This window comes from Hippoglossus stenolepis, chromosome 17 (genome assembly GCF_022539355.2).
Source record: "Hippoglossus stenolepis isolate QCI-W04-F060 chromosome 17, HSTE1.2, whole genome shotgun sequence".
NCBI lineage: Eukaryota > Metazoa > Chordata > Actinopteri > Pleuronectiformes > Pleuronectidae > Hippoglossus > Hippoglossus stenolepis.
In genome coordinates, this window is record NC_061499.1 from 3,835,412 (window position 1) to 3,938,186 (window position 102,775).

At 43.1% G+C, this 102,775-nt stretch overlaps 6 protein-coding genes across 8 annotated transcripts in view; 2 read left to right on the top strand and 4 right to left on the bottom strand.

Annotated features, from left to right (window-relative positions):
* LOC118124342 (T-cell differentiation antigen CD6) overlaps positions 1-6,157 on the top strand; it is a 7,217-nt gene extending 1,060 nt beyond the window's left edge. The window contains exons 3-13 of one of the 3 annotated variants that reach the window (XM_035182008.2): positions 917-1,192; positions 1,407-1,721; positions 2,368-2,682; positions 3,107-3,169; positions 3,625-3,771; positions 4,236-4,346; positions 4,506-4,628; positions 4,854-4,925; positions 5,029-5,226; positions 5,583-5,690; positions 5,777-6,157. In XM_035182008.2, the coding sequence (XP_035037899.2) occupies positions 917-1,192; positions 1,407-1,721; positions 2,368-2,682; positions 3,107-3,169; positions 3,625-3,771; positions 4,236-4,346; positions 4,506-4,628; positions 4,854-4,925; positions 5,029-5,226; positions 5,583-5,690; positions 5,777-5,823 (1,775 nt within the window). In that variant the 3' untranslated portion in view covers positions 5,824-6,157. The remainder of the gene's footprint in view (positions 1-916; positions 1,193-1,406; positions 1,722-2,367; positions 2,683-3,106; positions 3,170-3,624; positions 3,772-4,235; positions 4,347-4,505; positions 4,629-4,853; positions 4,926-5,028; positions 5,227-5,582; positions 5,691-5,776) is intronic. The other 2 variants (XM_035182009.2, XM_035182010.2) reach the window with 2 other exon arrangements.
* Positions 6,158-22,615: 16,458 nt separating this feature from the next.
* Positions 22,616-27,049, bottom strand: gdf6b (growth differentiation factor 6b). The gene is made up of 2 exons (XM_035183536.2): positions 26,557-27,049; positions 22,616-25,595 (listed from the first exon to the last, which is right to left on the bottom strand). Exons 1-2 carry the CDS (start codon positions 26,906-26,908, stop codon positions 24,703-24,705), a joined length of 1,245 nt encoding a protein of 414 aa, XP_035039427.1. The 5' UTR covers positions 26,909-27,049; the 3' UTR covers positions 22,616-24,702.
* Positions 27,050-27,864: 815 nt separating this feature from the next.
* Positions 27,865-63,559, bottom strand: LOC118125158 (fibrocystin-L-like). The gene is made up of 77 exons (XM_047344235.1): positions 63,551-63,559; positions 63,038-63,149; positions 62,846-62,923; positions 61,611-61,755; positions 61,421-61,523; positions 61,258-61,315; positions 61,080-61,173; positions 60,721-60,774; positions 60,491-60,564; positions 60,351-60,393; positions 60,131-60,201; positions 59,933-60,043; positions 58,513-58,602; positions 57,480-57,745; positions 57,299-57,375; positions 57,049-57,208; positions 56,255-56,390; positions 55,991-56,134; positions 55,755-55,909; positions 55,433-55,543; positions 55,176-55,325; positions 54,966-55,090; positions 54,713-54,876; positions 54,309-54,478; positions 52,993-53,125; positions 52,574-52,728; positions 51,873-51,995; positions 51,474-51,579; positions 51,091-51,198; positions 50,822-50,986; positions 50,584-50,705; positions 49,834-49,972; positions 48,770-48,962; positions 48,029-48,171; positions 47,709-47,813; positions 47,200-47,385; positions 46,498-46,671; positions 46,168-46,373; positions 45,074-46,046; positions 44,561-44,809; positions 43,744-43,893; positions 43,120-43,294; positions 42,172-42,328; positions 41,930-42,086; positions 41,462-41,671; positions 40,955-41,084; positions 40,453-40,694; positions 40,015-40,151; positions 38,811-39,840; positions 38,437-38,628; positions 38,186-38,337; positions 37,951-38,110; positions 37,504-37,675; positions 36,964-37,052; positions 36,652-36,815; positions 35,892-36,021; positions 35,641-35,759; positions 35,380-35,509; positions 34,797-34,970; positions 34,600-34,703; positions 34,196-34,322; positions 33,973-34,094; positions 33,801-33,891; positions 33,522-33,670; positions 33,212-33,334; positions 33,022-33,133; positions 32,699-32,815; positions 32,446-32,611; positions 31,641-31,873; positions 31,398-31,562; positions 31,148-31,305; positions 30,732-30,867; positions 30,187-30,525; positions 29,892-30,043; positions 29,657-29,803; positions 29,166-29,319; positions 27,865-28,634 (listed from the first exon to the last, which is right to left on the bottom strand). The coding sequence occupies exons 1-77, from the start codon at positions 63,557-63,559 to the stop codon at positions 28,366-28,368; spliced, it is 12,714 nt and encodes a 4,237-aa protein (XP_047200191.1). The 3' UTR covers positions 27,865-28,365.
* Positions 63,560-65,996: 2,437 nt separating this feature from the next.
* On the bottom strand, positions 65,997-67,603 carry LOC118124858 (transcription and mRNA export factor ENY2-2). Its single transcript, XM_035183043.2, has 5 exons — positions 67,461-67,603; positions 67,281-67,351; positions 67,096-67,166; positions 66,519-66,593; positions 65,997-66,254 (listed from the first exon to the last, which is right to left on the bottom strand). The coding sequence occupies exons 2-5, from the start codon at positions 67,346-67,348 to the stop codon at positions 66,178-66,180; spliced, it is 291 nt and encodes a 96-aa protein (XP_035038934.1). The 5' UTR covers positions 67,349-67,351; positions 67,461-67,603; the 3' UTR covers positions 65,997-66,177.
* A 158-nt stretch (positions 67,604-67,761) lies between these two features.
* nudcd1 (NudC domain containing 1) lies at positions 67,762-87,419 on the top strand. The gene is made up of 10 exons (XM_035183040.2): positions 67,762-68,011; positions 69,564-69,718; positions 71,370-71,555; positions 72,314-72,497; positions 73,163-73,351; positions 76,864-77,071; positions 79,610-79,754; positions 80,205-80,330; positions 85,106-85,265; positions 86,654-87,419. Exons 1-10 carry the CDS (start codon positions 67,777-67,779, stop codon positions 86,941-86,943), a joined length of 1,878 nt encoding a protein of 625 aa, XP_035038931.2. The 5' UTR covers positions 67,762-67,776; the 3' UTR covers positions 86,944-87,419.
* A 7,379-nt stretch (positions 87,420-94,798) lies between these two features.
* On the bottom strand, positions 94,799-99,534 carry trhrb (thyrotropin-releasing hormone receptor b). Its single transcript, XM_035183042.2, has 2 exons — positions 98,415-99,534; positions 94,799-97,270 (listed from the first exon to the last, which is right to left on the bottom strand). Exons 1-2 carry the CDS (start codon positions 99,192-99,194, stop codon positions 96,845-96,847), a joined length of 1,206 nt encoding a protein of 401 aa, XP_035038933.1. The 5' UTR covers positions 99,195-99,534; the 3' UTR covers positions 94,799-96,844.
* Positions 99,535-102,775: the final 3,241 nt, after the last annotated feature.

Sequence of the window (102,775 nt, forward strand, 5' to 3'; positions counted from 1 at the left end):
TGCTCTTATTGTCACAGGATGTGGGTTGAGATAGCACATCTCTGAATTCTGCAGGTGCAAATTAAACTGTGTCTCACCCACACAGACGCCGCTTGTGTCTCTGTGGCTTCACATCCACAACATCACAGTTTGGTCCCTGAAACATCTCGGTGCGAGTCGTTTTAATTCAGGACTGTAGAAACGTGAACTTGGCAAACTAACACTAATAAAACTGGAATGAGACTGTGTGGAGCACAAACCTCTGCCAGGGCCCAACAGTTCACTAGATCCCGACTTTTGTTTCAAAATCCAGGAACTATTCTCTCAGAATTTAAGGAAAATGTAGAAAAATTCCGTTTGACAATGTTAAACGAAATGAAATAAATAATACTGGATCTGCCCCCTGATCCGGACCCGCAACAGATTTTCCCAAGTTCTTCCCTGACCCACACTCGTGGAAATCCGCCCGGTAGTTTTTGTGTAATCTCGCTGGTGAACGGATGGAAACATAACCTCCTTGGTGGAGTTAATAAACTGGAATTTACACATTTAATCAGAGCAGACAGAGAAGTGAAGTGAAGTGATTCCACAACAAGGTTAAAAAATTAATCGGAATATTTGTTTGAGTAAAAACACGATGAGGAAATGAAGTTAGAGAGAGAGAGGTGTGATAAATAGAGATTTTATGGTTCAGCCTCTTTACATCAGCTTTAAATTGACTTTTAAATCTGATGATTTTATGACCTGTTTGTTTTAGTTGCTGCCTTGTGAAGCACTTTGTAATTTGATCAATAAAGATCATTATTAATATTATGGTATGTGTATGTCACCCTAAAATAATACACAATACTTCACTGAATGAACTCTAACACACAAGGGACAAATATTAGTTCTGTATATTTATTCTATAAGTGTTTCTGCTTGTGTCTGACCTCAGGTGACCCTCACGTTCACCACAGTAAATGCCGCTGGACCCTCCGGTTGCCTGGAAACAGGAGCGGTGATGTGGTGCCGCTCTCGTCCAACTCCACAGATTCGTTGGTCGAGCAGATCTGTCAGGACCTCGACTGTGGACGTGTCTATCATGTGGACAAAACCAGATCCCCCCCCAACGCCACCTGCTTCCACGACTGCTTGTACAAAGACCACCGTTTGCAGAACTGTACGCAGAGTGTGAGCAGTGAATGCACGGTGATCACTGCAGCCGTTTGTGGTAAGTGACATGTTGTCACACCTCATTTGAAGTGAAGTGTGGGTTGGAAGTTTGCACAAAAGAGAAATGAGCAAAATGTCACACATTTAATGTGAGGAAATGAAGTAAGAGATTTAAATAAAAAATCTGTCTAGTGTGTCAAAATTTTGTTTACTGGCAGAGGTATACCGGGTTTGTCGTTTTGTTATTTTTGCATTAAATATTTTGTCCCCAGGCCACCAGGCTGTGTGGCTGGCTGAAGGGCCCGACCGCTGTGCTGGACGTGTGGAGGTGTGGAGAGAGGGCCAACGGGGAACAGTGTGTGACGACGGCTGGGACCTGAGGGATGCCGACGTGGTGTGCGCCCAGCTGGGCTGTGGTTACGCCCTCAGTGTGACGGGACAGGGCGGCTCCTTCCCCCCGGGCAGAGGATCCGTCCTCCGGGACGAGCTGAACTGTTCGGGCCATGAGGAGAACCTGTGGGCCTGCCAGGCCTCACAGGAGGAGCCCGACTGTGGACACAAAGAGGATGCTGGGGTCACATGCTCAGGTCACACTTATAGTTAGAATGCATTTATCATATTATTCATACATCTTACAGAAGAGGAAAAAAACAGAATAGATAATAGATAATACAAAAAAAAAAAAAACATAAATTACTTTGGAAACACAAGTTTGCCAAAGAAACTTACAAACTTATTTGAAAGCTCCAGAAAAAGACAAAATTGTTTCTAATTTAGTTTATGAGAAAAACCATACCAAGATAAAGAGTCACTATATTGCACAACAACTCTACGTTAAGACCTCAGTCATAACTGTTTCTGCTAAATGTTCATCTCACAGAGAATATGTTGGTATATGTGACAACCATCTTTAACTGGTTAGAATCCTCACACTTGCTAATTAGCACTAAACACAAAGTACAACAGAGACTAATGGGAATATCTAATATTTTAAAAAATGTTTTAACATTTCATTTTCTTTTATTTATTTATTTAATTTAGATTTTAATTTTAAATGTGTACAATTTGGTACAGATCATAATAAAAATGTGAATCTGGAATTTAAATGCAGTTTCATAAGGAGACTATTGGGCCTATTGGCCGGATAAATGCATGAGACATTCTCCTTTTAAACATGAACTGGTTCGACTCTGTGTTCCCGTGTGGGCCTCACAGTTTGTGTTCTGTGTGCAGAGATGAGAGCCATCCGACTGACTGGAGGTGCAGACCGCTGCTCTGGGAAACTGGAGGTTCACCGTAATGGCAGCTGGGGCACGGTGTGTGACAACTGCTGGAATGAACGTCTGGCCTCCATGGTGTGCTCCATGCTGCAGTGTGGCACCACAGCGCAGAACTTCTCCCAGTTCGTTCCTCCTCTCGTCCACAACCAGGGGCCACAGTGGTACTACCGGTGCGACCCGGGGCATCAGGACCTGTGGCAGTGCAGGGAGATCGTCAACAGAATCCACTTGTGTAAGGACTCCAAAGCATCAGGGGTCATCTGTGAAGGTGAGAATTCAATTTCATACAAAGACAGAAATCAAATGTTGCCAAAAATGGGCATTTAATAATTTAACTACAAACAGATTTATTGTGTATGAGTAGGAGACTCAAAAAATCTGTACATAATAGTTTTTAGATATTTTTTAATCTTCAATGAAATTTAATTATATTAAAAAATTTCACCAGTAGACACTTTCAAGGTGTTGGTGTATTTATTATTTTATTTAAGTTTTTAATTTCCTTCATGTCTTCCTTTAAAAAAAAAGACATGAAGATTTGAATTACACCATTTTATTAAAATGTTCAGTCTCTGTTTTTTGTTCTAACACAAACATAAATTCATAGTGTTGAGTTAATTCTGCTTCTGCTTCTTCGTTGTCAGCTCCCATTTGAACTTTATCAAATAGAAAAACATATTTCCGTCTGGCAGGTTCTCTTGGGATTCTTCCAGCGACCAAAACTAATTCTCCAGGGATGACCAGTTGGACGGCAGGTAAATATTTAAAACATCCATCTAATTGTTATTTGTCTTATTCAAGAGCAAAGAGGGGTAACAGAATACGTGAGTTTGAAAGTCACAGAAAGTGAAACAAACGTCCTGTGAGTCTTTGAGAATCAGACGTGATCTTCAGACGACGGACGGGCGGCACAGACACCGACACAGTTTTAATCACAGCTGGAAAAAACTGCAAGAGTATCGGAGGAGAATTTATCTTCAATTCAATTTAACCTTTTGAGGAGAAATCTTGTGAGCGGCATTTCTAGTCATTCTGAAAGTCATTTACATTTAGAAATTCTCAAGAGGGATCTTGTAACCCTGGTCCGCCACAAACCAGGGGACGTCCCTTTAACCTGCAGTGGAAAACTGTATCTGTGACGTGTCTGTGAAGAATTAAATGTGTAATACTTGGCTGTGTGAGGATTAAACCTTGTTTTCTGAACTCTCAGTCCCAGCAGCAACAACAAGAGTCACCCCTTTACAAGCTTTACTCTCAGCGTTTCCTGTGCCCCTCATCTTCATCACTGTGTGTCTGCTGCTCCTCGTGTTGCTGATCACTAACACGGTGCTGTGCTGCCACTACAGGAGGAGACACGGTCAGTTCTCCTCACCTCAGCCTGATCTGCACACACCGTTAAAACTTTCTCTCTTCACCACATCGCACCACAGTTAGACTCGCAACTTCAGGGTCAGAGTCTCTAACCACAGGGACAGCCCAGACCTTCATCTTTTAAAAAGGTGTCACCATCACCTTACAGTTTGTTTTAAATAAATACATGAATGAGTCATTTCAGAGTAAGATTTAAAAACAATTAGATGAATAAGTAAAACCAAGGTTCAGATCAGGCTAAGCGGCAAAAACAATCCACAGTTCATATGTGAACAATTCAATTTAACAAGGCACTTTCCATAGAAGGGTTGAGACCTTCAAAAATTTCAGAAAACAACGAGCAAACTCTTGAAAGACTAAAAGCAAAAGTACGACCAGAGATTCAAATCTGATTTAATCATTTCATACAGTTCACATTCATCATCTATCTCTTATTTTACACGTCCACAGCGTTTTTGCTCCAGCAGAGCCGCACCAGCCCTCGACCGCGTCGCCTCAACAACTACCATGAAACTGTCGACCTGGTCAAAGTCACCGCCCACAACCAGCAGCAGACAAATGGTCAGTGTGGTGGAGAAAAATCGAAACGTGTGAGAGTGTAACGTCTTATAAACTCATGTTATGTGGCTTTTCTCTTCTGAATTAGCTGTATTTACACGCACGGTGGTGAGAAAGCTGCGGAGTGACGCCGCTGTTTGATTTATTCTGTGTTTGCCTCAGTCCCCACGGATCCCAGGTACCTGTGGACCCAGCGTAGTAGTGTTGACAGCACATCAGTAGATACAGACTATGAGCAGGGTGACCCAAGCAATGAGCCGTCTATCCTTTTATCGACCTTTCGGAGTGAGCTACATCCTTTCATTCCTTCTCTTTGAAAATCTTTGTTCAGTTCTCGCGCTCCTTTTTTTGTGGTTGAAGCTGCTCTGCTGTGTGTGTGTGTGTGTGTGTGTGTGTGTGTGTGTGTGTGTGTGTGTGTGTGTGTGTGTGTGTGGGTGTGTGTTTGCCCCGAATGTTTGCAGGATGCTTTGCAATTAAAACTTTGCATCGTGTGAATCGTTTTGAATCCAGATTCTCAGCGATACAGAAACCACACAAACCCTTCGCCGGGGCCTTCAGGTGCTGACGCCCTCTGTCCGGAAGGTGAGTGTCGTTCTGGCTGTTTGTCCGACATTCAGACTTCAAGGCCGATTTTTTGACCCACAGTTTTTGTGCCTTATATATTGTGTTGTCATCGTTTTTTCAGGCCCTGCACCAACACATAAAGACACAGGAGCCAGCGGAGGCCCCCCCGATGCTCAACAGGCCCGAGCGTCAATGATCTCAGTGGATTCATTTGAAACCTCCAGCACCTCATCTGGGGAGAACTACGAAAACATAAACAACAGCAAATACATCAATGTCACTCCTGGTCGGTTCGATTCCTTCACGTCTGTGGTTCAATGTGAGATTGTGTGTTTGGACTGAGCCTTAAACTTAAGATTTAAATAATCATCCACTGTCATAAATTCCTCTTTAAGTTTATAGTGGTAATATTATATTGGTTATATCATATAAACTGTTTATTATGTTTTTAAGTGGTGAATCAAGCTTTGTTTATATTGTCATGTGATTTTGAGACATAATTGGAGAAAGTTGCAGATATTAAGTTGTATTTTTTGTGTCCCTGAATTAAACCTGTGGGTGTTTGTGGCTGAGAGAAGAAAACAAGCTCACTTTCACTTTAGTTTGGATGAAAGCTGTGAAACACTCAGAAGAGGATAAAACACTGAACGACTCCCCTGTTCTCTGGTGAATCAGATCCTGGACTGGACCAGTCGTCTGCTGCCAGCGAAGCTCCCGATCCTTCAAGGTTCCTCTTCAGAAATTGTCAACATCAGCCGGCACAAGCAACAAACCTGAGTTCAAGTAAATCACTACACAGATGTTCACACGTGTGGAAAAATAAGAAGTTTCGCATGTTTGCTGATCTTTGTTGTTTGTGTGATCATCAGGTGATGAAGATGACGGCCCCCTCTACTCTCCGGTGAGTCCTGACTGAAACTCTTCATCGTCATCACACAGTGGAGGAGACTCAACGTCACACAGACCCAGACCGAAGAGAACACAAAGACACATCTGTGAAATTACCCTGTACAGAAAACCCCCACTGTGAATTTACATGTAAAAACCAAATATCTCTCCAGACCCTGAGAAAAAATTAAATACAATGATCGTAACGGAGGTAAAAGTTTTAAATAATTGTGATTTCGCATCTCGACGCTGGATTTTTCAGAACAGTCTGAATTGCTTTGAAAATGTAATTTTTACTTTAGCAAATAAAGGAATGAATAAATAACATTTTAAAAACTAAATTAAAAATGATGGTTTACTCATCTTTAGTCACTTTCCTGTCTGATGCAATGATTGTCCAGAGGTTAAATTTAGGAGAACGCATATGTCCACATATTTCTGGCCAAATACTGTATTAAAATAATATTCTCAAACCTACCATGTTCTACCACAAGATGGCACTCGAGGCCTCTAAGTCACAAAGAGTTGACTGGGGTGAAATCACGAAAACCACAGACGAGAAGAAAACTGTGAAACCATAAAATGTTTACCACCTCAGTGTTTCACAGGCGATAACACTGTGACAAATACCGACTTGTTGTGAGCGAGGGAGACGTTGGTTCTAACGCACTGTGGAAATGTTTGAGACGGGAACTCTGGCTCCTGATCAGGGGCCAACATAAACCATCAGTGCGTCCTGGAACCAGACCTGGCACGGCCCGTCCTGGTCCATTACATCTGCAGCAGCTGCAGAGCATCAACACTTCCTCCCGATCCAAAGCAATGCCCTGAATCAAAGTCACGTCCTGTTTCATAGAAGTAAATATGACAAACTGCCTCAGAGATGAAACTTTCCGATGGGGTGGGGGGGGGTGAAGACTGGGATAAACGTGGATTAGCTTCAGCTCAGTTAACAGAAGAGGTGGGAGCGATGATGCATCGGGCTGATAACCAGCAGAGTGGGGTGTTTTTACTGAATGGAAAGTATTTGGCAAGGAAGAGGATGAGTGGTGGGGGGCCTCGGAGAAAAAAGACGTCGGCAAAGATAAGACGTGTCTGAAAGAATCATATATTTCACTCGAATTTAGTCCAGAGCTCTGCATCGAGATAAACAGGCGAATTAACGACCAGATCTCCTTATGAAACTCAATCTCTTTCACATGCCAGAGAATTCAGCACACACACACACACACACACACACACACACACACACACACACACACACACACACACACACACACACACACACACACTCACACACTCACACACACCACTTAACAGAGATTCCATCTCAAAGTATGCAGCATGATATATCGCAGATCCTCCTCCAACAGTTTGCTTTTGTTTCGTTCTGCCCGGAAAGATTGATAAGTCAGAATCTAGAATTCTGTGGATTTACAGTCCTGATTAACATCAAGGGAGAGAAACGCCGTGCACCAGTATTTCAAGTAGCTTGTAGTATTTGAGGGATTAGAAGATCAACCCTCTGTTTTTACTTTGTTCATTAAATCAGTTACACACAAAGGATTACGGCTCCATAAGTCCGTAAGTTGCTTAAAGCGTCCCGACAACAGATCCTGCCCAAGTTTAAACTTTTGAACTCTGGTTGGTGCAGGAGGCCCGGAGAGCGTTGTACCTGCCTGCAGACGACGCAGGGAACATACTAAGAACACGTGTTTACTGCAGTTTGACTTCAGTCATCATCGAGTGAAACTTTACACCAAGTATAAAACAATAAGAAGAGTTTGGTAAACACAGTTTTTTGGGCCTTTTTCGCACATGTTAGATTCGAAGAGGCCAAAGTTACAAGTGGTTGAAAGCTGCAGAAAAAGTTATTTATTGATTGAAGACGTTCAACGCTGAATAACACTTGATTATCAATGTAGATAAAGACATGCACTGACACCGTTTAGCTCCTTTTAGCTCATTGTCTTGGTTTAATTGTTTCATTTGGATTCATGTTCGGTCTGATATCAAAACTCCAAGTGTTTTCAGGAAAATACGTTTTAAACCAGTTAAAGGTCAGCGACCAGCTAGCTAACTGCTAAGTGGCTTAAATTGCACGAGGCAACAGTTTGCATGTAATTATTACCATAACATTACAGTGACATTCAGTGTTGTGCTTACGACTTGTTTTTGCTGCCCCCAAGTGGCCAAAAAGCCTGTCGATGCAGATCAAAGCTTCACAGTGAAACTATGAAACTGTTTATGTAACAGAAAATGGAAAGTTTGCCTTAGTGAGCAGCTCCAATCTCCTTTTATTCTAAATCTCTTTTTGTTTTATTGTATGGAAATAACACATTAGTTGCACAGTTCAGTCTCACTGCAGTGAAACTCTGCACCAGCCGGTGGGTCTTTCAGTTTGTTTCGTTTTACTTTTCCTTCATCTGAGCTTCTTTTCTGTTACTGGAGCAAATCTCACAGTGAGAGAATGAGAACAGACTGTGACCTTCATGAAGTGACTGTGAATTGTTTAATAAACTTTGTTCTTGAAGTATCTGTGTGTTTTTATATCCATGTATCCTCGTAAAAAACTGGTCACGCTGTTGTGTAACTTCTTTTTTAACCAAAATGCTGTTTTCCAGTGTCACAGCCTTTTGCATGTCGGACTCTGGATTAGTACAAATACTTCAAAGCAGGTTTCACGTTCCATTACAACAATGAGACGTTGAGAGAAAAACACACTCTCACATGTGTAATTAACGTTTTAACGTCAGCGTGACCTTGAGGGTTCTGCTCTGGACTCGGCCTTTGTATTGGCACTGCTCTTTGACATGTTGCTGGATGGACGGCGGCCAGTGAAATGCAGTGAGGTCATCAGTTTAGGTAGAGACCCACATGATTACAGACCTGAGAGAAAAATCCACTTCAGCTCATTAATCAAAAGCTTCCCCTCCGGTCAAGTGAATGTTCTCCTGGAGCCGTTAAATTCATCAGTGAATCTGCTGATTAGTCGCCCTCGGAGTGATTCAGCCTGGAGTTTGGCTGCTGCTGGGCTGCAGCTCGGCAGCGCTGGCGAGGCCCGGTAATAGTGTTGATTACTCGTCACTCATTAGGTTGCTCTCACTGCCGCTGCTAAGCCCTCATCAGGAGGCTTTTGGCTGAGCGGCCGAGCGGGGGCCCTGATCCAATTCACCTTTAAAGTTCAGTGGACCTGTCTGGTTGTCACGGGTCAGTGCGCCGCTCTCCATGCTGTGCTCTCCCAGAGAGGCCCTCATTACCTCATTTCCTGTCACTACTGTACCAGACGAGGTTTGAATCTCATGGTTTTTGGCTGCGCAGAGTTTCAAACTCTGGGATAAGACACCGAGTTTATCTTTGGAGAAGAACAAAAGTGAGGATCGGTTGTTTATTTGCAGAACACGGCAACATATGGAATAAACACAATAACAACACATACACAAAACATTTCAAAGATATAAAAATAAACAATAAATATGACCATTTGTTACGAAATTTATACATTTATTTTCTAAACTTTTCTGAAGTTCACAATGTAGTTGAACAAGGAACAATTTTCTAAATATGCTCAATGATGTGTGTCTTTAACAGTAAACAAGGAATGACTGAAATGTGCATCGTGGCCCCTTTATGGCCCCTGATTTAGAAAAATCCTAGATCCGCCACTGCTTTAAGTACATTTGTTTTACTTAAATATTTGTACACTGTGGTGCTGTTACTTTTACTCAAGTAATTGAAATCAGAATTATTCCAGAATCACTTTTCTAACAAAGCTATATTGCATTTTCTTAAAATTTGTCTCGTTCTTCTGTTTTGTGAAACGTTCTGTTCCTGTTGTCGTGTTTTGCAGCTCGCAGCCACGGCATGTTTCCCACATTTATTAGTCTGTATGGAGAAATGAATCCCTTCTTGAAAGCTGGCCCGGCAGCGCAGCGTTTAGCTCATTAACCTTTTTTTTCTTCTTAGCACCTCGCTGCAGTTAACAGTCTGTGGCCTCTTCCCCACCAAGACACATTCATGTAGCTGCCAATCAGGTCAACGCTGCAATTAAGCTGCTTTAAACTTGTTCAGTGGTGCTTGGAGGCCGTAAAAATACTTCCGTTTGAGTGTCAATGGGAGCCTGTGGTGGTTAACGCTGCATTCATGGGAGAATACATTGTGTCTAGTTAATGTAAGTAGTCTGGTCAGTGGGTCAAAAGGTCGACGTCACTGAGGGAGACGAGGAGGTGCAGTCGTTTCCAGTTATTTGAGTCAAACACCACCAGTGTGATCATCCAGACTCAGACGTCCACATTGTGTGTGTGTGTGTGTGTGTGTGTGTGTGTGTGTGTGTGTTTTCTTATTTCCTCACTCGACTTTCAGATTTCTCGAGCGACTAAGAATTTATGGACACGTTTCCTTGTTTGCCTCCGACCAGATGGGCCGAGGTTTATGAGTGTGTGTGGTGCATGTTGGACAGCGGCGTTTTCTCCGTGAGCACCAGTCACTCAGGACAGGCGTCATCAATCTTGGTCGTCGCTGAATGGCAGATTGGCTGCCATAAAGCGGGCCTGATTGCAGTGTGCTGTTCCCAGCGGAAGAGTTTTCAGTCCAAGGGAGGCATGGAAACAAAACCCTGCAGATACAAACAATGTGTGTGGGACAGTTTGAACCGTGCCACATTGTCAGATATCGTGCACGTTGGCTCCAGGGCTGCACAGAGATTATTCATTTATTTATCTTTCCTGTCAATCAATGTGATCCTGTGACCATTTGCGATGGATTACACAATAAAGGTTTGAGACAGATGCATGAAGTCGGGGAAAAAACACAGAAACATTATGTACAGATGAAGTTTGTTCTAAACCAAGGATATAAACACGATTCAGGACACTGGGGTCTTGACCCCTTTATTCATCTGTAGGGTTTTAAAGACCCAAGGGAGTTTGGTTGGTCATGGATATTGTTTTACTTTAATATTTTGTATATGACGTCCTGCATTTTCTAGCAGTTATTTGAAGTAGTGTGGAGAAAAACCTAAAAACTAATAGTAATAAAATGAAATAAAAACATAAATTAAAGTGCTTTAAATCTTCATGCTGCAAAAAAATGCATATTTAACATAATAAATTGAATATAAAGATGTGATGAAAGTTTAGAGATTTTATTTGAGGTTTTAGGAAAGAGCTGGATGATCTCAGTGTTTTCATAACCCTTGTTTTATTAAGGTTTCCCACACAAAGACATGCAATCCAGTGATGTTTCCAAAAGCAGAGGAGATAATTGTGTTTTTGTAGAAGCTTTTGCTGACATATAATAAATCTGATGACTGATAAAAAGAATCAATAAAGTCTTGATTGCAAAAAGAAACTCCAGACAAAGCAAAGCCAGACTCAGAGTCAGACAGACAGAAGTCTCAGTGATGGTTTGCAGGTTGCACTCCACAGCACCATGAGCCTAATTAACAAGATTAAACTTTTTAAAAAGCACTTGGATCATTTGCTCAGAAACAACGAGCTGATGTCATTCGTCAGTGGATGAAACCGTGGCGTCCAGTCAAAAATCCCTCAAGCGTGTAAACTGGAAACCAGGAAACTGTCAATTGGGCCGAGTGTGGTTCCAGCTGAGACATAAGAATGGAGTGGGTGAGGTCACCTTTGTACCAGACAGCAGCTCATTGAACACAGACCTGTGTAAACTGTGTGTTCAGGTCGCTGCCGTTGTTCTTCTGGTGAATGTTGTGTGGTTTCAAAAAGGCAGAAAGTGACGGACTGAGCGTGTTTACTTTCCACGGTCGAGGGCTGTGTGTTTTTTTTCCGCTCGGAGGACGTGGATTGATGGCACGGCGTACGTGATGGTGAGTGAGTGAGCTCAGACCGCCTCAAGTCGAGGACCCGTGTGTGTGTGTGTGTGTGTGTGTGTGTGTGTGTGTGTGTGTGTGTGTGTGTGTGTGTGTGTCTGTGTGTGTGTTTGTGTGTGTGTTTGTGTCCGGTCAGCCGCTCCATGCCACCAGCTTAACCCCTGGATTCCCCACATTCCAGCCCAAAGTCAGGCACAAGTCTCGCCGCTCGTCTGTTTAAGGTGATTGACATTATTTGCTACCATTAGGCACTACTATGTAATTGACCTTTGACCCCTCACAAGCGACCTGTTGAAACAGCTTTAAACCAGATCGTCTAATCTCCATGGGAAAAGCCCTCAATCTAGACTTAAGGCTCTAAAAGCAATCAACACCTAAAGGTGAAGGAGGGGAGCCAGGGTCACTGCCACCAGGTCGCTGTGATCCAGTCGGGGGGGGGGGGGACGATGAGCCTTTTCTTGGTGAGCAACACAAACGCTCTTCATCAGAAAAAAAGCTCAGGGCTTCACCTCCATAATAATCCACGTGTACATCTTAAAATACCAGACAGTTGTTATTCAGGTCTGTAAACCACAGACAGTCCAGACTGCTGCAGAGGAAGTTGTGAAAAGTTCAGTGATTTACTGATATTGTGTATGGATGGAATGACTTGTTGTGTGTGTTTGGTGTTATTGTGTATTTAAAAAAATGTCCAGTTTAACTGCCATTATGAGTTTTAACAATTTGACAAAATGAAGTGATTTACAAGAGAATTTATCACCTATATTAAAAATAATAAATAAGAGTAAAAGCCCGTCCGACTCCCCCCCCCACTTAGTGGTGCAAGTATAAGCTGAAAATCATCAGGTGTTGAAATCTATTAAACACAGATATTAACATCTAGAGTATTTATACTGAAATCCTCTTTCACCCACTGCTCACAGACCGATGAGGTAAATTTAATGTCATTGTGCAAAAAATGACCAAAGTGTCATCCTCAAATCAAACTGTGCCTGTTATAAAATATAAAACAATAAGCAACTGTATCATAAAATATATAACCTAAAGAAAAAGAAGTATAAAATAAAGTTCTTCAATATAATATAAGTAAACAGAAGTCGATGTGACGATGATACATAATATAAATAATATGATAGTTATTGCACAGTATTTCAGCTTGTAGCCTTAGAACAAACACTTCTAGTACTGGAAGTTAAAGTATCTGTTTTACATAGTTATTCAGCCTCAGTGATAAAGTTTAGTCCAGGACTATTGGAACGGTTGTCGTACACTTCAGAAGTTTGGGTTTGGGATCAAAAGATGAACATGAGAGTTGAAAATGTCTGATCTTATTTTCCAAAACTAAAGGAATCAGTTCAGAGCAATATTTGTCCTCAGGTCCTCGACCCGGTGACATCACCAGCTCTTCCCTTGTGAAGCGCTTCCAGCCTCTTCTCGAGGTGAAGTGCTGTTCCGCCGAGTTAACGTCCCCTGACGGACTTGGCGAGTGTGAATCCTTCCCTCTGATGGAACCCTTTGTTGTGCTGGGACAGTGTTTTGGGTCACTGTCAGGGAAGTTGGATAATTTCTGTGTAAACTGGCAGAAGAAATGTCTCTGCAGGCGTCTGAGTTCACTCTGCTGCTGCTGCTGCTGCTGCTGCTGCTGCCACCATCACGACTTACATCAGCGGGACAGATGAGTGCGTCTGAAGACATGACACCAGCTCCACTGGGCTCCAGAGATGATCCTCTCTCTCTCCATCACTTAAAGGTTCATCTTTCATTTCATCAGCACATGAAACTTCACCCCTTGATTCTTTCTGCTGACGAGTCGTTTACATCTTGAGGTCTGGCCTCTTTATTTCTCTTCTTCGGGTAGGAAGACATTTCTCGTGACACCTTCCTCAGCCGCTGTTGTTGTCCACTGTTTATAAAGATGGACGAAATGATCGCTCCCCAAAAAATTGAGGCCAAAGCGTCTTGATCGCCTCCTGGTGGCTGGCTTCAGTACAGGTCATAAAACCCTGCCTCCTCCATGTTGGTGGATGGGACACTGGTCAAAACAAAAAGCTAGTTTTATGTAGTTGTTGATGCTGCGAACCTCGGAGCCGCTCTACGCAGGGGCCGACGCGAGCCACCTAGTGTTGTGTTTGTGCGATTTCTCTGATCGAATTTCGAAAAGCACAAACTTCAACTCCTCGTCATTTTCCCGTCCTTGCACGCAATCGAACCCAGAGCGTGTGTCGTCAAACAAAATGCTGAGAAAACACAAAACTCCACATGATTATTGCTTATTTAGAGTATAGAAAAGTTAGAAAATGCTGTTCACGTGACTTTGTCGTCTTAATCGGATTAATACAGAAATATTGGTCTAACAAAGACATAAGGCTACAAGGACAAAAGGAAACATGTCGGTCTCATGTTTCTTTAATCACTTGAAAAATGTACGGGTTCAAACAAAAGTAGTTTAACACAGTGAGGTGTAAATACCGGAAAATATCAAACTCACAACTTTTGTCTCAGATTGAATTTTTCAACCCAAAGGTCTTCAGTAATGTTCCGATACTTTCCCAGCGGACTGTTCGTGTGAATACGCCTCAGATACACACGGTCAAAATAAAACCAGCTCTCGTTCGTAAGAAGCTAAGCCCCATTCATGGTGGTGGCACAGTTTCGTGGATATTTCAAAACACCTCGACACGTTGCATTTCTGGCTGCAGAGCCTCAGCGTGTGACTCCGGGCCACCTCTAAAATCCACTCTGGTCAAGTTTTTCCTCTGCAGACGTGATGCGATCTGACAGTTTTGGACGGATTAACGGAGGTTTGACAACAAGACATTGTTTCAAATGATACTGATCAAAGTTCACTTTAATCCTGTTAATTAAAGCAAAGAATAACACTGAGCAAATCCACGACTTAAAAGAGAGGCTGGATAAAAGACTTCATGGAAGATTTTGATCTCAAAGTTCTCCGTTAATGCTCTAATTTCTGATTACATGATCTGCCGTCAGAAATGCTGCCGCTTCCAGGACGACTTCCAGAAATGTGCCACCGGCTGACAACCCTATCAAGGCCCGAGGAGCGAAGGAACTCGAGTAAACCTCCTTTATTAGATGAATGCACGCATGGTGGGAGGTCTGTCTGACTTGGTGTTAATGCCCACAAATGCTGACCTCTCCCATGCCATGTGCCTCCCAAATCCAGATATGAAAAGTGGCTTACATATCAAAATATGCTTTCATCACAGTGCTCACTGAGATAAAGGCAGAGTGAGCGAGAGGATGGAAAAGAATGAAATGATTCACACACATTCACCTTCTCCTCACTCAGCAGATCGGCTTCTGAGGGACGTGCTGTTTGTGAATGAGAGATAAAAACAGAGATAGGGAAAGAAAGTAAAGTCCAATAAGATTAACGAGATCCCAGAAAAGTAATTGATCAAATTTAATTGATGTTCAAAATGTCCATTGTATTATCAGGTAGAATTATTGCTTCATAGCTTGATTAACATTTTCAATAATTTCTAATCTGACTAATCAAGTGTCACGCGAATTATTCCTGCTATTAAATAATCACCCTGTCCATATATTTAGGATTTAAATATGGAGCATATATATATATTATACAGAAAATACATGTACATGAGACTTGGGATAATTTTTGACCTAAAACTGAATTATTATTATTATATTTTTTTTATTCAACCAACATTTGACCTGATAAAATGGCTTTTTCAGGATTTGTTTATGTTGACATGATAGAAGCAGTGTCAGCGCATTTTAGCCTCTCATTTGCAAACTTTCCCATTAATTCAACACTTTTTATACAGTTATTTTATCATGTTTAATTTTTAACGTTTGATTGACAAAAGCACATTCCATTACTCTGCATTTTCCTTCAATCGTTATGTTTCACAGTAATTGTTTTGCTTCATTTATTGTTATGAGTAAAGTCTGTGGCCATAAGCATGTTCTGATTTGACTGGTGTTATAATTTATCTATTGTTATTGTTAATATTTAATCATCAAATAAATGCAATGAATCAACGTGTCTCAGTTGTTTTACATTCAGTGATCTGTGTTTACTTCTGTGTTGAACCTCTGACCTTTGACCTGTGACTCCTCAGCATTGATGCAGACTTTTTAAAAAACACAACAAACGAGTAACAAATGTATGAAAACCAAGAACCTTTACGGTAAAAACTAATTTCCACATATTTGTGCTTCTGTTCGGCCGCTGCTGATTTTTCCCAGCGACACATCTACAACCTCTTTGATTTCCCTGCGTGCAGATACAACCCAGATCCAACAGTTGATTCCACGTACAATGCTCCTTTATCAGGTCTGGGACATGTAAAATATTTCCTCTTGAAGTTACCACACATTTCCCCCGACTGCTCAAAAGCCATAATTAGAAACAGGCAGCTTTTGGTACGTCGGAGCCACAGTAGCCTGAAATATGTTTGAATCTTTATTGTTTTCTTTCAGCCCGTGTCCAGCGATTGGGCCTTTGGACTCTAATCAAACCGCTCATGGGAAAAGCAATTTGGTAAATGTTGATTGGAGGGATCTGTCACTCTCCAGTCAGACCACAAGCTTCGGTTTAAACCAAATGTTTGTGTATGTGCTTCTCAAAGTATGCATGGGAAAGTGCCCCCGCTGCCGGCTCTGAGTGAACTGTGAATAAATTCATGAATTTATGACTCGTGTGTGTGTGTGTGTGGTGTGTGTGTGTGTGTGTGTGTGTGTGTGTGTGTGTGTGTGTGTGTGTGTGTGTGGCATGGCAGCGGGGCTTTTCCGTCTTGTCAATGGAAAACATTAGTGTCATGCCCCCGCACACCCACCCGCCTCCCCCTTCAGCCCCTCTCCCCCTCCTTGTTTAATTCAGTCCATCAACACTTCCTCCTTTAGCCTGTTAGTGTCACACTGCATTTCCTCTCCGGCCTCAACCAGACCAGCTCGCCACAATCGGCCCGGTTTTGGGTTTCCCCTCAAACGGCGAAGGGCTTCAAAGTCTATAACTGCTTTTTTGATTTTATTGACCCAAAGACTAGCCCCCACCCCTCTGCCTCTGCCTCTGCCTCCTCTTCCTCGTTCCTCCGCTCGCCCCCACGCTTCTTTAAGGGGAATAAATTACAGTAGGGTTTGAAGGTGGTGTTGTCTTGCTGATTGCACCTGCAACTCATTTGGCAAGGTGTTGAGAAAATGTCCGGCCTTCAGCTCCTCTGAGGATCCACGACTCGCACAGAAGACGCTGGATTGTCCTCCTGAAGAAATTAGAAATCAATAAAGCTGAAATTCAAGGCGTTTCTTTCCATTTATACCAGAAAGGAAACAGCGAAGCATATTTAAAGCTGCTGCGCTGACGTCTGAACATTTTCCCGGAATTGTTGATGTGTGAGAATGTCCGAGTCACTTGCTCCAGACGTTTTCCCGAAGTATTCCTGCCAACCCCTGATAGTAAAATGTCTGGAAAAGGTGCGAGTGAGCCCATGTGAGAATAGAGCAGCAAAGTTTCCAGAAAACTTGTTGATGACGTTTCAAACCCACAAAGGATGTGAAAAGGAGCCAAACACGTAAAAAGCTGCAGACAAAGATGTATTATATTATATTATTGTGTCTATTGAAGCTATTAGTTCATTCAAATGTCACCACAACATCCACTGACTTGGTTTGTCTGGACCTTTCAGCCACATCTCGTGACTTTAGTCAACAGCTATGCCTCGTTGTCACGGAGATGGTTTATATTATGTGACCTCCATATGTGATTTTATGAAATACAGTTCTTTGCAGTTGTCTGATGCCTGCAGGTACTTTGCAGATTAAGTTTTTACATCCACATGAGGGCGACTCATAAAATATCGTTTTTGCGCTTGTAAAACTTTTTATCTTAGAAAGGTCAACTTTTCAGGAACTTTGAATTGAAGTTTTTTTTTCTAGTTTCATGACTTTTTATCGAAAAGAAAATCCTGTATAAAAACCTGTGTTAAACTCTCTTTCTCTCCCCATCCCCTTTCTTCCATTCTTTCCTTTCTTTTGTTCTTCACTTGGTCTGAAAGGACAAAACAAACACTGCCGACACTAAGTTTTCACCAAAGAAGCAACTTAAAAGTTGATTGAATTAGTAACATACAAATGAATTATGTTGCTTCATTTAATTAGAGAAAGTTAATCTAAGATTTTCTTTCAGTTTTCTCTCCATGCAATAAATGGCTGCAGCCAAGTTTTGTACACATGAAGAAAATAAGATTAATAAGGGAGACAGATGATGGGAGGACTTTGTTAGTTTTGGTCAGGCTAACTGTTTCCCCCTGTTTCTAGTCTTTGTGCTAAGCTAAGCTAAGTGGCAGCTTGATATTTAACACACAGGTACGAGAATGTATCAGTCTTCGCTAAATTCCATCCTGTAATTACTTTTTGTGCCCACAGGCGGCGCTGCTCAGCAATACGCTCTCTTTACCTGACGGACACAAACATGAAATATGGGCCCAATGACAGATTTGCTGATGCACCGGATCAAATCGCTGCGACATTAAACCGTTCACCTCCACAAACTTTTATCACTGGGGCAGAATTGTAGAAATAGGGTTTTGTTTCACCGTATCGTCCCCCGCGGGTTTACAGGCGGAGAAAGAACAGACAATCTGTCGGTAATAAAGCGCCCAATGGCTGCCTGTGATCTTTCGGGGGAAATCGACTCACTAATGGCTCACCTTGTGTCCTGTGTCATTTCCTTTTGATGTGATCGGGCAGTGATGATCAGTGATCTGGCTGCGTGTAGTAAAGACTTCTCAGCAGGCACTTTTAATTACCGGGGGGACAGATTTTGGCCGAGGACCCCGCCGCGTCTGGTTTTTATTTCCAACTGCAGACTGACTGTAAAACAACACTACCAGCGCTGTCACCCAAAACCAAAGCGGCTCATGTACAAAAGCGGCCCGGGCCCTGATTATCATTCTGTGTCAGGAATGTGAGCGACAGTTTCTCTGTTTTTACTTACAGCCCCCACCCCCCACCCCTCCTCCTCCCTGCTCTCTTTCCTTTAAGTATCTTTCTGCACACATAAAAACTGATGTCAAGTGCACACGCTACATGCTCGATCTCAGACAAATCAGAGCCAGGTGTGTCCGGATGAGAGAGTTCATATTAGAGAGATATTGCAAACATCTGTGTGTTCTGCGTGTCCTCATCATTTAGATCCCCGTATGACAGTAAAAGGCTGTGGAGAGGAGGAGAGGGGAACACCCGCTCGAAAAGTAACTCTGCCGGTTTGTTCTGCTGCCAAAGGGCCTGACAGATGGGGGCACTGCCGCGGGAGCAGGGAGCCGACACGCAGACATGTGTTCCTACCATGGTTCCTGGTTCCTACCCAGCCGACAGAGGACCGCCACACCGCGACACCACGAGAGGACCATCTGAAACACAACTGAAACACACTTCTTGAAACATAACACAACAGCAACACACAAAACTACTACTACTTTTTTTTTTTTTATGGTCAAGTGGGGACTTGCAACCCAGGCTGATGTTTCCTTATCAAACTGTCTGTAATGAACAAACTGGGACATGAACACGTGTCCGTTGATTTCTTTCAAAAACAAACAGTTTAACGAGACTATTATTGTGAATTTATCGTTTTAATCTATTCGCACCAGTTGTTAAAAGGCACAACTGCATAGAAAAGCATTAACACCTGTAACTGACAGCTGTATATGAGCTGTGTCCTAATTCAGGGACGTCGACACGCCTCCAACGGCCTTTCTCCTGCCAACCAATCCCAGGATCCATTGCACGCTGGTGACGAAAGGTAACGAGTTGGCTGTGCAGGTGAATCTCACATCACATTTAACTAAAGATTCTTATAATACACAACAAATAATGAAGCAAACAAACAGAGTGAGACTGATAAACTGAGGCAGAGGAGCAGTCGGCCCAGCTGTCAATCAGAGGGAGAGCTGGGAGTTGTAGTTTTCACTGACGGATGTAAATAAATGTCACAGGTCCGTCGACAACACTCAATAAAGTGCAAACGATCAATAAAGTGTAAACGATCGCTCCCTCACATGTCCGGTGGAATCACTGGATTCTTAACGTGGTGTTGATGGACACGTGTGTGACAGACACATGTCGTCAGTAGCAGGAACATGGGAACTCCTCACAGCTGATCCAGGCTGCAACAGACAGCTGCAGCAAGTTTGACTGGAAAACATGTTCACTTGTTTGTCAAGTTTTAACATCTGAAACAGGGATTTTCCACCATCGCACTTTCACTGAGGTCCAGTTGCACAACACATGTTCGATTTCCTGCCAAAGCAAAACTGAACACAACAAGAAAAACAGTGTCTCTGTCAGTGATACAGGAAACTCAGGTCAGTGTGTCTGTTACCTGTGACATGAAAAATCATTATCACACAAGTCTGAAGATAGTTTATCAATTAATTCAGTTTAGCACAAACTTTTGGACTGAGAAAGATTGAATGTATTCTTCTCTTGTTTCTGTATCTTTTACTATTTTTTCCACCTAATTTATATTTACCACACTAGGCTCTGTAAAATAAAATACAATTTAATAACACCACAAATTACAAAATGTTCATTAAGTTGAATCAAGTCCTTTAAGAACAGTTTAAATTAAAACTGAACATTAAAACCTTCATTCAGGAGGATTCACTGCAGAACTCTATTATCAGTCTTATTAGCTGGGTGTAAGCTAGCTGTACCTAATAAACTGACACCTGAGTGTATGACTTACTTTTATTGGTAAAGTAGTGAATGAGTTCCACCAGCGACAACATTAAAATGTGATTAATGCTTCATTCAGCACTGATTTAATGATTTGTGGGTAGATCTGATTAAAAAGTTCTTCAAACAACATATTTATTGTTTTGATCAAATTTCTATTTCTATATTTCCACATGTAGTGAGGACCTGCTTCACATTGAAATACAGTCATTTAAACAAGGGGCGTAACTTGGTGGTCAAATTATTATTCCATATCAATAAATAGTAGCTGAGTAGAAAAATCACTTTTTATAACAAACCCTTTGTGCTCCAAATTAAACTGAGTAGAAAAACACTCTGTATGACTATTGGGGGGTTTGAACCAGCGGGGTTTGATTATTGGTGGTTCCGGTTACAGCCTCCGTCCCCCTGGTAAATTCCGGCCGAGCATTTAAATACTGTTGAAATCGTATTTATATCTTTTTAACAGTTATCAGGCTTTTTAAACAAACTTTTGCCAAGTTTGAAACCGGATTTGACCTTAAAAACCATCACTCAATCAAATGGAGAGGATTCAAGTGTGGAATCAAAAGTCAAAAAAACTTAAAAAAAGAGGAAAAAATCCGCAGCAAACAAACTTACAGAAAACTAAAGCAACGTAAAGTTTACATAACTAATCTGAGGAGTAACTTTCCTCACGTCACGGAGAGGATTTCCACTCTAAAGCCCCTCAGCTTGGGTTAACCAGAGCAAACACAGGGGTCAAGACGACAGGACGTCACTTTTCCCTGCGACTACGAGCAAACAAAAGAGACACGTGTCGGAATTACATCGTGTAAATACTCCAACGTTTCTCCTCGTTGCTGCGACGTCTTGGACACACACACACAGAAATCTAAATCTAGATCTAAATCTCTGTCTTCATTTCCGATCCCTTCCCAGCTTTCCTCTCGTCTTGCCTGGACTCTGGACATGTGTGAAACATTTACAAGAACAGAAAACCCCCCCGCCGCCCGCCGCCGCCCAAATCTGATAACAACGTCTGAATCCTGAGCTCGATTTACACCCGTCTTTGTTTCCCCGGCAAATATTTTGTCTCCATCTCGCAGCAAATCTGCCACAGTGGGACACAGCGCAGCAACGCCTCCGAACGCCGCTATAGAGACGCCGCATTCCAGCCTTTTGTCCTCAGCTGGCTGCTCCGAGCAGCTGCTTCAAACCCGCCGCCCCTTTTTTATATCTCACCTTGTTGTTTGGGCAGCGACGGCGAGGCCCTCCGAGAGCATCGCACACATTCCTTCCCCTCCACCCTCCTCCTCCTCCTCCTCCTCCTCCTCCTCTGCCCTCCCCTTGATTGCGGCCCTTTTCTAAAAGGACGTGCACGTTGTTTAATGTCCACAGCCCCCCGGAGACAATGGGCCACTTGACCTTTGACCCCGGTGAGGAAAAGACAGGTTTAATCTGATGTTGAGATCCTCCGCTGCCATTGTCCGAGGGACAGGGGACCCAATGTGGCTCTAGACCAAAGGGGGGGGGGTCACCACATCTGCCCACCAATTTGGTTGTCACATGGTGCACGACCCCCCCCCCCACACCTTCTCCGACCTCCACACAGAACCACGGCCCACCCAGGGAAGATGGCGCTCTCTCTCCACTTGTCTGCTGACCCTGTGTTCACCCTGAACACTGTCACTCACCTCGCTCGCCCCTTTCAACAGCAGCCATGGAAACTAATGAGCCAATAACATCGCGACCACTTGTTGATATCGATTGGTGGCGAGTAAAGTCTGTGCCGGGACAGATTAGGTGAACTGGCCCTTTAATCTGGATCAATCAATGGATTATGGATCGTTCCTCATGCTCAGATCACAAGAATTCGTAAAAAGGCGAATGTAGCTAATGATACCGAACAAAGCTTGTAAAGGTACTTTTGTCTCATCCTGTGCGTTAACTTCGATGTATTCGTGTTAGTTTACGAAACAGACGAAATGGAGCAGTACCACTGGAAATCGTCGGGGGGGGCAGTGTAGCCACGAGTTCAAGTGAGGAAGAAGAACAAAGGTACAAGTTTCTGTTGGAAATAGTTTTTTATATCTTTTGCTTAAGTCCTATAAAACGATGTCGTTCACTATATATCGTATCACTCATACAAGTGCAGCATAAATTAGATTTTTAATGCTATACGTGTTTGCTATCGCTACATAGCTAATGTTAGCATTGGCAGCAGTTTACTCAACGCTCTGGAAGAAAACATACGAGTTCAGATTATCGTGTGTATAGATTTAGTTACAGAAACAATACTTAAGGCACAAGGCTCTTATTTTGAAACATGAGACAGGAAGGACTTGTGTTAAGTCCCGTGAGAGGAGATACGTAAACACAGACGTGATCCACATTCTACAATCCAGATTACAACTGAAAATACTTAGTGTCACAAAGTGATCAGATTATCGTACATCGTGCGTTATTGATCGTATATTGATTCGAGGCTTCAGAGACGTCAACCCTTTGATCTTAATGCTACCACTTGATTTACTGATATCGTGTGTTACTCTCTCTCGCTTCTTTCTTATTCTGGCATCGTGTGAACCACATTCTCCACATGGGACAATATAAACTGAACAATATGGTTTGAGGTTGAGTTCTCGAATATCTTTCGACGCTGCAGGTCACAAATATTCAGACAGGTTGAGAGTCGAGGTTACTACGATGACACAAAGATCAAACACCACATTATATAGATCGTTAACTGTAAAATGAATAAAACACAAATGAAGGGTCATAGAATTTGAGACTGAAACAAGAAAATAAGGCTCAAAACATTTTTAATTTTTCCATTATTCTATTTTATACAGTTTATAAGAATAGATTATTTTGGTTAAACAATTAAAAAGATTATTTTACTCTGTAAAAAAATGTTACTAATTTACTTTTCTGCTGTAATAACGTGTCCCGATGTTTGACACTGGAGAGCAACGAGACGATCACGTCAAATCTAAACATGACACATAATCATTCATCCGTCTTTCTGTATCGATCAGTATAATATATTATTTTCAGATTCCAGAACAAAATGCAAAAACACACACACAAACAAATAAAAATGAAAAGGGGCTAAAACGTGCTTCTAATGTTTAAAACAACAGCACAGCCTGGAAACGGCTTCACCAGACATAAAGCAACGGTATTTTCCTTCGGCGATGAATTATTTCCTGTTTATATGTTCGTGATCAACACTGATACGACTCTAATATTTCACAGTCGGCGAGCAGAACATCGCTGTCACGTTTGGTTACAAAAACATTACCCACATGTGTTTATCTGAACCTGAACATCCAGATGTGTGACTCATGCCATCTGGAAGTTGTAACGGGAACAAAGCGGACAATAAAAAAGCAATAACTTATTCATAGAACATAAATTATTTTTCTTCCATATCAAATATTTACACATGGTACCTTTTTTGAACATCAGTGCATTACAGACAAAAATTATGTATCTCCTCCACAGAAAGAAAATAAAAAGATGATAAGTGACCTGGTGAGAAGTGTTCTGACGGAGGTCTGATCCAGGACAGTCCCTGAGTCCGAGGCCGCGTCAGGTGCGTAAAAATCGGCTTTTAAATCTCGGCAGAGACGTCACTCGATGACGTCCATTACGGGAGAAAAGCTGTTGATCTGAAGTTTATTACAAAACGTTGGCTGCAAAAGTGTAATCTGTCAATTTAACTCAGTCCTTAAATGTTGGATTTGTTCGAACGTAATGTGTTAGAGGATTTTTCTCACGGTCAAACTGCTGCGAAGGGAAGGAGACACAGTATTTATGAGGTTTTAGTTGTATTTACTTCATATATTCTGCCACATATCGTGTGAATTATTGTTAAATGATGAATCTAGTTGATCAATCCAAGTCCGTATTCGTGTTTTTTACATAGTCCTAGCAATTTAAACGTAGTGCTAAAGTCCTGTGGGCTGAGAAGTTCAAATTCTTTGCATAGTTTTGTAAGAGCAGATTTCTTTGTGTCAGCGAATGTGTCTTATTTAAAGAAATCTAAACATTTTGGGGAAAATATTCTCATCTTTCCTTTAGTTTGATGAGATTTTTATCTGACCAGTAAATATTTGACCAGACGTTTCTCCTTGAAAAGGCGACTTTGTATTTCCTAAGACAGAAAAACCAAAATGTTTGAGGTATTAAGCGTGACTGGTTTTGAAATGCATCACAAGTTTTTCTTTGAGTCTCCATGTTGTTAAGTTCTGCCTCTTTCAGGTGCGGCCTGGCCACCACACGGACTGTGATGCCGTTCGATTCCCACCACCCGCAGACAAACAAGAGAGGGAGGTCAAGGTGGACCACCCGTCGGCTCCACTACCTGCAGCCACACGACTCCACCACCATGTCCTCGTACTGTTTGTAGACCACGTTGTTTCCTGAGTCGATGTAGAGGATGCTGATGGGGCTGAGTTTGGAGGGGGCGCAGCAGCTGGGCGGCATGTTGCTGGGGTTCATGGAATTCATCAGAGTCTGGATGATGGCGTGGTTGGTGGGCTCCAGGTGGGAGCGCAGGGGGAAGTCACACACTCCCTCGCAGTGATACGCCTCGTAATCCAGCGGGGCGATGATCCAGTCGTCCCAGCCCAGATCTCTGAAGTTGACGTGCAGCGGCTTCTTGCTGCACCTGGATTTGGACTTTTTTCCGTGTCTTTTCCCGTGGCGGGTTTTGGACGCAGCCGTCCTCCTCCTCCTGCTGGCCTTGATGCCCGAGCCCCTCTCTTTGGCCTTCCTCCCCAGGCCCAGCAACGCCTTCCCTTCCCTCCTCTCGCTGAAGAGCGTCTGCCTCTTCTTCGACCGGGTGAACACCACCAGGATGGCTTTCTTCTGCTGCGGCCTGCCGTGTCGGTGCAAGCCCAGAAGGTGCAGGTCCAGCTCCCTCTCGGGGTTGTCCAGCATGGCCCTGAGCTCCAGACAGAAGGGCTTCCCTCGGCTCAGGTGCTGCCGCTCTTTGAAAATCTCCCACACGTCCAACACCTCCCACTTCGGCCTGTGGGAATCCTGCAGGTCCAGCGTTCTGGAGTCGAGCAGCTGCTGGTCGTGGCAGGAGAGGAGCTGGATGTCGACAGGGTCCGTCTCAGATATCCTGAAATTCCCAGACACTTTGGTGTATATCCTGAGCTCGGCTCCCAGCACCTCTGCTTTTTCGGAAAGGGTTGAGACATCGAACAGATACTGCTGCCTCCTCAGAGGGGAGAGTGGGAGGTCATCTGTGGAAAGCATTAACACAGAGGGTCAGACGCATTCTCACGGAGATGATGTGCATACCACGGATCTGACAGGACAAAATCCCACTATTGTCTGCACTGAATTAATCTGGGAGAAACACTGTGAGTCATGGGTGTTCAGACGGTGCTGCCAGCAAACACACACACACACACACACACACACACACACACACACACACACACACACACACACACACACACACACACACACACTGAGAGTGTGTCCATCATTTCTGGACACGTCCAAAACTTCATAACTTTCCAATGGGGCTCTACTGTCTGTCTTTAAAACTTCACCTGGGTTTTCCTCAGCTTCGATCCCAGCGCCTGCGTGTTGGTACAAAGACGTATTTTTGGAAACTGTGGAAATCTGACACACACCCGTTGAACACTGAATGTTTATGACCAATAATTCAATCTGTTTTTAGTTTCCCTGCTTATGAGCTTACTTATTTAGTCACGTCTTTAAATTGTCCTTTTATTTATCCATTCACCTGCTCTGTCTTTCACTTGTTGAATTGTCCCTTTTCATTTACTCCCCATAATAAAATTATTTGGCCCAAACATGGCCCACAAACCGTGTGGAATAACTGCACCTGGTCCGCTTCTGTTTGCCGGATCTGGGCCACAAGTGAGCCAGAGCAACACCGCATGTCAACCACAGGTGGCCCGGGTTTGTTTTGTGCTGTCTGGGCCATATTCACTATTTACCACATGGGCCACATCCAGATTTCACTTTGCCTGGAGGACAGCATGTTTGCCAAAAAAGGCCCATGTTTGTTTAAGTATACTTGGGCCAGAAGTGGGCCAGATGTGCCGGATCATTAACTGAAGTGTCCCACATCTGTCTGCTGTCTCGATTTAGACAGTCTGGTTTTATATCCTGCCTGTAAAAGCACTATAAATACACATTTACACACACGTACAGTGGAGCTCCACATACCTTGTCCACTGTCCACAAAACTCGCGATGGTGTTCGCAGCCTTTGAAGATCGAAAGAAACTTGCGTTCAGCCCCAGTTTCTCCGCCGTGGAGAAAGTTTTATAAATGGACAACATGTAGTCGTGAGGCTCGATCAAATCTTTGTTCGTCGCTTTGCTGTTTCTGTCGATGGACGGCGGCGGCGGCGCGTGAAACTCCTTGAAATACTTGGACGCTTCTTGTCCGTCGAAGATCTTCGTCACTTTGCTGCTCTTCTGCGCAGCGGGGGGGAAGATAGCCAGGGGCCGCACGCGGGGGGTCTCCCACACGAGCAGCAGAGCCCCGCAGAGAACCGACCAGTGGAGGAGAGCCATGCTCCGCTCTGTGCGCGGGATCCGAGCCGGAGCCTGAGCTGTGGCCTGCGGGGGACCGACTCATCCACTCTGCTGCGCACAGTGCGCACAGCTCCGGGGGCGCGGGCGGTGCGAAAGTTTTAAAAGAAAAGGGGCCGAGAACACGCCCACATTGTGCCGTTATCGTTCGGGGTAAATGGAGGACGCAAATTAAGGCTGTAAAACTAATTGTTCCTCTGTCACCTCCCTCCTCCTCCTCCTCCTCCCTCCTCCTCCCAGCTGCAGGAGGCAGATGTGCTGCTCTAAAGATGCGCATCTGGTGCATCTGCGGACTTTTTATGCTTCTGCAAGAAAAGCTGCTTCTGCAGAAGAACAAAAAAATCACGTTGACCTTTCCGGGATTATTATTGTTGTGGTTGTTCTGCAGAAGTTTGAAGCTTCTGAACATTAACTGCGGTGTCTCGCGCCCTCTAGTGGACAGCAGAGGACACAACAAGCAGCCAATCAGCGTCCTTCAGCACCATGGACAGAGGCTGCATTAAAAGTAATTAATCAAGAAACATGTTATGGTACAGAACGAATGAGGATTTAAAGCAACATCACAGTTTCAAGAAATTAATAATTCAATAAATAAACGATTGATTTGATGTTTCTGATGTGGAACTTGTAATTTATAAATGTTGCACTGGACATGAAGCTTCTCTTCTCTAACCATTTTTTAAACCCAATGCGTCCAACAAGGTATTTGCGTTTGGTTATTTGTGACTTTGGTTTTCCTGCCATGTGCCTTTTTCATTTACTGGTTTGTTTTGTACTGTGTTTATTCATCTAGTTCTCATGGAGTTTGGTGTCACGTCTCAAAGGCGTCACGGTCAGACTGAAGATGCACCAGAGACGAGACATGGACGAAGAAGAGAAGAGCCGACCTGCGTCCGTGTTGTGAAGAGAGCAACAAACACACCGAGGTGACACAAATGTGTTGAACAAGGAAAAGGAGATTTTATTGCAAAGAAAACAGTGTAAAATAAATCGTAAACAAAATGCAGACTTCACGTCTTCCTTCAGCTTGTTTGTGACTCGAGTTAGGAACTATTGCACTTGTTTTAAAGAGGAACGTTATATAGATCTTCCACCTTCTGTTTTTAACAGTCACATTAAACACACACTCACATATACTGAAGAGAAATCCCCCCCCCCCCGAACAAAACAGGACAGAAGTAATGGAAGGAGGATTGTAAGGCACAGATTCAAAATATAGATTCTTCATATTTGTTCGTTTCCACCCTAAATTTTACATTTTGACTCAAAGTCACCGTGGTTGATCATGTGATTATTTCCTACGTGCCTCTGAGTAACCCCAATACCCGCCATTTTGTTTAAATCTTACTATGAGAAAGAAAATAATTCTTCCTGTTAAAGTGAATAAAAGCAGAGGAATCCTTCATCAGACCCTGTTAGCTGTTCTCTCTCGGACGTCTCTAACATATGGGCGTCCCCTCGGAGCAGCACGCCACGGCGTAGATGATGCTGACCAGGCACAGGCTGCCGGCGGACACGGAGGTGCCGGAGCCGAAGATGCTGCCGTCGGTGGTGCCGTCGGTGGTGCCGCCGGTGGTGGTCTGTACGGTTGTTGCGGTGACGTTGTTGCCGGTCGTCGGCGGCTGAGTGGTGGGAGTGTCTTTGACAGTGAAGGAACGCGACTGAGCGCCCCACTCCTTCAGAGTGAAGACCATCGTCAGGTTCTCGCCTGCGGGGGGTAAACAAAGTGTCAAACGATCGTGACGTGAGATTCTTCTGCTCCAACTTTGAAAGTTAGGCTGAGACGTTAGATTGATATCTAAGTCACGATCTGCTTCATATATTCACAAACTATTCGTCTTTACTGATTATTCAAAGATTGTTTTAACAAAGTATTTTACTGTTTAAACATTTGAATTTTGAAACCAACAGTTGTGTTTATTATTGACCAATCTGCCAGTTATTTAAGTGATTAACCGATTAATCGTTTAGCAGATGAAATATTAAGAAATAGTGAAAGTATGCTAATCACTAAAGTTAGCGCTGCCTTTAATGACCTGAAATCAACCCTCACACCTGTTTATGCATCGTGACTATTTATGTGTTTATATTATAAATTCAGTGAGACTTTTAAAACCTGTTTAAACAAAGTAAAATTGAAATAGACAAATATTCTGAGCAGTAAATTCTTCAACATCATCTTGATCTGAAATCAGTTAAGGGTTAAGAACGTTTTTTAGAAATCCAGATGTACACGCACCACTGTTGACGATGGCCAGGTCGGTGAAGTTGGCCCAGCAGGAGCTGAACAGGATGGTGGAGTTTCCCTCGAGTCCGTCCACCATGTTTCCACTTGCGTTCTTCAGACTGGCCGTGACGGTGAGAGTCGTCACCCCCACAGAGATACAGTTTCCCTGCAAACGACAACACACGTCAGGACTTACAAGGTTTAACAGGAGGTTTAACATAACATCAATAGGATAAATATAACTGTGAAAAGCTTTATTTAAGATTAAAAGGCTCCAAATGAAAAATACAACTCTACAAATCCTGTTGCATCAAGTTGTAAGAAGATGAAATGATAAAGGGGCAGAATATTTGGACCACATGACTCTTCACTGTCAGTTTTCTACTATTTATTATCCCAATAAACCAATAACACAGTATAGTGACATCTGTGCTTGAGTCACAGCTCAGTAACATCAGATTTAACAGCAGCTGCTCAGTGAGAACGACGTCTCGGCTCCTCACCTCCTCGTTCACGGCCATCAGGCTGGGCTGCTGGAGCAGAGGACCCACAAACTGCCCGGCGACGGGGTCCATCATCACGAGCAGGTCGTTGATGCTGGACACGTAACTCACCTCAGGCTCCTCCCTCGTCACTTCCGCCAGGGCCTCCTGGGATTTAAAGCAGAAACGCAGCAGTGAGCAGACGTTTATCCAAACAGAGATTTATGTCATCGTAGTTTTGTCACTGGAGCTTCACCTTGTTCCATTCGGGGTCAGATGGTGGGGGGGGAGGCGGGATGACGCCCATCGAGGAGACGTTAAAGCCGATGGACCGACTGAGGTTTCCGGAAACTGCGGCTTGGCCGAGATCATCAGCGATGTTCTTCAACAGCTCGAAGTCCGCATCATCTGAGACGACACAGACAGAGGATAGAACCACGTGTGAGAGATTTCATGTCAGGTAAGTGCATCAAACCTTTTCTTTCTCCAATTTAGATTGTAATTTTTAATCTTCAGCTGGGTTCACATGTTGAAACCGTCTGTAAACGAACCGTTGGTGGTGTTGCTGGTTTGCTGGACGGGAGGTTTCCTGATCTCCACCTCCACCTTCAGGCCCGTCGACCTCTTCCTGCGCCGGCTGTCCTCTCGGATGATGTTTGTGATCCGGATCATGTTTGAAGGAACCTTGAGGAAGATGGCGAGGTTCTGGATCAGGTCCTCTCCGAAGAACTGGTCATTCGTCACCGCGGGCAGATCGAAGGAGAGGAAGAGAACCGGGGCAGTTCGGATCTCCGCCGGTTTGGAGCCTTTCAGGACGACCTTCAGCATCTTGAATTCTGGGTCAAAGTAGTTGGAGCCTTCGGTGGCGTTGAGCTGAGGGAAGTATTGACCTGAAGAGATGAAGTAAAGTCAAACAGAATATATGATCACAGGTAAAATGTTTTAAACGTCCCACACGCTGATACATACACCAAGACACGTCCTAAAGTCAGAGATCACTTTGTGTTTTATGTTTGTAATCACACAAATAAGAAAACAATGAAATGACAGTTCCTGGATGATTCAGTCCCGTTATCTGTGTGTGAACAGCTGGTACCTGCGGAGATGGGCTTCATCAGGGTGTAGTCGGTCTTTCCAGAGTTCCACTTGGCGTTAGTCGGAGGCAGGAGCTTGTTGTCGACGTACACATCCAACCGCTGAGGTTTGGAGTAGAAGACTGACACCAGGATGCTCTGCACAGAGTGAAGAACAAAAGGGGTTTGAGAGAAACTTAGATCAGGATTTGAGATAAACCGATTTTGACATTTTGGGACCAATGAGGATACAGATATCAGGGAGTTTAAAAAATCTGATGCAGATACATTTATTCTTTAAAAGAAAAGTTGTCATATCTGCAAACATAAGCATTGACACCAACATGTCAGTGAAAGGCTCATATCAGATTATTTTTGATCAGCCAACAGATAAATAGGAGTTAGTTAAAAGTGAATATTTAAAGCCGTGTTCTCTGACCTCGGTTGGATCAGCGTTGAGCATCATGAGGCGGAGCTTCTGGGGGCTGACGCTGGAGAAGAAGACGTCGAAGGAGTGACCAGTGGCCACGATGCTGTGGAAGAGCGACACCCTCTTCTGGCAGGTGTAGCCAGAACACCAACCCTGATCCTGAGGGCCTGCACACAAAGACACACAACTGAACGTCAGACACATTCTCCCTGTTACCTTTTACTGATTTTAGAAAGACCACAGAGATTTAGATCCCGACCGTTGAGGAGATCCAGATATCCGCCTCCGAGCACGGCGACGGGGGACAGACGTCTGGTCTCTGTGTCGGCGTCGAGACTCTCAATCACCAGCATTTTGTAGTTCAGCCCTGAACACTTGTAGCTCTGCCACGTGCTCATGTACTCGCACTCTTTCCTGATTACACCTGACGACAAGCAAACACAGCATTTAGTTTCTTCTAGTTGAAGAACTTAGATTTTGATTTGCATTAATTCTCCGTCACCTTTGTTGGGAGCGAGCTGGTTCACAGGGATGCGGCTGCCGTTGGGGTGAGTGAGCATGACTTTGGGGATGCGGCTGTCGCCCAGTCCTCTTCGGGGATCCCCTCCCCACGCAAACTCGGAGTGAGGCACCACGGCTCCCACTTTCCCCAGGAAGGAGCCGTCCAGGTCCTTCAGCATGCTCTTCTTCTTGGCATCACACTCCATGTCCACGCAGTCAGAGGGGTTCACTTTACTGAGGCACAGACACACACACACACACACACACAGTCAAGATCAGATTCTCTGTCACACACTTTAATGTGTGTAATCGTTTGTTCAAATGTGTTCATCAGGTTGAATCACATATTAATGTAGCAACAGTGAACTTGATAGACGCTTTATTTAACGATCATTTAGCATTTACTGATACATCTTACTGCTCGTTGCAGCCTTGTGTCAGAACACGTTTATGCTTAAATTAAAAAACTGTTTTCCGTGATTCTTTGAAAACCTTTTCTCGTGTTGCTGTTAAATTTAGATGTTATTTATTTTTTTCATATTGTCTGCTTTTTAAAACTAGAAATATTGCCCTGTGGTTTCCAGTCCCCCCAGGAACTTGACTTTGACCTTTGACCCCCCCCAAATCGAATCAGTTAATGTGTGAGTCAAACTGAGATTCCCTCACAGTGATCTTGAGATATCATGTTCATAAGAGTGGGATAGACAACCCGAAAAAAAACATCACCCTGCATAAAATAAGTCTCATTTCCCAGACACGTATTTTTTAATTTCATTTTCTAAGTTTGAATCTGTTGGTGCACGTACCCGAGATTCGCCCTGTGAATGAAAACCTTGGCGTTCTCCGTGCTGTCAATCATCTGAATGCCTGACACCTGCACCGGGTGCTGCAGGTCCTCGTTGCTCGGGTTGGTCATGAACATGAAGTTCGTCTCGCCGGAGCAGACGTTTCGGAAGTTGACAAACATCGTGTCTGAGAGGAGAGAAGACAGACGCATGAAGAGATCAACGCAGCAGCAGGCGATGCCTCACACGAATCATTTTAAAAACGACTGCGAACCTTTGACCGTCATCAGCCCTTTGATGGCGTTGTAGTTATTGTTGATGTTATGCGGCTTCGCTGGAGCTGTGTTGTGTGAAGATGCAAACGTTGGCCAACAGACTCCAGATCTTCCACCTGTGCAGAGTCAGTGAGGTAGAAGAAGATGATGCTTCTGCATGAGGAAGATTTACAGATAATCTTCTTCATGTAAAACCAAAAACATTTAAGACTTTTCAACGCCCGAAGAAACCTTTCGAATATGTGTTTCCAGGCACATCCCTAAATCGAAACATGAAAATACAAGTTGTGTGTTCTGTCAGAATCAGGGAGTCCTACTGCACCCTTGAGAGGCCGGGGAGCCCGATCTTTGCCACTGATGGCGATGTTGAAGTCACTGTTGGGCAAAGTGTCCGAGCAGTTGAAGTTCGGGCTGCTGCCGACAATCAGGGCATTCTGGGAAAAAGAGGAACATACAGAACATGAAGGTTTGTCACAACAAATCTTTCAAATGATAAAGAAAAAGAAACTCACCTGGAGTTGAGCCATTTTATCGGCGTACGCGTGGGAGACGGAGGGAGGAGCAAAGATGAGCGGCATGATGCCCATCCCGTTGTCCACCAGGGTCACGTTGGAAATAACGACGTTCATGATGGTCTGTGAGGAAGAGAGGGAGACGAGGAAGACGTCTTGATCATGTAGATTATCACTTTTGTTTTTGATATAAAAGCAGTAAATCAATGATTTATGGGTTATTCAGCTTTTTCTATATCCTCTTCCTCTTGAACTTAAGTGTCTGGACACACAGTATGAGTCAGAAGCAGTGGAAGGTCGTGGTCCCAACCTGGAAGTAGATGGCGTAGTCAAAGCTCCTCCAGATGAAGAAGCCCTGGATGAAGCTGCAGCCGGGCAGACCGTCTTTGTTCAGATAAACTCCGTACAAACCGCCGTGAGCCTCATTGTGAAGCCACTTCTCGTTGTCATTCACGCTTCCTGCACGGGCAGAAGAGAACGAGGAAATCTCTCAAAAACTGCTGGAGGAAAAACTGAGATGATGGTTTTTACTTAAGCTGAATTTACGCAGCCAGCACAGACACCTTCTGAAACATCTGCGAGCAGTTACCTGGACATGGCTCCCCATCGATGCGATACGCCACCCTCTCATAACCCGCCACGATGTTGTACTGCAGCACAACGTTTGTCCCCTTATTGACCTGCGAGAAAATACAGACCAGGTCACAACAGCAGGAAAACACTTTGACAGGGTTTTTTTCTGGTATTTTGAGGAGACAGACCTCGATGGCGGCGCTCCACTCGTAGTTGAAGGGCTCCTCTCGGTCCTGGTAGGACCCGGGCCACAGCGACATGGTCACCAGGTTCCTCCTCACTGTTATCTTGTCACCCCAGATTCTGATTGCTGCAAACACACGCGTGTTGTACGACATGTTTAAAAAGCTCCTATGTTGAGCGTAGGTGCTATAAACTGTATTTTGTTAATAAACGGGTAACAACACTCACCTTCTCCGACTGTGTGGTGGACGATGTTGTCGTCAACGTTCAGCCCTTCTGTCCCAAAGACTCCGATGGCCGGAGAGAAGCCGTCGTGGAACGCACAACCCTGAATGTACGAGTCATTTCCTGTAACCTTTAAACACAGACAGAAACAACAGTCGTTTTTGAATATCAATCAATCACATTTTATTTGTACAGCCCATATTCATGAATTCCAATTTGACTCATGAAGCTTAACAAGGTGCGACATCCTCTGTTCTTAACCCTCAACAAGAGTGAGGACAAACCAGGACACACAGAAGACATACTATTAGTATATGATCAACATTTGTTTTTCATACATTTTATCTACTGTAAACTCTGTGTGTGTGTGTGTGTGTGTGTGTGTGTGTGTGTGTGTGTTGCTCTACCTTCCCCAGGTTCAGGAAGGACACAGAGTAGCGAGGGTCGGTGAAGTCGGTCCAGCCTTCCTGACCCGAGCGGAAGAACTCTACATTCCTGATCTGAGCTTTGCCTTCAGGGAGAAAAAATATCAATGATGGTTTTAATTAGATTTTGAAAAAACTACATATATATATATATATAATCTATAAAGGTTTTTACAGACCTTTATAGTCGATTCCAGCCGAGGAGTAAGTCCCAACCAGCAGTCTGGCTCCAAACGAGTCCTTCATCATGTCCGGGTACTCCTGACCCAGGATCTTGATGTTTCTGGTCAGGAGGCCGACGTCAGCAGCCAGAGTGTAGGAGCGAGATGTTCCTGAGACTGGGTGAGTCTCACCTGCGCAGAGATGGAGACACACAGAGTCAGTTCTGAGACAGTCTCTAAAAACTGTTCATCTTGTTTCAATACGATCTGATACAAAATAAAGATCTATGAAATCAGACCCCTCAGAGTCAGAGGGACATTTTCAGAGATGTTGTTGATTGTTGATGAGGTGGAAATATGGAGGCAGCAAAATGATAGAATGTAAGTAAATAAGATTTATTAAAATAAACAGATCTCTGAGCTGCTCTGCTACTGGTTTGGTATTTGTATGTTGTCAGATGTTTCCATTTTACCTTTTCTTGGTTTGACTATTTTTCAATAAAGTTAAGTCTGTTGTCTATTGTCCTTAATTGACACATTAGTTAACCACCACAGACATGTAAATGAATTCAAATGTAAACGAGAGAGATGCTGAGCTGACCGATGTGAGTGTGGGTCAAAGAGATGTTCAGGGTCAGGGTGCGTCCGTCTGCCGACACGGCGCTGATGTGGCGTTTCTCCGTCTCCCAGGCGCTGTAGCTGGTGGTGGAGATGAGAACCTCGTCTCCGACCTGCACACGAACACAGACGGACACGTGTGGACAAAATCAACTCATTGACAAGCGATGAAACTGTGATTCCATTTGCTTTAGGTTCTTTTACGTTTCATCACACGACACAGAGACGATAACAGAAAACAGACCTGCCAGTCGACGGCCTGCGACAGCGTCAGCGTGTTGGATCCAGCCGACGCAGTGGCAGCGAGTTTTGTGTGATAGACATTATGAGGTTGTCCATAAAGCTCCAGTGTTCCAAACACACCTGATGTAGGAGAGACACAGTCAGCTCGGACAGTTTCAGTGTAGTTCATTAAAACCTGTTTTTTTATAACAAAGCTCGATCAGAGTTTCCGTGACGGGAGAGAAGCATCGTCTCTGAGAACTTGATCCTCACCCAGGACTTTGGATCCCTGGTTGGGTCCGTTGGGCAGAAGCCAGTCCGGAGTGCGGTGGTTCCCTCTCAGCTTGATGTGCAGCTCCCCTCTGAACGGTTTGTCATCCCATCCAGCGATCAGCCGGCCGCCCTGGAACAGCAGACGTCACTTCGCTGAACACACATTTCTAAACTGCACCAACCGTTGGATTTTCTATAGGTGGCGCTCTCTCCCTTGGTGAACTTGTTACTTGTTCTGCACCTGGATCTTAACAAAAGCGTCTTTTGCTGCTACAGACACATGAAACTCTCCAAAGAGGAAACAGTCAGGCCTCCATGAACTTGCACATCAGGTATCAGGTTATTTATTCTCCTTTAGTTTTCTATTTTCTTGTTGTATTTCCAATTTGTTGCATTTGCACCATCTAGGTTTGACCAAGTAACAAAATCCATGAATCTACTGATTTATTATTGGATCTGTGAAATGTTGAAGGACTATTTGATGATGCCAATTTGGTTGTTGTGTCTAAAACCTAAATTTATTCAAATGACTGTTGTGTTCTCACCATGTAATGTTCAGGATTTATGTATGAAAATTACTTAATTAATAATTGGATGATAGCAACAGTCACTGATTAATATAGATAAAGTAAACATAGCATCTTTAAGATTATAACTACAATGTTAGATCAGAAATAAAGTCTGAAACCACCTGATTGACGCCAAACAAGATTTATTTTAAAGCGATAAAGTGTAAAGAGAGATTATGGACTGCACCGACCTGGATGGAGATGTAGACGGCGTCGATCACCACGGTGCCGTACACTGGTGCAGATCGAGACGTTCTGGTGGACGAGCTGTTGGTGCTGTCGGGGATCTCGAGAACCCCGATGACCGTCAGCTTGTTGAGTTTCGGAGTGTCGCTGTCCAGAACCACCCACTTCCCTGCGGAGTCAACAGCACGAGCATGAGAGCTGCCTCGAACGGACTTATTTTAAAGAGTCGCATGAATTCCCAGTCATTAAACTGGTCAGGTGGATGAAATGATGAATATCTCTTCAGTTTTCCTTTGGTTTATAGAAAATCTATTTACCTGCTGGGATGACCACATCAGCGCCATCTGCTGGTGCAGTGAAGTTGTTTTCAGCTGAACTTCCCCAGAAGGAGGCGTTTGACCATCGACTGGATGGAAACACACACAGAGAGAGAACATGTAACACAACAAAGACCAAACCACCGTCAACATGTTCAGGGAAATTTCATTTCATCTTCATCCAGCAGCAAACAGCTTCAAATCAACAGTGATCTTCCAGTTATAGTGATTTTTAGTGACTATATTATCGTCCAGGAGTCTAAATATTTGAAATAAACGTTAAGTCTGTTAAATCTTAATGAAGTACTGAACTCTATCAAGGGACAGAAAATAAGAGACTCTTCTACAAGCTACAAGCTCAAAAAACGTTTCCAGATCACATGAAGTCCTTCAACCTGGTGCTGAGAATGACTGATGGCTTTATCATTTATTGAAGTTCAAGAGGCACGAGTGAGGAGACTGGTCTACACGTATGTGTTCGTTGGGCGCTCTCAGACTTTAGTTGGTGATTCACGAGTTTCCGTTGGGGGTTAAACATACATGAAGTTGTCCGGCCGGCCGGTGGGCAGGGGGGCCAGTGTGGCTGGAGGCGGTGGAGTCGGTGTGATGCAGTTGGGGTAGAAGCAGCGGTAGACGGCGAAGTTCACTGCCACATCACGCATGGAGCGGTCAGCGCTGGCACGACGCCTGCGGTTGCTCGTCTTCCCGGACACTGAGGGAACAGAACAATGATGAATGATCATCAAAACTAATCTGAAAGAACAACACTGCTCATCTTTAAAGGGATGAAACTAATTATTTGTATCTGTAAAATGTCAGAAAGCCCGAAGACTTTTACTTTGATGTAAAAAGGGATAAAAACAGCAAAGAGTCAGATTTCAGAAGCTGCATCAGTGAATAATCGAATCTAATAAAAGTATTACATGATGGATCGATAATCAAAATGAGCGCTGCAATCAACAGATCCATGATAAAAGTGTGTCTGACCCATATAGTAGAGGTTGTTGGAGCTGCCATCGAAGTACCAGTCTCCGTTGCTGTTGTTGCTGAAGCTCAGCGGCGCCGCTGATCCGTTCCTCCTATCGATTATATGGAAGCTGTCCGGACTCTGGGTGAAGTTGTGGTTGATGATCAGATATTGATCAGGCTGTGGGGAGAAGATACGTGAGAGTAAGTCGGCAGAAAGCGGTGACGTATCGACGGAACTCGGACGTGTCATCACCTTGAAGCCGTAGAATTTGGACTGATACGTGATGTTGGTGATTTGATCCATATTATCGAAGAAAAAGTTGTACGTTTGCTGGGAGGGCAGCAGAGCCATCCAGCCGTACTTATGAGTCATTCTCTTCTTCTTATAGGGGACCATACTGGTGCCTGTAATAGTGAGCACAAGTATTTACTGCAGTTCCCACAAATCACCAGCAGTGGTCAACCAAGACAACAGGTATCGTAAGTTACTGTGTGTTTTAATACCGTGTGAGTTAGTGAAGATGGCGTCCTTGGCCTTCAGAGAGGTGGGCGTGGGGTTGTTGAATGCCAAGCGGTGGAAGTGGACGGTGTGGTCGCACACGGCACCGGGGAAGCCCACGCTCCACTCGGCACTCTGGGAGCAGTGAGCAGGGTCCAGCAAGGGGCTCATGGGAACCACTTTCTGGTCGATGGTTCCTGAAAGAGACGTGTGTCGGGATGGGAGTTTAGTGATGACGCCTGTCGTGGTTCATTGTTTGTACTTTCTGTGTTAACTGTGCGTCAGTGGAGAAGCGAAGACGGAGTGAAATAACAGGATAAGAACACTGTAAGTCGACTCAACAGCATGTGAGCTCTAGAGGATAAAAACAGATATATACCTGTGAGGGAGCCGTCAGTGTCCTGCAGCTGCACCTCGTGCTCCCATCTGAAGGCGGCCTTGTTGGGGGAGTTATAAAATTCAATGCCTTGGAACCTGACGCTCCAGCCGCCACAGCCGTCCACACAAGTCCCGTCGACTGCGGTTACTCCGATGGCGGCACAGGAGCTGCGGTCAAAGTTGAGGAACTTGGTGTTGAGGACACTCATGCCGTCGTCAAAGGGCGCGATGACACCTCGGCGCGTGCAGTAATTGCTTCCCAGTCCGAGCTCATCTACATGGCCCACAATGGTGCTGTTGGACACTGTCGCTCCTCCATCCTCTCCAAAGCCAGACACTGTCCCTTTAATGATTCGTTTGGCTTCAATGCCGGCTTTCTCATTGTTTAGCATGAGGAAGTCACTGAACTGCACGGCGCCCACGTTGACCCACTCAGCACCCTTCTCACAGTTCCAGGTGGTGAGGGACTTGAAGACTGCAGGTTCGGGGGTTGTGGAGCGGCAGCCTCCACCTTTCATGGGGAAGTAGTCGGCGAAGATCCAGATGCCGAACCAGCCCTGAGAGTGCACGGTGTTGTTGAAGAACTCACCGAGGGGAACCTTCTTCTGGCAGATGTTTGGGTCGTAGGACGGGCCGTCAGGGTGAGTATGCATGCGGTACCAGAACCCAAAGTGGGTCCCGCCTGCAGCGGCATTGTGGCGGATGATGTTGTTGGGATTGGTGACCCAGTAGGCGGCGGGAGTGACGTCGTCGTTCAGCAGGCTGGTGCTCTGTTTGACGAACACGGCCAGGTTGTACTGCAGGATGTTCTCTGTCTCAATGCCGTCCTCGATGAAGAAGGCCCCACCCATGATGTCGTAGATGACGTTATGCTCCACCAGCAGCCGGTGAGTGTTGTGGATGGTTACGGCTCTGTTGTAAGTCTGATGGATCGCACATCCCTTTACATACGACTTGTAGTCCACGTTTCCCATCAAATGCCAGTGGATGGGATAGCGTCCCAGCCTGAAGGCCTGTCCTGCGTTGTAGATCTGTGGCACAAGAGCGTTCAGACTTCAGAGGTTAATGTTTGAAAGTGAAAAAAGTAGAAACAAAAGGGAAACAATGAACAGAATGAGAGATTCAGAAAAATAAAAGTATTTTTTTTCAGTAATATTATACGATCAATATCATTAGCTGACGTTTTAGCAGGCAAGACATTTCACCTGAACATGTTCGAGTCGGCCAATCACAAGATTCTCATTGGGTCTGGGTGCGTGGAACATGATGCAGCCTCCAAACTGATCGCTGCCGACCTCCTCCCCAAACCGGCCTTGGAAGCAGGTTTGAGTGGCAAATTCACCTGCAGCACAACAAGAGGAAGCTCTTAAGACTTCTTCAGCGTGATTAGTTCCCACAGTCAAGCCTACAACACACACACAGTTTGTCCAACTGCACATTGTAGATCTAGTTTTTATTCTTAAATCAATTTCTTCAAAAGCACTTTTCTGGTTCCAGTAAAAATGGCATTATTTGATTTGATATTGATAAATCATTGATGATAGCACCACGGAAAAAAGTGATTCTAACTGGAAAATATAGAAAAATAAATGCTGCCGATTGTGAAAGTTACAGTGAAAAACATTTAGTCTCATTTAATGCACCTGTGTTGAAGCCGTCAGGACAAGCTTCGATCTTGTCCTTCCACTCCTGGTGTTCAGCACCTCGCACCACGACGTTCCTGGTGAGGAGACCCACCTCCGCTCGGCCCTCGAACACCGTGCCGTCCGGCAGCGTGACGCTCACCCCGAGGTGAGTGTACTCCAGCGGTTCGGTCAGGGTCAGAGTCTTCTGGTCAGCGGACACTGAGGCGATGTGTCTCACCTCGTTTTCTCTCTGACTGTGCCTGGAAACACAACATAAACCACGGTGGATTAAAATGTGCTGCTATGAGAGAGATATGAATAATATAATGAAATAAATATCGCAGCCCTTCACGAAGCTTTAAACACAGAGACTATACAACTTTATTGTCTTTAATAAAAAGATTTAAATGGGTGGATGAATACTAATAAAGATCGTTTTACTGCGCATGTATTTCAAGCTTTGCGTTGCAGAATGACCAACTCTACTTTGTACAAGCACGTGTTTGAGGCCGGGCGCTACCTGTCCCCGGTTGACGCGATGACGATCTTGGCTCCGGCTTTCCAGGTCACCGCCTTCATCAGGGTCAGCGTGTTGGATCCGTTGGTCGCAGTCTGGGCCAAGTGGGTCCAGGGGACAGGAACAGGGATACCTGGAGAAACAGGTTGTCAACAATGACTCGCTCCTGTGGGGGCAGGTGAGGTGTCACAGGTAATAACTTTGCTGCAGGACACACAACTCAAATTACTTCCTCATCTTAACGTTACGTGACATGGTGACATGTAATCTGGGTTTCGGAATATTTGGGTCACTGATTCTAACTAATTCAGTTTTTTTTATAGTTTTATTTGTGGAACTATGGGAGACGATGGTTGTGCGTTTATGTGTGAGCGGTGTTGTGTGTCTGTATCTTGAAACAACAGATAAATGTAAAGTTGGAGCTTCATTTTCATTTGTGATTCAAATCAAGACGCTGGGTGTTCATATATCTAATGAACCTAATACTACTGGGTTTGTGTGTGTTTATACCGTGGAGGTCGAGCACTCCCTCTCTGACAGCCAGCGTCTTGGTTCCGTAAACAGGAAGTTCAGGTGAGCGCTGGTTTCCGTGTAGCGTGATGATGGCTTGATGCTGAAAAGGCGCCTCCTCCGTTCCAACCTGGAGTCGTCCGCCGTCTGTGATGAGGATGTTTTCTGCCTGCAGCTCCAGGTCCGCTTCGTCAAACACCAACGTTCCTCCTGAGAAAACGAAGCAGCAAGTCAGAGAACAAATACTGAGACATCAGTGGTCGAGTGGCGTCTGGCGTGGAGCAGATACATGTCTGTGTATATAATAATATATATTATCAGTTACACCAAAACAATACGGAATTCAGAAAATGCTCCAAAAAGAGTTATTTTCACTTCTGAGATGAGAAAGGAAGAAACATCTGACATCAAACCAGAATTTAAAATGATTTCTGTCTGTCATTGCAAATCCATGATAGAAGTGAAGACCTTTGATAAGAAGCATTTTCAGCACGGGGGTGTTGCTGTCCAGAAGGATGGTCTGGCCTTTGGTGATGACGGCGAACGAGCCCCTCTCTGGAGGAGATAGTCCGCCCCACGTGAACTTGGACGACCACACGTCGATGTAGAAGAAATCTGCGTTGTCCTGAAGAAAGAGACAAACACTGGATGAGATACACTGTTGATGTGAACACGAGGCCGACATGATATGACCCTGGATCGTCTCTCACCGTCCTGGCGATGCCTCGGTCTCCGACGCTGACTCGGACTTTGGTTTCCTGCGACTGCCTCTGGGCGCCGGTCACACAGATGATGTGCGTGTTGTTTGTGGACTGGACGTCACACACGGACCCTGCGATGGTCACGTTCACTTCATTCATGTTCGTGCTGTAAGATGAGGGAACGTGACAAATTAAAGATCAATATATCAACAGATAGATGAATTGATGACCCACTGTATTGTATTTTATAAACACGTTATCATAATAACACCACATAATAATAAGAGCACATTAGATATATTATTTTATATGATACCTTACTTTAACATACAATATCCTACTATAAAATAACAATATAAACCATAATATATATCACAAAATTTACAAAATAATGTTTGCAGTATTTTTGTAACATTTCATAAATACAAAATAAAAAGGTTGCATTATGTTGTACAGATATGTCATAGTGTGTTATTTTATTGTATATATTTAATACATTATCACCTATATGTTACAATATGAGTTGTTCATTATAGTTTTATGTGCTATAGATACAATATAACGATGTAATGTTATCATATGCAGGATTGTAATATTCTATACAAGGATATAATATATATAATATATATTTAAAAGATACTATGAGTTTTTTATATAACATATTACATTTAAGTTAAGTTATCTAAAAGTAAGTAAAGTGTTAATAGGTAGTATACGTTGTGTAATTACGTATGCATGTATAAAATTGTGCATTGTAGTTTTACCCGTTTGTTATGTTAATAATGACTTTGTAAATGGGATTAAATGTCCTCACATTAAACCCACTGAAAGAAAGACATCCTGTGAGACAAGAGGAGTTGTGCCATGCAACCTGAGCATTTCCTTCTTGGACCTGAACTCTGGGTGTGTCTGTGTATTGTCTGTTTGTTCACTGGAGGAGCAGCTCCTCTACTGCACCTGAAACCGGAGCCGCTGATTGTGAGTCGCGTGCCTCCGGCCGTGCCTCCTCGGCGAGGAGAAACCTCGGTGATCCCTGGTGTCAGCTGAGATTTGTAGGTGAAGCCGTTTGACATGTTGACGGCGTCCAGCTGGTTAATCACGGCAACCACGCAGCTCAGCTCTGACTGTGTGCCTGACGGGAGATGAGACACCCACACGCAGACAGACAGACGGGCAGACAGACACATGCCACAACAAAGGGATGGGAAGAGTTAAGATGCGTGCACGAAGATAACAATCAGTCTGAGCTGTCTGTCATTTTCCACTGTGGTGAAAAGCTGACAAGGACATAGTCTGTCTCCATTGGACCATGTATCATTCAGCTTGAACAGGACTGAGTTTGTCACTGTAACCAAAAATGTCATAAACCAGTAAGAACACATTCTATGTGAATGTGACGTCAGCTCTGAACTTTGTCTCACACTTCAAAGAAAGTTCTTATTTATCTCACAGGTCCTGTTGTGCAGCCTCCGACTGAAACAGGTCATATTTCTATTATATATCATTTAATGTTCGATACGTTTAAATCGTCTTATTGTCTGTTTTATCTGGGTAAATTAAGACTAGAAAGACTAAACTCACTGTTGTTGAACGGAGACTGGCAGTAGAGACGTGTGGACGTCGACATGTCTCTGTCGACGTCACACTCCCCCCCGCAGATCGTCACGGTGGAGTTGTGCGGGTCGAAGCCGGAGCCCTGGATGCTCAGCAGAGCTCCGCCACCAAAACTCCCTGGTGAGAGATGAGAGATTAGATCAGAGGAACATTCAAGGTTCATCAAATGTCAAGCTTTTCAAAACGAGATCTAAATTGATCTTTGTCAAAAGTTATGAGCGGTTTGCACGTTGTGACCTTTATGGACACGACAGACGTCACAGAAAACTCTTTGTTCTCTCCTCCTTTTTACTGATGATGATATTTTTATCATCAAAACGTTTTGCTTGGTGCTTTTGTTGGCGTAATATTCTCAGGTGGCTCATGAAACTTGTTTGAGATGAGTCATTGTAATAGAGTTTGTGATATATCGTTTATATTCTCTAATATTAAATATTAAAAAAAGGAAAGTTTTAACATTTTCATTGCTGCAGTGAAGTAAACAAGAAATATGGTTACTAAAAACCCCAAAATAGCATGTACCAATTAAATATACTGTTTAACTGAGAGATTTAAAAATATTCAACTACACCAGACATCTCAGGGTAACTTACTTTAGTTTTTAAGTTTACTTTCCCAAAATAATTTGGAGATTTTAGCTATTTTTTTAACCATGTCAAGCTATTTTTTAAAATGACATTTTAAAACCAACAATTAGTTGTTTTTCCTGGATGATTTATATGTGTGACCTGAAAAGAAATGAGAACAATTGGAGCAATAATGTTTTTTCCGTGTCTCTTCTTACCCTGGTTGGGCTGCACGCCGCTGAGAGTCAGCTCGTACGTGAACGTGACCCCTGACAGGGCGTGACCTTTGACCTGGTGATGCAGCATGACCCTGTACGTCCCCCCGGGGTTGTCCCCCGCGGTGCACTGAACCTGTGTGTCGGAGGCCGCGGACACATTGCAGGCCTCGTGGTTTATGGTGACGGAGATGAGCTGAGAGTCGTTTCCAAATCCTGAACCTGTCAGAGTGACGACTGAACCGCTCGGCCCTGTGGGAAATAAACAGAGGGGAGGACACGAGCCCGGGGATGCACAGGATTAGATGGAGGTGTATTTAACAAGCAGGGACACTGAGCATTTTGTTGTTTTATTCAGGTAAACAGACACACTGCACTCTTTTGTCCCCCCGATCCACCGCTGTATGGGTGCAGTCAGGTTAATGAGTGAACAACCTCCCTGACCAGTACTTCAGCCCCTGTTTATTCAACTAGAATGATCTCTCCACAGCACATGAAGAGGAGGAGGATAATTACCGGTGGTGGGGCTGATGGAGCTGATGTTGGGAGTGTGGGCTGCAGAGTATGTGAAGCCGAGCGGAGGATACTCCACAGAGAGGACCCGGATGTTGACGGCCACCTGGCCCTCGCTGTGAGGAGGCGTCAGGCAGCGAAGAACCCCCGGCGTCACCTCCTGAATCTCGCAGACTTGGCCGCCGACCGTCACGCTGGTGTTCCCTGGAGCGAAGCCGTTCCCTGTGAGGACAAGACGAGTTCCTCCTGCCACGCTGCCCACGCTGGGGTTCAGGACGGCCTGGGCCCGGCTGCTCAGGGTGGGCTGACCGGATGCAAGGCCTTTGCTCCTCACAATTACTTTGACTGGGTGGTCGCCTGCGGGGAGAGCGTCAACTCGTACCGATATGTTGGCGTCTGACACGGCGGTGACTGCCAGTGCGATGCTGCCGGCGAAAACGACCACATCGTCCACACGGCTGCCGAACCCTGAGCCGGAGATGTTTACAGCCGTGAGGCCACTGATGGTGTCGGGGGAAACGCCGGTGACGGTGGGAGTGATGGAGGAGGAGTACATGAAGGAGCAGTTTGAGTGACAGGAGCTTTGGATCCTGCCCGTCTGGAAGGTGACATCACCGGTGTGCGGCTGAGAGGGAGAGGTGTCGCACACGATACAAGTGTAGTTGACCGACACAAACACACAAGCCTCGCTGGCTGCAGTCACTTGTCCCGCAGAGAAGCCGGAGCCGTGGATGGAGAGTCTGGTGTGGCCCGTGGTGCTGCCGACGGGGGGCGAGACAGAGTCGACCACGGGCAGGACAACAAAGCGGCGGGCGAGCTCGTTGGGCACAGCAACGATGGCAGTGCCCAGGTTGTTGACTCTGACGGATACGGGGAGGGCGACACCGACGGCGAGCTCGCTGCCGGGGCTGAGTCGGCAGAAGATTTCCGACTGAGAGCTGTTGATCACCTGACAGGGCTGATCTCCCACCGTCACCTACAGGACACAGAACTCACTTTAATACTGAGGGGCCGAACTCAAGGGCTGAGAACAACACAGCAAGAGTCACTTGGTTAAGAAGAGACATATTAATGAGTCGTTTAAAACCACTGCTGACCTCGTTAGCGCAGGCGGTGTCGCTGAGGCCGCTGCCCTGGACGTGGATGACCTGGTGATACGAGCCCTGGTTGGGAGAGATGGAGGTGACTGTGGGGGTGGAGCAGGTGGAGGTGCCGAAGGAAAGACCGCCTGAAGTCTGATTGGTGCCGGGGCACTGCGGGGTGGCCACACACTGAGGGGCATCTCTGGCAACACGACGGGAACCTGGAGGGGGGACGTTTTATAATCTTTTAATTTTGAAATACAGAATCGTACCTGTGCTTTTTACATTTTCAGTTTTACCAGAGGATAAGTTTCTGAGTGGGAGCTTTTTTATCTGTATATTTACCTCCCATCACGTGTCTGGCTTCTATCCCTTCCACTCTGACGGACACCTTGCCGCTCTTCTGCTGCCGAGGCTCGACCTTCACGACCCCCTGCAGCAGCTTGATGTTGGCACTGTCGATGTGACCGCTGCTGTAGTAATACACGCCGGAGGCAGTGAAGCGGTAGCTGAAGTGCCCTGAGGAAAGAGAGAGGGAGAGAAAGACTGTAATTATCTCACATCAGCTCATGAAGCACACATGGTGTGGATTTATTAAAAGGTGTGACACATGATGAAGCCTGCATCACATTCCTCGCGTGTCACGGCAGATGTTTAAGGGCTGTTTGATAATTCGATTTATACGGAATGAACCGTCAAATGTCAACGATGCGAGGTCGCGTTTAGGCCGCAGCTACGGTGAAGATGGACCATAATGCATTGCAAGTAAGCGTGAGCTGCATGTACGATAAAGCTTCACTGTTGTTTAATTTCTCTTCTTATTCTGCAACTATGAGCAGGATTGTCACATCTGTTTGTCAGTTTCTGAGACATTCTGGGAAATGTGAAATGAGAATTACAAATAAAAGGCTTATACATTCATTCCTATCTTAGAAAATTCTAACTCTTACATATATTTGTCACCAAAATGAAAACCAGGCTTCCCAGGAGTGAGGTGTTTTTTGCTGAACTCTCCATATAACCCCCGTTGAGAGCTAGTGGTTCTACCTTTGCTGGTTTTGGTGTCTCCGCTGGTGAATGGTCCCCCTTCGTAAGTGGTGCCACTGGGGCTGGAAACGCTGAAGACCCTGTATCCCACCTTCTGGAAGGCCGGTGCCTCCCAACGCCACATCACTGTGTCCCCGACAAACACTGTGACTGAGGCGGGGCTCCATGCGTATCCCTGTCCATAAGCTGGGACACGCAGACACATTTAAAGTTACTGACAGACAGATCCACACACACGGGAGATTTCATTATTTGAGGTTAAGCAACGTGTCATTTAAATACTTGTAAATCCTATTTGAAATGTGGCTTATGATGGAAAAACACAGCTCAGACTGGTTTTTAAAATCTCTTTTGGGACAGTTTCCAGGAGCCGTCACGTTTAAGCTGCAGGTGACAGCTTCTTGGCTCGCAGTGGTTTTCTGTAAATGAATCCTCAACCTGTTGTGCTCAGTTTTTGTTTGCTCAGATTCAGTTTGACACGCGAACAATGGACGGAAATGTAGACGTACTGCTGTGGGATCCCTGATTGGTGACAGCGTGGGTCCTCTCCTCTGACTGCATCACACACTGCAGCTCGTTGGCGGAGGCGACCTTCACTTCACACACAGCTTCTCCTGTCACACCACAAACAAACAGAAAACATGGGTGAGGTATTATACAAAAACGTTTTCCATATTTGCATTGGACGTCACTGTAAATAACCACCAGGAAGTAGCTCTAATAGTTTCCCCTTCAACCATAATTCTCATATCCAGTTCCACTGTTGTCCAGCTTGTTGGTATGGATTATGACTGTGTGCATTTTAATTCCCGGTCGTCGTGTTGCTCACCAATAGAGACTTTGTTGTCAGACGTGCTGTTACTGAAACCAGAGCCAGAGACGGTGAGCCGGGTCCCTCCCATCAAGGAGCCAGACAGTGGGGAGATGCTGTAGACCTCCAGGATGTATTCAATGGTGCCATTCAAGCCTTTTCTATGAAACAAAAAGAGAAAGAGTCGCAAATGAATCAGTTCAGTTGATCAGTATCCATCACTGGCGGTCGCCACAAGAGAAGCGTGCACAACAAGTTTTCTATTCAGGCTAAACCAAATGAAATCATCAGTCAAATCCATACAGATTTATCTTATTTTTAATATCCTGTATTGTATATATAGATGAATATGGGTTGTATCCTGTTTATATTTGGATGGAAATGTAATTAGGTCTCCTTACTGTAGTAAGTGGTTTTGTGCATTTATTTAAGTTTTATATAAAATACAAAAACTATTAAGAATAGTTTACACTTAAAAAAAAAAGCTAATAACAAAACACATTTACTCACTTACTGTATTTGAGACTATAACCAGCTCCATCTCCAGCAGCTACAAGAGTACGCTGTTGTTTTGTTTATTTTTCTGACATCACTTAAACTAATCTCCTTCTTTTCTGCTCATTTGTTGAGTTTATGAACTGATTTCTTTTCCCTTCCTTGAGAAGTGTGAGCATATCCTGATGAACATATTTAGGGGGTCGGTACATTTTGCAGATACTATGTGAGAGTATTTCTAAATGTCTTTCTCAGAAGCGTTACCTTATCTGTGCATATCCGAAATTCTTGACCTGTACGTCCACCTTGTGCAGACCAGGCGGCAGCACAGGCAGATGACAGCTGATGTTATTTTCCGCCCAGTGCACGGGGACACACTCCTCTCCGCCTACGTACACGGCACTTGCATTATCTCCGTCTCCCAGGAGGTTACCCTGGAGGGTGAGAAGGCGGCGTCCTACGAACAGGAGCCAAAAAAACATGTGACACGTTATCTCCAGGAAAAAAAGATTCTGTCGCTCAACTGGCAACATAATGATCACTTGTCACTTGACTAAATCCCCTTGAATCTTTAAGAAATGTTCCACTGTTTGTTCCGCAGGTTTACTTCTTGTCCGCATGCTTCTGTATTGTCTTTTATAATTACAAGTGTCCTCAGCTCAGATTCTCAAGGTTTTACAAAAGCAACAGAAAAAAAACAGAGAAAACCTGTGAGTCGACATTACACAACGCCAGAACAAAACTCTGGAGGTGTTAGCGACAACAAAAGATTTTGACACAACGCATTAAGCTCCTGGTGCCACATGTAATTAGACTGATATGATGTGTTCCCCTACAATTAGAGAGGCAATTCACATGCGTGCTAAGGACTTCGCGATCTTCACTACACAATTAGTTGAATTGTCTTGCAGGAAGATTAACTGGAAGAGTCCTTGCAACAGGACAACGTTACAGACAAAAACACAAAGATAATCTATGTTCTTTAACATTGTCATTGTCATAGAAATAATTCAGTACTGAAAACGTATGTGCCTTGAGTTGTATAGTGTTTGTTTTGTGACAGAAGAAGGACACGGAATTACATCCTGTTCTTTTCATAAACAAAGGACAAGCAGAGCACAGACTGCATCACAGGCAGACAGATCAAATTTCTATTGACCTTCAAGAACAAAACCCATCCTGCCCATTTAACTCAAGCTTACATTTAAACAAATAAAAGAAGTATCATCCCAGTAATCTTCTGGATTCACCGATCCCTACAACCATTTACTGTCTCAGGATCTTACCTCACCGGGAGTTCGTTAAACATTAGACTGGTCTCAACTCACCGAACACTGTGGCAGTGAACAGACTCAGGCCCGTGATGCCGGGCGTGAGCAACACGTCGTAGCTGAAGGAGCTGTTGGCCGTCTCACTCATGTTTCCCACTGTCACCGTCACTGTCACCGTTTGTGATACATTAAGACCCTGAAATAAGAATAAAGAAGGACTTATTAATCATGAAATGAATCAAAGTGCCTTATTTAGAGCCGAGGTCCTTTGACAGCGAACCTTGAGCTTGATAACATTTGTTAATGAGCTGAAAAGGTGAGGCCATGTTTGTAGTTATATACAAAAGACGTTGTATTTAAAGATGTACAACATGACAGCTTTGCAGGTTTGCCTCCTGGTGGTTGACTTCATTAAAGGACATAAACCTCCTCCATGTGACAAAATACAAGCAAGTTGTCATTATAGCTAGTTCCTATCACTCTGATGTTAATCAGTTATTTGATGCTTTAAGAACTTCTACTTTTAGCTTTAACTGAAGGAAGTGGAGACACGTCGTCCATCTGTGTTTACCAATATGATCTACCTTTAGATTTACATCGTAGTACAATTATTTTTAGGTCACTGGCAGACTCCTTGTAGGGTTTAGTTTAGTAAAATCCCCGTACTCGCCACCTGGAGCCACAGTTTGCAAGAGTTAGCACATTACCTTGTTTTAAAGAAGCCATGAAAAACGCCACGTGTTAACCTTGAGCTACAAGGTTCGTTGTTAGCGACTGCAGAGATATAACTGGAGTCTGAACACTTACTGCTGGTGTTCTGCATCTCAGCTCAGTGTCACTGGTGTAAACCAGCGTGCACTCGACACTGCCGAGAGTGACAGTGGTGTTCTGACTGAAGCCGAAGCCTCTCACCGTCAGCAGAGTGCCTCCTGGGGAAAAACAGAAGAGAAGATCTCAGTCACTATTTGATAAAACCATGTATAATATCATAATTTGTGGGGTTTTATTTCAGTGCAGCTGTTTGACAGGGTTTCCTGTGCCGTACCTCCCAAACTTCCCGACAGCGGAGAGAAAGACGACACAATGAGCTGGTAGGTGAAGTGGCTGGTGTTGCCGGCTGCGTAGCGTGAATTTCCCAGCGAGGGGAAGGTGACAGACACAGGGTAGGTTCCAGCGCTGGCACTGCCCAGCCTGCACACCTGAGAGGTTGCTGGAATAAATACAAAAAAAAGTTCAATTCAACTCCTTCCTCCTGATCGAAAGCTGCCTAATAAGAACAACAACCTGAAGCTTCTCAAGACGTCTCCCACTTACATGTGGTCTGTTCAACATGGCACCTGACCTGTCCCACCATGATGGAGGCGTTTTCGCTGGAGAAGCCCGTCCCAGTAACAGTCAGAAGAGTCCCCAGTCCGTTTGATCCTGAAGAGAAGAGGTATGTTTGTACCATTCATCACCACATAGATACCGTACGCACAGGAGGCCGTAGATGTTGATTTACTTTTCTTCGATTATTAAATATTAAAAAGTGATATATTTATGAACCTGCACCGGATGTTTGGCATTTTGGAATAATATATAGTGTTTTGTACCAAATCCTCCATCTAGTCCATTACATTTTAATGATTGATTGCATAATTAATACCATAAATAATCAATCATTACCCAATAAAGCAGCTCATATGTTCAAAGTTCACCTTGAGATGGGCTGATTCCAGTCACCACTGGCGTCTTCTCCTCGGACCAATCAAACCCACAGTCCCCAGAACACTTTGAGGGAATGCCATTGATGGAAACCTCCACCTGTGAAGAACATAAAGAAAATGCCTCATCAAGAATAATCAAGGACAGAATGTGAAGCTGCTACAGGGGTCATTACAACAGAATAACAGAAGAGTGCAGCTGTCAATCACTTCAACACAAAGAAAGTACTTAGTGGAATGAATTCCTGCCGGGAGGCACAAAATTAAAACGACAGCATTATGCAAACAGGAAAAACACAGCACTTGCTCTGCAGGGTTTTTCTTGGAAACAAACACGGTTGATAGGTGAATAATGGCCAAACCAAAATCCAAGGCTGTGAATCATAGTTCTACCTGTGGTTCGAGTTCCCAGACACGGAAGAAATCTCCTCCCAGGCTTCGAATATGCAGACCTCCCATTCTCTTCTGTTGAGCGACAACAACTGCGTTTTCACCCACAACCGAGGAGCTGTTGATCTGTAATGAGAATAAGACACAATCTGGTCAGAACAGGCGATATTCAGAGTGAATAAACACTAATAAACTATATTGACGTTCATATTTATTCATATTTAATACTACAGGCACTGTAGCTTCTGCATTACCACTTCCACTGATACTTATAAAGGTATTACTAGTACTTTTACTGGTATTAAAGTAGCTGGAGTGTAGTTTAGCTTTATTTTGCATTCATACAAACTGCAGGGAAACAGATGTGAGAACAGAGGTCAGGACTTCTCCCCAAATTAAAGATAAAAACTATTTGATGCATTAAAAACCACAAATTAATTCAAATAAATTAAGATAAAATAGAGAGACAGTAGAATATTTGTATTAAATCATATCAAATATTGGTTTGACAGAAAAGGGTTAGGATTAATCCTGACCCAAAAGTAAAGAGTGTCAACTTCAAAGTCTCATATTCTGAGAATGAAGACAAGATGGGAAAGAAATGTCAAGAACATTTAATCATATATAAACACAAATCAGATTTGAGGGCTTAAAAAGTTGTATTGGTAAAACATGAATAACTAATGCTGACAGTGGAGTCTGACCTGGATCAAAGGCTGGTCTCCAGGGTTTGTGAGCCACTGAACCCTCCACCTGGGCCGTCGGCAGGTTCCACGGTACGAGACGCTGACCTGTCCCATCCCTGCGATTCCCTCCAGAGCGTACTTCAGGTCCTTCTCGCTGATGTCCACAGACAGACCTGAGAACGAGCACTGTTTGTGTTAGACACGTCCCTGTAGAAGGAACTCTGACACATGTGTGGGACTTGGAATCTTTAATACATGTTTTACTGTCCCGATGAAGTGTTTGTGAGGTACGTTGGTCAATAAAACGACAAGAAATCAGTGTTTTGTCGCCATTACCACAAGGACAACCTCCTACATCGTGAATTTACCTCCTAGAAATATAGAACTTGTTTACTTATAGGAGCAAACACTACACATGTGATCACATTCTGATCTACCTTCAGCTCTTCCTCCATAAATCTCTGCATCAAATGTGCCGTTCAGCGGAGGCGAGGCTCTGTGCAGCCGAGCGATGGTGACGTTGGCTGCTCCTTCCCTGAACTGGGCCATGTTCTCGCTGCTGTTAGACATCTTTGAAATTAGAAGTGGAAAAAGCAGAGAGTTACAAAAGACACCTGTACCATTTTTACTGATACACAACCTTGTGTAGTTTTGTGTACTTGTTTAAAGGCTAATATAAGAGAGGACACTGCAAACTAGCGAAGGATATAAAAGCTGTGACATGTTGAACCGGTCGGTATCACAATAGAAATTAAATAATGAAATATTTAACCTTGTTTCTCAGCTTAGTTGAAAAAAATCTATTTTGTACTTTCAAGGGGGAAGTTTGTACCAAAACTTAACCACAGAGGCACAAGGATTTTTAAAATGTTTATAAATACTGCAGAATGATGTAAGGATGGAGCGTCGTGCCTGATTCTGTTGACATCTATTAGGGAAATGATGACTGTACAGCCTGTTGAGACATGACACACTATACAGGGTCATTGTGGCGCCTCTACTGCAACTTATATCACATGACTGCAGGCGACTGATCATTTCCTCTGTTTTTTCTGATTCACGCTGCTCACTGCTCTGACAAATCCTCTTTTCCTTGAGGAACTGCATTGAGAATCGTGACCTGGATAAATCCTGCTCCTCGGTATAGTCTTGTATTGACTTTTATTACAGACATTGTAATGAAACTATAATTTGGGTGGCACGCTGACTCAGAGACCTGATTCCTGTAGGTTTCATTTCTGACCTCAGGCATTTCCTTATTTGGATTTTATTTCCGAGGACTCAAAAGCCAGGTGGATTAGAGCCTCCTCATTGTTGCTCCATCACACTCACACTGTACCAGAGGGAATGACCCGTCTTCTGTCACAGACTTATACTCTTTTATTCTTTTGTTTAATTTTTTTAAAGAGGTTAGGATTTCACCAGCTAAATTACTTTTTTACTTACTGAAATTTAACATATAAAAATTATAATAATCACATTAAGAAAACATTGAGGCATAAGTAGGGAGCTTAATGTTGTGGGGAGTGTCTGATTAACTTACAGACGGCTGCCACTTGATGGGTTAATATTAGACATTATCCTTTTTCTAAATGTGGGTTTCCTGGTCCTGAATAACAAAATAAAGCTAAACTAGACAGACACTTAATCTGCTTTTTCCTGCGGTCGACTATTGCTCCAATGCAGGAATCTGAAGGCGATTAGTCATTAATATGACACAGTTTCTCTAAATATAAGTCAATTAATCCTTTACCTGTAGGAAGCCGACTTCTAGCATCTGGAAATCAAAGGCACAATCCACTGGCGTGGCTTTAATGTTGTAGCTCATCTGTGAACCAGCTGATGTGTCTTTGGTCACAGAGATCTCATCGAAGAAACGTCCCAAGTGCTCAAACGGTGGAGGCCTCCTCATGAGGGTAACAACTGGGAGAAACAACACAGATCCTCGAAGTTAAATGTTGAACATTGACGTCTTGGGATTAGTGATCAGTCCTTCTTCTAAGAATCACTATCAAATTCAAGAAAGAATGTTGTACTGTCAAACTAAAATATGTAATAATTTTACTAAGCATTATTAAAATTAACTAATGCTTAGTGATTTTCTATGTTAATCTCCACTTTTGCACAGTTGACTGGGATATTAAATAAGCTGTGTACCATTTTCATCCCTTGTGGTCGGCCTCTTTCCAATGTACACGGCGTCCACGTAGAAAGCCGCACCAGAGACGTCTTGGTAGAGGTAGAGCTCCAGCAGGTTGTATCTGCTGCCGATGTATTCTGTCTGCACAGAACTCAGCATGTCCAAGCATTTGTAACTCCATCTGTGAAGAAAGAACAATCAAAGTTATTCAAGGAGGGTTTTTACTGTTTCTGACAAATCAAAAGTAACATTTTATAGATTTTAACCGACGTTTGGCTTTTAGCGAAGACTGTGCTGATCTTCGCAGTCTGCGTCGTGGTTTGGCCTTTGCTGCTGCGATAGGAAAATTTAATTCCAACCTCTTCCTTCAACGTTCCCTTGTAGGCGAAACAAAGCTGGAACAATGACAGAAAAAGTTCAATTCCAGACTGTGTTCAAACCAGCATGGCTAATAACATGTGTATTACCAGATGTATTTACCATGGAATATGAGTCCAATGAAATTTGTCCATATTGGTTACCGGACTCTTGAGTGTAGCTGTCCTTGAAAAGGACCTGAGCGTTCTTCAGTGACCACTGGCCACAGAAACCAGAGTATTTCACAGGAGTCCCTTCCACTGCAGTATCAAACTGGTGACCAAACAAAAACGCCAATTCAGATGGTGGTCTGGTAAGTCACTTGAGCTTGACCTAAAAGTATTTGTTGCATTTCTGATTTTTCTTTTGCCTTCGCTGACCTGAGAGTTGTCGCCTTCAAAGTCTTTGAAGTATTTCACATCGGTGCCTTCGGTGGTCAGGATCTCAGCGGGACACTCGGCTTGCATCATGTCCTCCAGAGCCGCCTGCACCTGTTCACGGTCACAAGAGGTGGACGTTAGTATTGTTTCTGCAGGTTCAACCCCGAATGTACTGCACATCCACTCGAGGAGTCATTATATCAAGATCATCACAGTTTACTAAAGAGTTTGCAGAATTGGGGGATTCTGTATTTCCAGTTAAGCCTTGTCAAATTGAGAATAATGAGATTTACAGTTACAAGATGTTTTTTTCGTGACAGACCTGAACCTCAGTTGCGTTATAGGCGATGGGTTTTGTTGGGACTCCCCCCCAGAGCAGAGTGAACGTCGCCATGTTGCTTCTCCCCTTGGTGACCTCCGCAACCGAGACGTTGGTGTCCGAGCCAAAAACCTCATGGTGAAGAGGTTTGAAATCACCTGCAGTCAAAAAGACAAACATTATTAGTTGCAGACATCAATCCTCTTCCCTCCCAGACGTGTTTTTCTGTCTCTTCTTACCTCTGTCTGAATTGAATGTGACTAAGTAGTCGGATCTTTGGCTGGAATCCTGCTTGGTGACCTGAACCGTGTCAGGTTTGATGGACCAAAGGCTGTTCAAGGCTTTTTCCACGTCAACGGCTGAGGCGCTGACTGGGATTGGAGCTGAAGAAGACAGACGCAAAGTTAAATGTGGTTTCATTAGATGAGTCTTGAGGGCTTTTCTTCTAAGGTAATGCTGTAATGCCATAGTTTGTACAGTTAATCCAGTGAGTTATCTCGTACCCGTCTTGGCGTTGCCGTAGCCCAGGCGGAAGAAGACGCTGCCACAGAGATGGCTGGCACAGCTGCTGCTGACGCTCACATTTTGAACCTCTTTGACTGCAGCAGTGCTGTTCGGCCACGAGTCAAAGGAAACCAACTGAGGGACAGTGAGAATGAATCCAGAGTCATAACATGGAATTATTTAGATGATGAAGGCAATTAACATTTCATTATTGTATAAATATGTGCTGTTCAACACCATGGTATTATTTCCCTCACGCCCAGCACCTCTCGACCTCCCTGTGTAGAATCAGATTTGTTGTTTAGCGTGTTTAGCCTTTATGCTAAGCTAAGGAATAAAACTGCTTTAGCTCAACATTTAGCATAAAGATAAGAGCTCAGTATAAATTCTCTCATCTAAAAAAAAGGACTTGCTCCCTGTTTCCAGTATTCATGCAAAGCTAAGCTAATAATCTCTTAGAAATTGGATGTAACATTTCGCATACAGATAATAGAGCAGTATAAAACCTTTTATCTAAGTATTTATTTTCCATTAAAAAAAATCTTGAACACATTTTTTATTCGTTATGGTGAGTTATTTAACCACATTAGCAACAGGTTAGCAAAACGTAAGGTAGGTTAGCATCATGTAAGGTAGATTAGCATCAGGTTAGCAACAGGTAAGGTAGGTTAGCATCAGGTCAGCAACAGGTAAGGTAGGTTAGCATCAGGTCAGCATCCTGTAAGGCAGGTTAGCATCAGGTCACCGTAAGGTAGGTTAGCATCAGGTCAGCATCAGATGAGGCCCCACACACCTGTTCCTCGTCGAACACGTCATATTGACCCACGATATCCTGGATCTCGTTGACGGCCTCCCTGGTCTGGTATTGTGTATAAGTAGACTTCTCACTGAACAAGCCAATATTCAAAGCTGCTGCACCGCCATACTGCTGACATAGTACTTCGATGTAGTATCTAGAGAAAAGTGAGATTTGTTGGTATTTTCATGAATATGCTCTCAGCAACAGTAAAACACATTATGGAGGATTTGTGAGCCATGCTTACGGTTTCCCTTTCTCGAGAACCATCACTCTAGACACGGTGTGGTGGGTGACATAACGTGGCTGGGACAATAATTTGACCTAAAGTGGAGGATGTAAAAAATGAATTTATATCATATATATATATATATTTGAGATCTATTTATATTATGTTATTTAGTTTGAACTAAACCGTTATGTCATACTTTGTCTTCAGGGCGACTGGAGTTGCTGAAGTAGAGTTCACATCGGTCATCACACTGGATGGTTATCCTGAAGTTACCGGTGGCTGGAGGGACAATGAAGCCTCTGGTTCGTGAGCAGAAATTAGGCGTAGATGTGGGGAAGCCATGCTGCATGGAGTCGATCCACCGCGACCAGTATCCCGTCGTGTTCTCGTTGTAGGTCCAGATGTCGGTCAAGTCACGGGGTCTAGTGGCGTTCCACACTTCCATCTTGAAACCTCGGCTACCTGGACGCACATGTGACATGTGGTGAGATGTGGCCATTTGCCAACAGTCAACAGATTTAAATGGTAACTGATGGATGCAAAGTGGGAAATAAATAAACACACAAGGAATGACCAGTACATTCAAAGTACTTTCTCTTTGGCTTTAAAACAAATTAGACACAAATTAAAAATGTATTTGTCTCCTAAAGCCAAGGCTTGTTGGTGTTGTCCCTGTTTAAATACTTTTGAAACATGTTGGTCCTCAGGAAATCTGTATTAAAACATATTAATAATGAAATTATATAAGTGCAAGCGATTGGTCTTGTTACTATCGCTTAACATTTAGTATACAGATAAGAGAGAAGTATAAAAACCTCCCATCTAAAATGGGACTAGCTAGTTTCTCCCGTTTCCAGTCTGTATTCAAGTCCTGTTTTGTTTTCGAGCCGCGAAAAGATGAGTCACAACATTTTGTCAGAACATTTTGTTTGATGCGTGAATAAAAACGTGCTTTTGTCTCAGTCAGATAACAAATTATCTTCTTACAGCACAAAGCAAATCAAAGGCTGGCTATGACTTGATGGACTGTGACAAGTGATAAGACCAGATCAACATCTTCGAGACAAGGGGTTTGCTGGCAGCTGCTTTAAATTCTTCCAGTGATCGAGTTGACAATGGAAGTTCAGGCGTTGAACGAACAATGACACAGCAACAAATGCTGGGATGGTTTGAGACAAGTGATGCTTGCATCTCATTACAAGACAAAGAGAGAGACGGCATGTTCCCACCTGGGTAGACGCTGTTGTTGTTCATCTGGTGCGCGGCAGTTCTGCACATAATTCTGTCATCGGACACACTCTTGATTTCACAAGGCAGACCTGAAGAAAGAAAAATGTCCGGTGAATGAAAGTACAAAATAACATTCCACTGCCACGACCTTATCTTTACTATCATGTGCACTGGTGAGACGTTTCGGTCGAGTATCTTCTTACTGTGAATAAAATGATTTGGTTTTGTCCAGGTACAAAATCAAGAGCAGCTTTCAACCCTTTTACTTCACAGGACATTTGTACATTTAGTACTGCACTGTGCTTAAAAAGGCTTAAATACCATTTTGAGGTACTTTATTGACAATTTTTACTTCATAGTTTTAGTCCACTGTAGTAATAATAATAATAATACACTCATAGTATCAATTTCAACACGTTTTTTACTGTTAAGTAATAGTCTCGAATACTTTGATTGCAATATTTTTATATTGAGGTATTACTACTTTTACTTAATAAGCAAGTTTTACAGTTTCCTGTTTTGTTAAATTTTACTTACTTTATGATAGTGTAGGCTATATTGTCCAAAGTACCTTTAGTGTCAGTGCTGGATTTAGATGCTGATAATTTATTATATATAGTATTCTGTTCATGGGTTACTTGTTTGTACTATTCATCTTTCCTACATCTTTTTATTGTTGTGACATCCCAGTTTACAAGATGAAAGTATTTGTGTTTGTAGAAAGATTCAGAAATACTCACAAAAGTCGATTTTGTGAATGGTTGTTTAACTTAGACCATATAATTAATCTTTACTCTGGTCAGTTGAAGTTACACATGATTTTATTAATATATGAAATCTATTGTAGACATGAAGATCTAAAAACATTTCATTGGATTAATTATTTCCAGGTATACTTAACTGTGCCTACAGTCATTTGACAATCGTATGCTCTGTTCTCCATATCTGGTTTATAATCATTTAAAATGTAACATATTATTTATATTTAATTTCCCTCATCCGATTTCATGGCAGAGCTGTGATTGAGAAATAATGACTTCCCATACAATTGTGTCAATCATGAACTGAACTCAAAGTCAACAGCATGTTAAATGACTCATGCAATATTGTGAAAGAGCGTCACGGTCTACTCTCTCAGTATTTCAGAAGATTCCCTTCTATCGTGCAGGAATTCTACTGCACATGTTTTCTTTTGTTGTAAAGTATGTGCACATTGTGTGGTGTTGAAAGGGATTACTACCACGGCACGACAATGGGTCCCAACCATGTGTAGGGTTTTGTTTAGTGGAGACGCACCGCAACAAGGCAGCATACTTAAAACAGTAAAACAATATCGGTAAAGCTGTCGGTGCTGGAAACTTGGCAACAGCTGTGGAGTTTTTGTTCAAAGTTTTCCAAAGCTCTGATTGCGACGATTACCTCCAACGAGAACACGTGCTGGCTGATCGGTTTGGTCGAAGAAGCGGCCGTGGACGGTCAGCAGGGTTCCGCCCATGACGCTGCCCTTGGCTGGAGAGACTCCTGTCACCTCTACTCGAGAGAAAGCAACAAACATGTCACCGTAACGAGACTTACTTGAACATTTACTGTGAATGAATGTCTCGCTGTCTGAAGTACCTGCGTAGGTCTGGATCATGGAAAGTTTATCCAGAGATGAAACCCTGAACAGACTAAAATCGGGCGCACTCCTATAGAACGGAAAGATAAACATTATTAATGTTGTTGTGAGTAGTATCAGTTCACTTAACTTTATCTGGACTTTCAGAGGTTGAATATACACGGGCGCAATCTGAGCAAATCTTAAACTGAAGAAGTGGGAGTTGGCACAATGTTTTACCTTCCAAATTCAGAATCCAGAATGTAACTCAAGTTGTGATGTCCTTTTGGAAATAAAACATAATAAGTGAAAAAACGGTTTGAACAATTTAAAAATACACACATTAAGAGCAGCTATAACTGTGCAGCAAACCAGCTTACCAACATATGTTCCCGTCATTTTGCAGCTCATGTGTCCCCACCAGGACGTTTCTGAGTCCAGTCGCAGGTTATATCTTAAGAAACGTTTGAAAGACTTTCAGCAACGCATAAATGATACATTTGACTTCTCGCAGAAAATTGCGATGAAACATATCTGAACCATCATTGTGCTGCATTTTTACTTTGATTTCATTTCTAAACCCCGTCCACATGTAGAAAAGCCCACTTACAGTTCATCTGACTGTGGTTTAAGCATCTCACATGGCATTCCGCCAATGTAGGACCTGCAAGAGAAACAAGATAGGATCAACTGCTGCCACATCATAAAACAATTACTTTGCTTTTATTTTGAAAAGTTGTGTACCAAATATTCTAACTTATATATAAGCCATGCACATGAAAAGTAATAATGCAAATTTCATTTCATGACAAACACTGACTATAAAACTTATATATTACACAGGTATGAGCTGCTACCACCGGCTCGGCACAACTGCTCTTAACTTTAAAGACCTATATTATGATTCTTAAAACAGTAATTCAATATCTGTATTCGGGAACAATATCAAGTGTCATTTTATCTTCATACCTCACAAATCTGACATTGAGGCCGTTTGAGCTCACAGCCGTGTTGCTTCCATACACGTCGGTGAAGATCCGGCCTCGCACTGTCAAAATTGTGCCTGCGGTGATATTGAAGTTGGTTTAGTTTAAAGTTCAAACTGGTCTGAAGTGATGACCACGTGCTGAAGAGGTGTGGACTGTACCTGGGGGGCCGCTGACTGGAGTAATAGCATTGATGGTGGGGGTGCGATACCAGGGAGACTGAGGAGAGACAGGAAAAAAGAAGCATGTGTGAACAATCCAAACCTGACAGCAGGGGACGACCTGATGAAGCAGTTAAACCGTAGATTAAACCGTAGAACTTACATAAATACCGCATCGGTTTAGATTTCCCCAGCATATTTTGCTGTCAGGAATGGCCACCCCATCCACCTTAACATGGGCCACATACAAACCACTGGGTAACGGCCTGTGTAGGAAACAAGTGAGAGTCTCTGCTGAAGTGGCGTGAATACGTTATTGTATGTGTAGAAAGTCCCGTCAGCCTGAGGCCTACCTGGTGTAACACATGATCTGGTTGCCGTGTGTTGAGTCTCTCTCCACATCGCAGGGGACGGACAAGGTACCTGACACCAGCGTCACGCGGTTACCGAAGGTGTCGTCTTTTGGATTCAGCTGGAACTGTCCCTCATGGGAAAAACCTGGAAGTGAAATGAAATAACAACAATCATCAATTTGAGAACAAATATATTGAATCAAATTTATGCCTCCTAAACAGTTTAAAGTTTCATAACTGGAATGAAAAACAATGCTCACACTTGTTTTGGGGGGTTTGTGACTAGATTTAAGCAGCATCATTTTAGATCGAATCATTAGATCATTGACAAAATTGAGAAAACTACCTGAGGGTTTAACATAGAGCTGGAATCTGATAGAGATTTATCTGTTGTATCACAGCACTTACACTATGCATAATCAATATATCTATATATATATTAGATCAGTGGTTGCCAACCCGACATATATATTTGCAAGAGCGGAAGGTGCACGGCTTCATACTGTGTAGTACTGGTATTTATTTTAGTACAAGGGACTTCTTTCATTTAGGGTTATAATCATATTTGTTGCCATATTCAAATCAAAGCCTATATGTAAAACATTGTGCTGCAGTAGCAGCTCCTCTGCAGAACATGTTGTGGAACTGAGAAGCTACATATTTTGCATTGTAAATATGAATTGATATTAATTTGAATATTGTGCATTGAATAGAAAAAGTTGCACAACTGCCCGTCTTTGTGTATATTTATTTCTTGTACATTCAGCCTTTAACAGAAATTGCAAAAAATAATACGTATGACCCTCCTAAGTGGGCTTTTTGGAAGATATCAACAAAATCACGACTGTCTGCTGTCCCCAGTGACATCAGGACAGAAAGTCTACACATCTTCCACCGCAGACTAAAGACACATCTTTTCCGACTATACCTTGAATAAATGTTTAAACTAACAATTTAGTAGCACTTAAATGGCACTTACTTATAGCACTTTGTAGTTTGGCTTTCATGAGGAAATAGTACTTTCTTATTCGTGTTGTTCTAGTTGTCACCGCCTCATGATGATCACTTATTGTAAGTTGCTTTGGATAAAAGTGTCACCTAAATGTAATATAATGGTAGATCTCGGCTTAAGTTTGGAATTAAAAAGTGATCTTGGGCTCGAAAAGGCTGGTGACCACTGTAATAGATAATAAGTGATATAGTTTTATTACCCGGTCTTTAATTCAACCACTCACCTGATCCTTTAATTGTGAGTCGTGTTCCTCCGTTGCTGCTTCCTCGACGTGGACTTATGCTGGAAATGTATTGAGCACCTGAAATAAACAGATGTTTTTTCCAATATCAGGGGGAATTTTGCGCACTTACAAATTCACAAAACCAACATTATGCAATGTATCAAAAAGTACAATGATCAGTGTGTAACTTACTGCAGCAGCACCAGAGTGTGAGCAGAAGAGCCGCCGGTCTCAACAGCGGCTCCATCGTGGGGTTTTCCCTGAGTCCCTGGCGCCTCAGCGGCGGTGTTTTGTTCAGGAGCAGCTCAGAGGAGATGTTGGATCACTTCACCTAAAAAAAAAAAAAACAATGCTGTTTTACAATTACAATATATGAAGGATTTTAAAGAATTTACACAAAAGAAGATTTGGGGAAAATATGAACTGGAAGAAAAGCAAAATCTCTGAAAATTCACATAAAGAACAGAACAAGACAGTGAAGTCACTGAGGAGGTGACATGGCAAATACACAAAAATCTGTTGCAATCACAATGACAAGTTATTAGATTAGAATGTTATTTAAGAGTGAATAAAAACTCACCTGCTGTCAGTTAGAAAAGCAGTTCACCTGTCAGCTGTGTCAGTTGTGTCAGTTGTAGAGAGAGGTAGAGAGACACTGGCTGTGAACTGAGTCTTTATGCTGCTGCTCATTGTTCCGCCTCTCACCTGAGACATGGGAGGTGACAGCAGACATCACATCAGGGACATGAAGCTCAGACTCAATCTGTGGATCCCACCAAACCAGACGTGCAGAGAGAGTCACACATGGGTCAGATGAGGGGAGGAGGAGGAGGAAGAGGAAGAGGAGGAAGAGGATGAGCAAACAGACAGGAAATTAAGTCAAACTTTTGTGCAAGTGAAGAAGTTGAAGTTATAAAAAGCTCAAAGTGAAATCATCGAGGGGCTGTTCAAGATAGAATTACTAAAAATAAACTTAAAATTAGAAACATGTCCTGAGTTTATATGGAAACCAAAAGGTTGACACAACAAAATCTGAACAACATGATGAAATACAACACAACAACCAATGAATAAATTCTGTGATACCTTATAGTGTATCTATAGTTTTTATTATTTTATTTTTTGAAGGCGCTGTGGGTATGTCTTTCCATTATAGTGTTAATTGTGCTTATGATTAATATTTAATTACACAAAACAGTGAACACCAAATGTCTTTATCCCAGGGCTGTTGTACTAAACTTATCAGAATCGGGCTTTATTGCAAATGTAAAATTAATTTGTATGTTTTGCTTTGTTTGTTAAAATCTGGAGGAATGTTTTCATGTCTGAATAAAAATACATTATTACTACTACTACTTATTGGCCAAGCTTGTGCACACATACTTTACTTTTCTCAGACATGATAAGATATGTTTTATGGATATGTACAGACTTCATTTATTTACACAACATTGTGTCATACTGACAGATACTTCTGGATTTGCCACACCCCATGTGTTCACATCCAGTGGATTGTGGAGCAACACACAATTCCTCTCCTCCTTTGTTGGACGACGTGGAGGTTCATGTAAACCAAAGTGTCATTGTCTTCAACTGCGACTTTCCACCTTTATTCCCTCAGATGTGTGCAGGTGCTAAGCTGTGAACTATGAGGGATCACTTATAGACTCAATTAGTGTCAATTAGACTGTCGACACTGCAGCAGGGGGAAGGTTCACAGCCTCGGAGCAAAATAAACCAGAGAGAGGAAATATGTGACCTTTCCATACCGCACGGAGCCCCGGTATATTTTTAGTCTGTGATGACATGCTGACAGACAGAAATCAGACAATTACTGTAACTTCAGAGTCAGTCATTGTCATGTTTTCACCCATTCCCTCATCTCCCTCCACACCGGACAAAAGTTGCATAACAACAAGAATTTCAACATATTAATAATTGTGATTGAAGCTGCTGGGTGAAGCTGGGGCTCATCATAACCCAGTAAAACGGGAAAATAAAGTCTGGAAGTCCAGAATCAGTCGTTTGCTCAACACACAAAGTCACAACACACAGGATCTCAAGGAACTTTACACAGTAAGGTGGAGACCTTAGAAAAATCAGTTCCCACAACAAGAGAGCACTTGGCAACAGTGGAGACTGACTTTAAACAAGTAGAAACCAACAACAGAATCCGATTCATGGTGGGTGGAAGGGAGGAAAGAGAGAAACTGTTGTGTAAGTGTTGTGTAACTGCTGTATCACAATAATAACAGCGATACTCATAGATGAAATAATGGTAAAAACAGCAGCACCTAGAGTAGTAATGCTGCTAATAGACTTTTTGGTTTTGTACATATCGCAGGCAGAGCACAATAACAATGAAGGTATATGATATAATAATAATACCAGTTGAGTGTCAGATCTGTATCCTGCAGCTCTGGAGGCAGAACCACATCCTTCATTATTACACAGAGTGCGTTAGGTTATATATTCACGAGGGGATCATGTTTAGTGCCAAATTGTGGAGGAACTATACAGAACAGCAACACATTGAGAAAGCTACAGTCCTGGAACAAACACACACACAATCTCTCACACTGCCCACGCACCAAAAACCCTTGAAATAAAAATACCCCCCCGTCAGTGTCTTGCTGTTCAAGACCTGTACAATCTCAACCTGTGTGAAGTCACACACAGAAGCAGCGATGCCATCCAGCAGGTTCAGGGTTCGACTCAAGATGTGAGTGCATCACGCTAACTTCCTCTGAACAGTACAAAAAAAACAGAAAAATTCCAGAGAAAGAAAATTGTGCCACTGAAGCTGCATTGAGTCATGTCTGATGAGTCTGTCTGAAGCAGGGGTGTACTTTCCCCAGGACACAACCTTTCTTTTAAGAAAGTAAACGTATCCACTGGATGATTTATAATAATATACATATATAATGACAATGCACTTATTAAGAACATTAGAAGTACTCAACCCAGAAAATATCTCCTTCTTCTCACATTGATTCCTGAAGAATTCAAGAGACAATGGAATTTCTACCACGCTGTTCAGAATATTAGCAAACATCTCTGATCTTATTCATGAGGAAAACGTTTGTAAAAGAAGAAGAAAACAGATAAAACAGATCTTCAGTGACGATACAATAAGGGACAGCACCCCCAGTGACCAAAATAGGCATGACTTTATTTTTATTTTTCCAAAACTGCTGCATAACAAAACTAAAATCAATATGAAAACACACGATACAAAATAAAAACAACACCTCAGCAATGCTCACAATGACAACAAACAGTCTGACTTGTGGATTTACAGTGAGTAAAAAAAAAAAGTCTAGTCGTCTCGTTCACAAAGTTGCGTGTTGAGCCAGAAAAGCTCGGATTCTCTGCAGCAGCTCTTTCTTCACACTGTCCGGTACAAGAGCTGCAGACAGGAGAGAAGAGAGGATGAGAAATCACGTGAGCGCGTCAGAGCAGCGACCAGGGAAATGTAAACCTCTGTGTGATACGGTCGAAATCAACAGTCTCTGCAGTGAATAACTATAATACATAAACCCTCATTTTATTATTCTTGATTCGTGACATTGACAAAAGTCTTTTGGATTAGCGCACAGCTGTACCGGAGTTTGAGGGAGTAATAACCTTATAATAATAACAGACGAGGCTCTATGTAACAAATGAGCTTTACCTCTTCCTTTTGGTGTGACCTCTGTGACCAGGTCCTCCACCGTCACATGCTCCAGGCCCTTTTCTCGGATCACATCTGGATACGAGAGATACAAGAGTTTATCCTTACTAGAACTTTGCATTGACTACCATTCACTGTGGACAGCCAAACCAAAACCTTATCCCATGACCTTACCCCCCCCCCCCACACTTCACATATTAGCCCTAACCTTAACTAGGACCTCAGGAATCACATTTGGACTGTTTATGCTGGAAAAGGTCGTAAACAAGTACATACACCCACGTCTCCAAGACGTCAGAGCACATTTCATTGACTTACTCTAACAGTTACCATAGTTACTACTTACCCCTAACCTTTAACTTAAGCCTAACCTTAAAAGGGATAGTTCACCCAACTAGGGTGGGGGGGTTCAAGTGTCTGAGAGTCCACAAAACACTTTTGGTTGTTTATTTACATTTGAAGAAGTCATCACCATTAACTTCAGTTGTATTGGATTTGGCTGCAACCCTGTTTACCCCTGAAAAACACACACACACAACACAACACAACCACAAACACAAACACACACACACAGTACCTTTGCATTGTGCCTTCAGCTGATCCTTCCATCCACACTCCACCAGCTTGGCCCTGAGCAGCTCCTTCAACCTGCGGCCGCACATCAAATACACATTAAATACACATTAAATAAACATGACACAAACCCGGTGGATGAAAAGAGACGTGGCCGAGGCTGCGGATCTCCCACGGGCGGAAACTCACCGCTCCCGTTCCCCCATCTCGATCAGCTTCTGGTTGATCGCAGCCCGCATCTGTGAGTCTTTGCTCATGATCTGCTCGAAAAAGCAAACGGCGGATTGTGTCAGTGCAGCTGCGACGGGGTGTGAGGGAGAAAGACAGGAAATGCAGTGTTGTTTAGGGAACAATCCCGCTAGACGTTACCTTTTTATTAGTCGGGATGGATCAGCTGGGGAACACACGGTCCAGCCACACAACCGCACCGCGGGAAACAAGCACAGGTGGAAGGTTCCGGTTTGGCGGCGGTCACGTCGCTTCACGCTGCAAACCGGCCAAACGCTGGATAAACGGAGACGAATCTGGTTTGATAACTATTCTAATCTTATGTTATTGTACTTGTGTTCGTAAAGATTAAAACATAAGGGGACACCTAAGGGGAAATAACGGTGTTTTTGAGGAAAACCCATCAGGAACTCCACTTCCCGTGAGCGTCCGGGGTCAGGTCGTGTCCGCCGGGGAAATGGCTCCGTGTCGCACAAGCCTCGTAAACAACGTGCAGCTTGTGTCTCATCCACAGCTTCCTCCTCCTCCTCCTCCTCCGCCACTCACCTGGGAACCGGGCCGGGCGTGGGACACAGACATGGCCGCCTCGAACTACTCCCTGCGGGTCAACCGAGAGCTGCTGGACCCGAGCTTCGAGAGTTACCGGTTGTCCCTGGACGCCATTCCGACCTACAACGTGGAGCTGGACGCCGGTGAGAGAAACCTGGAGCCCAGTTAGCACGTGTGCTAGCTTAGCCCTGGCGCCAGAAGGGACCGATTTAAATGAAATACACTCACGTTGCGCAGTGTGTTGATGAGTGTGGGTCTCACGTGGTCAATGTGTGTAACTGTTACCTGGAGGCTCCTGCAGCTGTGAGCCAGTGGTTCACTGATGAAGGGGGTCCCTAACAAAATGAGCTGCTAGGTTTACTCGATTAATCAATTAAGTCTGTGTGCAGTAATCTTAATTGGCAGCTGTATTGATGGTGGAGTGATTGTTTTTGTGGTCAGTGCCAAATACTTTGTGTCTCCAGCTTTGTTGAAAACGACAACACGACCTGAACATCTGGAGATTTGGGCCCTTGGTCAAACTAAACGTGACAGTAGACGTCATCACTTTGGGCTTTTGGAAAAGAATATTAAACTTTTTCAAAACTCTTCCCCACGTCTTACACAGAAAACCGGTTCATTGTTTTTAACTGAGAAAACTTTCTTCCCACTAATTGATAATGAACATGATCATTAGTCGCAGCCTTCGATTTAAAATCACTGCCATTTATTGAAATAGTTGTGATGTCAGTCATGATTCAACTTTATTGAACCCAAGGAGGGAAATTCATCGATCACACAGACGACGTCCAATATGATACGTGTCTGAAAGCACAGGTCAACAAACAAACGGAGGTCAGACGCACATCAAGATGATGGTCATAATACAAATATCATATAAAGTAAACATATCTTACATTGTTTCGTGAGGAACTTTATCAACCCCCAGTGTCATTGGCTTCACCTCACAACATTAACAACAACACAAGACAAGCACATGCAGCTGGTGAGGAAATATAATTATTCTATACAACAGAGAGGAGCTGACTGCAATACGTCGTTTTTTAAAACAGCCATAAGGTTTTTAATATCTTTGATGTCTTCTTTCACTTTTGATGATCGTACTGAACATGAAACACAAACAAAAGAAGTGATACACTACAGAGAAAAGAAAAATCAAAGCCAGATTCACTTTTGATAGAAGAATAAAGATCCAGACAAGTATAGAAAATAGTATAGTTAAGATACTTTATTTGATCCATTTGCAGCACAATGAGAAGAAGCAACACTTCATACAATGATAATAATAATATTATTTAATAATAAAGGTAAAATGAGAGGACAAAGGGTTATTCTGCTATGTGACTTTTTAAAGATGTTAACATGGTTTCCGGTGAATCTTGGTCACTACATGCACACATACAGTGTCCGAGGAATAGAACAAGCATATTTCTAAATGTGGGCGTCTCATGGTAATAATGTAGCTTGTAAAATAAAGACCATTATTCTACTGCTTTTATAACATATTCAGTGACAGATAATTATCTCAAATTAGCTTTTAGAATAATGGGGGGAGGGGGCATGATAACAGAATGCAGAATGCTCACTTATAACATTGTGCATCTCTGTTTTGTATTAAAACTGTTTAACTAATTGTAGTTTTAACTTCTTACTATGTCTTATGTAACATGTTATATTTTTTCCTTTGCTTCTCAGCTGTGGAGGAAGTGAAGCTGAAGGACACTCATTACACCCTGGAACACATGCGTGCCTTTGGCATGTACAATTACCTGCACTTAGATCCTTGGTATGAAGACAGTGTTTTGTTTGTGGACTGCAAAGGACGAGTTGTCAGCCTCACTGTCACTCTGGTAAGCTTTTAAATCCTCCTTTTCTTTAAAGACCTCGTCCCTGGAAGGTATTCGACATAATTGTTATGCCGCGACATGTGCGTGTGTGTATTTTTAGTTTGTTGTCAACGTGGCCTACCTCCAATATCTGTAGGGCAAATTCTTTTGTTTCTTAAGTTCATGTCAAATGAAATGGTCAGGATGGTGGTGATGCACCAGTAGGTGGTGATCAAATACTTGTGTAAGAGCAGCATCAGCACACAATGTATTTCTGGCAGGTGTTGTCAAGACAAAAGGATCTTTAATTAATAACATGCCACAATTTGAACATGTAAAAATCTGTTCCATTAGTGAGGCTCATTAGAATTGACCTTACTTACGGTCATTTGGAGACGGTTCTGTCTTTGTTCATCGTATGAATCAGCACAGGGGTAAAGTTTTGCATGAGCCCTTGTACGTCTGTGGGTAATCAAGGTGTTTTGGCATAATTGACTCAAAGTATTGATCCAGCTTTGTTAGCCGGCACCAAGACGCAGAGACGAAGACCAAAATCAGCCCGATGACCTTTTCAACTGAGACTTCCTTAATGTGTAAGACATTATGGACGATGATTAGAGATAATTGGTGTCACATTGGTGTCTAAACTGGCCTGAATAATGGTCATCACACTATAATCCTCTCTGGCTTTCATTGGCGTCATTAAATGACTCTTTATGGAAATGTGTTGCTCAAATTCTAATTACAATCATCACATGGTAATTATCGTCCCTGGCAGGGCCCTTTGTGTACATTTGTGGGGAAGTGTCACCTCGCACATTGTGCAGATGTGAATCGCTCTCTCTTCGGTCACTAACGGCCCTGATGGTGAGAAGATGATCTCAAAGGTTGCATGATACATTAACGGGGCGATATAATACACAGTGTCACGCACCATGGCAACAACGCGGCAGCTGCTGTATAGTCCTTTTCATACACCGTGATTTCATGCAGTGAGTAATTGATGCTCATGTGGTGGCATATCTGTCCATTACTAACAAAGCTGCGAGAGTCGTGAATCACCGCCAAGTCACATGGGAGGCCGCGTGACGGTTGGTAACTTCGTCTCTTTGTGATGAGTACGTGTTGTTGAGGGTGAATGTTGTAGGTATCATCCTGCTGCCGTTTTATAAAAAAGAACATCATGGAAATCATCTTCTACTCAGTGTTTTAATCACAGAATTTTCGAATGGGATTAAAGTGCCCAGTTTGATACGAAGGAAGAAGTTCAAAGCTTCTCCGATGAAGTGTCTCTGTTTGAGTGTTTGTGAGTCACGACTGGACTGTTTAAAGGAAGCAATCTGCTTGGGTTGGGAGCGGAAACAGATACATGTCGTCTATTCTACGTTATTCTGCAAATATTGTTACATGCAAATATTGTAAGGAAGTTTTGTTTTCACGTCTGTGCGTTTGTTAGTTAGTTGGTTTGTTACACGATTACACTTAAACAACAGATTTCCACGAATGTTGGTGCAAGTGAAATTTGGTGCAGTCAAATTGTGCAGATTGACTTTTGGGCCTTGATTTAATAGATCAGATATATCATCACCTTCATCCCCGTCCAACAACACGGTCAAATTAACACCCTGCAAATGTTCCTGTCACTCACTGACTGATATGTGTGTGGTAAACGCAGGACACTGCCCTGGGGAAGCCGAGAGAAGTCTTCTGTACAACCGCCGAGTCCAGCGAGTGCGAGGATCGTCTCTGCGCCTCCCTCAGCTTCACCTCCGCGACCTGGGCTGCTCTCTCTGACGGCACCGGCCGACTCTACCTCCTCCGCAGCGGCAAGAGAGGAGAAGGCTCCAATTCGAAGTGGGAAGTGAGTATATCAGCAAAAGACACTGTTTCAAATAGTTGTGTGTTTTTAATATGCAAAAAATCTACCATAGCAGATGCAAGGTATATCAGAAGTGATAATCCATGACCTTGTATTGACCTCTGTTGGTGACTAAATGGAGGTGTAACAGCATTACGTTTGTCTCTGTGTAATCCTGTAATAACTGTGCTGGTTGTCATCTGCTCTCTTTACTTGACACCATATTTTGACAGCAGTTTTCTTGTAAAGTCGTTTGCTCATTCCTGAGCCCCGGGGGGGGGATGTGGAGTTGTTTTGAATGTCGAGGAATCCTGTTCAGAAACAAAGTGACAAAGAAAAAAGAGAAATGTGCTCTTGTATCATAAAATGTCCAATTATTCTACTGAAAAACACTTCAAAATCATTTTTGAACTCTTATGCAAATTGAAGCTTCAGAACCAGTTTGACAAAAAAGCTTAGACGGCCGTTGGTAATTGGCTTCTAGTAGTGAGGGATGTTTTTTATAGGACGGGTCTTTGTGCACTTTATCCTGTTAACAAGCAGGCAACTGGGATTGGTTACAACGGAGAGTTCACTCCTGTGAACAAGCACACACCATGCTATTCTAAAAGCAAAGTTCAAGACTGGAATTTGTAATGAAGACTTAACTTGTATTTGAATTTTGTAATGAAGATGGAAGCCACTCTGCTGCCACTTGAATTTTCCACATTATCAACTGTAATCCTGCAAAATGACTGTATCTGCTGCTTCTGTGTCTGTAGCCACTGTTCAGTGAAGACCTGGGGGAACCTTTCACCGTCCTCCACAGTGTCTCACACGTCCAGGATGGACTCCACACCATGGAGGTCCTGCTGCTCCGCATCCAGAAAGACCTGCAGGACACCAAGGGGAGTGGCTACTCGGTGTCTCTCGAGTGGCTCACAGTCACCAACACCGCAGCACAGGGTGGGTGGTGCAGTAAAATCAGAAAAATTGTGCCATAAACAGTAGACGCCAGATATCCTCATTAATTAACACATACAGAAGGATTTTCATTAAAGTTCTGAGCACGTGGAGAGGACACCCCGACTAATGAGTCAGAGATGAAATAGACAAATAAAAAAACAGAAGCAGCCTTTAGAGAGTCCCTTCCTCATTTAGTCGGATTTAAAGATGCAGCAATTTGATATCTGCGAGCTGGAGCTAAATCTTTTGTTCATTATTTGTCTCAATATTTGACTAAATCTGCATTTTGCTGACGTTAATCAGCTGTGCCCTTGAGCTATGTTTGCACTTTTAATTTGGTTTCAGAATTTTATCAGTCAGCAGAGTTTGGATATAACGGAGGATCAAAGTCTTTAAAAATCATTTCTGTCATAAAGTATGAGTTAATGCAGAGTATCACCTGTATCGATATTCTCAATAAGCCAGTGTAGAGTATTCAAAACACAGTTTGTGAATAAGAAAACCTTCGGAGTGATGGGAATCCAGTGAAGTATCTTTGTACATGCAGCAGCTCCGACATGAGGGTTGACGCTGGTGTAATTTCTCCTGGTCTCTGTCAGAGTTTAATAGAAAACCAAATTACTTTCCTCCTCTCATAACCGTATCATTTGGTTTCCACATGTCAGGTCAGGAGAAGAAGTATGAGGTGAGGAAGAGGAGGGTCCTCCGGGGGAAGTCGGTGCCTCACTACGCAGCTGTGGCGCCGCAGGGGAAGGGACTGATGGTGGCCTCGGACAAACCGTTCGTCTTCACGCACGTGGACGGTTGTGCTGTGGACCAGAAAGAAGCGGAGCCCATGGAGGTGGAGAAGACAGGTGGGTCAGAGGGGCTGCTGGGAAATACTGCCAGACAGTACAATGCTAGAAGGTTATTACTGTGGTTAAGGACAAAACAACTCTGCCACATATTAAAACTCGTCGTTATCATCCTACTACCTGTTGTTTTTCTATGTTAGAAACCCAAGTGGAGATATAAAGAATTACAAATACGAAAATGCAGATATGCGCCTAAGATTTTTCTTAATTTTCTCTGTGGATCCGTCACCACAAGCGGCTGCTTTTATGTTACAAGTTTTCTTTTGTCTTGTTATTATTATAAAAATACAGATTAGTTGATTTGAACAAAAAAACATTCCCTGTATGACCAATGACCAGAGCCACTGGTTGCTGCTCGGCTCCCGTGCGTTTAAGTGGGTGGTTTTAAAAAGCCTTAAATAAAAATGGGCTACGACATCATAAAAACACACCGACGCTTACAGAGCACTTGACCTCTTCAGCATCTCTCAACACACAATCCAGTCCTTTCTCACACATGCGTTTTAAGAACAGTGTTGTTCCAGCTATTGAGAATAATTGAATTCTGGTATTTTAAGTGTTTTGCAAAGAACACAAGTTCATTTTTACGTTTCAACCTCAGTGTGCCTCTATTATTTTTGCGACCCCCCCCCTTGTTGCAGACTGTCGACTTGCACTTGCACAAACTGCCAATTATTAATTTGTAATGAATTAAAGGAACAACTCAGTTTATAGCACTCGTGTTTGTATTGTAAATATTAATGTTAAGTTATCGACTGTACAAAAAGATGGATGATGCATCTCTACTTCCTACAAACACACTGTTTATGGGTAAAGTCAAGAGAAGGTTGGCTTAGCATAAAAACTATAAAAAGGGGGAAACGTTTATGTATATATTATAATATATATGTATATATATATATGTGTATATGTGTTTACTTATATGCATTTATAGTCTGTTATAAGTATAGAGGCAGGTACAAGCTAACCGTCTGTTTCTGGCTGTAGCTTTTTCTTTAAAAGTCAGATATGAGAATGGCATCATCAATCTCTATCATCTAATGATGACTTGTTCTTTCTATATTAATTATGCTTTGTTTTAAGGAGATTCTTGTCTTGGCTCTGAAACTCCAGAACCGCATAAATCCATGTTTATCTCACCACTAAAATCTTTCTGCACAAAATGTCCAGTGACTGTCTGAACAAAAGAAACCTGGACGTTCATATGCAGCAGTTTTTTTATCCCTTTTTGCTGCTTTCACACTCAGGTGTGTGTGTGTGTGTGTGTGTGTGTGTGTGTGTGTGTGTGTGTGTGTGTGTGTGTGTGTGTGTGTGTGTGTGTGTGTGTGTGTGTGTGTGTGTGTGTGTGTGTGTCGCTGGTGCAGAAGCAGAATAATGGTGGCTTTTTAGCCAATCCTTTTATCAGCACTCTGCCTCTCTCCTTTTTAAAGAGGAAGAAGTGGATTAGATGGCGAGAGAGGAGATATCTTCAAAGGAAGGAAGTAATGAGAGAGGAAATGCTAAGGAGGCAGGAGAGAGAGGTGACTTGATGCTGCGCTGCGGAGGAGAACTCAGATATCCACAATGTACCGTAAGGATCCAAATATATGGTTGGAAACGTCTCAGATAAGCAAATAAAAGCTGTCACGATGGATCATTCACACAAGTGGATGGTTCTTTCATTTTCTGTGGATGCGGAGTTTGAAAAATACTTGTTCAAACGGACAAGTTTAAAATAGAGAGGAACACCGGAGAGTGCAGAGTAATATTGGGAACTGAAGCGAAATGAAAATTTGGCAGCTCACGTCTTTTTCCTTCTCATTAGTTTCTTTGTTGATTCAGTTGAAAAACAAAAGGTGATGATGAACAGGTCTCACGTCTTCCTGCCAGATACGGAACAGGTCTCTTGGTTTGGAGCATCACAACTGGACCAGTTCAGTGCTCAGGCTTTGCCAGTAATCACAGAGTGTTGTTAATACATTAGCTCAGACACTCGGATCTCTCCAGACGAGGGTTGTAGAAGAGAAAACTGGCAAAGAGTCGTCTGTATATGAAGATTAAACTATTGGATTCGGCACAGACTTAACTCTCTCTTCTCTCGTAATATGCGTCATCATTCTTTTTATTTTATCATAGTTTGCTTTAACACTAGCATGAATTTACAAAGTTTGTTTTACTTAATCAGCTGATGGCTCCTTATTTAAATTTGGATTCCTGTTGTGTTTCCTGGTGAGATGAGAAGAAACCGTTCGTGTCACTGTGTTTTGCTCCTTTTTTAAAAAAAAATTATTAGCAGCTACTTTACAGGAATGAGGAAACTTTTCACCCGAGGCAAAAACCTTCCAGAAGCTGCAGCCTAAAAGAAAATAATACATGAATCTCCCTTCAGATCAGAAATGGATGAAAAGGACTTTGTTGCTCAAAGATGGAGTCAAGGGGTCTAAACTTTATAAATATTCACCAGAGAACGACCCCTGGCTCGTTCTTCAAGAGGTGATTCAAACATTAGACCTCAAACCTGTGTCCGGTGCTTCAGACTTGTGATGGGATGGTTCGTTCCATTCAGGATTATTTACTCTGCATTCATTTTTATTGAGAATCTGATAATTCGTGGATCTTGATGACAAAATCCGGCTTGTTTAATGGATTTCAATGTGTTTTTTAAATCAGAAGGTCAGTCCTCACATGAAACCATAACAATAGATATTTGGTCATAAAATGTTGTCAGTCCAGCGGAGGTGCTGAGACAACAGGAAGCTGGTTTCATAAATATGTGGGGCAGTGTTAGATTAACAGATTTGTCTCCTGCTCAGAAGAAGCAGAAATGCAGCCACTGCAGTTATGGACTTCCTATGAAAACCCACCTTCCCCAATGCTGCTCAGGCTTTTAAGCTATTCATTTGATTCAGTTTCCAAACACCTCTCTCTCAGATTTGAAACAGAAGTAACCGACGATGGTGCCGGATGTACATGCCATGCAGATTTTGATTTCAGCTGATGAGACGTATCCCTGTTTACCGTTAAGCGATGCTTTTATGAAACGCACGCGTCAGCACCTGGCCTGGATCCACGTCTAAACCAGCTAATGTGTTTCTTGGCCTGTGGCCCGAAAACATGGCTCTAGGTTTGATTGAAGTGTGTTAAGTGGTGTGGGGGAGCTCATTCTCACCAGCAGGTAAACACTGAAACACAGAAGGTCATGGGTTCGCTCTCAGCTGAGGCGACAGAAAACAACAACAATCATTCGCTGCAACTGCTTTGAGATACACAATTTACTTTTAATATAAATTAGTGCATAAAATGTGTTTGACGTCTTAAGAATCATTGCCAATTTTTGTAATAAGCATATTAGTTGATACGTGGAACATTTCTTACTCCCTAATATCTGCATCAGCTGAATATTCACCTGTGATTCCCTTTTATTCTTACACATTATTGGATGTTTTACTTATGACTCAGTTACAGCTGGTACAGGTCTGTCTTTAACCTAATCCTAATAATTAATCATACATTTCTCTCCCATTTGAACTCAGATCCCATTTACTTCTGGCAGCAGACGGGCGAGGACATCACGGTGTGTGTGCGAACGCCCAAGGGTCTCACCAAAGAGGAGGTGCAGTTCAAGCTGAAGCCAGACAACATCAGCATCGGAGTCCAGGGTTTCCCTCCTTTACTGCAGGGCCAGATGTTTGCATCTGTCGACCCTGAAGCCAGCGCCTGGATCATCAAAAACGACAAAAGGTTGGCACTCCGCAGCCTGGACTCAGTTGTTGCTCTTGAATTGTTCTTTGTTTGCAGCCGAGACACAGCAGGGACAAAGGGAACCTCACGGTGCTTTGCAGCAATATTTCAGTTTCTTGGAATATTGCTTCTGAATGAGGACAAAACAAAGCACTGACCTCAGGGAACAGTTTCCATCTTCTTTGTTTATTCTCCTGCAAGTTCACTGTCGTTCTCAGTCTTTTATCAAAACCATAAGTTTCTCATACTTTTAAATAACCTGCACACGTGAATTTCAGTTCCATGGAATATTGACTATGTTCATCTTACGCAGACGTATAAACTGCTCCCCACTGAGAGATGTGTGGATGAGAGTTGCACACGCTTCCCCAGAGTTCACAAAGAATGTATTTTACTGAAGTACAGGAAGTCCGTGTGATTGTGGAGGTGGAGGGGTTCAGGTTGTGGAGAAACTGTTTGTCTTCTTTTTAAAACTACATCCAGTGTGATGGCAAAGCTATGAAACATGAACAAAGAATGGAGGGAGTTGAGTAGTTTTCAAAAGCACTGAATCTATCCAGTCGTCAATACGAGTTGAGTCATATCTCCTAATTATGGACCTTTCGTCTGTTTCTCTATCAGCTCTCCATCTCTGCTTCCTGTTCCTTCAGTGTAAAAACATGTTACATAGCCTGTTTGTTAGTTTTCTGATCATTCTAGGTAAGTTTGAAGGCTGTTGTGTGTCAGAGAGAGAGAGAGGAGAGATAGAGGAGAGAGAGGAGAGAGAAGAGAGAGAGAGAGATAGAGCCCAATAACCCCCGACACGCAGACACACACTTTACTGTTATAATACATTGAGAGACATTTAAGCATTACAGATTGAGAAAGTTTTGCGAATTGAACCCGTTAAACCAAACCTCCATTACAGCCAGTGAATAATTCATGGTTTCTGATTTTTTAAAATTACTCATATTCAGGGGACTGATAAGAGTGTGTGTGCAATTTGTTGAGACTTGATTGAATTGAAAGGACCTTGGTGGAGGTGTGTGCTCCGCTGAGTGCCACCACATGGTTACCTCCAAGGAGGTTAAGTTTTCATCAGTATCTGTTGGTTAGTTTTTGCAAGATTATGCAGAGGAAGAATCCATGAAGTTCTTTTACTTTCTTTCGCATTACACATTTCAACATTTCCCTTGATTTCTCAGAGAATAATTCGTGGATCTGGTGCAGATCTGGTTCATTTAAATGTGGTTTCATGAAGTGACTGTTGGGCCTCGTCCCTGCTGATCTACCAAAGATAGATGTTTACCATCATGCAGCATTTAGATGATGATGATGATGATGATGAAGCCTGTGAGACTTTCTCTTCGTCTGTGTATCTGCTGTTTCCAGTGCTGCATGGACATACAAAGGAGATCATGTTCGCCAAACAAAATGCAAACTAGACTAATTCAAGTGTTTGTCTCGTCTGTGCATCGTGTCTGCAGACGTGAAGCATCTGGACGTCCTTTTACGATGTAAATATCTAAGATAAAAACACTGGCATTGTGGTATTGAGCATGTTTTTTCAATACCAATGAGTTCTGCTCGTTATAGATCAGACCGCTCCTTTGTCCTGAGCTGAATTAACAAGCTGCCCATTGTGTCTCTTTCATATCTTCTTATATCGCACACACGGACCTGTTTTCTCTCTGTACAATGGAGGAGGATTGATTCTGAGGGGCCATGTTCACGTTCTTGGATTGAAGCCGCGGTGTGAGCACATGTCGAAGCAGTTGGCCGACTATTTTTACACTTGGCAAAAAATCAAGTTTTACGAGGGGATGGAAAAATTAAAAAAAGCTTTAAAAAATGGTATGAATTACCAGAGCAGGGTTCTGATCCAGTTGCCAATTTGGCAAAATAGAAAAATGTTTATATCTTTTAGTTAAGAGCAATGAAGACGACATTTAGGTATCAGCCTTCTCATTTTAAAATGTCTCAACATTTTCTGTCTACAAACGACAATGAATTAATCTGATTGGCTGTGATTTGACTGCAATTATCACTTCTTTGGCCTTTTTAGCTTGAATGACTAATTGTATAATTGCTGCAGCTCCAATCAAAACACATCTGACTAAAGAAGTTCAAGGTTTGTGTATATGTGCATCCTCTAAAACTCAAACTTGTCTTGTGCTATATGATTTTGGCAGATAATTCAATTGCAGTCATTTTAAAGATAATCTCAAGTCTTAGTCTTTAGCTTTTAAGGGTTTTAAAAAAGTTGTTTTTATTGTCTTTCTTGATTCTCTCTTCTTAAAGTGCAATACTTTTATGTCGAATTAGTGTCTTTAGCCTGAATGACTCTTCAAGTCCTTCTTAAAGTACATCGTTTTGTCTGGAGCTTCAAAAAATCAGGGCAATTTCTTGTGGAAATTGAGATTTTCTCGTTGAATGTGACATTTAGTGAAACCAGTGAGTGTCTGATTGCTACTTAGCCAAACTTTTACCATTTACACATGTATGACTCACTGATCGCCAGCACTTTGAGTGACGGGGGACATATGACTGTGTCCTCAGCCTGGAGGTGACCCTGCAGAAACGCAGCGAGGGACCCATGTGGCCGGAGCTGGTGATGGGGGACAGGAGAGGGGAGTACGTGATGAGTGACGAGCAGGCCGCCCTCATCCATGAAAGACTGACGCACCTCACCTCCGAGGACCTGGTGAGGACACAAACACTTTACATAAAAGCAATTCGAAGAAAAGCGTTGATGACAAAACAAACCCTATTGGGGAATATCGGGTTCTTTCTCTCACTTTTGTTTCCTCTGGAGTTTTCCTCCTGACCTTCCACACAGTTTTCATTAAGTCCATTCCTTCCTCCTCCTCCTGCGTGGCCTCTCACCTCTGTCTCTCTCCTCTTCAGCTGCTCTGAGGCCTCCTCTTCCTGACGTCTTGTACACAGCATCACACTTTGGTCCCCAGAGTCGCTCCCAGTCTAACGCTGGGCGGCATTTTTTTGCCGCTTCCTGTCTCACCCTCGCCCTCAATTAGTGTCATGCAGGCCCACTCGAGGCCTTCAGTGCACATCAAGCCTTTTACATGCTAATGAATGCAAAACAAGTGTAACTGAAGCCTCTGACTTGTTCTCCTGTTCCTCCTTTTTTGTGCAGAACGGAAACCCTGAGGTGGACAAGCCCCCTTGTAACAACCAAGAACTGGAGGATTGTGATGTGTTCCCAGAGGACAGCTCCAGCCTTACACACTTTGACGCAGAATCGCTCAAGCCCACTCAGGTGGTGAGTAACATCTCTGCTCCTTCACTCGTGAACACTCTGTTCTTCCAATCCTTTGGGCCCGAGCGCTGCTGTTTAACATTTTGAGTCGTTTCTGTCGCCTCTTTCCATCGGTCATTCCCCCTCAAGTGTGCTGTTTGGTACCTGATGCTCGCCGCCGCGATAAGAGCATGTTTTTATTCCGCCCAGCTCCCAACGAGCGAGCCACCACTGGCCTTGGCCTTAACAAGCCACTTGACCACAGAGCTCCACAAAGAAGAAACGGGCACGCCCACTTCATAAGCATCACCTGACTGGGACTTGAATCGCCAGCCGATGTCTATTTTTTATCAATGACCACGAGAGAATACGACAAGAAGTCCTGCACCTCAAAAGCCACAAGTTTGATCCCAACTGCAGCCGAATGTTTCTTTCAGGTTGTTGATGCAACAAAAGTTAGATTTGCTTTCTTATGCATATTTTTTTGGGGGTTTCCTGCATTTTTCATGTTGTGGTTTCCAGTTTTCTCCAAAGCTGCTCAGTTCTCACCTGAACCATATATTGAGCCTTTACTTTTACACCGAGAAACACTTTGACTTCTTGTTTTGTTAATTCTTTATTGATCTGATTTGCCGTCCACAGCACGGCTCATATCTGAAGAAAAACACTTAGAATTTCAAGTTTAACTGAAGAATGGGTTTTTATGGTTTTTTCAGCGTAAAAGCAAGAGCATGTTCTCAGGGTAACAAATAGGAAACTCGTCTTTTCCATTATCACACGAGTGTTACGTGAGCTGTAACGTTCATCCATCTGTAAACATGTTTTTACCTGGTGAGCTGAATAAGATTCATGAGGTTTCACAGCAGGTGACCTTCAGGGGGAAGCTGTGGTTTGAAGGAGGTTTGCAAACATTTAATCTGAAATGCTACCGTGAAATCCCAGCCTTAGGTTTTTTTTTTTATTACTGTTATTTTTCAACGTGTCTGAGGAATTTGGAGGATTTGTGATTAATAAGAGAAAAGATTGAGGAATGTGGAAGCTTGTCTTCTCATTCTTTGCCCCAAGGTTAAAAACGCATGCATCACATGTTTCAGATTTTATTGAAGACAGGAAAACATGCATTCATTATCCTTCGACATTTAAGGATCGTGACACTTTCAACATGAGCATAAAACATCTCAAATATGACGCAAGTATTTTTCAAAGCAACTCAACCTCTGTATTATGTTGAAAAAGCCAAATAATGAGCATAAGTGAATGTTTTTCTTTTCCCACACAGAAGAATATTGCAGTTTTCAAAAGCTCCAGTCATTTGTGGACATTAGTCTGTGTCCGTTCTCGTTCAGTGTCGGTTTCATTTGCACAAAATGATCTCTGTGTGTTTATGAATTCTCCATCACAAAAACTCCCGTCCTTTCACAATGTAATGAAAGGCTAATGAGTGTTGAACATGAGGGACAGTGATGTGTTGTGATGAAGAGCAGGACGTGGTTTTAAAAAGCTCTTTATGTTTCTTCTTCTGCAGAAAGTGCTGACAGGCAAGCAGCTGCCCTTCATTGTGATCATCCCCGTACCGTTAGCCATTTGAAGGGCAGTCGGGTCGGTTTGTTCTGCGTGTGTGTGAACATGTGAGCATCTACAGGTGTGTGTGTGTGTGTGTGTGTGTGTGTGTGTGTGTGTGTGTGTGTGTGTGTGTGTGTGTGTGTGTGTGTGTGTGTGTGTGTGTGTGTGTGTGTGTGTGTGTGTGTGTGTGTGTGTGTGTGTGTGTGTGTGTGTCCATGAAGCCGTTACTTCACTTCCCACCCACGCTATATCTGCTTTAATGCTTCCGTCGCTCACCTGCCCAGGAGGATACACGCCGAGCTTTTATTCAGTTCACAATTGTGGCACCTTTTGCCAATTTGGCTCCTTTGTGCTTCTCTTTGGTTCCGATCCGACGACAAATGGGTTTACGTGTGTTCTCCAGAGGGAAGATGTTATTCACATCCACCATCCATATCTGTAATACCTTTTATAATGGACTGTATCTGTTCACCTGGTCACTGTAGTGCAGGCTTTGGCTCTGGAGGCTTAGTCCCAATCTTTGAAATCATGTATAATTACCTATAGCACAAGATATAAACTAAATATTTACCTCCTCCAATGGTAATTCTTAACGTTGACCAAACTTCGATAAAGTTACTCCAGGTTTTTTTCCTGTTTGTCTGCAGGCGTCTGTATTTTACTCCAGGCTACAGATGGCCTTTGGTTTGAAGAAGAAATAACTTGAGTAACTTTGATGTGCTGGTAAATAAAAGATGTAGGTGATCACCTCAGGTGGGTTTCAGGCAGGAAGCTATAGCACCAAGCTCTGTAGCTCTCGACTTGAAAATTGCCCATAGGAAGGTTTCACTTGATGCAACTTATTAACAGTTGAACTTTGGAAATGTTTCAGCGTCTCGAGCAGAAGAAGAAGATTCCTCAGTAAACAACTGCTCTTCCTCTGTCTGTGAAGACGAGTGAGCTGCAGAATTACAGGGACACGGTCGGCGGCACAATGGCAACGACGAAGAGTTGACATTTCAGCTCTTATTCGAGACATCTGGCCTCTTTGTGCAGGTGCATTCGCTTTGGATTTCTTAATGTCAGATTCTCATTCCCCCGTCCTCTGGCTACAAAGCCTGTAAATCCCTTTGATGAGAAGTATTGTGAAGGATGTGAAGTATTCACTAAAAGCTTTTCCAGTCTGAGTCACACGGATAGTTATTTGTTCTCGGTGCTCGTCTCTGCTGCGTCTAATTGTAGTATTTATGTTGTGTACATATATGCACATAGTATAGTACGGGAAGACTATGGCTACGAGATGTAGTTTAAAGATGCTCATGAATGACTGGCCTATGAAATTTGACCGTCACAGTCAGTGTCATTATAGGGTGTGAGAATATACATGACATGGCTCCTTCTTAAAATGTACTTATACAGGATTGTTCATTTTAATTAACTGTTTCTTTGTATTGATTTGTATTGTAACACAGGAATCAGCAGGATTTTCTCTGTCCTCTTCATTCAACCCGGGTTCTGTAAAGAAAGTGAAGTAGAACATATACGAGAGATTTCTCTGCTGTTATTATCTTGTCACCTTCGCTCTGTTTACTTTTTTGTGAGGGTTTTAAATTGCAGCGGGTTGTGAGGAAAGACGTGAACCCTCACACCGGAGAGAGGGAGCAGGCCCGAGGCTGTGGGGAAAGGTTCTGCTCCAAAAAGAGTTTGGTAAAAGCCTCGTGGTTGGATTTTAACTTTGGTTTTTGCAACGAATCTCAGAGGAAATGGTTTCACCCTCCAAGACCCTCACCAGCAGGCGTCAATAGAGTCCTGTGTTCGTCATAGAACAACACTGCTGAGTCACCGACGTTCAAAAGGTGGAAAAGTCTCAATGAAGGAAAAATAAATGTTGGGGGCGAATCCTGATATTGTGTGTGAGAGAGAAATTTTAATAATGGTGGCACAGAGAGGAGTTTTTTTTTTTTTATCTACATCTTTATCAAAGAGCACAGCCCACACTCCCACTCACACCCAGTGGGAGCAAAGAACACGATTGTAAGATACTAAAGGAGAATTAAGTCAAGGGAAGACGAAAGCTGGTTTCATCGATTGATGGGATTCTTCAGTACTGAGGAGGAACTCAGCCTCTGACTGATGAAACCAGTTTGTAACCACACGGGTCTGATGAGTCATGTGCACGTTTCATTCTGAAATATTATTTAGTCTTTGCGTCTCTTTCCTCTGTTGACTCAGTGAAAACAACAAGAAGATAATGACGTGCAAGTTTTAAAGCAAACTTTACCAATTCTTCAGAAAGTCTCTGCAGCTTGTGAAGAAGATTAACACATGAGCACAACAACAAAAGAACTGAAATCCCAGAAGGTTTCTCATTCGCTCCACCAAGGCTTTTGTTTTCTTCTACGTTTGTTAGTTAATTTAAATATTGTTTTTAAGGCCATTTGAACTCAAATAACCATGAATTTAAGACAGAAGCATAAAATCAACATCTGTATGAATCTGTCACTGAGACATTCCTTTGCCCCCCCATGACATCAACTCCTGATTTGAGTCAAGCTGGGTGATGTGATTGAAAGACCCTGTCAGAATCCCACATCATTGTCAGTCAACCGGCACTCCTCTGAAGTGCGGCGCCATCGTCTGTCACTTGCGCCAAATCAAATGCAAGTGGCGAGAAAATGGTTTTTTAGAGTGGAGGAGTGATGGCTCGCTAAGCGGCCTGTCACCACGCGCAGCATCAAGCACCGACACGCAGGCTGCTTTATGCTGAGTGTTCAATGCCTGTCAAGTGCGTGTTGAGATGGGCGGGCCCTGCGCTGCCTGACAGACATGTTGGCAGTCGGCCACGCAGGAAGTGGGCCGACGCCGAGCGAGGGATCGGTGTGAGGAGCCAGATTCCGAGGAACAAATCGGACCAGAATAGCAGCAGAGTGCGCACAGAGGCCGTTACGTCAAGCACATTCATCAGAGAGAGCGTCTGTGGTGCGAATAGATGGACTATTATGGTTGTGATCACACACTGTTCAACAATGGCCTCTCGCCAAATCGAGGCCACGGTGAATTTTGAGATGAGATCAGCTACAGGCAGGAATCAGAATTTTTATAATCCAGGTTTTATTCTCGAACACGTGTCCTGAGTCTCACACTTCAAGTCCCTGCTTCCACTAAACCTCCTCACAGCGACGTGTCACAGAGAATAAACTTTAGTGGTACAGTGACTGACAGATGCCAAAATAACCCCCCCCCCTCTCTCTCTCCAGGTGAATCTAGGCAGCAACCAGTACCTGTTCACCGTGGACGTGAACCCCTCTGAGATGCCGTGCCTCTGCCTGCGACACGACGTGGACGCTCTGCTGTGGCAGCCACGTCCCGACCAGCCCGGTAACATGTGGGAGCACATCGCCACGTTCAACGCTCTGGGTGAGAAAACACCTGCAAACATCTGCAAACATCTGCAAACACCTGCACTGATGACTTCATTTGGGAAAATACAGGAAGTTTAATACGTGAAAACCCCACAGAGAGATAATGTTCACTATGAGGAACAGTGTGTGAGTCATGAGCGATGCACGGAATATGAGGTGCGGTGAGAATATGAAATGAATGAATAAAGACCCGAAATACAAAACAACAAAAAGATGACAGATCGATATATTTTACTTGCTGCACTGAAGATGCTTGTTTTGGCGAGCTCCCAAAATACTGAAATTGAAGGTTAATTTTCATCGTAAATCAATCGTTCATGTCCCTGGTATTTGCTGTGAGCTTTTTATGTGAAAGTTGTCTGAGAAGAGCATCAATAACAGATCTACACCGAATATAAACCTTCTAATCTCTCTGGACAATAACACCTGAGCCTCGTAGCTTTGCCACGGTCTGGTGTCCTGAGCCTGACGCGTTAATTCACCACCACGTCTTCATCTCCAGCCTCGTCTCCGTCTCTTTATTTCATTCATCTCCTCCTCTGTCTTTAGTCAAAAACAGCATCTGTGTGTTTCATTTCACTTTTCCACTTCGACAGGTTCGACATCTTCACTCGTCTGTTTCTTACCAGCGCACTTTCCGCCGTCTGCTTGCAGTGCATCATCCCGTCTCGGAGCGCAGATGGATCCCTGGTGATGTTTTCAGGGGGAGTGAATTAGGCTTTTGGAGGAAAATGTTTCATCATGTTCCTTAAAATCAAGCTTGTTAAAACGCAATGACGAGGACTGAGTTGTTGTTATTAATAGTTCTCCAAATTCCACATGAACGAGAGTCTGTTAAATTGGCTTTCAGAGGATCATTAAAAGTTTGTATGTACTTGCGCAGAGAGAAAGCTGGTGTTCTGCTCGAAGCTCGGAGGATAAAGCTTTTAGTGAAAGAATGATTTCGAGAGATAATAAAACAAAATAATGGTTTTGTTATTGACTGTGCTGCTGAGGCTTTGAGAGGTCGCATAATTTTTTAAAAACTAGCTTTGTTAAAACTTTGTTCTTCTTATCAACATCTGCCATTACACAAGGATCCGGGTTTAAGATTTTAAAGTCAATCAATCAATCAAAGACGCACAACCAGTCGACACTTTCTCAGATACACACGTCTCATCTCATGCCGTCTTTATGGAGCTGATCGGAAATGTGTAAATTCAATTAAATGATTATTACTGGGGTGATGATTGAAGGCGGATTACATTATATACAGATGTCTCTGTTTCTTTTACACTTCCAATTTATATTCAATAGATTCTGCAAATGTATTTAATTAACACCGATTAACGAGCCTCTGTAAAACCGTTAACAAAGATCCTCTCTGTCTTCTTTTGTTCGCAGGCTACGTCCAGGCATCCAAACGGGAAAAGAAGTTTGCGACCTGCGCTCCAAACTTTTCCTACGCTTCCCTGTGCGAGTGTCTGCGCCGCGCGTTCATCTACCGCCAGCCGGCGCCGGTGGAGACGGTGCTCTTCAACCGGAAGCAGGGGCGGCAGATAGGACAGGTTGCCAAGCAACAGGTGGCCAGTCTGGACTCCGACAAACCCATCCTGGGATTCAGGGCGACCAATGAGAGACTGTTCATCCTGACCGCCGCTAACCTCTTTGTACTAAAGGTCAATAATAATTAGATTCTGGGTTTTTTCATCTCATTATGCTCTTAAAGTCAGATCATTCCAAACCTGAAGATGTTTCATCTGCGACAACTGAAAAACAAAACCTCCTTGTTTGTAAACTTCGATCTTCCTCGTGTTTTACGCTTTAAGTCTGTTCGTCAGGAAATGTCTGAGATCAACAAGGAACAAATAACAGACTGAAGGACAAATTGTTGTGATTTACATAAACACATACACAGTTTTTTTTTTAATTGAGTTCAAGGAGACACGTGTTACTAAGCTCCTCTTTCCCACAGAAAACCCCTGAAGCTCCTGAAACACCTCGTTAGTAATCCGGCTGATACTTCCTGTTGATGCATTTGCATTATGTGCTCCAGCAGCTAGTCTGCCACAGACCAGTTCAACAATATTATTAATTATAATAAAACCTGAATATGAGCAGAATATGTCTCCTTTCAAGGAAATCTAATAAAATCATCTCATAACTCCCATTTCCTGATACTGGATAATTTAGTGTTAATGTTCATTTTATCATTTCAAACATTTCCAATTCAAATCCAGTGTATTAATACTGCACGACTGTATAAATATCTCTTTAAGGAAAAGTCTGTGTTGCCGTCTCCATCAGCAGTTGTAGTGATGTGTGAGATTGTCCGTGTGGAGGAAATCCTCTCGCTCTACAATCATCACTGTGGAAAAACCGAAAGAAACGAACGCTGCGTTTCCAATCATTTCCATAAACATGATCACAAATCAAACCGGCTCTTGTTGCGTTGAACTCCCTCTTGAAGGAAGTGGTCGGACCTGATGCTTTAAATCTCAAGAGGTCTGAACATTCAATCTCGTCTTTTCCTAATGTTGTTTTTCTGGCGGTGATGGTTATTTAAATGAAGGAGCTGCACACGCTCGCACTGCGTCTTTAAATACTGCAGATTGGAAACTGATGCACTTATTCTCTGAGCTATTAGTGCTTCTGCTACTTGGAAACCTGGGATAGAAAATAGACAAAAGTTCATGTTTCAAACTTTTGCACGTCCCCCTCCATGGAAACCGCAGCTTGTGAATCCTCACGCTCGTCATCTTGAGCCAAACTGCAGCTCGTAAACAAACGTCTCTGCTTTGCCTCTTTCTATTTCTATTTAAAAACAAAGAAGAAGCTCACTCATCCTTACGAGCCAACCGAAACCAAACGAGAGGCTAATGGACTTTTCTTTTGTAGAAATGAAAGAGAAGCTCCACTTCCTCTTCTTTGAATGAACAGGGATCGATTTTGTTTTTTTAGATTAAAACAGATGAGAGGCTTTAACACATCGGCTCTAAATCCTGAAAAAAAACTGCTTCACATCAGTGTTTTGTTTTTTTCTATCCTCTATCCTCTCGTGTTGAATCGAAGGCAACGACAAACAGGAGGCAGCCGGTCGGGGATTGATATTCACAAATTATAGGAGAGCTGCTCAAATTGCCAGTGATGTGTGAACTGGAACATTGTCTTGTCCCAGTCGAAGGCGGCGTCACAATTCAATAGTCCTCCTCGGGACGGGCAATTTAGTGTCCTCGGTTCCCCCGAGTCCCGCCGCTCTCTGAGGAGAAGCTCGAGCCACACGACAGGCCGCTGGCAAACAGACGCTTCTCTCCACTCTGTCGTTGTTTTGTTCAGGAAAATCCAGTTTTACTCTGTTTGATCCAATTAGTGATCTGCAATTGAATTAGGCTGCACTGTTTGTTTTTATTAGCTGCACCAGCGCCCCTGAATTACTCAAAGTCGACCCGTCAGAGCCACTAATGTCCCCGAGGAGGAGCTCCGCTTACTCAGAGACAGAGAGGGGGGGGGGAACCATGTTATCAAGCCTCCTGACTACAGAGAATTGAATCTTTGCTGCTCGACCGTCTGCGTTTCTCAAACCTCCAAACCACCGCTGCAGACTTGATTAAACGAGCGTGTGTCTAAGATTGACGGACTCGTATATTTTTTTATTCAATCAGCTCCTCTGAATCAGCTCCTCTGGCTGCCGGGTCAGGAGAGTGGATCTGGATCCCAGTCAAGATGGAGATTCCTGCTTTGACAGCGACATACAGCTGGACCATGTTTCACAATGGAAATAAAGGTATAGATTCATGAGTCATATTAGATTTCACATGCTTTGAGGAAGATAATCAAATGTGTTTGTTAATTTATACATTTGTTAATTTTGATATTAAAAATCCTGTAATATCAATGATATTCATCAGTATTAGTGTCGTTACCGACCTTGATAAACAATCAGTGACGTGACCGACACACAGAAAGTTACTGTCATTGTCCAATTCTGTGTTTCCACTGAAAACTACACACACAATAATCCCTGGATTCATATCGGCAAACTTAAAAGTCACAGATGTGATATAAGCTGATATAAGATCAGTGTCCAGAGGGAAAAAAACATCTAATGGAAAGTAAACATTATGCTAAGCAGCAACCTAACCTGATCAAGTATGAAATCAATTGGCCGTAGAGCTTTTACTGAACAAACCTTTGTAGCACAGTTTTTTTTCTTTCTTCCAGTAAATAAAGACCTCGAAAGGAGAAGAAACCCTGAGTTCCTCCGAGAAACAGGTCGATGGGTTCGTCTCCAATAGAAACTGGGGTATTTTGGGCAGAAAACACATTGAATCCAATGCGGCTTCCAGTGAATAGCTCAGCCAAGGCCCAACCGTCTCCTTGTGAAACCACGTGGAAATTCACTAGAAGTTTCCTTTTGTATCTGGGCTGAATTGTACACGCTCAGAAATATCACTCCTCTAAACACGTGACGCACGAAACACACAAAAACGCACAAATGTTAAAGAAATAGATTTGAATGGCTTCTCTCTTGGCTCGTGTCCGGTCCACTCACCAAGTTTAGAGGAAATCCATTTAGTAGTTTTTGTGTAATCCAGCTGACAAACATAACGTCCTTATCAGAGGAAACAAGGAATCAGTCTTTTTATTCTTTTCACATTGCTTTTATTAAACAATAATCATTAGTCTTTGTTTCAAACTATCATGAATCTCACTTTAAGAAAGAATCACAGTTCACAGGTTCGAACCCAGGGGCGTTTCTTCCTGTGAGAGCGAACCACTGCGCCACCGTGTCAGTTCATGTGTCCTAATCACGTTGCCCTACGACGACTTCATCACTTCACCAGATTGATACTTAACAGTCAGAACTGAGAGACCTGTAAAAGCACTTTGGCTTGTGATTGAAACCTGCGTCTCTCCGCAGAAGTAATTGACACCTTGGAAAATGACGGAACAATTAAAGTAAACAAACCCACATTCTCCTGCAGTGGCAGCGTCGCACTCGTCAATCCGAACCCAGCTGATTGCACATTGTTCTGTGATGAACGCAGCTCCCTGATGTGCTCAGAAGAAACGGGAGGGGAGATAATTAGACGTTAGTGGTGTCGTCGTACCAAACTGGGAACATCTTCAAATGGTAGATGTACTTTGTTTATGCACTTTCCCAGTTTAATCCACCGTACGAGTCACATTCATACATCACCTCTGTTCACGGCACTTGTTCTTTCACACACCGTTCAGACGCTGACGTCAGGGGCAAGTCGAACTTCAGTATCTCGTCCGAGATTCGAATGCAGATCGAACCACCCACCTTCTGGTTAGTGCACGACCCTCTTTACCTCCTGAGCCACAATCAAATCAGGGCGATCACACAGAAAATAGGTTTTGATGTATGAACAATACATTGTCAGTATTTCAGTGTTTTGAATTTATGGTTTACAGAGAATGTTCAGTCTTCTTTTGCTCATCCGTTAAAATACAGTTCACAAATGTATCCCTTTTTTATTTAAGCCGTATAATTCCCTAAAAAAATTCAGTTTCCTGGGGTTTGTTGACAATATGAAAAGTACAAAAAACACGTGAACAACTCACAGGCAGTCAAAAAGATGTGACGGGTGCTGGATCCACAAAAGATCCCAGAAATCACATCATAAAGATTCATGTTACAATTCATTAGAATGACTAGATCAATGTTTTACTGTTTATTTAGTTGACTTACTTACATCCTCTAAAATGTTTCAGACAATGTTCAAGCCCAGAAGAGATTCTAGTTGTACAGACTTTGTCCTTTTTCCAATCAGACAAGTACAATCAGGCTTTTCCTGTGAATTTCTGGTCACATGAATTCAGGCTGAAGCCCTCAGAGAAGTTAGATTCATTAATGAGGCTGTATGAAATTTTAAAAACTGTAATTTTCCATCAGTCGTTGGAGGAGAATTTACTTCTATTCAAACAGCCGAGCTGCGTTCTCGTCCACGTGTAATTACTCCTAAAAGCTGAGGCTGGTCGCAGTAGAGCTGTAATTACCCCCCCCCCCCAGAGTCCTGCGTGGTGTCACAGCGAGCGTCACACAGCCATTATCACAGAACAAGCTCTTTTTTTTTTTTTTATTGTGCTGAAACACATTGATTTCACAGCCAATGACCCAGAACGTTTCTTGTCTCTTCACCTGAATAACGTTCCTCCCTCCTCTTCCTCTTCCTCTTCCCTCTGAGCGAGCCACGTCCTCCTCGTGGCGACTGACCTCCGCCTTCTCCTCGCCGCTTCCTTCTCTGCTCCTCGTCTGTTTTGACACCTGATTAAGCTAAATCCAGACAAGTTGATATTACAGCACCGTCAGTTGAGGGGCACTGATGTGATCCATAATCTGAGGCCGGCACACGTCCTCTTAATTACACCCTGTCACGCAGGAACTAGATTTCAAGTTGTAATCACCACTTTTCTCTTTCTTTTAATTTCCTTGCTCGTTGCTCATGGATGATCGTCTCTTCGTTTCCCAGAAAGCATCTGTCACTCACAGCCCAGTAATGTCTGTTTTTACTGGGTTTCTCTGCTGAGGAAGTTTATTTGGAGAAATAAGGAATAAGGTTGAAAAGTTTGCATTTACATGTAATTAGTTTTTAAAAACCATGAACTAAAACCAAAATAATCTTTTTCTGTTTTCACTTTTCATCACTTTATGTTTTGTGATGAAGAGTTGGAGCCGAAGGAAGAGTTAATGTGAAGATTTGCACAATCCAATATTTTCCATAGTTTCTCAGTCAGAAATTACCAAAACAGAAATAACCACAGTCCCTTTAAATTCAACAGAGCTGCACCAAATTCCACACACTCGCAGATATCAGTTTTCTAAATGCACCATGTGTGTTCCATCAAGATTCGTTCTTTAAATCCTGGGAAACTGGTGTAAATGTAAAATGTTGCCTCTAGCAACACGGCTCTAGAGGCTCAGTTGTGCTGCCTGTGATGTCTCCGCTCTGCAGCCTTGAACTGCTTTTCCACCGAATGAAAAAGCTCATATGGAACTATTTGAGAGCGTTCTTTGTGCAGCCGGCATCAACCTGTAACCACAGTAACAGCTTCTTCTGTGGAAAAACACTGCTGCTCAGTTTGTGTCAGTGAAGTGGTGAATTCAGGTCCAGGCTCAAACACCTGTGGAAGCTGAATGGGACATTTTGTAAAAAACGTTCTCCTCAAAAGATGAATCGTCGCGATCCTCCGGCGTCTCTGGGTTCTGATCGGAAGGTTCGAAACAACTTTCGCACGAACTGATAAAGTTATTCGACGTATTCGGACGATAAAGTGAGATAAAATGAAACGAGCTGCGGAGCCATCATCAGGCCAAGGGCTTACTTTAGCTGCTATTTTGATTTATGATGAATGAGGGACTCGTAAATATATAATCTGTAAAACATGTTAAAGGTTCACATTCTAACGGCTGAGAGAGAGAGAGAGAGAGAGAGAGAGAGAGACTCCAAGGCTAACTCCATATCTCGCCATGTTAAAGAAAAAGAAATATCCTGGGTCACGCAGGAAATAAATCTTTCCAGTAAAACAAACCGACGGCCACGAGATGTGTCGGTAAGTAAACCTGAACCTAAATGAATAGTAAAATAGAAACAGGAAGTGGTAACCACATTACACCCGCGGCGGAGGGAGCTTCTGTTATATTGGGTCATAACAGTTTGGAGACACCTCAGTAAATTAACCTGAAACTACGATTGGACAATAACAGAGGAAAGTAAAACATGTTTCTTTCCCATTTAATGAAACTGATCCTTCAACATTGATGGAACATGGTTCTCTTCCTGCCTGGAATCCTCGTCTCAGATGTGAGAGAACAGAGACACAGAAGAAGAGATGCCTCCGATCTACCTTCACGGCCGTATGACAGGTCCACATCAGGGAGCTAAAGGTTAACGTGTCTCTGTGGACGGATGTGTCCTCATTCTGAGGTGTTTGATAGCTGTTATCACATCCGAGTCTGGAGCCAGCAGCAGTTCAACATCTGTGTGAGTGTGTGTGTGTGTGTGTGTGAGGGGATGGGGATGGGGGGGTTTGGAGGCTCCAGAGAAACCGTATGAAGCCTTTTGAAATTCCCCTCACGCAGTCCTCGGTCCTGTGATGGGGCTGTAAATTATCAGTTGAGTGAAACCGCTCTCAGGCAGCGTAGACGAGGCGACGCTTCACAGATGTGACGGCTCAATTTCAAGATCCCATGAAGGAGCAGAAGTGGTGGGTTACTGTTCTATGATCTGCACTGATGGGAGCTGTGGTGACACATTCAGCCACTGAACACCAGCAAAGCTCTGTTCTTCTGTCAGAGCTATCTCCAGTAGAAGGACACTTCGGAGAGCGCGTTGGGCCAATTCATCCATATATTGCATATGCATGTGTTTAAGATGGAGTTAGATTTACCATGGAGACAAAAGAGAAATCTATCCTTTAGTTTTTGCATATTCTTGCTTATACAACCAAACAATCCAACAAACTAATTGACAGTATTAACCATTAGCTGTATAACAGAGGGGATAGATTGATAACAACATAAAGATGAAATTTATTTTTCTGTAAAGCAGCTTAGAGTAATTATTTTATTTAATTTGGCCGTTTGGAAGCAAAGCAGCTTCCTGTCAACACAACAGTGACATAAATATTATCACTAAATGAGATGCTCTAATAATTCATAAAATAATCTGTTTACGCGACGTGTGGAACATCTTTACGGAGCGGATACGGATAAAGGTGCAGGAGGTAGTTACTTTACTTTAGAGTCGTGTTTGTGCACAACCTTGGAAATTAAGTTTGGTATTCACGTTCCTTTTAGCTCTAATTTGGTCTCCACCAAAGTCTTCAGGAAGAAATGTGTCTTTTTACCAGCTAAATGCTTCACCGTGCTTCTAGTTACCACAGTTTGGGAAACGGATGTGTGTGGAGGAGCAGGAATCTACTCGTTTGCAGCCAGGATTCATTTTGGGTTTAATTGGTCCTGTTTAGTCTTCCAGTCCGTGTGGGTGGTCGGTGGAGGGACGAGTACAAGTGGAATCTAAACTGAGAACAAGAGCTTCCAAGATGATTTCTTTTCCAGCAGAAAACAAAATGTGAGATAATCATAAAACAAGCCAACAAAATAATAAAAATAAATCTAATTCCAGAAAGATCTTTATTTGGAACATAAAGACAAAATGTACAAATGAAGTGTTTCGAGACGAACATCAAAATATTCACAGCTTCACATTGATCTGGAAAGTGGGACCGAAGCAGCAGTTTCCACAAAGAACATCACAAAATTATATTTCTGATGTTTCAGTGGACAATAAATAAAGAAAACTTAAAACTTTACTTCAGCCTTGAACTAGATTTTGCATTTGCTCGCACTCTTTCTTTTCTTTCTCTTTTCTGTTTTTATGCATTTTTAAAGATTTTATTTCTTTTTCTTTTTTCTTTCCTTGTCTTTTAAGTGTCATTTGTGTTTTTACACAACATGTTTTTATTTGTATCTGTTTTGTATGTAAAGCACTTTGAGCAGCATTTTTTGTTTGAAAGGTCCTATACAAATTAAGTTTATTATTATTATTATTAATAATGAAAGTAAGAGCGGCGTGAAAATATACAGCAAACTTCTCTTTTCAGCTCAACGAACAGAAGAGTAAGCAGAAATAACAGATGCACAGATACCGACACTCGAGGCTTCTGCAGTGTTTGTTCATCCTGAAACAGAAGCTGTGGCTGTGATTTGTTCCGTCTATAGTAATAAATGAAGCTCGTTCCAGAGCCGGAGCTTCATCCGCTGCCCAATTATCTCCTGTGTGCGACAGCGTCTGCTCACAAACTCACAAACCGTCTCTGATCTGTCAGGAAAATCACGTCCACGCAGCCGCGGTCACCTGCTCACCGGCGACTTCCACAACCGAAGAGCGAGACGAGCCGAGCGACCGTTTGTCAAATCCACAGATTGAAAGATACAAAACACACAAAAAAACAACAAAGTTCACTCTGTTTCGGCTTGAAATCACAAACACTGACGGGTCGATTCATGATTCACTCTCTGGAACAATATATACAGACTTTCACACTGGAAACAATAAATAGAATCATGCTGCTGCTCCAACAAGAATCATAAACCTTGTTGTAACAAGGCATCTTTTTTAAAGGGTTATAAGTTGTGACCAAGCTAGAATGAACATTTTTTATTACAATTACTCCTTAGGAGACTAATTGTCTGCAGGACACCACATTGTGCTTTGGGTTATTCGTCACCTTTTACTGTATGGACAGTTGTTGCTGGATGGAGAACGATGCTGACATGAAGAACACAAACTCCTCCACTGGGAAAGGAGTCAATCCTTTTTTTTGTGGGTTTATGTTCCTTTAAAAGACGTGTGTGCTAGTTTTGGTGTAAAAGAGAAATATGTACAATCTGTCTGCAGCCCCTCAGTGGCGTTCATTTTAGGCTTAGCCTCTAAATACTCTATAGTTCTACTTTATGAAAATCGATTGAAACAGTATTTCTCAAAATTGTTAAATAGCCTTGAAGACTGGGGTTTTACGAAAAAGAATATTCCTTTGAACGGCTGCATGAGAAAAACACCAGGAACTCAAAGCTTGTTCCTACAAACTATTGACAACTTATAACCTCTTTTGTAAAGTACGTACACCACAGACGTCGGCAGCCAAAGCAGCAAATATCATTTAAGTAACAAAGTCCTTTGTACACTCTTGTTCTCAGACCGTGGACGAACCCCCCCCCACAGCTCTCGTCACAGCCTCTGTTGGTTTTCACATCGCGCTCGAGGCTGCGTTCACGACCTTCACAATAAAACTCGGGGCCTGTTTTGTGAATGAAAGGTTCAGGTGTGACTCAAAACATGAATGGAGCGCTGGCCCTGAAAACAGTGGGACAGCAGCATGGCTCTCGCTTATTGCAGCTGCACAGGGTGAGGGTGTGTTTTGGTGGGAAAATACACCAGTTTTTTGAGGAAAATGGTCGATTCCCTGTGGTGCAGAAAGTAAATCCAGTTCCAGACGTGTCGGCATTGATCTGTTTGGTTGTGTCATGTTTTTGTTTCCCTTCGGCGTTAAGGCCTCACTGACCTGTCACATCACTTAATGTGTCGTGAACAGTTTACTGACGTCACATCGCAGGATTTCTTGTCGTCGAAGTTCACACGATGTCAAACAGTTGGCGAATCGCCGCTTCTTGGATCTGCCAACGTGAGAAAAGACTCTGCTGCTCCGGACTGCGACGCAACAACGTATATCTGAGGTGAGAGAGATGCATTTGTTCGCGACTCTGTTTTGTTGGCTCATTTACAAATAAATGACGAGGTCAGGTACGAGACAAGATGACAGCCGTGCAATAAAAGAGCACTTATCTGTCAATGTTTGATTCTACACAACGTCCGGGCTCTGTGCCTCGGAGACTGTCATCATGCATCAGTGTCTGTAATCTTCGTTTACGTCTCTAGCTACAGCAGCCCGCCTTTCAAAAGGTCAGCAGGCACTCAAGGACCAATCCTCCCACTGAACGCACTCCATTAAGAGACTTTTTCATCGTCGGTTGATCCTTAGAATCGTCTCTCTGGCCTCAAACAAGCCTCAGGCGTCGCTGAAGTTCACCTTCCCGTACACGCAGGGATTGGGATACATCATCTTCTGATCCGAGAGCAGTTCGTCCGTGACGGTGAGCTCCTCCAGCTCCGTGGTGAAGTGGTCGGTACTCTCCACCATCGACGTTTCCTTGGCGGCGCTGTAGGTGAGGGCCATGCTGTAGGCGGCGGGTTTGTCCGAGCCCTTCCTACTGCAGCGGCAGATCTTGCGGAAAGCGGCGCGGAACTTCTGCGACATGGCGTTGTAGATGACCGGGTTGATGGCGCTGTTGAGGTAGATGCAGATCCGGCAGAAGAGCAGGAACCAGTTGTCCAGGTAGGCCCGGTCGAGGAAGGAGTTGACCACCACCAGGGTGCGGTACGGCATCCAGAGCGCGGCGAACAGGATCACCACCACGGCCAGCATCTTTGTCACCTGTAGGGGGCAACAGGGAGAAATATGATAAGTACAACTGCAATCAAGCTCAGAGGAGAACGAGTAGAACAGATAAATAAATAAATAGAAATAACAGACATGGAGCAAAACATTATGAAGAACAAAGAATTATACATTTTGAAATATAGTCACTTCTTGCTCTTCTACATCTAGGGAGGCTGTTTATTTAAATTCGAATTAAATAATAAAAACAAATTAGTAAATGTAAATTTAATTGACAACATGTTTTATCAGCAACTATTTTGATTATTGATTAATCATCATTGTTTCATTTTTATGAGCAAAATTCCCTTCAAAATGTGAATATTTGCTATTTTCTTCATGATAGAAAACTGAGTGTCTTTGGATTTTTCTCGTGTCATTTATCAATTCATTCTTTTGTAATTTGCTGTTTTTAGATGCGTATGAATAGAAATTCAAGGACTTCACCACAAGGTTTTTGTGTTTTTGTTCTAAATATGTGAATGACAACAAGTATTAGTCTCAGAATCCTCAGCAGTGACTCTAACAGGTTTATTGTTTCCGTTATTGTCTTCAATTCAGTGACTTATATTCCCTGACTTTTTTTCTGCCAAAGCAATTAATCTCATTTGTTTGTAGGGTTCAAAATCATTTTAATTTATTAATTCACAACTGAAGAAGTAATCAGACCCTTTACTTCCACTGATGTAACTGAGAATTTCTGCATCATGGTCCAAGTAAAGGTCCTGCATTGAAATTGTTCAGTCACTGTACATTAAAATACATGGATGGTGAAAAAGCCCTTCTGTACTTTTATACTATTTAAGTGATGTAATATCAATGATGGATTCATGTCAGAGTAGAATTCCACTATTGTACCTGGTGGCTGTGAAGTATATTTGTAGTATATTTGTAGTATTTCTTCATACTTTGGTGTGAGTTGTTAAATACTAAAAGTTTATATGTTTAATATATAATAATAAAAAGACTAGAATGGTAACTACAGGTGTTCAACAGGTGTAGTGGGAAAGTTACTGATATCTCCCTCTATAGTGGAGCATTTGATTTAATTTTGATTCAGAATAATCCTGTGATTTTAACTTGTTTTGCCTGATCTCAGAGTAAACGGCTCCGGGTGCCTGAGGTCCCCGGCTCCTCTCACCTGTCTGCGGGAGGTGGCGGTGGAGCTGGAGTGTCTGGAGTTCTTGCAGCTCACGCTCCTGTGGTTGTGGCCGTTGGGTCCGTTCTTCTTCTTGTCCTTGGGGTCGGAGGGCAGCGGGTTGAGGAACAGGATCCGGGCGATGAGTCCGTACAGAACCGCAGAGAGCAGCAGCGGCACCACGAAGAACACGCCGAAGTCGAAGAAGTAAACGGGCAGATAGAACTTCCTGGAGACCCTGTAGCCGCAGGTGGTGATGGTGATGTTGTCGTACACCAGCTCCTGGATGTCCGACAGGTAGAACCACATGACGCAGTACAGACACGTGAAGGCCCAGACGCACAGGATGATCTTCTTGGCTCTGGACAAAGTGCAGAGGAACTGGGCTTTGATGGGGTGACAGATGGCGATGTACCTCTCGATGGTGAAGGCGGTGATGGAGCAGGAGGACGCGTTGATCCCCAGGTACTGGAAGTAGGTGATGCAGAGGCAGCCGTAGTGTCCGAACACCCAGGATCCGAACACACTGTCCGTGATGGTGGGCAAACCGGCCGCCGTGAGCACCATCAGATCCGCCACAGCCAAACTCACCAGGTAGCAGTTGGTGGGAGTCCTCATGTGTTTGGTGGTGAGCACCACCAGGATCACCATCACGTTCCCAACGATGCCCAGCAGACAGATGACGAGAAGCAGCAAACTGCTCGTCACTTTGTACTGGAGGCTGTAGTCCGTCCAAACCCCCAAAGTTTGGTTCAGCTCCGGAGAAGCTGTGAATGTCCCCATCTTCTTCTGTCAGCTCAAATATCCGAGATGGAAGAAAGAAAAAGGACCGCGCGCTGAGTTTGGTTTTACGCGCGGCGGAGGCGAGAGATCATCCAGCTCTGGAGGTCTGGAAACGTGTGGATCCACCTCGACGTGGATGCAGATGTACGTCGGGCATCAAACCATCACACGGGCACAAGGAGCCGCTCAGACTCGGGTGGACTTTACGCGCTGTGCGTAAAAAGTGCGATGCGGTCGTCGTGCGCTCGTCACAAAAGTCTGTGGCGCGGACAGATGGCGGTTTGGTTTTGAGCCTTTGACACAAGCTCGCTTCACGCATGCGGAGGATTAGCCCATTATGACATTTTCAGAAGCAACCCCACCCCCCGGTCCACAGAACCAGCTGGTCACACATTAAAATATGACATCATGAATATCTACACGAACAGATGTTTTAGTTCTTCACTCGCTGCTCATGGATGTATTGACTGAGCTGATTTCAAGACTTTAGCAGAATTCAGTTTGATGTGATTTAAAGGACTTGAATCCTCTGCTGCCACTTAGACTCAGAATTTGGTGTTTGTTGGATGGAGCTGATCAATATTTGCACAATTCTAGTTGACAGCTATAAAGATATTGTACAGTTTCTCATATCTAACCTAGAATAATACAGAATGTCCTCAATACACAATGGACGAACAGGTCTTTACATGTAAACTTTGATTGATCTGATGTATCTTGCAGATTCAATGATCAAACTTGTCTTGCAACAAATCTCTCTAACATCTTCATGGCGATCGCCCAGATTTTAGAAATCCACAGATTATGAGTCTAGATTCACTGCAACATGTAATATGACACCAAAATACAAAACAATCCTACATTTCCCTGTAGAAATACTGTATTCTTGATTTATTGGCTAAATTAAAATGGTGAAATCAGCTCATACAATACCAAAAATAAGAATATATTCTAATTATATTGATGATAATAATAATAATGTCCCCTCACTGCTTTGTAAGGTAACAATATGTGCACTTTCTAAAATCTATTGTAGTCAGACTTATTAAAATATGACATAAAATGCACATAAAGTATCATCTGGTGGTAAAATGTGAACTTATACTTCACATTTAAAGACCCTGTGATTTAAGAACCTCTTAGAGTTCCAGCTCCTCTGGGCTGCAGAGATTTGTCAGCATCACACTGTACATTTAATTTAATGAGCAGCTGATACGGTACATTTCATTAAATATGGTTCTTTGGATGATAAAAAAACCCTCTATTGTTAAGCCAACATGAAAAGCACAAAGAGACAGATCGGCAGTGACCTGTATCAGCTGTGGCTCTGTCCCACAACACGGGGAATGTGCAGTGGCTTGTTCTCGACTCTGTGGAGGTGGGAATCTCTCCTCCACACCAACTGTGCTCGCTCTGCCGGAGCCGAGCTGAGGACGCTGACGCCAACACTTCACTTTTAATCATGAGATGATTGTGCAGCGAGCTCTGAAGTCGCCAGCCGTCCATCCCGAGCAACAGGTGGACCGGGACGACAGGGAATTGCATAACAACCCCTCCTCCGCTCTTTAATTTCTCCCATGATTCCCATCAGAATATGTGAAGACACAGTTTTAGCTCTGTTCCTTCTCCATGGATTCACAGATACTAATCTGCTGTGAGAAGAGAACTGATTTATTCACTGCAGCAGGTCCATACAATGGTTTAATGCGTTTTCCTTCGATCTATTTGAACATGTACTGCTCTTACCTCAGAGTACACGGTGGAATGACTCATATCTGCATCTCGGTGTCTCTAAGACAAAAGAGATGCTCAGAGATTTCCCGCGAAAACCTTCCTGCCACAGCCCTGACTGTTGTGGGAAGAGAGAACCAGTAAAGATACTTTGGCACCTTCCAACATGACAACACATTTTTGGGGTATTTAAGCCTTTTTTGAAAGTACATGCGGAGAGAGAAAAGGGAAGACATCCAACAAAAGGCCACATATCAGAAGTGGACTTGAGACGCTGCAGAGGACTCGAGCCTCAGCCGCTCAGAGGGCAAAGGTCATTTTGGCGGAGCTCCAGTGTTTTGTCTTCAAGGACGATGTCGAGCTTCGTAAAGACAAATCTAACGTTCTCTGTTGGCTGTTGGCTTTTCAAACGAGCTGTAGGTCAAGTGGATGTGACAAAGCTCCGCCTATGTGTTTGTTTGTTTGTTTGTCAGCAGGATGACGCAAAAACCTCTCAACTGATTTCCATGAAACGAAGAAAGAACTCATTTTTATTTAATTTTCTTTAATATCTCTGGACATTTTCATCGATTTCCCTGTAATTAATGGATCTTGTTGGAAAAAAGCCCAATTTAAGGAATGATATCAATTAGGATAATGACGACCATCCATCCATCCATCCATCCATCTATCCATCCATCTATCCATCCATCTATCCATCCATCCATCCATCCCATCACTTACTCCACCAATGACTGTGTTTAACACTCTTTACACATTCAAGCTCAAATCAGTGGAAAAGATCAGACTCTAAATGTTGTCCTGTTTCCTGCTCAGAGACATTTCGAGGCAGAGAGAAGAAGCATAAATCATCTGTAAGAAAACTAAGTGACAGAGTTGTACTGCCACCTACAGGACAAACCTGACCAGCACCAGACAAAAGCGGTTTCTGTTATTTCCACATTTCGGTTTTTCTACTCTAATGACATCATGGAGCTGCTCTACTGATTTTAATTAATTACACTAAATGATTTTACACAATCATCACTGATTGGGTAGATATCAATATACCAGATATTAATATACCAGATCAATACTTAAAAAAAATATAATTATGAATAAATGCATGAATAATCATCTTTAAGTTGTAGCATGAAAGCACAGGAGAGCTGAAGGTGTATAATTTCATATCTGACAGTTTTATATTCAGAGAGAAGAGGGGGAAAAGGAGCAAAGGAGACGAATCTGCAGAGAAGCAACAGATGACGTTCTGCTCTGGTTTCAGGCTGAAGGCAACAGCTGGAACACGTGGGACTTCACAGCTGGAGGACGAGATGATCTCTGGCTCCAAACACTGTGACCTCTCACAGCCACAACACAAACTGTGGTGGATAGGATCAAAAAGAAGGGAATTATAATCTCCTCTGCATGAATGTGGATTTACTGATTATGTCTTTTGCAGCATGTTTTCCCCCCAAAACAGCTGTAAACCATAGTTACCTATAGGAAGTTATGTTTTCACCTCTGTCTGTTTGTTTTCTTGTTTGTCAGCAGGAATCAGCAAAAACTACCGAATGGATTTACCTGGGATTTTGACATTTTCCCCAATTTCTGAGAGGATAATTCATGGATCTGCATGAAAAACAATGATACATGTTTAGGAGACTGATATTTCTGAGTGTGTGTAGATGGTTCAGATCCAAAAACTGTAAAAATCAGGATGTAGTGGTTTCACAAGGCGACTGTCCGGCCTGGAGGTGCTGTGCTTAGTGACATTCTAGCTTCACTGCTGTTACACAATGTGCACAGCAGTCGAACAGATGCACTTGTGCGTATATATCGTACAGTAAATCAATACAAATACATGCATT

Excerpts from the sequence above, each read along its gene's own strand:
- gdf6b (XM_035183536.2), bottom strand. The coding sequence starts at position 26,908 with ATGGCTCTCCTCCACTGGTCGGTTCTCTGCGGGGCTCTGCTGCTCGTG. Across the intron at positions 25,596-26,556 it reads TTTTGTGGACAGTGGACAAG|ATGACCTCCCACTCTCCCCT; the intron begins GTATGTGGAGCT and ends TGCTTTCCACAG.
- nudcd1 (XM_035183040.2), top strand. The coding sequence starts at position 67,777 with ATGGCTCCGTGTCGCACAAGCCTCGTAAACAACGTGCAGCTTGTGTCT. Across the intron at positions 73,352-76,863 it reads CATGGAGGTGGAGAAGACAG|ATCCCATTTACTTCTGGCAG; the intron begins GTGGGTCAGAGG and ends ATTTGAACTCAG. Across the intron at positions 80,331-85,105 it reads CGCTCAAGCCCACTCAGGTG|GTGAATCTAGGCAGCAACCA; the intron begins GTGAGTAACATC and ends CTCTCTCTCCAG.
- trhrb (XM_035183042.2), bottom strand. The coding sequence starts at position 99,194 with ATGGGGACATTCACAGCTTCTCCGGAGCTGAACCAAACTTTGGGGGTT. Across the intron at positions 97,271-98,414 it reads CCGCCACCTCCCGCAGACAG|GTGACAAAGATGCTGGCCGT; the intron begins GTGAGAGGAGCC and ends TGCCCCCTACAG.
- LOC118125158 (XM_047344235.1), bottom strand. Across the intron at positions 57,376-57,479 it reads CCAGTCGCCCTGAAGACAAA|GTCAAATTATTGTCCCAGCC; the intron begins GTATGACATAAC and ends CCTCCACTTTAG. Across the intron at positions 43,295-43,743 it reads CCAGTCTCCGTTCAACAACA|GCACACAGTCAGAGCTGAGC; the intron begins GTGAGTTTAGTC and ends ATCTCCCGTCAG.
- LOC118124858 (XM_035183043.2), bottom strand. The coding sequence starts at position 67,348 with ATGAGCAAAGACTCACAGATGCGGGCTGCGATCAACCAGAAGCTGATC. Across the intron at positions 67,167-67,280 it reads GAGATGGGGGAACGGGAGCG|GTTGAAGGAGCTGCTCAGGG; the intron begins GTGAGTTTCCGC and ends GTGCGGCCGCAG. Across the intron at positions 66,255-66,518 it reads GGTCACACCAAAAGGAAGAG|CTCTTGTACCGGACAGTGTG; the intron begins GTAAAGCTCATT and ends TCCTGTCTGCAG.